The sequence below is a fragment of the Dromiciops gliroides genome, chromosome 5 (genome assembly GCF_019393635.1).
Source record: "Dromiciops gliroides isolate mDroGli1 chromosome 5, mDroGli1.pri, whole genome shotgun sequence".
NCBI lineage: Eukaryota > Metazoa > Chordata > Mammalia > Microbiotheria > Microbiotheriidae > Dromiciops > Dromiciops gliroides.
In genome coordinates, this window is record NC_057865.1 from 222,318,720 (window position 1) to 222,445,256 (window position 126,537).

A 126,537-nucleotide genomic window follows, 5' to 3' on the forward strand; every position below is an offset into this window, starting at 1 on the left:
AGTGATGACATATCTGCAAATGATGGAAATATATAATCTTTAAAGGATTTCTTACTTGCCCAAAGGGCAATGGAGAGGCATATGCTAGGCATGGGCAGATTACAACACACTGTAAATGAAACAGAAGCGGAGTAGATGGCCCAAATTTTCAACTGGCATCCATACAGTGTCAGGTAAATTGTCTCCAGCAAATTAGGTGGATTCACTGTGGCAAATTAATGGGAAGACATGGATGAACATGCAACACTGGGATGGATACCCACTTCAGTAAGATCAGAGATCTATGGGCAAGGCTTTGCTACTTCTAGATTGTGTAAAGAATCCACTTAATAAAAAAGTTGTATTGGGAAAAAATACTCTCCATATTCCAATATAAAAGTGTTCGATGTATTTATTAGTGTCTATCTGTAAAGTCCTTGGCTAAGATTCAGCTTCAATCTCATCTTGTTTACCCAGGAGCTCAGAGAGACAACCCCAGAGCTGACCTTGTAGTGAGGCAGCTTTTAAAGGAGGCTGTTAAATGGTTTTCTTGCCAACCAGAAACATCTCTGTGTGAAAACTCAGCAAGAGATATACGATTTGACACATGGGCCCTGGTGATTCTACAGCCTACGCTAGAAAGAGGAGGACAGGGATTTTCCTTTGCCTCTTGAAGTTCACAATATTGGCAGTAGGGTGGGAAGAGGAGACAGGGAGATGAGGGAAGAGGCAAAAGATACATTTGTAAACAGGGTTTAAGCAAAATGAAAATGAGTGTTGGCAGGGAAGAAATATGGACTCTGCAACTCCACTAAATTATTTGGTGGCAATACCAGTGACTGGGTGCCTGTAACTCAGAGGAGGGAAGTTAAAAACAAAACCAATACATTAAAAACAAGGGGCAGCTAGGTGGCACAGTGGATAAAGCACCGGCCCTGGATTCAGGACCCTCTGAGTTCAAATCTGGCCTCAGACACTTGACACTTAACTAGCTGTATGACCCTGGGCAAGTCACTTAACCCTCACTGACCTGCAAAAAAAACCCAAAACAAACAACAAAAACAACAACAAAAACCATCAACACCCTAATTGGAAAACAATCTCTAGATAATTAGAAATGGAATACTGAAAGGCAGATGATGTCACAGAAACAAGTGAATGGATGAGCAACTGAAGAAAAAAAAATTAGGCCAAAAATATAGTGGGTCCTCAAAATAACCCAAAGGCGACTGTGTAGGAACCTAAGGGCTCCATTTAATCCCTGGTTTAGCTAACACAACTAGAAAGCCACTTTAAATATATCTTCTGTAAATACCAGGCCTTTTAGATGAACACTTCCACCCCTCAGAATTAGTGAAGGGTCTTTGAAGATTTTCTTTCTCCAGGTCTAGTGACAGATTAAGCAGAAACTACATCTCTGGGAAATGAGGAAATCACAGGGGCTGCTCTAAAGCATTTCAAAAACGGCATTTGATCCTCCCTAGGAAAAAAAATCCTCAACTTGCTAAGATATTCTCTCCTACTGTCTGCTCCTCTCACCTCACCTGGAAAGTCTCAAAGAATATTTTAAAGCCAGGCATAATAATAGTGAAAGTACAGCATGATCAAGAGAAAAACAGTAGGCATGAAATATGGGTTCACATACTCCTTTATCTTCAATAGCATAATCACTTCCCATTTTTAAAAAAGGCAATTGACCTCAATCTGCTTATAAAAGCAAACATGTGAAAACACCAACATCTACTGGATCCAATGTTTTGGACACAAATTATTTGATGTTTAGATTATCCAGGTCCAAGGTTTCTCCTTGTTATTCACTTTTGAGGCTAATATCTGGTAAGATGTTTGAAATGACTACAGATCATCTGAGGAATGTTTGTATTAAGTCTTCCTGTTTCCCATCACCATACTTAAATTGTTTCCTAATGTGGAAGATGATGCCTTGGGATCTTGTGCTGAACCAGGTAGCAACTCAAATGAGCCCTAGTTTTCAGTACCTCTTAAATTTTAAAAGGATGAATGGGGGCAGCTAGGTGGTGCAGTGGATAAAGCACCAGAGCTGGATTCAGAAGGATCTGAGTTCAAATCTGACCTCAGACACTTGACACTTACTAGCTGTGTGACCCTGGGCAAGCCACTTAACCCTCATTGCCTCCCCCGCCAAAAGGAGTGACAAATGGGTCCAGAGTTCATTATCTTTCCCCCTAAAACTCTTGACTTCCTATAATTCCTACTTAGGGAACATGCCCAGTCACCACTTTCACTCTTTGCTTACAACTAAGGAGTTGCCAAGTTTTGTCACTTGCACCTATAAATCTCATGCCCCATCCTCATTTCTCTACTCTTGCAACTATCAACCTTGCTCAAGTCTTCATCACTTCTTACATGGACTGTTCCAATAGCCTTAAATTGGCCCACCAGCCTCTTCAGGGGCCCCCTTTAACATTTTTATTTAAAGTTTTGAGTTCCAAATTTTCTTACTCCTCCCTCCCCTCCCCTCCCCACCCCACCCCTTAAGGATGTAAGCAATTGGATATAGATTATACATGTGCAATCATGTAAAACATTTCCATATTAGTAATTTTGTACAATAAGATTGAAATAAAAGAAACGAAAGTGGAAAATAGTATGCTTCAGTCTGTGTTCAATCAGTATAAATTTTTTCTCTGGAAGCTTTACAATACGCTCCATCATTAGTCCTTTGGGATTGTCTTGGATCACTGTATTCTGACAATAGTTAAGTTATTCACAGTTCTTCATCAAAGAATATTGCTGTTACTGTGTACAACATTCTCCTGGTCTCCTGGTTTTGCTTACTTCACTATGCATGTCTCTCCAGGTTTTTCTGAAATCATCCCTCTTATTTCTTATAGCACAATAATATTCCATTACCATCATGTATCACAGCTTGTTTAGCCATCCCCCAACTGATGGACATTCCTTTGATGTCCAATTCTAAGACACCATAAAAAGAGCTGTTACTTTTATACAAACAGTCCTTCCCCCCTTTTTGGGGATGCCTTTGGGATATAAACCTAGCACTGGTATTACCAGTTTCCATTTCTAACTCCCTATAATCCCTCCTCCAGTTTTGTTAAATTGACACTGCTAGATTTTCTCTCTTACTTCCCGATCAAGAAATTCTAGTGGCTTTCTACTGGACCTAGAATTAAATACAAATTCCTCTGATATTTAAAGCCCATCATCTGGTTCCAGCTTACCTTTTCTAGGCTTACTGCACTTCCCTTCCCCCTCATATACTCGGTATTTTGGCCAACTGGCCTACCTACTGCTCCAAGGATGCAATTCTATCCCTTGCTAGGCTTTTGCACCAATTGCCCCCTTGCCTAGAATGTCTCCACTAACGCAGATCACAGAAGTCTCTATGTCTGTCAGAAGCTCCACTCCAGTGCCACTTTCTACAGGAGGCCTTGCTGTTGCTCCCTCCCATTATTGTGTATGTTCTTTCCTCCCCAGAAGTCTAAATACCATGAATGGAAGAGCTGCTTTTTTCTCTGAAGACAACAAATCCCCCCAGATGCTTACAATGCAACAAGAGATTTCTCCATGGAGCCTTCAACATCAACTCTAGAATGTGGTTTCCCAAAGCTTCCAATTTTTACCTTTACCCTAAAGTTCTAGTGAGAAAATGGCAGAAAAAGGCTAACAGATCATAGCTCCCCTTTCTCTTTGTTGTTGTTTAGTTATGTCAAACAATTTGTGACTCTCTTTGGGGTTTTCTTGCCAAAGACACTGAAATGGTTTGCCTCAGGTCTTCCTGATTCCGGACCCAGTGCTCTATCCACCAACCAACTGGCTGCCTCCCCCTTTCTTCTTGCCCCCTCTCCAAATGGTAAACCTTATCGAAGTGTGAGCAAACAACTGAAACAAACTGACTTGAGGTACTTTATTTCAATTCAAGCACACAAAAATTAAGGTTCATGGTCTGAGTTCAATTGAGTGTTTTTCATACAGATTGGGCTTTAGTTCCTCCATGTAACATGTGGAAACTCAACAACTTAAATCTTTCCTTCCAGTTCTCCCCCAAACCCTTCAACTTATTTTAGTTTCATATAAAGCAGTCAGTCTTCCAACAAGGTAAATACAAATGCAGATCTGTTGACCACATGGCTGCTCTCCTGGGTCTAAGGTGCTTCTTTCTAGATGCAAACAAGTCTCAGATTTCACAATTGAGTCTCACTGGATATGGAGTTGTAAGAGTCAGTAAGCAGGACCAGGCTGTAGGCCTGGACTGAGGGGTAAAATTCTTCATTCTGTCTTCATTCACCTGGTCCAAGTGGACAAGTCAGGCCACGTCTGTTAGTATGAAGCTAATGATTAAAGTCCCTTGAACTATCAGTTTGCTTCTGAAGAGATCAAAGATTGACATAAGACTATGGATGTGTTCTGAAACACTGAAGCACCATGAAGATAGGGCCCAAAGAATTAAACAATATTATTTTTCTCACAGCGTTTAAATTTAAAGTGTGTTTTTATCTTCCTTTATTATCTAAATATAAGCACACAAATTTCCTTTCCCCAAAATTGTCAATATATTGAAGACATTTTAAAATGTCAAAAATGCCTTGAATTTTGCAAGCTGCCCCTTTACTTACTGATAGCCATCATAAGTACAAGTTTATCTAATTGTTTTTTGCTCAACTTGGAACTTAAATTGAATTTTAAAAAGTACAACTCAAAGTATTCCAATAATGCCAACAGACACATACATGCACATATAATGCTTTTTTTTACCCCCAAACATCGAGACTAATTAAACACAAGCAGCTACTGTACTCCTGCATCACTGAAATGGTGCTGTGGTACATTATTTTAAATTAAATCCAAACAAATGCTCTTGTTTTGCTCAGGCAGAGCTACCAGGAGAACTAAGCAGCACTTATCACCTACTTTTGTTTATTCCTAGTGAGAACATTTGCAAATCACCATGGTACTTCCAGCACCCCTGCAGGGAAAGGCAATCTCACCAAAAAGCAAACCCTCCTCAGAGCCTAAACCCAGAATAAAGCCAGAATCCAGGACTCAATCTTCTCTGGGCCATGAATACGTGAACCATGGTTATAACCCAAAGTAAAATGGAGTCCTTAACTAGCAGCATGAACTAGAATCGGGAACACAAGTATCTTTCATTCATATCCCAAGGACAACATTCTTAATCAAGGAACTCCAAAAGCTGTGTTCACAATATCTGTTCCTTCAAATTCCTGATTGATAAAGTCTAGTCAGTCAAGTAAAGCAACTTCTTTTACCCTTTCTTGGGAATCTCCAGACTCGTTTGCGGCAAATTTGATCTTGGTCACTAAATCTCTGAAACACCTACAATCTTCGGTAAGTTCCTGAACCAGCCAAACAGGCTATTTTAATCATTAGTTTATTGAAGAAACCAGACTTTAGATAGCCCACTCCTGAGTGCTAACAATTAACACTGGCAGGTAATCTGTGGTGAGAGCTATTCACACTCCTAAGGGTCAGGCTACTGGTAATTAGTCTCAAGAGGGGAAGTGTGAAACAAAAGGTATTCTGGGAGTGGGGTGGGTAGACACATCCTTTCAAACACAGAAAAGGGTTTTCATTTGTCCTTTCTGAATACCAGATGCTGGAGTGACTAGCCCTGGGGATGCCTGAAAATCCAAAGTAGTTGTTTCCCCACCCAATTCCCCCAAGTATGTCATGTATACTGTGAAAAGGAAAAGGAGTTACCTGCAGTAAAACTCTACCTACTTTCCACAACTTAGACAGCAGTTATGTGTTTAACAGTATGCTATCAACACCAAAATAAAAGGTCAGAAGTCCATTCCCCACTCCCACCCCCCAATATACAGCAATGAAGTTCTTATTCAGCCCCTCTCTTATTCCCACCCTACCAGGACCAAGTTAAGCTGTTATGTAGTGCTGATTGACCCTTAACTAGAAGGGGGGAGGGAGGAGGGAATAATGGGAGTGATTTCCTTCCCAATGAAATGTTGTCCTCCCCAGAAATACCTATTTCCCTACTCAGACAAACAGAGCTGAAAATGGAAAAGCTCTATCTTCAAACCTGACTGGAGTTTGTTCCCAGACCAGTAGCCCTGCCTCATTGTTATAGCTTGGTTCCACAATACTTGCCCTCCCACTAGCCCAATTTCTTTTTTATCTGTTATTGACAAAGATGGTTAGAGAAGATAATTTTCAGAATTAGTTGTTATATGGAGTGCTTAGGGCTCCTATCGATGCCAGATCCCCAAAGTCTCTATACAAGACAATGCATGAATAAGGTTATCAAAGAAAAACCAGGCCTTGGAGATTAGGAAGTCGCCACATAAGTCTGATTTGCCAACAAAATGCTGGGTTTGTTCCCTTAATCCCAGCCTGGGACTAAGTATTGTGATATATCCTAGTCAAGTCTGCGAGGTCTTCATACACATTTAAGCTTTGGAGATTTTTGAAATTAAATACATTTCACAAAGAGGTGGTAAGCATTTCTCCCCAGTACATACAGAATGGATAGATAGCTCCCTCCACCCACATCAACATTCCCTTCCTAATACATACCTTGTCTGACAGCTAGTACAATTTCCTTTAGCAACTGGGGAGAAGTAGGAGGAGAAAAAGCCACGTGCTTTGGGAACAGTAAGATACCATAAAGGAAAGCTACCAAAAGAAAGTAGAAGCGTTTTTCTATATGAGCTCTATCCATATTTCAAGGATCTTATGGATTGGTGGACCATAGTTGGTCAACTATATGAAAGCTGAAACATATCAGGCCTCTTGGTACTATACAGAGAAATACTTAGATTAAGCTTTAAGTGGCACTAGTGTTTCTAGCCCAAGTTTTCTGCCTACTGGGTGTAGTTTAGGTAAATAGCTTCAAATATGTGTCCTTCACCAGGTAGAAAAGAGGGGGTTTACTTTTAGGGCTGATGCTGTTTTCTGGGTAGCTACTGGGCTAGTCTTAGTACCTCTGAGGTTTATTTGGAAAAGCTCTTCTGAGGAGGCACTGCAGAAAGTGCTCGAGTGGGGAAAGGGGAGGGGAGGAGGAAAAAAAGCGAACTGGTCAATCAGAGCCACAGACAGTTTATCTTTCCAAAATAAGATTAGGAAGAGAAATGAAGAACCCACTGGTAGTAAGTAGCAGGAGGCAAAAGTGTCTTCTTGGGTCTGTCATCTGCAATTAAACAGGAAAAAAAGAGCTCTTAGTACTTTATCAATGATAACATTACCAATATTATCTGACAAAGGGCTAGAAGTCTGCTAAAGTGGCTGCCCCTGACTCTCTGCCACCTAGCCACGCTAACCCTTATACCTCTGGGGCAGGGGCATCCTTCAACACAGTACTGGGCACATGAGAGCCTGAGAACACCCTCTGAAAACATCAGCATTCACTCCACTTCATCTCCCAGATGTGCTGGGAGAGAGAAAGGAAACCACTCTGAAATTCTTTGAGGCAAACTGTTCCCCCCCACCCCCCCATTAACAGCAATCCACTCATTAGGACCCTTCATCCTGTTAGATGAAGGGGATTTGTGGCTGCTTCTGATAAGGACTCTTTCCCCCTGACAAATCCCTCTTTCCTTTTTATATCTTAAGAGTAATAACAAGGAACACTGACTTTTCAGTTGGAGATATATAGGGAAGTGAATTTCCAAAGCGGAGAAGTATCAGTCACGAGGTACTCTCCTCAGAAGAGCCACCTTGACCAGCAAATTGCCATGTGCATGACTACCACATATCCTTTGGAATATGTCAGTGTGGAACTCAAGGTCCGCAATTCATCCGGCCATCTCAATTTGTGCTTTCCTGACACTCCCCAAGCTATTGTATACCCTTCTCCTTCTGGAGCCAAGCACATTTCAAGAATTCCATTTTCTCTGTTTCAGACATACTGGATAACGTGGCATCAGAAGTCATCAAGAAATCAAATTACAGGATGACAACAAACTGAGAAGCATTAGTTCTCAAAGTTAAGGGTTTTTAGCTTTAAATTATGTATTTTCTGGAATATAAGAACTAAAAAGCTAATGAGCATTGGCACAAAATAATGATTATCCCTTGGGATTCATTATTATCCAGAGAGAGATTAGGCTGGAAATCTAGATTTAGGCCAATCCTTAATTTCCCTGGAATAATGTGGCTAGGTGGGTATGTCTCAAGGTAAGGTTTGAAGCATTCCAATTGGTTCTGCTGTGGGGTGACATTGAGAAAAGTCTTCATTTATGAAAAAGCGAAGATTTTGAACTCCTTCTACAAGTTGTGAGGTCCTGCCACATCAAATGCTCAGACAAAAGCAACAATATATGAAGCCTTTAGAGACCAATGCTATCTGTTTATTTTTTTTTCAGTATGATTTTTTGATGATTTTTAAAAACTGTACTACACTGGTAAAGAATTGTAGGTCATGAAGCACAGCTGTCTGATTAATCTCAGTCCATTATAGAGGCGTGATATGTCTAAAATGCAACTTTGATAAAACAAAAAAACCAGACAATGTGTACTGACGTTAAGGAAAACAACTTGGCATGTTAACAGAATTCCAATTTAACCAGCAAATGCCTATTCATTAGCGTGTAAAGCCATAACTGAGGCTATATACTTAGAAACATACACACACAGCTTTAATTTGGCACTATCATCTGAGAGAAAATTGGACCTAAATTGCTTTACGTCCAGTTAAATCCTGCTACCATCTGATGAGATAGTGAAATAAAACTGAAACACTTACTTACTTGATGAGATAGATTTTCAGTTACTGTGCATTTCCATCTATGGAGTAGAAATATTTCAAAATAAATACATGTCAACAGAAATATAATGCATCCCCTATCCCCAACTAAACATAAATCTATATTGTGATATATGAATTCTAACTACATTAAAAGAGACTTTGAAAGTCAGTGACAAAATGACCCCAAAAAGACCCTCAATTCCAGTCTCTAGGCAATTAATCTGGTAATCTCATGTTCAATGACCAGAGGCCTCCAACCAAAAGAAAATTTAAGAGACAGCTCAACACTCCAAAATTAGCTCAGATACTAGCAAAGATAATTGATACCAAGGGCATTTGAATTTAAAAGTTATGCTAGGTTCAAGTGTGGGTATTAAATTGGAAATCAGAGGTTTATGGCATTATCCTGGGTATTTGATATATTAGCCACAGCTCTGGGATTAAGAACTAAAAGGGCTGGGGGCAGGGATATTTTTTAACATGAATAGGGCAAACTAGGGGGCAAAAAAGCCAATGGGGTTAAGAATCAGAAGATATAGTTTTGAACCCCAGCTCTCTTTTTTACAACCTTTTTTAAGGCTTTAGTCAAATTATTCAGAGTTTCGGGCTCTCAGTTTTTTCACCTGTAAAATGTGGGCACTGGACAGCTGGTCATCTCAGCCCAGATTAACCTTCAGTGGTTCCCTGTTTATGGCAAATTAAGTCTAAACTCCTTAGTCTGGAATTCAAGATCTTCATATAAAATTTGATCCCATCTTATCTTTCTGGTCCTAGCCCTATTCTCCGCTACATTATTCCCTCTCTTACCTTAACATTCTTGACACTAGCCAAGGTGATTTTGAGAACTGTTTTCTTAACAGGTTCCACCCTCTTCTAAAGCCTTTGCACAAACCATTCCCTATGCCTGGACCTTTCTCCCACATTCCATACTTCTAATCTTAATCTGTTGAAATCCTACTTCTATCCTTCAAGACTCAGTTATTCTATGAAACCTTCTGATTTCCTCTGTCACAAAACCATTTCTCCCTCCCTCTGAACTCTTATACTATCGCTTACCACACTCTACCTAGTAGCAGTTATTTCTTGGTGAAATCCTAATTTCCAAAACTGCCTCATTTGCCCACTTAAAATATTTTCTATTTCTATTACATCTGGCTACAAGCCTCACAATGTAGCTTAAGCCTGTTTCCCTGTGTTTTATTCTCATTTGAGATACAGACTACCTGGTGGTCTGTGTTCTCCAAATGAAGAACTTTACTACATTAGCTTTTAGGCTGAATGATTCTAGTTAGTATGACTCTTAGCCATAGCTTTCCTCTAATCCTTTTGCCATTCTCTGTCTCTACTGTGCTCCCTCTGGGAGGGTCTCAACAGTCTTCTTTCATTGTAGATACCAGAAGTGGGTTCTTTACTTCAAAATGTGTCTGGTTAGAAATGGGCATGGATCATCTGAGGGTCCCTCCAATGGCACAGAGTTCACAGAAGAAGGGAATGGGCAACAAACAGCAGAATCAGTCCCTGAATGATCAAGGCTGACTCTACCCACACAATGGAGAAAGTGGCACTTTCTGTTCAGCTCCATCCCCACTTACTGCTTTTCCATGGTAGTACATATGGCAGAGACTTGGGAACCCGCATGCCTGAAGCCAGGTTACTCTTATGTTCCACAACTACATTGTTCGCAGGGCTGCAAAAAGAAAGAGGACCTTGACTATCTTGGTACACTAAGGTCACATGAGGACTAACTTTCAATTTCACAGACATGAGAACACAGGCCAATCATAATGGGTTTCTAGAACTTAAGGGAAAAACAATGACCCACACTGATCTGAAACGTAAAAATATTTCCATCAAAATAGGCCTTCTTGAAAACAGAATGATTCTCCCTTCTCTGAATGGATCAGTGTTTTCTGTACCAGCATTCAGGAAGGTCTAGCCATTTTCACTGTCCAATATGTAAACTGAAACTGAGATAAACAGGAATGCCATCTACTGTTCAAATTCATGGCAGGCCCATCAAATCACTCACTAACCATAAAAGACAAAGAAAAAGGCCAAGATCACTAAGTCCAAGGCAGTGAGCCTCAAAACTAAAAGAGGATAAAAGCTGATTCCTCAAGAAATTTATTATTTAAGCCTATATGATTTTTCCCTCATGAACTTACAAAATATTATACATAAGACACAGTTACTACTCACTTTGGAGGCTAGGAATCAGAAGTCCCAAAATAGTCCATTTGGAAAAAGAGAAAAGTACAAACAGAAAATTTAGCATCCAGGGGACACTATCCACTCATTTTCCAATTCCAGGTTCTCTCTTGAGTTTGCTACTTAAGTTTCCAGCCATGATAAGTATTTCAAGACTAGAGTTAAAATGCATCTTATTGCTTTTAAGTTAGAAATAAAACTAGTAGTGGGGGCAGCTAGGTGGTACAGTGGATAAAGCACCATCCCTGGATTCAGGAGGACCTGAGTTCAAATCTGGCCTCAGACACTTAACACTTGCTAGCTGTGTGACCCTGGGCAAGTCACTTAACTCCAATTGCCTCATTAAAAAAAAAAATTCAGCCTCAGATACTTGACACTTACTAGCTGTGTGACCCTGGGCAAGTCACTTAATCCTCATTGGTGCTGCCCCCCAAAAAGAAAAAAAAAAGAAAAAGAAAAACTAGTGAAGAGATGGATTTTCTTCTCTTCCCTTTAAGAATTTTTAAATCTCCCTACTTTGAGAGCCTACTATTTTAAAAAAGACAGTTAATCTTTGTTTGTCACCAAAGGGAAAAAAGTGGAGATTTAAAAAATACCATTTATAACATATCACCAAGAAAAACTAAGCAATAAAACTGTGTGGTATTCCCAGTGTTACATAACAGCCTAGACACCAAGAACAGGTCAGGCTGCAATTTAAAGTATGGAGCTACCAAGGCACATTCCAGAAACAGTCCAGTACCAAAGAGATGACTTTTAAACAACAGAATATTCAGCATGAAGGAGGAGCACCAAGAGTTACAATGTTTTCATTACCTGTTATTGCCACTGCAGTTAGCAGTGCCCCAGACAAAGGTAGTGCTGGACTGCTCCCACAAATCTGCCAAAGGAAGAAAAACAGAGCTTGTGACACTTATTTAGGGAAGGTACCAGTGTGAGCCAGCATGCAGAAGCTGTGAAATGGGGAATCAAGTGCCTGAGTTTAAAGAAGGGAGTAAAAATTGATCAAGTGTCCTGACTAAGTGACAGTGTAGCAGGAATTTAATTGAAAGATATAAACACACACAGCATAAATAATAATAAATGTGTCTATTAACAACTAAACACAGATGGCACAACACAATTTATGGAAAAAACAGATGTGAGGAAGTGTTTTTTCCACTCAGAGATGGGCTGCTCCACGTGTCTACCACATAATACAACAGAACTCATTCTGGGGCCCAATAAAAATTATCAGGCGTCTTAAACAATATGGCATGTTCTTAAAAAAGGGAAATCTTCATTCTGTGCTCATCAGCCTGACTACGGAATGAGAGGGTATGGACAGAGAAAAAAATACAAGTGCCTCACCTTTATCCCAGTCTTCATCACAAGGAGGGCATTGCCATGTGTTCACAGTCAGAGCCTCGCATCTGTAGTTCCTGGACTGGCTGACTGTGAAACAATACAGATTCCTACATGAGCATGGGGCACTGCCAAGTTATATTGCTTCAAGGGGTTAGCAGGCAGGGCAGCCAAATGCTTCTTTGTTTCTGAAAGAAGGACAAGTCTAAAATCTAAACAAAGGGACCTTATCTCTTCCCTGACAGTATACAATGGGGCTGGGGTGGGGGTGGGTGGCCAAGGAGAGAGCAAAAACAAAGAAGTCTAGCATATTTATTGCAATAATAGGAGATTTTTATTTTTAAGATGAACTGTTAGTAAAAAAAGAGTCAGGTTGTTCAGAAGAGAAAGGAGCCTGACAAATACAGCATGACAGACTATTCTTGCTAGAAGATAAACTCTTATAAACAGAAAAGTAATGACCTTTTGGAATGGAGTGGAACCAAAAAAATCAAACCAATCATACTGTATATAAGTTTTCTAGGTGCCAGGTCCCAATATCAAAGTACCTTAGCTGCTGATCCTTACCAACATCCTGTTCAATGCAGCTTTTGTCATCGCAGCTTGAGATGTGGTGACTGATTTCAGCCCGGGGAACTTGGTGGCGAGCATTGAAAGGACAGGTAGCCAATTTGTTTGCAACATCAGGGTGGTTCTACAGTAGTAAAGTCAAGGAATTATTAGTTCCTTAGCCCTCCAAGGTAGGGGTTTGATTTAGCTTTATTTTACTAATGCTTTATAAAACTTTTCTTAGTGGCTTAAACAAGGTAAAAATCCTTAGTAGAAAATCAAAACAGTGATTATTCCACTCATAGATATTATGGGTTTTACCTAATTAATCCTCACAAACCCCTCCACAATTTAGGTTTTATTATACTTATCATAGACAGAGCTTTAGGTCTCTAAAAAGAGGAAGACTGAAGTGGCTTACCAACGGAAAGACAAGTCAACAAAGAACTGAATATCTGAATGGGATTCCCAAATCCCAGGTTTAATTTTCAAGGTCATTCACTTTTCAGGGGAGTAAGAGGGATTTAATCAAATTGAATACAAATCTCTGAATATTTGATTTCTGATCTTTAAGATCAACAATAATAGTAGAGGCAGATACAGGAAGGCTAGAAAAGGAGCTGGGAAGCAGCTCTTGTAGGGGCAGCAAAAAGTTCAGGTTTAATTCAATAAAGCCCATTTAAAGTCAAGAGTCCTGGGATAAAAGTCTGAACAATCTGACCTGTACTGTAGCCATTTCCCTTAGGTAGAGTTATCAAAAGATAACTGGTGACCTGTTCCTGAAATAAAGTATAAGAATGGGGTCATTCTATCCAAATCCTATCATCAAAACAAAGACAACTGGGAAGCAGAGAAATTCTGTTTGACTGCCAACACAGGCTTGAGAGGGCAAGAAATGGAAAGAGAAAAGCATAAAGGAGGGGCTATGGGAGAAGAGAGAGGGAACAGAAGACATGAAGAAATTATAGATATGGAGATTCCAATCTGTTTGGGTAGAGTGAGGGCTACTTCCAATAGGTCAAGACTTCAAGTGGAGAGAAAGGTATGGCTGTGACTTCTAGGTACCACCTGTTACCTTCCCACCAACAAAAATGTCGGAGGGTCAAGGGAAGAAGGATCAGGACAGCTGCCACCTGGAGGCCTAAGCAGCTTAGAGAGCTGGTGGTCATGGAACAGGCTAGGGGCCTTGCTCTGGACACTAAGAGGGAAGAGGACATTAATCAATCACATGGTTATTTAGTACCTATTATGAACTTATGAAACTGAGCACTTGCCCAGTCAGGTTATTATTAAACTTACTGCTGAGAAACCTGAATTAACATGAACATTATTTCCATAGCATAACTGGGTAGAAGCTATACCTTGTCTCAGGTGCTTGCATTTCAACAATGATAATCTTTAGTAATTTACCAACAGTAAGGTTAACCCTAGTCATGTTTATACAAGAAAGAAAGCTTGGTAAGTTCTGAAGATGCTTAATATTTAAGTTTAGTGAAGCAGTTATTTTTAGGAGAATAATATTTTTCTGAGGCTGACTTGTAAGGAAGTTAAATTTCAGTCAGATATGCAGATTGAAATCTTCCAAGTTAAAAAAAAATCTGAAAAACCTCTAATAGCATTTGACCCTTACATTACAAAACTATGAATAAATCAAATTCATAAGGCAGGAAGGGTTTCTTCTATTGTTTGCAAAGATTGTTTTCTGTCTTCTATCTACAAAGAGTAAGAAGCACTGCTTCTCTAGAGCTGCTCCTGACATCTCCAAATAAACAAAACCCGTATAATATACCTAGAGGAAAAGAAAGTCCCTCCTACAAATGCTGTGATATAATATAGAGGAAATATTCAAACAATTCAGGCAGTCCACTAAAAATTATGCAACAAGATGCTTTGATTTTTACTTTGAAAAATTTGATAGGTTATAAAGACATTAAAGAGCAAATGATGAAGACAATATCCTACCTTTCTGCATTTGATCAGATGATAAGGGAACCTGCAGGCCCTGATCTGATGGTTTTTATCATATGGGCATTGTATCAGCTTCTCTGGATCCAAAGAATCAACTAAAAAAGAGAAACAACGAATATAAAGCAAAACAGCACATGTAAAACCATAGCCCATGAAGCATGTTGGATTTTCAAGAGATCAGCAAGGTTTAATAATTGCAAAGAAAATTCTATATTTTTAGTTTGTGAAATAAAACAACCTAAAAAACTAAGGTATCTAAAAAAGTGACTATTATTTTAAAATGGAATCACAGCTCAAAGCAGACAAAAAGGAGCTGTCACAGAATCTTAATGAGCCTAACAGAACCACATACCCTCTGGATTGTTAATTCCTCTTTGATTTTATGCATAACTGCAGATGCTATTAGTTTATTTGTAGGCTGTAAAAGCAAACAATTAAATGAAACCTTTTTTTCTTTTTAAGAAATATGAATGCAAGGTTCATTCCTATAGCACCTAGCCTAGCCACACCCCTTATATGTGTTCAATAAAAATTAGCATGAGGACGTCCCTTTGGTTCTGCCTTTTCTATAGGTTATTCTCATAAAGAGTTCCTATTCTTAGCTACTTAAAGTTTGTCTGTTAATTCAAAAAAACATTAAGTGCATAATTTATTACATGGAAGGCAGTGTACACAGAGATGAATACAACTCATTCCCTCTCTCATGGTATTTAAAAGAACGTAGTAAATGTATAATTTAGTTATTACTTAAATGAAAACCAAACCTAAAGAAGAAAGGCATCTTCATTTTTTTCATGTTTAGAATATACCCAAGACTTAATTTGCCCTAACACAGAAGAACTGTATTCATTTCTCTGGATTCAAAATATCAAACTGAAATCAGCCTTATAAAACACCAGTGACAGACAGAGGTAAAAAACCTTAACTTCCTCAAGTTCTAAGTGATGTGGCCAGTTACTACAATAAGTATATATGTAGTCAGAGACCTTGACTCTGGCTTAGAACATTAAAATCACCCCCAAGATTCACAAGATGCCCAGAAGCGAACACAAAGGAGATTCTTTTATTTTAGTGAGGCAATTGGGGTTAAGTGACTTGCCCAGGGTCACACAGCTAGCAAGTATTAAGTGTCTGAGGCCGGATTTGAACTTAGGTCCTCCTGACTCCAGGGCCGGTGCTCTATCCATTTCGCCATCTAGCTGCCTCCACAAAGGAGATTCTTAACCTGAAGCAGAGAAGTCTTAAGAAGACATACTTGACAGTGATGTGGGAGGTGGGTTTAATTGATCAGATTGATCTTGAGGCATCCCAATTACAACTCAGTGACTCAGTTTCCCAAGTTTTATTGTTAGACTGTGAGTGGCCACAGGGAGAGCACCCAAAGGAGAAAGGTGTCTCTCCAATAGGGAAAGAAAAGACAGTTGTATTTATAGTATGGATAAATTGATTATCAGTCTCATTATAATAATCTCCACTTTAGGGAGGTAGAGGGGAGGGTTTATCCTAATTTGGAGTTCCTGAGGGCTTAAGCCAATCCCTGAGGCAGGTACCTTTTTCCATGGAGGTGTGTTTTTGGGGGTTTATGTCATCAGGTGAACTGGGGACAAATTCAGCCTTTTCTGCACGTTACCTCAACCTGCCAAGGTCAGAGTGTCCCTGTGTTTTTCCTTCTTAGGCCTAGTTTCTGGGTATTAATATTTATCAGTTAGGATTTCTATAACCTGCCTCTTTATGTTGTTGTTGTGGGTGGCAATTAATGGGGGTAATTAATAGGAGCCAGACCAGTTAACAAGAACGTAGGCCCTGACTTTGCTAAGACTTGGGCCCTCAAGTTATCCATTAATCCCTTTCAGAACTGGGGTTTAATAAGTTATAGCCCCTTTTGGAGCTCAGATCTAAATTAGAGGTCGGGTCTTAGGTTTGTCTGTTAACCCCTTCTAGTTACTATCGATAGGTTATCTGTTAACCCTTTTAGCCTCCTCCATCAATAGTGGTCTTCAAGTACCTTAAGCAACATCACAAGAGGGAGGGATCAGACTTATTCTGTTTGGCTCCCAGAGGACAGAACCAGGAACAATCAGAAGTTGCCAAGAGGCAAATTTAGGATTGTTGTCCAGAGAAACTTCCTAACAATTCTAGAGTAAAATGGGTTGCTTTAAAATCTAATGACCGGGGCAGCTAGGTGGTGCAGTGGATAGAGCACCAGCCCTGGAGTCAGGAGTACCTGAGTTCAAATCTGGTCTCAGACACTTAACACTTACTAGCTGTGTGACCCTGGGCAAGTCACTTAACCCCAATTGCCTCACTAAAAAAAAAAAAAAAAAGCTAATGACTGGGGCAGCTAGGTGGCACAGTGGATAGAGCACCAGCCCTGGAGTCAGGAGGACCTGAGTTCAAATCTGGCCTCAGACACTTGGCACTTACTAGCTGTGTGACTCCGGGCAAGTCACTTAACCCCATGCCTCACCAAAAAAAAAAAAAAAGCTAATGACATCCTTTCTTGGAGGGTCTTTAAGAAGAGGCTGAACCAATTAACAGGTGTATTAAGAGTTCTGGATCTGAAAGGTATGGATTTGATGGACTCTGAGGTCCCTTCCAACCCTCAAATTCTGTGGTTCTGTGAGGTTGTGTCCCAAATATGGAAAGGAGAAGTTAAAAGGTTAAATTTATTCTTAGTGGATTATAACAACCTAACAATATGCCCTTACCACCACTGAAGGTTTGATAACAGTGAAATAAGATAAACCATTCACAATGAAAAGAAGTTTATAAGCCAAGGGACAGCTATGGAAATCAGGAGTCAGCAGAGAATTGAAGCCGACAGTTTCACTGGAAGAGTGGTAAACATGGAATAAATTGCTAACCATGATCATGATGCAAATGAGCCAGAGAGGAGACTTGAAGGACAGAGAGCACAGAAAGAAACGAAAGTCTTAGAGGACGGGTTTATTATGCCTACCAACCTTTTCTTGATCAGCAATCTCCTTATAGTCTAATGTTCCAGGACATCAAGGGACAGTTTACAGATGTAAATTCTGATTAGTTTCCCTTCATTTGCTCTGTTCCATAACTAGCAAATGTTAAAGCATGTCACTAGCTGACAGAATGGATGTCACCTTATGATTCATGCCCATACAGCTGCATACGTCAGAGGCAACAGCATGACGAGTTTCTACTATTACGTTTTGCTTTTCATAACTTAAGTGATCTCCAGTTTTCTCTGCCTGGCCTTTTGGGCAAAAGATTAAATTTGGACATCCTAGCAGAGTAACCTCTGTTGTAAAACTTTGCTCAGAGACACTTGGATGCTTCTCACACTTGGGCAATATGCCAAACAAATGGTGAAGAAATGGAACATGAAGGAGACTTCAAAGACAAATGCATTATTAGCCATGTAACTCCAAAGATGCCCCTATATGGGATTAAAGGATTTAATTCTTTGGCAAAATGTCCATCACCCAACACTATCTCCCATTTCTGGGCCTTTGTACAGACTGTGTTCCCTATGCCTGCAACAAAACTGTCCTCTCTCTCTTATGCCTCTAGTGCCCTATTTCCTTCAAAGCTTAGCTAAAACATCACCTTCTACGTGAAGCTTTCCCCATCCCTCCCTCTGCTAGTACTTATTTTGTACCTATCTGTATACGTACATGTCGTCTCCTTCAAAGCAGTAAAAACTCAAAGGCAAGGACCTTCAACAGTGTCCATCACTTAGCAGATATTTAATAAATCCTTACTGATCAAAAATTTGAAAAATAGGCATCCTATGAAGCATCATTACACTAGAGAATAACAAGTAATTGGCTGCTAAAATAAAGTAATAAAGACAATGTCTAGAAGAACAACATGGGAAAGGCTGCTTTAAAAAAAACAAACAAAACAGGTGGCAGTGAGTCTAAGAATGAACAGAAATCTCCCTTTTTGAAATGTAAATACATTTTAAAAACGGTGTTTGTGGATCCACTCAAGTAGATACAAGGGCAACTATTCTAGACAGACAATAAGAACAATTTCTATCTCATTTTAAACTTATCTATTAATTAACTTAACATCTCTGTTCCTTATTTTAGTGATGAAACTTTCTGTGTTCTACCAGGAGACAGAAAAGAGCTGGAATTGCCTTCATTAAGAACAATTCATCAATTAGATGGAGATTCTGAGTAAGTATCCACAATGCATTTCTCTAACTTTGGTGACATTAAAATAGGTTATTATGTTTAAACAGTGAAAGAAGATTCTAGTTAACTAGCTGTGCTAACTTTGCCTGTGTAACCTCAGCTAGGTTAGGAGCAGCAGGTCGACTTAGAATCCACAAATTAACATTATTTATGCTGCATTGTATTTTTGTTTTCCTAAAAATTTCCCAATAACATTTTAATATGTAATATGACACTTCTGAAACAAGCCAATCTCTACAGTTTTTGTAGAGTTCTAAAATGCTTTCAATTCCAGATACCAGATTCCCTTTGGTTTCCCGGAGGCCCTAGGACCACTGAATTATAAGAATTCTGTCTAGGAATTCTATAATCTCAAGGGCTCATTGTTCTTCAGCCTCAATTACCTTATATATACCCTTTTACCATGTAAACAGAAGGGGCCAGAGATTATTTTACCCATGCTCTAGTTGGGAAAACTGAATTCTAGAAAGGTTAAGTTGGAACACCATGAATCAGTGAAGAACTAAACAATGTCTCCTATCTCATCAGTGAAGAACTAAACAATGTCTCCTATCTCTTGGAAGTTCTTTTGACTTCAAATATCCCTTGTGGGTCAAATCCAAAATGCTTTATTTCAAATGTGAGTACTTTTAAAGATCACTATCATAGTAGAAAATTTTACCCAGCCTTCTCCCATGCAATGTCTATTCAACCCAAGCACCTCAGAGCAACATCTGTGCTATCTTTCCCAGCACTTGTAGTAAGGTTGTAGTAAGTCTTGGTTTGGTCAGAAAGAATAAATTACAAGGTCTTTGCTTCTATGAACAAGAAGAGATCTATTTATCAGTAAGAACATACCATAATTGTCTTCCATGTCTGCAGTGAAAAGGAAGCAGACCCAAGTGCTCTCAAAGCTGTGATTCAGGGAACCAGAAATGGCATCCACCAAAAGGCTCCAACTCAAAGAAACGGAGTCAAACTGGAATTAAAATCAGATTTAACTTGAGTACAAGCAAAAGAACAAAACCCCCCATAAATTTGTAATTTTTTTAAACAAATAACTTATATAACCCTGATTCACATTCACTGCAATAAGCAGATTCTCAGGCCTTCCAGCACTTAAGGAAAATGGAAGATGACAACCAAATCAAATTGTATTCAGGTGATAAACTGGCAGGCTTATTTTAACTGTTACCTGTCACTCTTTACCATCTCTTTGGTTTTGAAATGCTGTTAAATGTTACACAATAAAAAAACCAAAAACAAAACAACAACAGAAGAGTACCATGTTGTTTAAGCATCCCATTATAAAACACAGGAATAGAGAAACATGTTTTTAAACTCCCTGCTCAACTTCTCAAGAGGGAGGTGGGGGGAAGGAAAGAAAGGTTCCTTACTAACAGCTGAAACTAAAGACACTAGTGCCAGGCAGCAGATTGTCAGTCAACTCATTGAGTTCACGCAGAATGTCTTCCTTAAGCATTGCTAGGGCCAGTATCACAGGCTGAATAATTCCAGCCTCACTCACCCTAAAGAAGCTATCCCACTATCCTCCACACCCCAACCATGCAGAGCTTAACGGTGGCGATATTTAAGATCCTCCAGGTAACAATCATTCTCTTTTTGCTCAACAGCAATACTTCTGGGTAAGACGGTTCGAGAGGGCTGTCGTTTCCTAGATGATATCACCAGATGTGAGACGGTTTGTAACAGATACCTCAGAGGGGCGGAAAATGAAGTATGACTGGTGCCCAAGTCCTCTTCCATCTGAAGAGATGTCTCGTTAGTGGGTATTGTGATGAACTATACTTATTGTTATGAGGGGAGGGGGAAGGGAACGACCCCTAAATCATAAACCGGCACTCCTGCCCGGGTGCTGGCTTAGATTAACGCCAGCTCCGGTTCTCTAGGGAACTGTCTCCCCAGGGTTACCCTCCCCCCATTCTATGACATAACAGTCTTGGAACGCCATATTGAAAAAACACAAATGACCCGCTGGAACCCCAGGAGCGTAACCGTTCTAGAGCCGACGGGCTAATTACACTCAAAGTGAGCGGCCTCCCCCGCTGGGAAAATCGGACCTTTCCTTCGAAGGAGGTCTTTAGTCTTATGGGGTTACTTTTATACCATTCTATCTTTTAAAACTAAATTAAGAGGATGATTTGAGGGCTCCTCGGAGGTTTTTTTTTCTTGGGGGGGGGAGAATGCATACAATAGAAAAAAACAAGAAAAGCGTTTGAGGGCTCTTTAGGAATCCCGTAATTTGACCGAGAAAAAAAATTGAGGGATGGGGTAAAACCCAACGACTAACGTAGCGCGACCCCCCTTCCGCCCCCGGGGGCTGGAGACCCCCATGGCCAACCTGACTTTAGGGTTAGATTTAAAGAAGCGAACGTAATAAAGGTCTTTTTTTTTTTTTTAAAGAGCCTCTTAATTCCAAACCATTACCTCTGGCAACGGGGTGAATAACTTTTCCCTCCCCTCCCCCCAGTTTTTAAACCGCGGGTCCCCCGCCACCTTTTCTTTGTCCTTCACCCCTCCCCCCACCCCCATAAAGGGTCAAAATAGAGGGAGCGGGATTAAGGCCGAAGGAAGCCTGGGGGAGGGGCAAGCGCCACACAAGCCTGGGGGTCTCGGCGGTCGCGGCCCCTCTGGGGTTTCTTCCCTTTAAAGATTAAAAAAAAAAAAAAAGTTGTCGAGGAAGAATTGAGCCCCTTGGAGAGCGGACGGGCGGAGGCGGCGGGCAGCCGAGGGCGCGGGGCAGAGAAGAACGAGGGAGCGGCAGGAGGACGCCAGAGACGAAGGCGGGAAGCCCGGGCTGAGCGCGCCGCCGCCGCCGCCTCCGCCTGCACTGGTAGCAGCGGCGTCGAGAAAAAGGCGGGAGAGAGAAGCGAAGCGCGCCAGAACGAGCCACATGGAGGTTTGGAAAAGGGAACCGTGGCTGAGCAGAGGCAGGGCCACTCGAGAGGAGCACCCCCCTGAGCGGAAAACGGGAGTTCCTGTGGAGAGAAAGGGCGCTGAACCGGAGCTGCTCCCGGCGCATGACCTAACCCTACCTCAGAGCCCAGCCGCACTGCCAGCTCCCAGTTGTGGTAGCCGCACCTCAGCTCCCAGGCAACGCCCACTTCCGGCCCTTGGCGTTAGGGCGGAGCCCACTTCCGGTAGCGAGCTGGCTTTCTCTCCCCGCCCCCTCTTCCCAGCCGCTCAGTGAGGATGAGAGCGAGGCTCTCTGCCCCTCCCCCACTCTCTGCTGGAGAACCCAGAACGAGGCACCATTGTCAGCGTTCTCGTCTGTTCTGGAACTCTTTAGTGAGGGGGGGAGGGGCCCTTACTAGTTTGGGAGTTTTTCAGAGGGCTAAATGGTGTCTCACCTAGAGGGTGTGTGGAGGTGAAGAAGAGTAGGGAGGTGACGGGTAAGGGGGTAAGATAGCAGGTTGTTGGGGCCATTAGGAAAGGAGAGGAGAGGGGAAAAGGGGGGGGGAGAAAAGGATGTGAGAGGGAGGAAAGGAAAAAAAGGGGAGGAGAGGAAAAAAGAGGGGAAGAGAAAAAAGGTGAGAAAAAGAAGAGAAAAAAGGGAATGTAGAGAAAAGAGGTGAGAAGAAAGAAGGGAAAAGGAAAGAAAAGTGAGAAAGGAAAGGAACAGGAAAAGGAGAGGAGTGAAAGGGGGGAAGAGAAGAGAGAGGAGAGGAGGGAAAAAAGATGAAGGGAGAAGAGAAGGAAGAAAGGCTATTAGAGGAGGAGAGGAGGGCAGGGAGGAGACTCCCCCAGACTTGGAGGTCTGTGTTTGGACCAAAGGAGTTTGTTACTCTAGAGCCCTAAGAATTAGAAGGGACCCTGATGTTTGTTGCCTTGAGAACAAGAGTCAAGTGAGGCTATTACCTGCCTTGTTTTGTGTTCTGAACACTAGTTACATATATACACACATACACATATATTTACATATATACATACATAAAGCCTAAGATTGCTATGTTTGGTGGTTATTGTGGTTTTTTAAAAACTATAACATGGGGGCAGCTAGGTGGTGCAGTAGATAAAGCACCGGCCCTGGATTCAGGAGGACCTGAGTTCAAATCCAGCCTCAGACACTTGACCCCTCACTAACAGTGTGACCCTGGGCAAGTCACTTAACCCTCATTGCCCTGGGGGTCGAGGGGGACAAAAAACCAACTATAACATCTCAGAATCCCGAAGTGGGCAGAGACCTCAGAGGCCATCTAGTTTAAGCTAAAGGACAAAAAAAAAAAAAAAAGCAACCCCAGCATTTACCTGAAGACCAGCAGTGAATGAATGCATTCCTGAGGTATTTCCTTCCATTTCTGGATAATTCTGATTTTTAGGAGAGTTAGGTTTGTTTGTTTTTTTACTTCACTGCTTTTTTCCTTCTAGGCTACTTTGCACAGGTATAAAGTTTGGGCAAGGATTAGAGAAGTCTCTGCTATTACTTTGATATAAACAGTAGCTTCAATTTATTTATTTCAATTGAATAAGCCTTTATTAAGTGTCTGTGTTGGGGCAGCTAGGTGGTACAGTGGGTAGAGCACCAGCCCTGGAGTCAGGAGTACCTGAGTTCAAATCTGACCTCAGACACTTAACACTTATTAGCTGTGTGACCCTGGGCAAGTCACTTAACCCCAATTGCCTCACTAAAAAAAAAGTGTCTGTGTTGTTTAGAGCATTGCGCTGAGTTCTTGAGGACTTAAAATTTAGAAAAGGCATAGTCCCTTCATAAATTGTATAGCTTGGTAGGGGAATCATATACAAATAACAGCTGCATACTACATAAAAACAACAACAAAACAACAACAACCCACCAAAACCCCAACACTTACGATCTTCAGCCTCTTCTTACTTCTGTCTTGTTCTGTTGGTTAGATGTTGTGTCCTGGATCCTGTGTCCATCAATCAATAAACATTAAGGACCAATTATGTGCTAGGCATCACCACACAAAGACAAGAGACTAATGTTCCCACCCCTTAAGTGGGGGTGGGGGAGCATACAATGTGTGTTCATAGATAAATGAGTACAGGCCAGAAAACAACAACAGCAAACCAACAGATTTAAAGAGATGTGGTGAAGGAGTACTAATACTCTGGGGAATTGAGAAAGGTTTCTTAGAGCTGGGGTTTGAGCTGATTCTTGAAGGGAGATAGGGGTTTTTCTATGCTTAGAAGTCTTTGGTGTGTCCTAAAATCCCAGGTCTTTTGAATCGTTATCTAGCCAACTGAGTTCCTTTGTCCCGAACCTGTGCAGCTGATTTTGACAACTTGTTTTCCATACTTGTCCTTTCAAATTTCATCTTACTAGTTTTATCTCCTGGCCCTAGTGGCTCAAGATATTTTTGAATCCTTATTGTATTAGTTAATCTTATTAACTTTTTCTTCTGTCTTCCCATCTGCAGATTTGATGTGTTCAAACTTTGTATTCATCCAAGTCGTTGATAAAATGTTAGCACTGAATAATGAGTGAGTAGAAGCCACTTTGCCATGAGGAGGGCCTAGGCCATGTTCACTTCACTCTTGGCTCTATTCTTCACTCTCTGGACTTCACCTCCTCAACAGCATCCTTGACTCCTTCCTCCCTTAAGGGTTTCCCCTGTATGTGATATCTTAAACTATTATATTGAAATACAGTTATTAAAAATATATAGGGGGGCAGCTAGGTGGCGCAGTGGATAATGCACTAGCCCTGGATTCAAGAGGACCCGAGTTCAAATCCGACCCCAGACACTTGACACTTACTAGCTGTGTGACCCTGGGCAAGTCACTTAACTCTCATTGCCCTGCAAAATTAAAAAAAAAAAATTAATTAAAAATATATAGGGGCAGCTAGGTGGAGCAGTGGATAGAGCACCAGCCCTGGATTCAGGAGGACCTGAGTTCAAATCCAGCCTCAGACACTTAACACTTACTAGCTGTGTGACCCTGGGCAAGTCACTTAACCTTAATTGCCTCATATATATATATACATACATATATATATATATATGTATTTTTTAAAGTTCATGGACACTAGGTTAAGAAGGATTTGTCATTACAGGCCTTCTTTGAATATTTCATGAGTACCAGGGCAGTATTTAGGCTCTCTATTTCTTATCTCTGGCTCTTGGTACAAGATAGGCCTACTGCTTTTATTTATCATATGCCTCCTTGACGGTATTTTTATGCTATTTCTAGTGCATAAGTGACTATTGGTAATATGCTACTGCGGGGGCAGCTAGATGGTGCAGTGGATAGAGCACCGGCCCTGGAGTCAGGAGTACCTGAGTTCAAATCCGGCCTCAGATACTTAACACTTACTAGCTGTGTGACCCTGGGCAAGTCACTTAACCCCAATTGCCTCACTAAAAAAAAATAAATAAATAAAAAAGATAATATGCTACTGCTCAGTAGTATCAAACTCAAATAAAAAGGTCGGGAGGTGGCTCCTAACCTGTAGGTAAGTACTTCTGCACCTGCCTATTGACTTAGTTTAAGAATATATGATCTAGGGGGCAGCTAGGTGGCGCAGTGGATAAAGTAGTAGCCCTGGATTCAAGAGGACCTGAGTTCAAATCTAGCCTCAGACACTTGACACTTACTAGCTGTGTGACCCTGGGCAAGTCACTTGACCCTCATTGCCCTGCCCCCCCCAAATATATGATCTATTTTATATTTTTATTTATTTTATTAAATTTCTAGTTACACTTTATTTGGGAAATTGACATATAAAAGTTTGGCAGGGCCACACATCTGTTGCTGGCTGTCACATAGCTTATTTGTACCTTCTATCCATCTCCTTCCATTATCCTTTGGGTCATTTGCAATTTTAAGTCATTGGAGAATATTAGAGTAACAAAGATGGAGATTTGTGTCAGGGAACTGCCTGATATTGAAAGTACAGCCCAGTTTTCTCCTATTTATTTCTGGGTTAAGTTCACTGGCCATTTGTATTATCTGTTCATGATATGTTTGATGGTAATGGACTAATTAATGGATTGCTTATCCATATGCATGTCTGAGTGACAGGCATTCTTGATCTATAACTATTTTACATATATTTATTTATTATGTGCTTATATTCATACATATTGTCTCCCCAATAGAATGTAAGCTCCTCAACATCGGGATTGTTTCAATTTTTTGTCTTTCAATTCCTGTGCCTAGCACATAGTAAGGACTTTATAAATACACATTGACTGCTTCGTTGATGCAATTGATTTTTCATGTGTAGACTGTTAAGACAATTTCTTTTGAGTAGCTTATAGATCTCTCTGGATAGGCCTTTGTAGTATTCTGAGGCTTGGTGAAATCCGTGCAATGTCATCTAAAATGGGAACATCTGGAGAACCTCACCAACAATAAGGAATGTTTCTTCCATTTAGCCTTCAAGTGGGAAATTTTCAACACCCTCCAAGACCCCATTTGATATAGCTAATTAGAGATTAACAGTGTTTTCAATGTAGTTGAATAATGGGCATGTAGCCCCTCCCAGAACAACAGAATATAGTATAGTGATTCAGAATGCCTTGGGGTATCATATGAAAGGCCCTGACTCAATGTGGGCAGATCTTTTTATGTACTTTGGTATTGTATTAGAAAGCCATATTACTAGGGCCCGAGAATACCAGGTTGCTACTTCAACAGAAACTAGGTTTGAGCCTTAGCCCCCTGGACCAATCAAGTCTTGAAGAAAGCTCCTTTCCTATTTGGTGAAGGGGGAAGGTGGAAGGTGGATAAGCATTTATGTAACACTATGGGAACTCCAGCAACTGTTGAACCTATCACATTCTTCTCATGTGTATGGAAAAAAATATGTATATTTATACATGTATGTATTTATATATGAGTGTGCATTTTATTTCCCTCCACAATGCTACAGTATTTGAGTTAATATTCATATGAAGAATGGGGGAGCAGGGAATGGAGAATTATAAGCACTTTTGATCTTTTGAAAGAGCAACACCAAGCTATTCTGCCATTCCTTGATAATTTGAGGCATAATTGCCTGGGGAAAACCTGTGTTTAAATCCAATTGGCAATCATTCTATATACCTATGTATCTTAAATTGCTTATAGCTTTCATCTTTGAAAGCAGCAGAAGAGGTTTCCCTAATTATAACTTCGCTGATCTCATACTCTGATCCTTCTTGACTAATGACTATTCTCAGATATCTCAAACTATAGATTGAAAAGCACAGGTAGTACATAATACACCTTCATCCCTGCCAATTGCCATCCTAAAACCCCACCCCCATGTCTCTAATATGTCAGAAATGGTACTTTCTCATCCACTTGGGAAGCTATTTGGAGGAACTCCTACACCACCATCCCAATCCCGACAAAGATTTGTAGGACTGCAGCACCCACCTCAGATTTCCAGTTGTTTATAAAGAATATCTTTTAATCTCTTGGACATATCTCAGGTTGGGGTTTTTCTTTTTTCCTCCTCTGGGGTGGACATTTGTTGACCACATTTAGGGAGGCATTTGTCACCAAATGTAGGAATTTTAATGAGTAGGAGAAACTGATCATCTCCTCATCTTAAAGCTCCTCAAACTATTCCAATAGTGGTCTTAATTTTAGTAACTGCTGAGGAAATGAGATTAGCCTGGCCAGACTTATTCTCAATGAACTTGTATTAGTTCATAGTTAATATCTCCTCTTTTTCACAACCATCCCTTTGGTAATTTTCTAGTATTTTTTTAGAAATGGATTTTAGGCTTACTTGCTCTTGCTTATAATATAAATAATTCACTTCCTTTTTAAAAACAGGGACATTTCTCTGTTTCTAGTTCTTTGCTACTATTTTCCGTGTTTCCTTAATGATTGATGACAGTGGTTCATTAATCACACTATGAATTAATTTTAGTATCTTGAAATTGTATTCCTCTGGGCCTGGAAATTTGAACTCATTGAGGTCAGCTAGACCTCTCATCATATTTTTTATTTATCATGAGTTTCAATTGCCTTGTGAACTCCAGGGGTGCCAAGTAGAAAGTACTTGCTTCTTTCTACTTTCTTCTTCATTCTGGAAAGAAGTTGAGCTGAAATCTCCCAAGCCTTGTTTGCTTCCTCTTCTGGGGTTGGTTCTAGGTATGTCCTTCCCTTTGTTTACTGCCCTTCTACTTGCCCCTCTCCTCTTTCACATCACTGGAGATTTAATCAGACATCCTGTTAAAACAATCAATTCGGGGGCAGCTAGGTGGCGCAGTGGATAAAGCACTGGCCTTGGATTCAGGAGAACCTGAGTTCAAATCCAGCCTCAGACACTTGACACTAGCTGTGTGACCCTGGGCAAGTCACTTAACCCTCATTGCCCCGCAAAAAACAAACAATTCACTCTTAGTATAGGCTATATATGGTTATCAGGTCTGAGGTCCCTTTCTCTTTCACTTTATGGAGTTTATATTAGTTGAAAAGTTATAAATAAAATCATAATTCCTCAGAGCCCAAAGTTAGGAAGCTTCCTAACACTGGATCAGAGATTTAGTTCACTGCCCTCATTTTAAATTTTATATATTTTCAGCTAGCCCCTAGCTTTCTCCATTCTTCTTTGGACACAAACTAATTTTGTATGTAGAGATTCAGTAAAAGCCTTCGTGACCAACCATTTTTTTTAAAATGAAGCAAAAATCAAGATAAAGAGAACAGCTTAAAAAGAAACAGGAAAGGAGTATATAACAGTACCTATTATGAGACAAGCATAAAAAGGAAAAATTTAGGAAAAAACAGTCTGTTTGGAACTTCTTTTAGTCCTTAAAAGAGATGATTACAACTTGCTTTGGTCAGTCCCAGTTCATTGCTTCAAGATGCCTATGAGGTTCTGATGTCTCACTGTCATTTTTCCCCTCTTAGCTGCAGCTTAGCTTTTCTCCCAATCTCTTTTTCTGAGATTGCCCATGACCCTTCATCACTGTTTCTCTCTGGGGACACCTCCTTTCCATTTGTCCCTGCTGCTCAGTTCATGCAATTCCCAGGCATGACTCAAGCCTGAGTCCCAGGCTCAAAGATTGTGTGAAGTCTAAATCTCACTCAGGGCTGGCAGGGAATTCTTATCCCTTTGAACTACAAATTCCAGAATGCCAGTCAGTTCCCCAGTTTCTATTGTACTTTGCTAATGACTTTTAAAAGAATTATCCTTCCTCCTCAGAATTTAATTTTCCTTGATAGAAAAAACAGAAGTAAAATAGTTGAGTAATTCTATATTCTCTCTACCTTCTGTTGTCTTCTCACTCTTAATAATTTTCTTACCCGTTCCTTGCTTCTTGTCATTTAAAAAACAATTTAAAAACTTGGTATACTTTATTTTAATATTCATCTCCCTACCTTCAGCCCCTCTCCAACCCACTGAGAAGGCAAGTAATATGCTATCAATAATGTGAAGTCATGCAAAACATATTTCCATATTATCTTATAACATGGTATATAATATTCTTCTTGTCTTGTTTCTAACATAGTACAACCACCACCACATCAGCAGCAGCAATAAAATCTTTGCTTACCTTGGCATTTTTTGTTGTAAATTTTTCCTTATTCTAAATTTTTAGCTTTCCTGACATTGTCTTATAATAGGCTCATGCCACTCTTTGCAATTATTCTCAATTATCCCTTCCAGTATCTATATTTTTAAATCTTTCCACCCCCCAAAAATCTGAGTTGGCTAATGTTCTCCTTGTGCAGTCTCCCACATTTCTTCTTCATTGAAATAATTTATGTTTGCATCATCAGAATCTTTTCTTGATATATTTCCATCATTCCTCATGAATTGCCTTCCTTTTAAAATCCTTGGGATACCAGTCAGCATACCAGGAGTTAATCAACACCCTTGAAATCTCCATTAAGGACGAGAAAGACAGGTGCTAGATCAGCCTTTCTCTTATTGTTATTCTAGAAATTATTCAGGTATGTCCCTTCAGTCTTCAAGAGGTGTAATTACTGTTTTAGTTCTCTTTCCTTTTAGACATTCCTCCCAGTTTTTTTTTTTTTGTTTTTTTTTTTTTGCTGGGCAGTGGGGGTTAAGTGACCTGCCCAGGGTCACACAGCTAGCAAGTGTCAAGTGTCTGAGGCCAGACTTGAACTCAGGTACTCCTGAATCCAGGGCCAGCGCTTTAACCACTGTGCCATCTAGCTGCCCCCTCCCAGTTTTATTTTACCCAATAGAATTGTACTAGGGTCTTTCTTGCTCACTCTGGCTCATTTCTTCAGTCTTTCTGCTAGTTTTTTTTTGCAAGGTTTCCTTTCCTCTCTCCTTTCCTTTCCATACCAATTCATTATGTCATCTTTCCAGAAGCTCCTCTCGTTCCTCCCTTCACCTGCTGAATTCTTACCCATTCTTTAAATTAAAAATGGACTCAAATTCCATCTCCTTCATAAAGCCATTCCTGATTCTCCTGGCTGGTAATGACCTTCTTCCCTGGACCTTCCCTAGCAGTTTTGTTCTAAAGCTTGTTGATGTACGTATAATGCTATCTATTTTTTTTTTTACCAGAGCACCCTCATGATGACCTTTTGCACTTACCAGTTTGTGAGGTTCTAATCACTTCACCTAGAACAGAAAAAGAACAAAGGAAAAGGCCAAGGACTCAGGCCAATTCCTTGGGGTCAAGGGGACAAGAAGGTTCTCGTGGTCTCTTCCTCGGCACTGTTGGGGGTGGGGAAGGGAGGGGGAGATGAAGAAGTAGCCAAAACTGATGGGTTGTCTTGAAGTCCCTGATAGTTATGGTTCTACAACCAATCAAAAAAGGGTCCTCCCAATCGTGTGGTTAGTCAAAAAGAACCCATTATAGAATGTCCATATATCCTCCACAGTCTCTCCAAAGAACTTTCCTCATGTGTCATCATGATTCTCAGAGCAACAAGCTTCCCAGCTTCTCCATGTAGGGAAGATGCATCAGTTGAGCAGGCTGATGGGGGTCTGCCCATGTGTCTCATTACATATTATTTCTTTGTGAACTCCATGAAGCCAGGGACTATATCTATATCAAAAGCTGCTTTCCTAGGCACCAACCCAATGCTTTGCACCAATGCAGTAATCAATTTTCAATATAATTTTAAATTATATTGTAGTGAAATACCAGAGGGTAGATAAATAAACACCCCCAATTCTTTTTTTTTGGTATTGTTTTGTTTTGTTTTGGTGAGGCAATTGGGGTTGTGACTTGCCCAGGGTCACACAGCTAATAAGTGTCAAATGTCTGAGGTCGGATTTGAACTCAGGTCCTCCTGAATCCAGGGCTGGTGCTCTATCCACTGCGCCACCTAGCTGCCCCAACACCCCCAATTCTTTCAGCTAAATGCCATGATTTCCAGCCCTCTCACCATCTTGGTTGTCCTCCTTTAAATGCTCCAGCTTATTATTCTCCTTCCTAAAACATGATGTCCAGACCTGACAATGATATTCCAGCTGGTCTGGTCGGAGCCGAGTATAGTAGGACCCAGAAGGACATTTCTCATTTTGGGCACTGGGCTTCTATTAATGTATACTTAGGTCACATTATCTTTTTTTGGGCTCTTATGTCATACTGTTGACTCATAGGGAACTTGATGTCCACTGGAAAATCCCCCTAGGTATTTTTCACATGAACTTTTGTCTAGCCATACCTCCCCCATCCTTTACTTGCATAATGTTGGGAGAGAATTTGGACTGGATAACCTTTTTGCTCTCTTCTAATTCTAAGATTCTACAATAATGGTAAGGTTGGACCAGATGATCACTAAGTTTATTTCTGACTCTAAAATTCTATGAATCTCTCTCTGTAAGCCTTTGTAAACTATTCTGAGCATAAGCTGTACAAGAATAGAAAAAAAAGAATAGATGAGATATTCCAAAGGAAAAAAAAATCACATGACCTAGTGACTGATCAGATGTGGTTAGAAAAAATAGAGACCAACAAAACCCCAAAAAACCCAAACCATTCCAAGCCTACCTTTCTTATCTTAGCTTTTGTTACTCTTCAGCACTGTTTTAGCCAAATTAGTCCACTCACGTTAGGTATTTCCTCTATCTAGGATGTTCTCCTTTATCTTCTCTACCTATCAGTCAAAATTATGCCTATCCTTCAAGGCTTAGCATCTAGCATAGTGCTACAGAATCATGGAGTTAGAAGGGCATTTAGAGGTCATCTAGCCTAAACCATATTTGAGAAAGAATCCTGCTTGAAAGATGTTCAATATACATAGAATAGCGGCTCAATATTTAGTCAAGTAGATTAATGACAAAATAAATTAATAGAAATATGTATGGTAGAAAGGGAAGAAAAGAAGATGGTTAGGGCAGTAGGTTAATACAGTCTGGGCCAAAAGTCATGAATATTTATTAACTCCTTTATTTTTTGTTTTTAATTTACAATATGATAACATCATATACAATATATAGGAAGTGAATATATATTACATATAAAAATAAAATCTCATAAGTGGTGAAAAACAAAAAAAATAATTTCCAAAAAAGTGATTAAAACATAGACCCCTTTGTGACTTTTGGCCCACCCTGTATAAACACGTCTTGGCAGTTTCCAAGCAGGAACTTTCCTAGGCTTGGCCAAGCCAACTTAACAGGGTAGGACCTGTATAAGCCTTAAATGAAAATACAGGATGTGTATTCCTGTAGCTAAGGTATCTCACAAACCAAGCAATGTAAATTTGACTACTGTTTCAGCAATCTCCAGTATTTTAATGGAGTGATACTTTGGGTTTGTGTCCATATTTCATTTAACAGATCATATTTGCGTATGTTAAATTGCCTTAATAGCTTTAAATAAAAACGTAAATGTTTGACTCTTGGGGGAGAAAAAAAAGGAGCCTGAGAGCTGTGGGTGTCAAATGTATAATGACCATCTAACTCTATCTGCATAATAGCAAACTTTATTTTTGATACCATTGCTGGTCACTGTAGTAGCCAGCCATACCTCCAGGGTGCTGAAGTGGAGGTCTGAATGCTGTGTCCATGGTAGAAACCTAAGTAATGCCATATGAAAATGCTGTATCCTGAGCTTGTAAAACTCCTTCTCTCTCCTAACTAGGGGAAATGGATAGGCAGGTGTCAGGTGCCAGAGAAGAAAAGCTAACTGCTAAAATTCTGCTAACATTAAACATTTTAAAACTGCTAAAATTTTTTTTGTTTTGTTGATTAGTTGTGTCCAACTCTCTGTGTCCCCATTTGGGGTTTTCTTGGTAAAGATGCTGGAGTGGTTTGCCATTTCATTCTGCAGCTCGTTTTACAGATGAGGAAACTGAGGCAAACAAGGTGAATGACACGCCCAGGTCACACAGTAAGTGCCTGAGGCCATATTTGAACTCACAAAAATGAGTCTTCTTGACTCTAGGCCTGGCGCTCTATCCACTGTGCCACCTAGGTGCCCCCATGGTAACTTTAACCCAAACCATTTAAAGATGCATAACTGTATCTTTGGCAACTTTTAAAAAAAGGTTTTAGCAGATATTTTTAAACAATTGTTTCCCCTAGACCCCCTCCCCGCAAACTAAAACCAATCCTTATGAAAACCCTAAGCTGCTTAGTTTATCACTGCTTCAACTGTGCAGAATTGTTAGGGCCAGTATGATTTGTCCCCAGACGCTGAAGATTTTTCAGGCTTTAAATTGCAGTAATCTTTGTGAAATTGTTGACACTGTTACTCTGTGACCCCTAAGTACTATTCATTCAGATTCCTGCAGTTTGAAATTTCTGAAGAAAGAATAGCTAAGAAAAAAAGGGAAAACAATGCAGTCAGGCTTGACTGAATTCAGTAATGTCTCATCAGGGTGACAGAATCCTCAGCTGATAAGGCAGTTCCATTTAGCCCCAGTGAACAAGCCCTGCCACACCAGCTTTTAGAGGGAAAAAAATGGGGCCTGTCTTTCAGCAGAGATTTTTAAATAACAGTTCCCAAAGTATCTATTCTTATGTTCTTTTTTTTCATTCCTTTTCCAACCCAGAAAGTTCAATACTTGGTTCATTTGAGCTTCCTGCTGTGCTGACTTTCAGTGGTATTGTAGCTAGGCTGAATATATTTTAAAAGGGAGGAGGGGAAAAGGAGTACATTACACAAGGTCCTTCTTGGAAGCAGCTAAATAAGTGGGACTATCACCCTAAACCTAAACCTGAATCTGATTCGTGCTGGTTACTTTCTTTGACAATATGAGCATTCATGGCGGTCCCCAAAAGTGGATTCAGTACTTGCGAGTATATTTCACCAATTATCTCAGGCAAGTTCTGTGTGTGAGCAGGATCTAATGCTTGCAGTGAGCCACGAAATCCTGTTTTGGGTTTTCTAAAGAGCCCCAGATTTGGCAGACTGTCTGGGATTTAATTTATGACTTGATCTGGTATCTAGAGCTGTTTGGAATCCATAGATGCCAGCTTGTGTTTGGTTCTGTGTTGGCACTTGCACATTCAAATTTTTTCTTTGTCTTTTTCTTTTTTAGTCTTACCATATGCTTTCACTCCAGAGAGGTTCAAACAGACCTTCCAGATGAAAGACAGCTGAAGGGAGTCAAGGCCTTGCCAAGATCAGAAGTCCCTGCCCCAGAGATGCTGGGGGGCTGGAGATAAAGAGATGGGCAGATAGGGCAAAGAAAGGTTTGCCGTTTAAACAAACACACAAACCAAAGAACCCCAGTGTGATAAGCAGGCTACATCTATGACATCTGTATTCAATTCACAGTTCATATTTCACCTCCAAGCAAGAGGAGACAGACAGGCTATAACTTCAAGCATGTCTGCACTGACATGCAGATGAAGCTAGCTTTGGTACCCTGTTTTTGATATTAGAGAAGTATTGATGACATTGTCCTTTTAGGCCATGTGGTCGGTCTTACTGTACTGAAGATTTTTTGTGTGTTCTGTATCTTAGTTATGAATAGGGTAGTGACTCACAGGAGGGTAAATGTTCTCACCGCATCTACCTTAGCCTCTTCATTCCCTGGAGGAGAATGAGAAGGATGGGGGAAAGTAGAGTTAGGTATTCAGGTCAGGAGGAAAAGTGAAAGGAGCCAAGGGGAGAGTTTAATGTAGAGGAGTGTTTTATTGTTTAAATAAGAGGATGATTTGGGAAAGGAGTCTCCCGAGTGGAAGCAGTAAAAACTTATTCCTCAGGTTAGACTCGAAATCTATTGTGTAGACTTCTGTGGCCTTATTTGAACCTTGTCAACGTCTGCATATCTCCTTACTGCCCATCGTGGTTACAGAGAGACTAAAAATTGGACAGTGTTCATTTCTGCATCCATGGGTCATGTCACTAGGAAGCAATTGGATCTGTGATCCCAAGACCATAGTGGACAAAGAGATTCTCCTCTCCCTCTCTGGCATTGGAATCATTGGCACAAATTAGCAGCCACGAGTGGCTTGCCTGGGCTTTTTCCACCAACCTGTCACAACACCTGAAATCACGATAAGCCAGGCTCTTGATCTGATGGATCTACCTTTGTATACTAATAGCTGTACTTCACAAGCCGACACTGATGTGTTTCTTTTATCAGCCAAACAGAGAACATAATATTAGTTCAAAGCAAAAGACCGTTAAACAGGATGAGTGACCAAAAAGATTTCTTCTGTACATGGAGGAGCACGGTCTCTTACATATATTCATACCACCAGTGTGTGGAGAGGGAGGAGAAGCAATATACATGCAGGGAACAAGCATGCATGGTAAGGCATACACGAGGGGTGTTCTCATGACCTTGTGATTGTCTGTTGATAGGAGACCTATGTGCCTAGGGCAAATGGGTGTCTGGGGCAACTCGTGCTTTTGGTGATATCATTAGGCAAGCCATTTCTTCCCTTGAATTGGGGTCTCCCTCTGTTCAATGCTATGTAAATTCTTTTCCCATAGGAAGAGGGGTCTGCCACTCCCCAGCTTCCTTTAAGCCTAATCTATAATCCCATCTTTTACTTGGATGCCTGTTCCTCTCCTGAGGAACATCTTTTCCCTTTTCCATATTCTATACAAAGGTGGAAATTTCAGTCCCCCTTAAAGATGAAGGGAGTGCAGATCTCAGATTAGATATCTCCCTATGCATGCTGTCTATATTAGATAGAAGCATACCACACCTATATATATATATATATATATATATATATATATATATATATATATATATATATATATATATATATATATATATATATATATATACTTTAGAAAGGATTAATGAACAATAGCAGGCAGCTAGGTGTCACAGTGAATAGAATGCTGGGCTTGGAGTCAGGAAGACTCATCTGGTCTCAGACACTTACTAGGTATGTGACCCTGGGCAAGTCACTTAACCCTGTTTGCCTCTGTTGCTTCATCTGCAAAATAAGCTGGAGAAGGAAATGACCAACCACTCCAGTATTTTTTGTTTGTTTGTTTTTGTTTTGTTTTGTTTTTGTGGAGCAATGAGGGCTAAGTGACTTGCCCAGGGTCACACAGCTAGTAAGTGTCAAGTGTCTGAGGCCGGATTTGAACTCAGATCCTCCTGAATCCAGGGCCAATGCTTTATCCACTGTGCCACCTAGCTGCCCCCACTCCAATATTTTTGTCAAGAAAACTCCAAATGGGGTCATGAAGAGTTGGACACTGAAATCAACTGAACAACACCAACAACACCTGGACAATAATAATTCCAATTTTGATGGTGCTTTAAGATTGATAAAGATCTTTCCTCACAATAACCTTGTAAGGTAGGTAGTATACATGGCATTATCCACATTTTATAGATTAGAGCATAGGAGCTCAGAGAGGTGACTATGTCCCTGGTCACAAATTTTAAGTGACAGGTTAGGCATTAGGGTCTCCTGACTCCAAGTCCAGGACTCTGACAACTGAGAATACTAGACACCTGTTTGGGAAGTGGGAAGAAGTATAGGAAAAGAAGGGCAGAAAACATCACAGGAAGGGAGGAAAAAAGAAGCATGTTAAAGAAAATTTTACCGATGTCATAACATGGAAGGCAGCATGGCCTAGTAGAAAGGTCTTTTGGTGTGATCCCAGGAGGTGTGCATCAACCATTTGGAGGATGTGAAGAGAAGATGAATCCCACCCTTCCCACAAAAACCTGTTGTTGGGCTTGTCTCTAACCACACCTATCTTTCTCCAATTCTTTCCCAATCCATTCCTACTCCCTGTTCTTACCAGCTTCTCCTTTTTGATCCTGCCATTGGTACCACCATTCTCTGTACTCTGGTATATAAATGAGTAACTATATACATATTGGGGTATGAATGCTCAACATTTTTCCCCAATAGGAATGTGCAATCAAACAAGTTTGGAGTCTACTCATATAGTGAAATGAACACTTGACCAGGAGTCAGGAGAGACTTGGGTTTGAATGCTATCTCTAACACTTAATAGCTGTTTGACTATGGGTAAGTCAGGTAATGTGACTGACAGTTTCCTCATCAGTAAAAATATAGATCTTAATATCTGTAGTCCCTATCTCAGTAAGTGGTTATAGGATCAAATGAAATAGTGTGTGTAAAGGGCTTTGCCAACTTTAAAATGCTATATACATTTTTTCTTTTGGTCTCAGGCTGGCCTGACAGCAGTTTTAAAATTCCATTTCTGTGTTTCCATTGTTTTGTCATTTTAAAATAATCTTTATACAGTGGTCACTTCCTCCAGAGGACACGGATATATTTTCTCATGAGCTTCAGCAAATGCAGAGCCCATCATTAAGTGTCCTGTAAAGGGATACATGAGAAGAAGAAACCAAATCACTTCAACTCTTTCCTTTCCCTGTTTAATACAGTACAGCTGCCCGCAGAACCCATACAAAAGGCCTACAGAGACAGAGCCAACTGCTACATGGGTAATGACATGGAACCAATGGATTAAGCTCTGGTATGTGTCTAGGACATAAATAATGGCTGTCTCCATCCCCTAACCCCTTCCCCCATGCCCCCCCACCAACAATTTTCTACAGAGTTCACACTATGGATAGAGGGACGGAAACCCAAAGTTCCTTTGTTTTAGGGAAGCATCATGTTTGGAAATAGTCTCATGGCTACTAGATAATTGAGACTTTCCAGTTAATTACTTTTTGCTTTTTTCCACGTTTTCTGTTTGGGAAGCAAGATATTGATGACCAAGAATTTTGAAAGATGAGTAGATGTATCTTGGTAGGCTAATGAGAGGAACCGGCCTAATTTGCTATCTGTTACACCCCAATATTATGCACATAAAATATGGTGTTTTTTAAAGGAAGAATCTTTTGACCAAATACAACCAGATTTCTGTTATGTGATTATCTTTCATGCCATTTTTTCTTGGTCTGCTTCATACTAGACTTTGGCAGCTCTGTGGGTGGTGGGTTAGAACACTGGACCTCGTGAGTCTGGAATGCATGAGTTCAGATTTGACCTTAGATAGTAAGTTTCTTGACCTCCTTCAGGCTCACTTTCTCATCTGTAAAATGGGGATGAGAAAAGTACCCAACTCACAGGTTGTGTGAGCATCTTATTGTGATAATTCCTTGGGTAGCTCTCAGTGTTTTAGACTTTACAATTTGCAAAGGACTCTATGTTCATTATCTATTCTAGTCTTCACAACAACCCTTTAGTCTAGGTGCCATTATTATCCAAATTTTCCAGATAAGAAATCTCTACTCAGAGATGTTTCCACTTACCTAGGGTTACATAGCTAGTAAATAGGGGAGGCAGATTTTACCAGCTCCAAGTACAGAACGCTACTGGGAGTTAAAAGGGACTTCCAAGACCAACTAGACCAACCCTTCCTGGAAAAGGAGTCCTCTCTCTGACATAATCAACAAGTGGTCAATGCATTTATCAATAGACATTCATTAAGCTCTTACTGTGTGCCTTATGCTAAATTCTGTGCTCAAAAGCCCTGGAAATAAAATTTATTCTGGAAGCTAAAGAGATAATTCAGTGTATTTCTACTGATCTCAGGTTTCTACTGCCGCTCTTTTGGACAATAAAAAAATAAACATTTTTATTTATAGCTTTGAGTTTCAAATTTTATCCCTCCTTCCCTCCCTCCCCTTTCCCTTCCCTGAGGCAGTTAAGCAAGCATTCAGATGTGGGTTATACATGTGTGATTATGTAAAACATTACCATATTAGTAATTTTGTACAAGAAAACTTGAATAAAAGAAAAAAATGAAAGAAAGTGGAAAATAGTATGTTTCAGTCTATGTTCCATCAATATCAGTTCTTTCTTTGGAGGTGGATAGTATGCTTTATCATTAGTCCTTTGGGATTGTCTTGGGTCATTGTATTACTGGGAATAGTTGTCTTTCACAGTTCTTCATCAAACAATATTGTTGTCACTATGTACAATGTTTTCCTGGTTCTGCTCACTTAACTATACATTAGTTCATACAAGTCTTTTCAGGCCTTTCTGAAATCATCCTGCTTGTCATTTCTTACAGCGAAATAATATTCCATTACCATCATATACCACAGCTTGTTTAGCCATTCCCTAATTGATGGGCCTTGCTTTGATTTCCAATTCTTACCCACCATAAAAAAGAGCTGCTATAAATATTTTTGTACAAATTGGTCTTTTTCTCTTTTTTGGGATGTCTTTGGGATATAACCCTAGCAATGGTATTGCTGGATCAAAGGGTATGCACATTTCTTTTCTTTTTCTTTTTTCGGTTGGGCAATGAGGGTTAAGTGACTTGCCCAAGGTCACACAGCTAGTAAGTGTCAAGTGTCTGAGGCCGGATTTGAACTCAGGTCCTCCTAACTCCAGGGCCTGTGCTCTATCCACTGCACCACCTAGCTGCTCCTGGTATGCACATTTCTATAGCCCTTTGGGCATAGTTCCAAATTACCCTCCAGAATGGTTGGATCTTTTCAGAACTTCACCAACAGTGGACAATTTTTTAAAGGGTTGATATCTTTTGTCTTTATGTCACCTTCATTTGGTAATGTCTCTCTTGTTTCCACTCCAAAAATTTAAAAATTTAAAAAGAAATATGTAAAAGACTATTTAGCAACATTTATCAGCTTATCAACTGAGTCTGACAGTAGCCTTTCTCTCTCCTCCAAACACAGACCCCTGCAAAGAAGGGAAGAGTCCTAAGCTTGGCAATCTTGAACTGTAAGGAACTTCAGGAGCCATTTGTCCAACCCTTCATTTCAAAGACGCTCAAGGTTGCACAAGGAGAAACATCTGAGCCGGGATTGAAACCCACTTTCTTTGAATCCAGAGCTCCTATTCTTTCTCCTATGTTGCAGAAGAAAAAAACATTTATGCTCTGCATTTTAGTCTAAATCTGTCAAGTTCCACAACAAAGTCAAACAGATACATAATTTAAATTTAGAGTTTTTAATTTAGCAAACACATGGACAGTCATGTTAATGCTAGAACACCCTTGGGAAAGATAACTTCCAGAAACCAGTTCTATCCTGTCTAAGTATTCCCCTTACAATTTGGTCAAAGGTAAACAAAGAGACTTGACTTCTTGTTTCACTGGCATAGGGAACTCTCAGAAGACAAAACTCAGTCTACCTGTGTAAGCTAGCATGTTCAATTTATAGTCTTAAATACCCTTCCTTCATCTGATAATTGTCAGTCCACAAACTTTTTTTTTTTTTTTGGCAGGGCAATGAGGGTTAAGTGACTTACTCAGGATCACACAGCTAGTAAGTATCAAGTGTCTGAGGCTGGATTTGAACTCAGGTCTTCCTGAATCCAGGGCCAGTGCTTTATCCACTGCATCACCCAGCTGCCCCCAATTTAAAGTCATAAAGACTTACCTGGGGGCACTGAGAGGAAAGTGATTTTCCCCAGGGTCACACAGTAAGTTTCACAGACAGGCTTGAAACTCATGTCTTCCTGGATCATCTCTATCTCCACCATGCCATTCACTGCCTCTCAAATGTAGAGCATTTCCTCTTAATTGGATTAAACATCTCTACTCTTAGTTGGGTCACCATCAACAAGACAAACTCCCCCTAAAGGTGTGAGTCCCCTGAAATTGTCTTCTATTCAAGAAAGATCAGGACACTGTCACTGCAGTATTTCTTTTCTTTCTTTTTTTTTTTTGTTGGTGAGGCAGTTGAGGTTAAGTGACTTGCCCAGGGTCACACAGCTAGTGTTAAGTGTCTGAGGCTGGATTTGAACTCAGGTACTCCTAACTCCAGGGCCAGTGCTCTATCCACTGCGCCACCTAGCTGCCCCACTGCAGTATTTCTTAATGTTGTCTTTTTCTTAATAGCATTTCTTAATATTGTCCTACTCACAACTGAGACCTCACTCACCAATTGACCAGTGCGTCCGTAGGCTGAGCTGCCTCCAAGGTTAGGACATTCCTTTTAAAAGCAAGTAACAGAACTGGTAAGAAGACAAACTTCTAAGCTAATATTGTTCTCACCTTTTTGCCACCCAGATACTTCAAGACATAGTGATGACACCTCCTGACATAGAGGTGATAAACTTAAAATACATATGGAGACAGATTTTTTCGACATGGCCAATGTAGGAATTTGTTTTGCTGGATTTTGGAGCTAGAAAGACCTTTTCTTCCCTTTTGCTCAGTGGGGGAAGGATAATGGGAGGGATAGATTAATTTTTTAAAAGGATACTTATGATACATCACATTTATTTCAATATAACTTATTGCTATCTAGTAGTGTTGCTCTGAATTAAAATTCAGGCACTGAGCCACACTGCCAGAGAGGAATGGTAAAAATATACTGCATCATCTTGTTATTAAAAAAAAGTATTTCAGTGTTATTCCTTAATGGGGAACCTACTATTGATATTTCTGTTATTGCAAATGAATGGGGAGTATTTATTGAAAAAAATATGGATTTAAAGTAGATATCATTTGTATTTTTAAAGCATTGTGTTACTAAGACACATGGTGTATAATGAAATAAAAAATGCAGATGACAAAACATTTTGGTCTTTGATGATGAACATCAGAATGACTATAGAAAGATGTATACATCGTGATGTGTGGGTAGAGCAAAACTGAGATTCAGGAACTCTAGATCCTCAAATGAAACCTATACTCAGAGAGCTGGAAAGTCAAAACATTCCATCTTAACCTGCCATTCACGTTGCCTTTATCCTAGTGGATTTTAGTTTCTCTATACTCTGTTACTTGTTAGTCACCTGGTGCACAGTAAGAGCCCAATAAAAACTTGTTAGCTGACTGGTCTCATCAGCTCCCATGAGTTCAATTATCTATGCTGATCATTCCCAAATTTATATATCCAACCCTAATTATTCTCTTGAGCCTAAGTCCTGCATCACCCACTACTTATTGGACATTGCAAATGGATATCCCATGCACATCTAAGACTCAATATGGGCAAAACAAAATTCATTATCTTTTTCTCCAAACTGACCCCTCTTCCAACCTTCTCTGTCATTGTAAACAGAATCACCATCATCCCAGGTTTACAATCTTGGTGTCATCTTCAATCCTTGACTCCTATTCACCCCATATATCCAATCAGTTGCTGAATCTTGTCCTTTCTACCCTCACACCTTTCCCTTTATGTGTACCTGCCCCTGTTTGAGGGTGTACAGCTACTTCCATAGTTTAGGCTTTTATCACCTTTCTCCTAGACTCCTGGCTGGTCTCCCTTACCTAAGTTTCCTCCCACTAAAACATCTTCCACACAGCTGCCAGTGATTTTCCTAAAGCACAGGTCTGACCCTACTCAATAAATTCCAGTGGTTCCCTATTTCCTCTAGAATTAAACATGAACTAATTTGTTTGACAATTAAAGTTCTTCATAAACTGGCCCCTTCCAGCCTTTCCATTGCTTTTACACTTTATTCCCCACCATGCATTCTGTGGTACAGCCTTACTGACCTATTTGCTATCTTTCACACAGGACACTCCATCTGCCTGTGGGTGACTTTGCACTGCTTGGAATGCTTTCACTTACCCTCCACACTTTAGACTCCTTGGCTTCCTTCAAAACTCATCTCAAATACCCCCTTCTACATGAGACTTTTCCTAGTCTAGCAGCATCTCTACCCCACCCCTTTATTAGTGCTTTCCTTCCTAAGCTTATTTTCATCCACTTTAAATGTATCTTGTATGTATTTGTATTGTATTTCTTTGTATCAACAGTTAGAATGATGCTTGGCAAATGATGTCTTTTTTGTTGTTTTTTTTTTCTCGGGGCAATGAGGGTTAAGTGACTTGCCCAGGGTCACACAGCTAGTAAGTGACAAGTGTCTGGGGTCAGATTTGAACTCAGGTCCTCCTGAATCCAGGGCTGGTGCTTTATCCACTGTGCCACCTAGCTGCTCCAGATTCCAACTTTTTGATTATCATTGGTATTATTTGTGAATGGCTGTGGGCAAACAAAATTTAACATTTAGTAGTCAATCTTTGATCATTTATCCATTGGGGAAATGGTTCTTGATATATTTGTTTATTCCCTATGTATAGTATATAGCAGACCTTTATCAGAAATATTTGCAGCAATTATTTTCATAATTAGCTGCTTTTCTAATTCCAATTACATTGATTTTGCTTATGCAAAAAAACTTCCTGATGATTTACACAATAGAATAGAATTTTTCAGAACCATTTGGCTACCACATAATTTTTAGGCTTGAAATACATTGATGAAATCTTTACGTTATGGCTCTGGTTGCCTGGGGCTATGGATCTCCTTGTGATAGGGAAAAATTCTGGTACAAAATAGAAGAAACAGCTTATTTTCATTCTAAAAATTATAATTACTTTAGAAGTAGAGCCTGAACCTGTGATTTCATCCATATAGGGAACTCCCAGGTGAGGAAACACCTTCTACCAATGCTGTTAGGCACCGTAGCTGCAACTTATCAGCTTAGCTGCCCAGAGAAGTGAAATATGTTACTCAAGGTAATAATACAGCCAGTGTCTGAGGGAGAATATGAGCACAAGTTTTCTTGCCTTCAAGGCTGGATCTTAATTCACCATTCTATGCTGCCTCTGTTTAATTACTTACAGTTATGATTTGTCAAATTAATGGATTTTTAACTAGTTAAATGATTAGGCCTGAGGCATTAAATAAGATATCATCATCAAAGTAGGGTGATGTCTAATGCTGTTGTTTAGTCCTCAGCCCTATTATGTTTAGAATCACAGAAATCTAGAGCAATAAGGAAACTTCTATGCCATCAAATCAGTAGTCTTTTCTAAATTTCAGTTAATTGAAAGCTAGAAGAACTTGGGTGCAGAGAGATGGGCTAAATCTAACAAAAGAAACGTAATAGGAATAAAAAAAGAAACTCTATAAGATGGGGCTATGTATGGAACAACAGCCTTGGCTAATAGAAACCCATGTGAAAAAGATGCATGAGTTATTTGCATCATATGGCCATCAAAAACACAAATCTGATCTCACAGGTTCCATTTATAGGTAGGTAACCAAGGTAGCAGGTATGGTGCAAAGAGCACTGGAATGGACACCTGGGTACCTGGATTTGGATACCAACTTTGCAATTTTTTTGTGTGTGTGTGGGGGCAATGGGGGTTAAGTGACTTGCCCAGGGTCACACAGCTAGTAAGTGTTAAGTGTCTGAGGCCGGATTTGAACTCAGGTACTCCTGAATCCAGGGCTGCTGCTTTATCTACTGCACCACCTAGCTGCCCCTGCACCACCTAGCTGCCCCCCAACTTTGCAATTTTTGGCAAATCACTTAATGGAGAAAGCAGTTGATCTCCATAGAGGTGGAATAGGGATAATATTCATATTAAATGCCTATTGGATGACATAAGTGATAAAAAGCATCCTATAAAATTGGAAGTTTATCATTCTAGTGGTATGGCAGGTAAAAGATGAAATGACTAAGGAAAACAAAGGTTCAAGTCCTATCAATTTATTAAGCATTACATGTCAATTGCCCCCAAAACTGGGACCAGACCTCCTGAAGCTTAGGTCTGGACCCAGAACACAGAGACAAACTTTCATATATTAAAAATAATCAAATAGGGGCAGCTAGATGGCACAGTGGATAGAGCACCAGCCCTGGAGTCAGGAGGACCTGAGTTCAAATCCTACCTCAGACACTTAACACTTACTGGCTGTGTGACCCTGGGCAAGCGACTTAAACCCAATTGCCTCACAGAAAAAAAAGAGAAAGAAAAAACAATCAAATAAGGCCAATTAATTAAAAGGAAACAATACATTATTAGGTTATCTGATTACTAACTGGATGAAAGATAATAGATTTTCCAAGTTGGAAGGGGGAGAGTGAACAGGTGCAATTCCTTGAAAGAAGAAAAGAAGGCATCCCATTACAAACACCTATAAACAAAGGAACATGGAAATAACTGATTGGTGTGGGTCCAGTTTTCAGATAAGAAATAGAGTTGCTTGAGACGTACAATTGTGAGAAAACTCCTTGCATAGATCTTTGGATCTGAGTTTCTGGTGAGCGTAACCCAGGCCCTTAGATAAGCATTCTTTTTTTTTTTTTTTAAAGTGAGGCAATTGGGGTTAAGTGACTTGCCCAGGGTCACACAGCTAGTAAGTGTTAAGTGTCTGAGGCCGGATTTGAACTCAGGTCCTCCTGACTCCAGGGCTGGTGCTCTATCCACTGGGCCACCTAGCTGCCCCCCTTAGATAAGCATTCTAAACAGCAGGCAGAAGTGGTCCAGTTTCCCAGCCACACAGGGCTAGTTTAAAAACAATGCAATTTTCCCCAATTCTCACAACTGAATAAACTTCTCACAAGACAGAGTTTGGACTAGACCCATAATTGAATAGAAAGGGAACTGAGCTAGCTCAATTCACATAATTAACCACTTGCTTCCCAATTCTCGTTTCCCCCCTTTTGATTTATGAGGGGTGGGCAGCTTCCCCTTAGATCACTCATCTATAAGCCAAATTTATAAGGTTTTTTAAATATTCATAATCAGAATGACATAAGTTACAGATCAAGCTACTTAGAGGGCTCACAGTGTTTGAGAAGGGAGATTTACACATCACCAAGGTAACCAAGAAAACAAATTTAAATATAAACACCATGAAACAAAAGGCCAAAGCAATACAATTAATGTACATCAAAGTCTCCTTGTATCCTAGTAACCCACTCCCAATGTCCATTTATTTAATAAGCACATTTTGTGTCCCAGATATCTCATGTAGTCATCTGGTCCTGGATATTGTTGTTTGTCCTTTGTTCTTGAAGGAGACCAATGAATGACATTAGGAAGGTGAAATCTTGACTTGCAAATGAATTGGATTTAAGTGAGGTAGAGCTGTGCAGAGCCATCAGCCTCACTCTCTCCTCCAAGAGTCATTGGAGTCCAGTAGTAACACATAGGTCAAGACCAATGGTGACGACCTGGGCTGTTCCTGGATATCTTCTCTTGTACATTTTGGAATAGTCTTCGTTCTCAGGGCAACTCTGGAGAGGGCTCTGCTTCTCTGGCTCCAAATCCTGTAGAGGTTCTCCAATCCTGAAACTTCAGCATTTATTTATTTTTTAAATTTTTATTTATTTGTTTATTTTTTGCGGGGCAATGGGGGTTAAGTGACTTGCCCAGGGTCACACAGCCAGTGTCAAGTGTCTGAGGCCGAATTTGAACTCAGGAACTCCTGAATCCAGGGCCGGTGCTTTATCCACTGTGCCACCTAGCCGCCCCCGAAACTTCAGCATTTATAAATTAAAACTAACCACATTTTGGTGTTTCTGATATATAGCAAATACTTCATGGTCAACTCATTCAACTAAGCCACCGTGGTCAGACCACATCAAGAGGTACATTGCTAAAGGAGTGCGTGATCTGCAAGAGGACAGGACTTGGAACCACATGCCATGGTTTTCTGGAGAAGGAGCAAGGGAAACTAAGCTTAGGAAGGGTGGAGAGGGGAGGGCCTATAGTCCTCTAGAGAGTTGGAGTGACCATACAGGAAAGAGATCATATTTGCTTTATCACCTAAATTGAAAACAAGTACCAATATTTAGGAATTAGAGAACAGTAGATGTCAGCTTAACATAAGGAGAGAAGTTTAGTTATTAGAATTGGAATAGGCAACTATATGTAAGTTTGGGGGTGTTTCCCCTCATAGGGAGAAATAAATTATAGAGTGGGAAGGGGGAGGCTTTGAAGAGAAGGCAGGATTTGGACTAGACGGTCTCAGATTCCGAGTTTTCAAGATTTAGAAGGGAAAGGTGGAAAAAATTGATAAGCCACATTAATAAAAATATTTTAAAGAGACAGGCTATGCCAAGAAACAGTAAAGTTTTTTCATTCTGTCTTGGTAACCCAAGCATGTCCCAGACAGCTCCAATCAATTTTTGAGGGGGGCCTACTTTTTCCTCACATCACTTAACCCTGCAATAGGTTGATTGAAGGCAATTAATAAATGTTGCTTTGTAGGTCTTAGAATAGATTAGTTTTCAGTCCCTTTACCTTCTCTGCTTCAGCCAGGCCTTAGAATAAGCCACCCAATCAGATATTGCACTTAAATATAAAATGGTATCTTGAAGATTGGGGGTAGTAAGAATGCTTGTCAAGAGAGGTTGATTTGATGGCAGCATACAGGATGCAGAACTTATTGTTTTTTGTTTGTTTTTTTGGTGGGGCAATGAGAGTTAAGTGACTTGCCCAGGGTCACACAGTTAGTAAGTGTTAATTGTCTGAGGCTGGATTTGAACTCTGGTCCTCCTGAATCCAGGGCTGGTGCTTTATCCACTGTGCCACCTAGGTGCCCTCCAGAACTTATTGTTGATAATAAGGCATATAGGAACATTTATTAAGTGTTAAAAAGCAGTTTAAGATGCCAACAGTGACAATTTTTAAAAGTTAACCATTTAAAACTTGACAATTCAAAGTTAAAAAGGCCATGTTAAAAAACAAACATTTAAAGCCTTCTTTATGCTGGTTCTTCACCTGGCAGCTTTCCCCTGTAGGAATAGAGAAATGCAAATGTCAAGCGGATGTTTCTCAATTGACCAATAAACATTTATTACAACCTACTATGAGCCAGGCACTGTGCTGAGCACTGAACTTCTCACCAAGAACACAGCCTCATGTATACCAAAAAGGAAATTCTTCTTGAAGATTTTGATTAGGCATTCTGTCATTTTGACTAAGCCCGGCCTGACCCATTCATTAACATCTAAAACTGCTCAGACCAAGACTTGATCTTTAAAACAAGAGTGGTAGAGTTTAAGGACATTTTTAAAAAGCTTGTTATCTTTTGTTTTTATAATCACATTCACTTCTTAGTCCAACTATTGTTTTTCCTCTCCCTTTACAGAAAAAAAAAAGTCAAATGGGGAACTTTTCCCAAAGCCAACCTATTGGGACTTTGGTCTAACCAATCTTATAACTTAACAAAGAGAATAGGAATAAAATTTCTGTGTGTTTCTATCTGAAATATCTACTACAACCTTCTTTCAGGTGCGATGGAATTGAGCCTCATTAGCCACCTTTGTTTGACCCTGGAATAGAAAGATGACTTTCAGAATACCAATTCTATACAAACTTCCATTTAGAAATTTGGCTCAAATAGGCATCTCTTGAGATCAGTATGAATCTTTGAGAATTAAGTGACGTTTCCACGCTGTTATTGCTGTTTTGGGGTTGAAGACAAACCTTTTAGAGATTAGTGGTCCTGATTTTTCAGCTCTCTCATCTTTATCACTGTAAATTTTTTTTTTCAGGGCAATGAGGGTTAAGTGACTTGCCCAGGGTCACACAGCTAGTGTCAAATGTCTGAGGCCGGATTTGAACTCAGATCCTCTTGAATCCAGGGCCGGTGCTTTATCCACTGCGCCACCTAGCTGCCCCAAATAAATTATTTTTAAAAACTAGAAACCGAAAAGTTAAATTTCAATAAGATTTATTATTTAGGTTAAGATTTATTGGGGCAGAGGGAAGGGAGAACAAATGGAAGTGACAGCCTTTGGATCTTGTGTTTAAATACTTGTAGACGAAGCCTATATGCTAAGTGCTATATACTATATCCCTTTTAGACAAAACCTATATGCTATATCCCACCCTAGAGAGGGAGCCAAATTGATCTCACTGTTCTTAGGCCACTATTTTCTGTAGCTCTTTAAAGGGAAAGGAGCCCAACACTGGATCCAACTCAAAATGCTTTCTTGAGATATTATATACCCTTACCTCATGGGAACGGACCATTGTGGGGTAAGTTTCTGAAGAAGAAATTTCACATCGGACAGAACTGAATCTAGAAAAGAATACATCTAGGATTTGGGAGTCTTTTCTCCCAAGTATAACTTGGGAGAGTTTCAGAGAAGTGTCTTGTGTCTAGTGATAAAGTCCCCTTCCTGCCTTTTACTATTTTCATCGTAAGATCCTAGATTTAGGGTTAGGAAGGGCTTTAGAGGTCCTCTGGTCCAGTATCCATTTTCCAGATGAGGAAACTAAAAGCTTGTAGGCAGGCATTATTTGAAAAGTTCTATAGACAAATGTTAGATTCATATGGCAGTTACAATGCAGTTAACCTATAGAGGCAGGATTTTCACTTGCAAATTTACTTCCTAGCTCTGGTTGAAAGATTTGGTAGGGGCAGCTGGATGGCGCAGTGGTTAGAGCACTGGCTCTGGAGTTAGGAAGACCTGAGTTCAAGTCCGGCCTTGGACACTTGACACTTACTAGCTGTGTGACCCTGGGCAAGTCACTTAACCCCCATTGCCTGCAAAAAAAAAAAAAAGAAAAAGAAAGATTTGGTAGGTGAAGCATCTGAAATTGACCAAGGAATGACTCAGCCAGTTCTCTGTCAAAGCCAGTTGAACTTGCCACAGGCATACACCATATAAGTCTGATTCTACTTTGATTTTATTTTAATTCCCATGGGACTTAAACAAGAATAGGCGACCAGAGCCACACCTTGAGACTAATCTCAGCCGGCTTCTCTATGCTTACCTGAGGCCCACTTTGACCTTTGTAATAAATCCGAGTTGGAGCTGCCTCCGTCCTATTCTGATTAAAATCTCAGGGAAGAAATTTCAAAGCATTAGAAGGATCTGAAAGTTAAGACAGACCAGAAACCATTTTATAAGGTTAAATTTCCTGCCTTGGATGACAATATTTAAGTTAGACTTTTTTTTTTTAATCTTAGCATTCAAATCCCTCCTTGAGGGGGAGGTTGTGGTTCCCAGTGCTCAATTTAACTTTGAGCTTTGTGTTAAGGAAAAGAATGCATCTTTCTCTGACCAAGAGGAGGTCATCCATGCTTATGATTGTATGAACTACCATGAAGATATGAACTTACCAGTCTCTTGCCCACCAGTTTTGTCCTGACAGTTGGCCTCATGTTTCTGGAGGTTTTCACATGGGACCACGTGACGAGCATTATATTTGCAGCTAGCCATTTTTTTTGCCTTCTTTGGGTTTTTCTGAAGAAAAGAAAGCCCTGCTGTTAGAGGGGACATTACTGTCCCTTTTCCCATGCCAGCTGCCACTCACCCCTTTACATCACCCAGTCTTCATACTTTATGACTTAAGGAGCTATATTAGAAATACTCACTTTTTTGCACTGTGCCAGGTGGTACTGCATTCGATTTTCTGATATGAAATGGTTTGGGTCATAAGGGCACTGTACTCTGCCATCTGGATCCATGATACCTGGGCAGCAGGAACCATAGAGTAGAAAAACACGGAAGAAAAAAAGCCAACGAATAAGGGCAACAGTCTTGACAATGTCTTTTTCTCAAAATAGAAATGGCTAAGACAGGTTTCCTTCTATTCTGTTTCTAGGAAAGGCTTCAATAGCCTGGAACTGCTGCTTTAAGAGTCCCTAGGGGAAGAAATTCTGCCTCTGAGGCTTAAAGACACATGTTTCTACTCAATAAGTAGGTCTTCCCACAAGTTACACTTGTGTTTAGAGTTTCCTGGGAACCACATTGTGCTCTTAGAGTGAAGTACTGAACAATAGGGCGCCTCCCTTGCCTCTCCTCCAATAAAGAACTCTGGAACTAAACATGACAATTCTTTTTTTGTGTGCGTGAGGCAATTGGGGTTAAGTGACTTGCCCAGGGTCACACAGCTAGTAAATGTCAAGTGTCTGATGTCAGATTTGAACTCAGGTCCTCCTGAATTCAGGGCCGTGCTTTATACACTGCGCGATCTAGCTGCCCCTCAACAAATATTTCTTAAGTGCCTTCTATGTACCAGGAACTGTGCTAAGTTCTGGGGATACAAAAAAAAAAAAAAGAAAAAAAAAGAGTCAAAAGACAGTCCTCTAAGGGGCTTACAATCTAACGGGGAATACAGCCTTGGAACTCCTCCCAGAGATACTTAGTAAAAACCAACAGAACTGCCCCCAAGACATTCAGAAGAGCCGCTTATTCAAACTCACTGCTTGGGTAGACTAGTCTCAAAGTCTGGCCCGTTGGTGGAATGCTAGGCATTTATCAAGAAAAGGGTCCAGAAAGGAGGTAGATTCTTAGAAGAACCAAACCCTCCAAGGTCAACTGCCCCTCTGACCTCTTTTCTCCTACAGCTCTCTGCCTTCAGAAAGGTCTAACTTCACATTACTGATCTGTGTCCTTATGGAACACAGTTGGACAGGAGAGGAAATTGTTACTCAGAGCAGCCACTTGGAGGCTGGAATGCACGTGCTGTCTGGGGAGCCCAAATGTTAGCTGCCACTCTTGCTTCAAGGACTCCCAAGTTACCCAGGCAACAGCTGCAAGCCAGGATTGTTGAAAATACAGATCAAGAAAACCAGGCATGAACAGTGGGAAGGGAGGAGGTCGAGTTTATTCCAGATCGGCTCTCTATCATGCCTGGGGCGCTGGCAGAGGGCATAGAGAGAGGTTGTCAAATGCCCGAAGGCACATCTGCTACCTAAGTGATTAAGTCCAGGGATTTAGGCACAGGTGCCTCTTAGGAGGCACTGTCACAAACCAGTGCCTCTTTTCAAAGCTTCCTTTGCATTTTAATGATCAGATTAGAGCCAGCAACTGTATGCTTCGAATAAAGGTAGTTGGAGCTCTGAAAAACAGAGACAGCCTTAATAAGTATTCTAGAACCCTCTTAAATCTTGCTATCAGTGAGAGGAGCCAGTTACTAACTTAGGAGTTAGTTGTCAGAGCTCAAGATCCTAATTATTTTATAGGAGAAGAAAAGGAGGCCCAGCAAGGGGAGATAACTAGCCCGCAGTCATACATACACACACACACACACACACACACACACACACACACAGATATCTATATATCTATCTATCTATATCTATCTATCTATCTATATATATATAGGTAAGAGCTCGGATTTCAACCTAGGACTCCCTACTACAAATCAAGTTTTTAACTAAAGTACTAGACTCCTTCCAAGATTTTAGATGATTTGAGAATCATAGCAAGGGTGGCTTTTCTTTTTTTAAAATGAAGTTGATAAATGTTAGAAAAAACAACTGTCCGTCCTTTGAACCAGATTTTAGTGATTAAGGAATTGGGAGTGAGTTCTAGACCCTGGATGATTCCCCAATTACACTAAATGGAGGATCTTGGGCATACTTCTTGAAGGCTCCTTAAAGGCAAGTATTCCAGATTTCATAATCCTGTGAACAAAAGCTTTAATATATGGAAAGTGTTTTCCAAGTCTTGAAGTACTATATAAATGCTAGCTCTTATTATTATTATTCTGCCAGCCACATCCACTTCCACTAACTAGTTGAGAGACTCACCTAATTCTTGAAGCAATCCACCTTTTCTTTTTTTTTTTTTTTGGTGAGGCAATTGGGGTTAAGTGACTTGCCCAGGGTCACACAGCTAGTAAGTGTCAAGTGTCTGAGGCCGGATTTGAACTCAGGTCCTCCTGAATCCAAGGCCAGTCCTCTATCCATAGTGCCACCTAGCTGCCCTGTAGTCCACCTTTTCTGTCAAGAATTCAAGGGGAAGGGTCACTCAATGATTAAAAATCCTTCTGCAAGACAGTGGGAGACAGACAGATGAAGGGACAACGAGGAAGTCTAGCTGCCCTTCAGAAGAGTGAAAAATGACTCTGACCTCAATTCTACTTTTACTGCTCCTTCCTGATCACAGAAAATTTCTCCCTTGAGTGATTAGAGGTTTGACTTTACAGCTCTCATAAGAGAGACTTTTCTAGCTGTCTCACTTTTTTAGCTTAGTTTTGTGACACTGCCTCCTTTATCGATCTAATGAAAGACCTCCTTTCTCAGAATCATGTTTTTAAGTGTATGATATACATAGGATTGCAAAGGAAACTAATTACGCTGAAATACAAATAAATAAAAATAAATAAAAGCAAAACAATTAATAGACCCCAGGTTAAGAACCCCTGAAAATTTAAGCTTGCTTCTTTAAGACATTCAGAAGACAAACATCATTAAACTCCCTAATATGCATTTAGCACATTGCACAGGAAACAGGAGTATAAAGACACAGTCCCTGCTCTCAAGACAGTTAACTTCTTTTTTCTTTTTTTTTTTTTTGCAGGCAATGGGGGTTAAGTGACTTGCCCAGGATCACACAGCTAGTAAGTGTCAAGTGTCTGAGGCCGGATTTGAACTCAGGTACTCCTGAATCCAGGGCCGGTGCTTAACCACTGCGCCATCTAGCTGCCCCAAGACAGTTAACTTCTAATTAAGGAGATGAAACACTTGGAGGAAACATGATGAATTACAGGTGAAGTTAGACATAGTACATCTTGTGGAGACAGAGATTGATGAAGAGAGGTATCAAGGAAAGTAGGCTTTTGGAGAAAGCAGGACTACCCTGGGCCTTGGAGATAGGGTGGTTGTGACTTGGATTAGTGAAAAGACTGGTGGTGGAGAAGAGGAGATAAGGCAGGAGGGAGCCAGGACAAACGAAGAGACCATCCAGAATAGAAACAAGGGAGGGGAAGGCAGGGTCAGTCAAGGCCTTGAAAAAGGCTATAGTGAAAGGTATTCCAAAGGCTTCAAGGAAATCCCCACTAACCTTAAACAAAAGATGGTAATCTCATTGCTTTCAATCTACTTCCTAATTTAAGAGCTCTTCTGCCCTCCTTTTATCCTGCCCCCATTAAAGGAGAAAACCAATGATGTAGCTGCAGACCTATACAGGATATTCTCGCTCTAGTCCCTCCCCCCAAGCCTGCTTGAGATAGCAGGTGATTCCAATCTTTCTAAAGGCATGCACTCCACCTGATCCTATGGTTTCCTCACTTCTATAGCCTTCCAAGTAAAGTCACTAAGACCCTTCTCTTCCTCTCCTCCCCATGCCCCTCTCTTCTCCCAACTAAAGAAAGGCTATATCTCTCATGGTGGCCTGATTTTTTCCCATTAGTAATCGATTCCTTTATGTGAGGTATTGCTCTTTCTAGAGTGCTTGCTCTTTTAAAGACCAAATGCTCTTGGGGAGAGAAAACACGTTAAGTCGCTAACAGCCTAGTGTGAATGAGTTTTCCCCAAGAGTGAATTAATCTCCTGAGCCTAGGGAGGGTAAAACTGAAAACAAATTTAGCCTACTTCCTAATTTTACCAAAGCTCCATCCCTTCCCTTTCCTTCCAACACAATAACGACAAACAAACAAAACCCCCAAGGAAACCCAGAGGATGAGATAGAAATTACCTTGTGTAATTAATATCTTTAAAAAATAGTTTAGGAGGGGCGGCTAGGTGGCGCAGTGGATAAAGCACTGGCCTTGGATTCAGGAGTTCCTGAGTTCAAATCCGGCCTCAGACACTTGACACTTACTAGCTGTGTGACCTTGGGCAAGTCACTTAAGCCCCATTGCCCTGCAAAAAAAAAAAATAGTTTAGGAGGCATATTTTTGAAAACAATTGTTTTAGTTCATCACAATTGCTTCTGGGAGAAATTATTATTAATAATCAATTACTGGGGCAGCTAGGTGGCACAGTGGATAGAGCACCGGCCCTGGAGTCAGGAGTACCTGAGTTCAAATCCAGCCTCAGACACTTAACACTTACTAGCTGTGTGAGCCTAGGCAAGTCACTTAACCCCAATTGCCTCACTAAAAAAAACAAACAAATAAATAAATAATCAATTATTAAGATGGGGAAGGGATATCCAGGTTTTTTTCTCTTCCTATTTCCTTATTTAGAGACCAGGTCAAGGCAGTCTCTTAAACACAGGCTTGAGGATGCCGTTCTCCTCAATTGTGGGTGGGACCCCACCCAACTGGGAAAGCTTATTTCTATATTAAATCTAATACAGGTAAATTCCGGCCCATTATTCAACTACATAAGTGGTCTGGGTGGAGAGGAGTCTCTTTGTCCAAGAGAGACTTGATCAGAGTCATATCCCAGCCTCTCATTAGAAAAAGCCCACCTGTCATTATGATATTCATTCTCTCAGTTGTTAACCAGAGTTGATTTCTGGAACAGCCACTCTTCCAAGGGTATTTAAATATTAGATTTTTTTGGGGGGGTGTCTTTGGTTTCTGAGGGTGCCACTGACCTCAATTTATTATTTGCTAGCCATAATTAATAAATTGATTATTAATTATCCAGAGACTAAGTCTCAGATTTTTCATTCATCATACTTGTCAAGTAATATCCTCCCTCTCCATTCCTGCTGTACACATAGTTGCTGTTGTTCAGTCATGTCCAACTCTTCATGATCCCATTTGGGGTTTTCTTGGCAAAGATACTGGAGCTGTTTGCCATTTACTTCTTCAACTCATTTTACAGATGAGGCAACTGAGGCAAAATATCCACTGTGATACCTAGCTGCCCACACACATAGTGCCTTCCCTTAAAAACAACAACACAAAAATCCTCCAAACCCCCAAACAGGCTAATACAGTGGCTGTGATAGACAGCACATGTAACTTCTTTTTGCTTATAATTAACATGTAACTTCTTTTTGCTTATAATTAGTCATTTCTTTCTTTCTTTCTTTCTTTCTTTCTTTCTTTCTTTCTTTCTTTCTTCCTTCCTTTCTTCCTTTCTTCCTTCCTTTCTTCCTTTCTTCCTTCCTTCTTTCTTTCTTTCTTTCTTTCTTTCTTTCTTTCTTTCTTTCTTTCTTTCTTTCTTTCTTTCTTTCTTTCTTTCTTTCTTTCTTTCTTTCTTTCTTTCTCAGGGCAATGAGTGTTAAGTGACTTGCCCAGGGTCACACAGCTAGTAAGTGTCAAGTGTCTGAGGCCGGATTTGAACTCAGGTCCTCCTGAATCCAGGCCTGGTGCTTTATCCACTGCACCACCTAGCTGCCCCCTGAGCTTCTTTCTTGAAGGATGTTTGGGAGTCCAAGAGATGGAGGTGAGCAGGAAAATCGTTCTAAGCCTGGGGACAGTCAGTGTAAAGGTACCTATGTGCCAGTAGGAATATCATGTATGAAAGACAGCGAGTCAGTGAGTATAGCTGGATTTTAGAGGGCATGGAGTGATTTAATGTGTAAGGAAGAAATCTAGGTTGTGAAGAGCTTAGAAAACCAAACTGAAGATTTTATATCTGATCTTGGAGGTAATAGGGAGCCACTGGAGTTTATTGAGTGACATAGTCAGATCCATGATTCAGGAAATCATTTTGACAGTTGTGTGGAGGTTTGGATTGGCATGGAGAGAGACCAGAAGTCAGGAGACCATTTAGAAAGCTATGGTGGGGCAGCTAGGTGGTGCAGTGGATAGAACACCAGTCCTGGAATCAGGAAGACTTGAGTTCAAATTTGACCTCAGACATTTAACACTTAACTAGCTGTGTGACCCTGGGCAATTCACTTAACCTCAATTGCCTCACCAAAAAAAAAAATAAATAATGTGGTTGAGAGGTGATAAACTAGGGTGGTAGCTGTATGAGTCCCAAGAGTAGGGGACAGATGTTGTGGGAGGGAGAAAGGACAGTGTCAGATAGGTGGTGCAGTGGATAGAGCACCAGCCCGGAAGCCAGGATGACCTGAGTTCAAATCTGGCCTCAGACACTGTGTTACCCTGGGCAAGTCACTTAAAGGAAGAAAGAAAGAAAATGGATAAGATTTAGCAACTGATTAAATATATTGCCTTAAATGAGAGTGTGAATGATGTTGAGATTGAAGAACCGGGGAAGTGGGAAGATGCTGGTACTCTTGTCAGTAATAGGGACATTTGGAAGAGGGGAGAGTTTGGGAGAGACATATGAGTTTGAGAAGATCATCCGGTTGGAGATGTTCAGCAGGCAGCTGGGAATGCAGGGCTGGAGATCAGGAGAGAGTTAGATTAGATGTGGGGATCTGGGAATCATCCATATTGTAAGAATATTTTAAACTAACTAGGGCCTAATTTGGGGGGACTAATCTGACTGGGGTACCTAAGGCCTAATCTGGGACTGCTGACTGTGGATGTTTGACTGGCTGGCTATCTGACTGCTATTAATTTAGTATGGGCCGTTTAAAAATTTTCTCCACACTGCTCCACTCCCAAATTAATAAGCAAAAGATTAAGAAGCTTCTTAATTAAATAATCAAGGCATAATTTATTTATAAAAATCAAGATAAGGGTAAAGAAATGCAAATTATACAACCTGTCTGCTTTTAATATAATAAGGGCCATTGCCGCCTCTTGCCTTAGGGTATGCTCCAGCTTTCTCCAACTTTCACTCTTTTTCTCCTTCACTCCAGCTCCCCTGCTTCACTTTCACTTCTAACTGCAAGCCCCTTTCACTGTGTCAACTCCCCTGAAAAGCCCCTTAGCATCTTCACCTCTGTTGCCAACCCCCTGGCGTCTCTAGTGTCTCTATCATAGCCCTTTCTCGCTTTCTCCAGCCTCTTTGTACCGTCAGTTTCCTGCTCTCTTATTCTTCCCCCCTTCCCTGTCTTGCTAGCTCCCCTGTGGCTCTCTGCATCCCCACATGCGCCAAGCTAATCCACCGTTGCACTAGGGCTGTCTGGGCTCGAGGGGCTGTGCCCCCAGCAGTGGGCCTGGGACCTCCCCATGGGCTATGCAGGACAAGCCTGGGATCTCCGGGGCAGCTCCCCTCAGGGCATAGGGAACTGGGGCTTCTTTTTTCTTTTTCCCCCAGCCTGACCTGGTCCTGAAAAGCTCATGGGGCTTTTTTGGCTCAGCTGAAGTGGAGGGGGAGGGGCACCAGCCCCTCACACAGAAAAAACCCCTGAGGGCCTAAGGCTTTTTAATCTCAGCCCAAAGGCAGGGTCCCCAAATCAAAATACATTTCCACAGTATTGAGATAATAATCGAATCCATGGAAACTGATGAGAGTATTAAGTGTAGTGTTATAGAAGGAAGAAGGCTCAGAACAGAGCCTTAGAACGACATCCTCATTTAGTGGGCATAAGCTGGGATGAAGTTCCAGCAAAGGAATATGAGTAGGTCTGGTCTGTTAAGTAGGAGGAAAACCAGGAGAGGGTAATGAGAAGTGCTAAACAAAAAATGTAGGAGGAGTTCAGAGGAAGCAGGATCAGTTAGATTTGAGTCAGGCCTTAGAGAATGGGTAGGTTTGAGATGGGTTGAGAGATCAGAGCATATGTGTGTGGGGAGGGAGGGCCTTTTAGTTGAGGGGGTCGTGCTAAGCAGGAGTGTGTTAGTAACAATAACTAGGGGGGTAGCTAGGTGGTGCAGTGGATAGAGCACAGGCCCTGGATTCAGGAGGATCTGAGTTCAAATCCGACCTCAGACACTTGACATTAGCTGTGTGACCCTGGGCAAGTCACTTAACCCTCATTGTCCTGCCAAAAAAACCCACACAGTAAATAGGTCAGGAATAGAGGATACCGCTAGGGCAGTAGTGGGATCTAAGGCTGGAGAGGCAGTCTGAGACTAAGACCGTGGGCTTTGAATGCCAAGCAAGAGTTTTGTATTTTGTTTTATGGGAAATTGGTAGTTTCCCCTCCCTCTTCCCCTCAAAACAAATGCTGTAAGACCAGAAAGGGGAAGTCTCTTGAGGTTGAATTTACAAAAAGGAAGCAAGAGAAAGCTCTCAGGCCTTGTGAGCTATGACAGCCTTTTACCCCTGTAGCCAATCGCAGAGGCAACAGGAAGACAGATTCACCAAACAAGCCAGTTCTCCCCGCCCTGCACCTTTGGGTGACTCGAGCGATCCCAGCTTACGACGAGAAATCCCCCCTACATCGGTGGTCATCATGTCGATGGCCTCCTGTTACCAGCATAAGTTGTCAGAGAAGCTTACCATTCTAAATGATCGAGGGCGTGGGGTTCTCATTCGAATTTATAACATCAAGAAGGTAAGTGGGACCTGCTGGATTTGGCCTCCAGGATTCTAGGGCCAGCCAAGGGTGGTCATAGGAGCCAGTTCTCCTGAGACCCTTAAGTTCAGTGGTTAGTGCTTACTCTCCTCTAACCCTTATCTGATAGCAGCTAAAGGACTGAAGTAGATTGAGTCCTCTTGAATGATGGGGAAGCCAGATGGGTGGGTTCCTTCTCTAGTTCCCTCTTTCTGAGTCTCATCCCTGATTATTGGGAGAAAGATCATGATCTATTCCCCTATTAACTCTGGAGTCAGATGCTCCATGTTAATACTCAGCCCCAATTATTATCCAAGTGACCTTGGGAAAAATCACTTAATTTTCCTGAAAGGTGGTGGTGGTGGTGGTGGGGGTTTCCTTATCAGAAGAACGAAAGGGTTGGACTAGCTAGCCCCAAGACCCTTCCAGCCTTTTACATCTATGATTTTATGATTGATACCATGGTGAAAAATCTGCCTTTTTTTTTTTTTTTTGACTGGGGCAGAAGCAACAATTATGTTCTGAGCCTCTTGGAGAAAAGATTTGAACCAGAGTCCCAGGGTTCAACCTTATACTGATATTTGACATAGGTTCTTCAGCTGAGACCTTATCTTAGAAAACCTGGGGGAGTGGGGGGGGGAGGGGGAAGGGAGAACCTATTGCTTGGATAGAGAAGGGTAATGTCTTTGGAGATAGATATATTTATTTTTCCCCCTCCAGGCTGGGATAACCCACAGTTATATGTGGGGTACATAGGAGCAATGAGTTAGATGGCTACTAAATGGAATAAAATGAGGGTGAGGATGGCCAATGAAGAGAGAGGGGCAGGGGTGGGGGAGCACTAGAAGAGAAAAGAGAATGGGGTGGGGGGACACAGAGGAGAAGAGCAGGGGAGAGTTTTATGCATTTTGCTATTAAATATATTGTTCATAAGTGAGTTTCTGACCCATGTATCTCACAGTGCCCTTTGTGGAGGAGCTCATGTTACAGAAATCAAATTGTTACTGAACCTCCCCGCCCAAATTCACTTTAGCTGTAGGCCTACCAAGCAGACTGCCTGCCTTCTTCCGGCCATGGTTAGGGGCGTTAGTTAGCTTAGCTTCCTCTTTGTGCTGGGCCAAGTAGAGAGGAGCCCTTAACTTTGGGTACCTCCCATTCTCTGATGTTTCTGTGGCCAACCACCTTAGCTAGCCCTCTGATGCCAGTCCCAAGGGAATAATTCTCAGATCCCTCCTTCTTAAGGTGGGGCTGGGAGGATAAATGAGGCAGGCAGAGCGATGCTTCTAGCTGGTCAGAAGGCAGGTAGAGACTCTCTCTGTTTTCTTCTACCCAGACTTGTTCAGATCCTAAATCCAAACCACCTTTTCTCCTGGAAAAGTCCATGGAATCCTCTGTCAAGTACATCAGCAAGAAATTCCCCAACCTAGATGTCCGAAGCAGTACGGTGAGAAGCCTGCCTCTTCTCCTCTCCTCTTTTCTCTTTTTTTTTTTTGTGGGGCAGTGGGGGTTAAGTGACTTGCCCAAGGTCACACAGCTAGCAAGTGTCAAGTGTCTGAGGCCGGATTTGAACTCAGGAACTCCTGAATCCAGGGCCGGTGCTTTATCCACTGTGCCACCTAGCCGCCCCCTCTTTTCTCTTTTCTAATTAAAATTTTTTTCAGCTAACAAACATTTATCTTTGCTCCCTTATTCCACACTCCACCCTGGAAAAAAGAAAGAAAAGGAAAACAAAACCCTTATAAGGAACATGCATAGTACAAGCAAAGCAAATTTCCACATTGGTCATGTTCTCTCTTTTAACCCCAGCCCCACCCCAGGATGAACTAGGCCCTAATTCTCCAGCTGCCCTTCCTTAAACTTGGCAGGGGATGGGAGACTAAAAATTATAACAACAGCTAGCATTTATATAAGCACTTTTTACACATTATCTCATTTCTTCTTCACTACAACCTTGTGAACTAGGAAACTATTAGCCACCACTCCCCCCCCCCCCCCACTGAATTGCCTTTGTTTTCTTTGATTTTCTTTGTCTTATGGTTATAAATTTGAATATTAATTCTGAGGATGGAAGACTGGGAACTTTAACTGACCAAGCAGTGCCCCTCACCCTTCCCCCGATGCAGGGCTGGTGAAAATACTCTCTTAGAATAGGAATTCCTGACCATTTTTGTGATCCTGGATCTCTTGGGCAGCTTGGTGAAACCTATGGACCCTGCCTCAGAATTATGTTTGTTTGTTTGTTTGTTTGTTTTGGCGGGGCAATGGGGGTTAAGTGACTTGCCCAGGGTCACACAGCTAGTATGTATCAAGTGTCTGAGGCAGGATTTGAACTCAGGTCCTCCTGAATCCAGGGCTGGTGCTTTATCCACTGCGCCACCTAGTGCCCCCAAGAATTGTGTTTTTAAATGCATAACATAAAATATATAGGGGAGTATAAAGGAAACCAAATATATTGAAATACAGTTATTAAAATTTTTTTTAATGTTCATGAATTCAGGTTAAGAACACTTGTTTTAGCTTTTATTTATTTATCTATTCATTCATTCATTTATTCATCTATCAATCTATCCATCTATTCATTTATTTATTTTGCAGGGCAATGAGGGTTAAGTGACTTGCCCAAGGTCACACAGCTAGTAAGTGTCAAGTGTCTGAGACCTGATTTGAACTCGGGTCCTCCTGAATCCAGGACTGGTGATTTATCCTCTGTGCCACCCAGCTGCCCCCCAAGAACACTTGTTTTAGAGGAAGAAAACTAGATCCGCCTAACAGATTATTATTTGACTGTTGCTCTTAGCTGGTAGTTCCTAGGTTCACCTTAGGCTTTCTTCTAACTTTGTTGGGCCCCTTTCTCATTAATCCTTCTTTTTTCCAGTACAGCTTGGTATAATGGAAAGAATATATCTTGGGTAGAATCCCCACTCTGACAATAACTAGCTATTTGACCATGGGCAAGAGGCTTTCTTTTTTTGAAATTGAATATTTTATTTTTTCCCCAGTTACACGTAAAAACAATTTTTAACATTTATTTTAAAATGTTTTTGAGTTCCAAATTCTCTTTTTTCCTCCTTTCCCTGTCCCCCTTATTGAAAAGGCAAGCAATTTGATAAAGATTATACATGTGAAGTCATGCAAAACATATTTCCATATTATTTTATAAAAGAAAACAAAGACAAAAACCCCCAAGGAAAATAAAGAAAAAGTATGCTTCAATCTATATTCAGACTCCATCAGGTTTTTTTTTTTTTTCTCTAGAGGTAGATAACATTTTAAATCATAAGTCCTTCAGAATTGCCTTGGATCGTTGTATTGCTAAGTCATTCACAGGTGATCATCATATAATGTTGCTGTTACTATAGACAATGTTTTCCTGGTTCTGCTTATTTCACTTTGCATCAGTTTATGTAAGTCTTTTCAGGTTTTTTTCTGGGGGCAGCCTGCTCATCATTTCTTCATCACAATCACATATAACAACTAGTTCAACCATTCCTCAGATGATGGACATCCCCATAATTTCCAATTCTTTGCCACCACTAAAAGATCTGCTATAAATATTTTGGTACATATAGGTCCTTTTCCTTTATGTTTTTTATCTCTTTAGGATACAGACCTAGTAGTGCTATTAATTCTTCAAAGGGTATGCATGATTTTGTATCACATTAGGAATAGTTTCACATTTCTCTCTAGTATGGTTGAATCAGTATACCATTTCACCAATAGTGCATTAATGCCTCAATTTTTCCACATCCCTTTCAACATTTGCCATTTTCTTTTCTATTATATTAGCCAATCTGATAGGTGTGGGGCAGTAGCTCAGAGTTTTAATTTGCATTTCTCTAATCAATAGTGATTTAGAGCATTTTTATATGACTATGTATAACTTTGATTACTTCATCTGAAAACTGCCTGTTTATATCCTTTGACCATTTATCAATTGAGGAATGGTTCTTATTTCTATAAATTTGACTCAGTTCTCTGTATATTTGAGAAATAAGGTCTTTATCAGAGAAACTTGCTGTAAATTTTTTTTCACAGTTATGATTTCCCTCTGTCCTATTTTCCCCCTTTATCCTACACACTTTCTCTCCTTTTACCCTGTCCATTCTCAAAAGTGTTTTGCTTCTGATTCTTACCTCCCCCAGTCCACCCTTTCTTCTATCAGTCTACTCTCTCCTCCTCCACCCCCACCCCCACTTCCCCTTCTCTTATCCCTTTCCCCTCCTACTTTTCTGTAGGGTAAGATAGATTTCTATATCCAACTAAGTGTGTATGTTATTCTCTCTTTGAGCCAATTCTGTTTTGTTTTGTTTTGTTTTTGTTTTTGGTGGGGCAATGAGGCTTAAGTGGCTTGCCCAGGGTCACACAGCTAGTAAGTGTCAAGTGTCTGAGATGGGATTTGAACTCAGGTTCTCCTGAATCCAGGGCCGGTACTTTATCCACTGTGCCACCTAGCTGCCCCAAAGAGAGCCAATTCTGATGAGAGTAAGGTACATGTGCTTCTCCCTTCATCTTACCTCCACAGTAAAAGCTCTTTCACATCGCTTTTATGTCAAATAATTTACCCCATTCTACCTCTCCCTTTCCCATTCTCCCAGTACATTCCTCTTTTCACCCCTTAATTTTAATTTTTTTTTTAGGTAATTATTCCATAATATTCAACTTACACTCATGCCCTCTGTCTATGGATTCCCCTTCTAACTGCCCTAATAATGAGAAAATTTTTGGGAGTTATAAGTATCTTCTCATGATGTAGGAATGTAAACAGTTTAACCTTATTGAATCCCTTAGGATTTCTTTCCTGTTTACTTTCTTGAGTCTTGTATTTGAAAGTCAAATTTTCTATTGCAGCTCTGGTCTTTTCATCTGGAATGCTTGAAAGTCCTCTTTTTCATTGAATATCCATTTCTCCCTCTGAACAATTATACTCAGTTTTGCTGGATACATGATCCTTGGTTGTAATCCTAGATCTTTTGCCCTCTAGAATATCATATTCCAAATCCTCCAACCCTTTAATGTAGAAATTGCTAAATCTTGTGTTATTCTGACTGTTATCCATGATATTTGAATTTTTTCTTTTTGGCTGCTTGCAATATTTTCTCCTTGACCTGGGAGCTCTGGAATTTGGCTATAATATTCCTGGGAATTTTAATTTTGGGATCTCTTTCAGGAGGTGATTGATTGGTGGATTACTTCAATTTCACCCTCTGGTTCTAGGATATCAGGAAAGTTTTCCTAGATAATTTTTTGAAAGATGATATCTAGGTTCTTTTTTTTGTTTGTGTTTTGCTAGGGCAATGGGGGTTAAGCCCAGTGTCACACACCTATTAAGTGTCAAGTGTCTGAGGCTGGATTTGAACTCAGGTTCTCTTGAATCCAGGGCTGGTGCTTTATCCAATGTGCTGCCTTAGCTGCCCCTCTTTTTTTTTGATCATGACTTTCAGATAGTCTGATAATTCTTTTTTTTTTTTTTGAGGTGCAATGAAGGTTAAGTGACTTGCCCAGGGTCACACAGCTAGTAAGTGTCAAATGTCTGGGGCCAGACTTGAACTTAGGTCCTCCTGAATCCAGGGCTGGTGCTTTATCCACTACACCACCTAGCTGTCCCCCTTCAGAATTTGTTTTGAGGGATTATTTAAAAGTTGTTTGGAGGGGTTTTGGGGGAAGCTCAAGTGAGTTCCTGCCTTTTCTCTAACTTGGCTCTGCCCTTTACAAATGGTTTTAATTTCTCTGAGTCTCAGTTTCCTCATCTGTAAAATGGATATATGAATACTTGCACAGGGTTGTTGATGATGATAGCTAACATTTCTATAGTGTCTATCATGTGCTAGGCACTGTGCTAAGTGTTTAATAAACATCTCATTTGATTGTCAAAACAACCTTGGAAGGTAGATCCCCGCTTTTTTTTTTTTTTTTTTGGTGAGGCAATTGGGGTTAAGTGACTTGCCCAGGGTCACACAGCTAGTGTCAAGCGTCTACGGCCGGATTTGAACTCAGGTCCTCCTGAATCCAGGGCTAGTGCTCTATCCACTGCGCCACCTAGCTGCCCCAGGTCCCCACTTTTTAATAGTTGAGGAAACTGAGGAAAACAGAGGTTAAATTATTTGCCCAGGGTTATGCAACAAGTAAATGTCTGAGGCTAGATTTGAACTCAGATCTTCCTGACTCCAGGCCCAGAGCTCTATACACTGTGTTATCTGTTGTACAGAAAGCACTTTAAGAAAAATTCTATATATTTGTAAGTTGTTCTTATCCCTTCTCCCCCCCAAACCAAGGCTTTTCCAAGTTTTCATCTTTCCTTTTTTCCCACTCAATGAGTCCTTGCTCATTTTCTCTCTCAGAAGTGTCTATCTATTATAATACCACCCAAAAGTGGTTTCCCACTTTTTACTCTATTTTACCTCTCTTAACATCTATCTTTATTTAACATCTAAATTTCCTAGTGTGGCTACAGGATAACATATACTTCTGTAGTGGGAAGGGGCTTTGAAAGAACAGTCATGTAGCCCTCTGAGTCTTGGCAGGAGCACATGGACACTATGTCAGGCTATCTCCCCTGTGCGGGGGTCTCCAAAGAGGAACATATTTCCCTTAGTCATTGTAACACCTTTAGGAAGTTCTTCATGTCTAACACAAGTTCTTGGTATTAGTTGAACTCACTTCTGTTTTTTTGTTCTTATTGTTGTTCTGTTCTGTATTCTTCCCAGCAACACTTGGGACCTGTTCACCGGGATAAAATTGAGATTGTCCGATTCCTCACCAGCTATTACCAATCATTTGTGGATGTCATGGAATTTCGGGTGAGCAGCCTCTAATTCTGTCCAAGCATTGAGATACCGGGGTAGGCCACCCTGTGGAATCCTTTCCCTCTCCCAGAAGGTTGTTAAGTTAACATGTTTGAGATTAAATCCATCCTCATTTTAACAATCAAAACCTTTGGGAGTGGAGTTAGGAGGTTAATCTCAAAGGTAACATGGTCAGGGACCATGACCTTGGCTTTTTCCCATGGAACCTAAGCCAAGAACTCCCATAGGACAAGATGACAAGAGAATTGGGGAGATTGGAAGCTTAGTGATGGAGATAGCCCTGGAAAAGGGACGGGTGGTACTGTATTGGAGACTTGAATTTGAGAGCATTTACAAGATCCATGAGCCTTAGCAATTGGCCACAGTGAAGATAACTCTAAGGCATAGTGTTACATGATGCCCTATGTTGAAGCATTCTATCAATCATTTCAAACATATGATTTTGCAAGTTCACCTTAATTTCATCTGTATGGCTTCATTTTGGCCAAGAACCTTGACCACTATGGGCTTCAGTTTCCCATGTATTCCCATAGTTCATATTTTTAAGATCAATCAACCAATCAATAAACATTTATTAAGCATTTACCACATACCAGACTGCTAAGCATGGAGTTACACAAAATGAAGCAAAAGACTATCCCTGCTCTCAAGGGCACAGTCTAATGGGGGAGACAATATGCAAACAAATACATACAAAGTAAGCTATCTATATGGAATAACTGAGAAATAATTACCAGAGGGAAGGCACTGGAATAAAGAGGAAGAGGGGTTCAGGAAGGATGAGAGAATTGCTATTGTCCCTTCTGGATCTAAACTCCTTTGATTCTGGGACTGAGGCCTTTAGGTAGTATCTAAAAAGGGATTTACTTTAGGGAAGTTATTATTGACTTGGCTCAAGGATTAGACTTTCTCCAAAGACAATCTGGCATTTATTTAATGGCATGTGGGCTGTTAGGCATAACTTTTGGGGTGAGGGGTGGAGGGTGATGGGTGAGCATGTCCGATTCTTTAGCAGTAACCCATTATATAGAAAATTTCTAATGGCTTGGCAACATAGAAACTGACTTGAGTGCCTTGGGTCATCTTTCCCAATATTATACAATGCAACTGTCATTTTTCAAACAGATATTTATTACATGTAGAGCACTGCAGGGCACTGGCTAGATAAAAAGATTAGATAAGACCTGGTCCCTACCCTCATGGCATTTCCAGTCTACTAGTATAGATTGCTATAAAACATAATACTACAGGATAAACTCACTAGAGTTATATCAACCATATCCAAAAATGTAATTTTAAGAATTCACTTTAAATTTATTTGCAATAAGGGGGCAATGTCTAGCACCAAGGTATGTTTAAAAGTTCTGGTCACATTTTGGAAAAGTCAACATTAGAATATGAAACATCAGTGCTTTTATAGGCCATATTTCTCCCCTTCCCCCTGCCAAGTTGAGGATGGGGTATTTGTAATAATGCCTATGGTGGCATTATTTTTCAGTACTTGTTTTCTTTCAAGGAGAGATCATTTTAGGGCAGGAGTCCTTAATTTTTTTTTTTTTTTGCTTGTTTTATGAGCCCCTCTGCCAGTCTAGTGAAACCTAAGGGGTCCATAGGATATTCTTTCTTTTTTTTTTGGTGGGGCAATGAGGATTAAGTGACTTATCCAAGGTCACACAGCTAGTAGTCCATAGGATTTTCAGAAGAATGTTTTTAAGTGCAAAAAATAAAATACATAGGATCACAAGGGAAACTAATGGTACTAAAATACAGTTATTAAAATACTGAAACAAAAACACAATTTCATGGATTTTAGGTTCAGAGTCCCTGTCAGAGAGGCTCCCTGTGTTCAGAAGTATTTCTTTCAATAAGAAATGTTAGCTAAAATCAGTCATAACTGCCTTTAGGGTAGTGTCCTTTGCTTTATTTGCCCCACATCTTCTGGAGTTTGAGGCATGGTAGGAAACTTAAGTCATATTTAGCGTCTACCTTCTCTCTTCCATTTTATCATCTCCTTGGCTCTTTCCCTCAGATTCAAGTTAGAGTATTTCCTCTTCCACACATCCCCATCTTACATCTGTTCCTGTTTTGACTTCTCTCCTCAGGATCATGTATATGAACTTCTCAACACCATTGATGCCTGCCAGTGCCACTTTGACATTGTAAGGCCCCTGTGTCCTCCTCCCCCTGCCCCTAAATCCATGTGATAGCCGTGAGAAAGGACATCCTGCATGAGGGGGAGGGGGAAGCAAGAAGGTTTGGCCAAAGAGTACTGGGAGTTAAATGAAACCACTCAATGGGCCACATTTAAGGGAGGTAGCATGGGGAAAAGGCATTCACTTTGGAGACAGAGGACTTGGGTTCAAATTGGGTTTGATACTACCTGTGTGACTTTGGGTAAGTCATTGAATCTTGCTGGGCTTCAGTTACCTCATTTGTAAAATAAGAGAGTTGGACTAAATGTCTTTGGAAGTTCCTTCCATCTCTAAGTCTATGGTCCTATGAATATTTAGTGCTTACTTTGAGTTGGGAGTTGGGGGACTCTAATGGGATTAGAGGAATGCCTATCTTAGTTTGTATTTTCCTGAGACTACAATTCTATTACCGAAAGGACCCTAGATAATGACTATTTAACATATATTTACAAGTTAAGCATGCCTTTGATGGAATTTATTTAATGTAAACAAGTAATGAAATCCCTGGTCAGTTGGCTCTTTGAGTGTTTTCTTATTCCTTGCTTTTTTTCTATCCCATGCCTTCTTTTAGTCCTTGCTCTTTGAACTATGGTCCCTCTCCCCACCTCCACCTCTCTCCTTTCTTATTCCCCACAGTCTGTTTTCCTTCTACCTTCTCCTGGTTCATATGGGTTGATCCCATCTGGGAAAGCTCACCAATTAAGTCCATCAATTAAGTAGTACCTGGTAGGAGGTGGGGGGGTTGGGAAGGTTCAAATTAAGGGGCTATCAAATCTGCAGTCCCCCTTTACTTCCCTTGTAGAGCCTCAACTTTGACTTCACCCGGAGCTACCTGGACCTGATTGTGACATACACCTCAGTTATCTTGCTGCTGTCACGGATTGAAGACCGGCGGGTACTCATTGGCATGTATAACTGTGCCTTTGAGATGACACAGGGACACAGGTGGGGGTCAAAGGAAACCGCTGTTCCAAGAACCCTATCCTAGGGGCTTTGAGATAGGGGTTGGTTACAGAGAGGATAGAAGAGGTTCTTCCTTGACCCCTGGGAGTTTATGGTGCAGATGGAGAGACATAATTCCTAGAAATGAAAAAAACAAAAACAAAAACACTTCCTAGGATCCAGGTGCAAGTGAACATAGAGCCAACTCATGAATATCAACTTCCCTTTGCAATGCACTTAGTCCATTTTTAATATGGTCTGGCTTCTGCCCCCACCTTGCTTCCCTGTGCTCATCTGGGCCCCACTGTAGGGAATTGCAAAGGGAATGCAATCTTACTTTGCTTAATATGAGTGGAAAGAAAATCAAGAAAGTAATGCTGTGAGAAATGACATTTACTATAATGCATTCCAAGCAAAACCTAAATGATTTGTGTATTAGGTGCAGCCTTTCCAGCTCCATTAGTACACATATTTAGATCTGACAATCTGAGTACAACTTGAGTACTTGAGGGCTGAGGGATCATGGGATTTTAGGACCATAGATTTAAAGGTCATCTAGTCCAGTGATGTCAAATTCAAATAGAAATGGGGGCCACTGAACTGTACATAAGGATACACAGGGGCTGCATATTGATTAAGGAAACTATATAGTAATATGTTTTATTCCATTTTTATTTATTTTATTAAATATCCCCCAATTATTATTATTTTTTTGCTTTTGTTGTTGTTGTTGTTGTTGTTTTTTGCGGGGCAATGTGACTTGCCCAGGGTCACACAGCTAGTAAGTGTCAAGTGTCTGAGGCAAGATTTGAACTCAGGTCTTCCTGACTCCAGGGCAGGTGCTCTATCCACTGTGCCACCTAGCTGCCCCCTTGGTGGCCCTATCTTTTACTTGACTTTTGATTCTATCAACTGAGTCCCTAATCTCTGAAGGTATTGCAGCAGAGACTAGGGGACCACTTGTCATGAATGGTCTAGAGGGAATCCATGGCTTGCCTTAAGGTCCCTTCCAGATTGGGGATTCTGTGAGCCTAAGCACTGGGCTTGTTGTTCTAGCTCACAAGTTTGGGAGGACAGTTTGTGGGCTTTTTGTTCTCTTTATACAGAATATAGCATATATGATCAGGGCTGTCCCTGTGTATGTACTCTGTGGGCTTAATACATCTCTTGGGGAGACTCTTGCCTATGAGCAGTGGAAAAATTTCAGGATTTGATGTCAGTTAATCTGGGTTCAAATCCCAGCTTTGATGAATATCACTCCCTGTGTGACCTTGGACGAGTCATTTAACCTCTATTGGCCTCAGTTTCCTGATCTGTATAATGGGGGACTTTGACTAGAAGTCCTATGAGGTCTCTTCCAGCTCTTATTCTAAATAAAGTGGTTAAGGAAGTGAGTGGAGAGAATTTCGGATTGGGCATCAGAGACTTATACTGTCTCTGCTGCTTACTTCCTGTGTTCCTTACTTCCTTAGACAAATGACTTCACCTCTCTGGGCCCCGATTTCTTCCTCTGTAACAGGATGGGATTGAGTTCAATTATGTTAGAGAGCCCTTCTGGTCCTAAATCTGGGATCCTCTCTATGTCTAAATTCTTGTCCATTTCTTTCCCTGTACCCTGTTATATTTGGGATACAGTATAACTCATCTGATCAATCTTTGTTTACAGATGGATGAAATAAATCTATTCTAGCCAAATTTTAAAAAAAGTCTCAGACACTAAGACCGCATGCCCTCCAGGTCCCCTCTCTCCCCAGGGACCTCTCCTGGATGGGCAGGTGGGTAAAGAAAGGCCTATAATATTTTCCCACTCTTTTCCCAGTGACCCTAGCTTTGCTCGTCTGGGCCAGATGGTTTTGGAATATGATCATCCCCTGAAGAAGCTGACAGAGGAGTTTGGCCCCCACACAAAGGCAAGCCTCTGGGGAAGGGGAAAAATGATCAGGCTGCAGTTTACTCACCTCCTTACTGTTACCTTCACTCTGGGTTTCTGTTTGTCTCTCTCCACAGGCTGTGAGTGGGGCCCTTCTCTCCCTGCATTTCCTCTTTACTCGAAGGAACCAGGGGGCCGAACAATGGCGGAGTGCCCAGCTCCTGAGCCTCATTAGTGCCCCCCCAACCATGATCAACCCTGCCAGCTCAGACACGGTCAGTTCCTTTTCTTGGCAAGCTGTAGCTAGGGCTAGTTCTGGGGAAGGGTGGTTCTTTCAGGCCCAGGATGTCTAGGACCACTAGAAGAATTGCACATTGTCTCTGAATTACCTGAAAGGGAAAAGTCAGAATTTCTTTCCTGATGGATATTTGAGGATTGGTTTGAAAGTTGGTCTAGAAGCAGGAATTTGTGTTTGTTTTATATATTGTAGGCGTTCCTTAATATTTATTGAATGAATAAGTAGAGGGAAAACTAAGGCACCAGAAGGGTTTCCAATTAAGGCCTCTAATTAATCAACAAATATTGTTTGTTCTTCTACTTGGCAGCACAAGGCACTGTGTCTTTGAAGGTTCCTCTTCTCTTATATATTCTCCAAATCCTTTCTCTGGATAATTTCTCCCTTCTCCATTCTTCCACTCCCACAATGCCAGTTATTTCCTTTATGGATAACTTTCTTTTCTTCTTTTTTTTTTTTTTAGTGAGGCAATTGGGGTTAAGTGACTTGACCAGGGTCACACAGCTAGTAAGTGTTAAGTGTCTGAGGCCGGATTTGAACTCAGGTACTCCTGACTCCAGGGCCGGTGCTCTATCCACTGCGCCACATAGCTGCCCCTATGGATAACTTTCAAACCTATGGCTATAGCCCTCACTAAAACATGATTCCAGGAGCTTCTTTATCCAGTGTCTCCCTGTTCTGATTCATTCAATATGCTTCTGTGAGAGTAGAGCTTCCTAAAGCACAATTCTGAGTTGTCCTCTTCATACATCTTTGATAGCTCCCCATCACCTACAAGGATAAAGTCCAGACCTGTAAGCATGTAATTCATTCTAGGAGTAGTGAGTATTTATTTATTTTGGGTCAGGAGGCTGAGTGGGGAGAGAGAAGAGAATCAAAGATGAGAAAGATAATCTCTATTCTCAGAAAATGACAATCTAATTAGGGAAATATGATGTATAAAAATAACTCACATTACAAGGCGGCATAAAATGAGACCCAGACAAGGGATGTGGACATGGAACAGGAAAGGAGGGGAGGGGACTGAGAGATTAGTATAATTTGGGTTGGTCAGGGTCCCACCTCTTGTTTCTAATAGTGCTTGAGATAGTGATGTTACATGTAGAAAGTAAGTCTTTTATCCATTGTGCTTCTCTTTCTCTCTGCTTTTCTATTTGTGCCCCTTCCACCAATTTCCCCAACTTCTGTTATTTTTTGTGTTTATTTCTTTAAATAGCATTTTATTTTATTTTTTCCCAATTACATATAAAGATAGTTTTCAACATTCATTTTTGTAAGATTTTGAGTTCCAAATTTTTCTTCCTCCCTCTGTTCCCTCACCATTCCTGAAGCCAGCAAGCAATCTGATATGTTATACATTACAATCCTGTTAAACATATTTCCACATTAGTCATTCAACCCCTATTATGATTGTTTTCACTCAGGTCCATTGACTGTAGGCTGGTTCATTCAGTTAAGTGGTAAATCGAGTTCTGTCTTTTTTTTTTTTTTTTTTTTGGCGGGGCTATGGGGGTTAAGTGACTAGCCCAGGGTCACACAGCTAGTAAGTGTCAAGTGTCTGAGGCTGGATTTGAACTCAGGTACTCCTGAATCCAGGGCCGGTGCTTTATCCACTGTGCCACCTAGCTGCTCCACCGAGTTCTGTCTTCGTTCATCAGGCCTCATCTGTGACTCTTACCAGTAGTAAGAGTCCCTCTTTGTCCTTTGTGTACCTCCTCTTTCTCCTGGGCTGCCCTTCTCCAGGGAGCAGACAAATTGACTGACTGACTAACCTCTGTCCCTCTCTTTCTCTCAGATGGCCTGTGAGTACCTGTCCTTGGAGGTGATGGAACGTTGGATCCTTAGTAAGTGTTCTGGGCATGGGGCTGAAGGAGGTTTGATGAAGCTGTGAAGCAGTGAAGTCAAAGGGCTCTAAGCCCTAAACTCCCTTCTCTCTGCTATCTTCCCCACTTGCAGTCGGATTCCTTTTGTGCCATGGGTGCCTCAATACCAACCCCCAATGCCAGAAACTGTGGAAGCTGGGCCTGCAGGGCTCCTTGTACATCACTCTCATCCGAGAGGAAGTACTTCAGGTGCATAAAGTCACCGAGGACCTGTTTGGCAGTTTGAAAGGGTGAGGTTTCTAAGGGCTGGTCTAGGATCCTTTGGGGTCTCTCCTTTCTTTTCTCATTCTCAATCACTCAGCAAATTTGTTTCCATTCCAAGGAACACAGAGCAATATTCCAGGGGCTTGGGATGGATCTTAAAGAACAAACATATGAAGAGCAAACCAAATTCTTGCTTTCAGGGAATTTCTGGTCTTAAAGGAAAGGGGCATGATGTGATTAAAAGAGCAAAGGATTGGTCCTGGCTCTGCTAGAGGTTAACTGTGTGATCTCGGCCAAGTCAACAGATTTAGTTTTTCTCTCCATCTGTAGAATGATAGGAATTGAACTAGATAACTTTTTTTAAAGTCTCTGTTTTATTTTTACATTACAGATATTTACAGTTTACCCCAATTCATTTTCTATTCTAAGATTATTTAATGCCAAGACATGTGTATGTGTATGTGCGTGTAAACAAAGAGGTTTTTTAAGGGAGATCAGAAAACCTTGATAATTAATGAAGGAATATTGAGGGTCAAGGGTGGGTTGGGGATGGTGTTACTGAGTTGGAGGATAGATGGCATTAATATCGGAGGTCTTCTTGGAGGAGGAAGCCAAGCAGAAGTCCACTAAAAGAAATGTTTAAGGGGCAGCTAGGTGGTGCAGTGGATAAAGCACCGGCCCTGGATTCAGGAGGCCTTCAGACACTTGACACTTACTAGCTGTGTGGCCTTGGGCAAATCACTTAACCCTTATTGCCCTGGGGGAAAAAAAGAAAAAAAAGAAATTTTTAATAGGAGGCTGTTAGAATGAGCGGAAGAGCAGGATGACTTTGAAGGATCCAGTTTTCAGCAGCATTCTGGAATGGTTCCATGGCAAAAGAGTCTGCTGTATCTTAGTAACGGGCCCTGCTTCTGGACCCAGAAAACAGAGAATTCAGTTAATTTTCACTATAGTTATCTAGTTTCTAATTTTAACATTTGTTACATGACTAACCTAGACTCCCTCTTTCTTGGGTTCCCTGTATAAGGGAAAAACTAATCTAGATTAGGTGGGAAACAGGCAGTAGGAACAGAAGTATTTGGAAGGGAGCCCAGGCTGAGAACCCTATGAGAGAGGCAGACATAGGAAAGAAAGTATGTTCTCAAGAGAAGGGTTGAGCTGGGAGGGCTTCACATGCCCTCTCCCAAGTTGAAATGGTCTGCTGCAGTGTGTTAGGCAGAGTGTGAGATCCCCTAGTGGATTATTCACAGTGGATTTATACACAGAGAGATGGGCCCCAGTGATTCCCCAACTCTGTTGTGCTTATGTCAATACCCAGGTATGGCAAACGAGTGACAGATGTAAAGGAAAGCAAAGAGTACGTGGTGAATAACAGGTAGGAAGTGTTCCCAGGTGGGTATGAAGTGTCCCTATGTTCTCCTGTGCTTCCCTTCCTTGTTGCTCTGAGCTCTTTAACCTGACTATTGTGCTCTCACTACCCACAAGTTCTCCCCTTTCTCTGAGAGCCATTGTAGTGCCCTGGAAAATCTACTGGATTTAAAGTCAAGATCTAAGCTCAAGTTTTGATTGTCCTTTACTAGTGTAGGCAAATTTTGTAAATTTATCTTCCTCATTTAGAAAACAGGGAAAATGATATCTCCTCCGTCTGCCTCAGAAGGCTATTGTTGTTATTATTATTATTAGTAGTAGTACCTAACATTATACAGTACTTTAGGATTTTGCAAGGTGTTTTCTCTGCATATTATGTCATTTAATTGTTCATTTCAAATGACATCATGCAAATAAAAGAATTTAGCAACCTATAACACAAGGGATTATTATAATCCTCACCTGTAGTTTATTCCTTTCCCTTCTCCCACCCTTTTGCCTGCTATCCTTCTCAAATTTTGCCTGTGTAGTTCCTCCCCTCACTTCTTTTCTTCTTCACAGTGGCCAATTTCATTGCCAGCGCCGACAGTTTTTGAGGATTGCGGTGAAGGAACTAGAGACTGTGTTAATGGATGAACCAGGACTCCTGGGTCCCAAGGCAAGCTGTAGGGTCAGGGATAAAGGTAGAGGGATTGGACTGCTGACAAGGCTGTTTAGGAACTGGCACTTGCAATAAACAATATTTAAGTCATTTAATTGCACTAAAACTTTTTGAACACCCTTGCCCTCATCAGGTGTGGTTGAGTGAAGTTGTCTGTGCATGCTGTGGTGAGGGTTGCATGTATACTTCAGGAATCGCTTTGCAATTCAAAAACTTGTACTGCCTCTGCCCTCTTACCAGGCACTTTTGGCTTTCTTGGCTCTGTCTTTTATCCGGGATGAGGTCAACTGGTTGGTTCGCCATGCAGAAAATGTTACCAAGACAAAGACCCCAGAGGACTATGTTGACCCGTGAGTTTTTGAGCAAGGGCTTTCTGATAGGGGAAGAAGAGAGCCTGGCTCAACTCTTTCCCTTCCAATTGCTTGGTGTAACAGCTCAAACTCCCGGCTGTCAGGCTGGGCAGGGAGGTTGGATCGGGGGACCATAGAGCTGGGAGGCTCCTAGGATTGTGGATTTAGACCTAGAAGGGATCTTAGAGATCTTCCAAGCCCTGCACCTTGTGGAACAAAAGCCCAAACAGAGGTTAAGTGACTTGCTCCAGATGTTCCAGTGATGGGAGATTCCTTGAACCAGGACCCCTGACTCCAGATCCAATGTCCTTTCCATAATCCAAGGCCTTTGTTTTATAGCAGAGGCTCAGATGACCTTGGAAAGTCTGAATCCTCTCCCTGTCTCTGCCTCTCTCTCCTCCTCTTGCTTCCTCATCGGATATCCATCTCTAGGCATATTGCAGAGCTGCTTTTCTTGCTTGAGGAGGTGCGAGGTCTGATCCAGAGAAACATCAAAGTCATTCAACGCTATCACCTTCAATACCTTGCCAGGTTTGATGCTGTTGTGCTCAGTGACACCATCCAGGTATGTCCTGTTGACTATGGGGGATTCCCTGTTCTGAATCATCCCGTGTGAGGCAAATTAAAGGGACAAAGAACCTCATTTATTTTCCTCATGTGTTAAAAGGAGATGGGCACCTAGGTGGCATAATCGATAGAGTGTTGGGCTTGGAATCAGGAAGACTCATTTTTTTCTGAGTTCAAATCTGGCCTCAGACACTTACTAGCTGTATGACCCTAGGCAAGTCATTTAACACTTTTTGCCTCAGTTTCCTCATCTGTAAAATAAGATGCAGAAGGAAATGGCAATATCTCTTTCAAGAAAATCCCAAATGGGTTCACAGAGAGTCAGACACAACTGAAAAATGACTCAACAACAACAAAAAGGAGATGAGAGTCAACAACTTTTTTTTTTCCTCCTTGTGTACTACAAATAAGACTGAGATTGCACCAAAACAGGAAGTAGAAGTCTAGAAGGAAGCTGTTAGGGCATTAGGAAGGGAGGGGGATCCAGGAAGGTTCTGTCTTTAAGAGTTCTTTAAAGTCGTTCCTCCTTTATCCCTGTTCTTCAGAACCTCTCCAACCCTGCCTCTTCCCACACTATAAATTCTTCCTGTTAGAACAATATTAACTGAGCCTTGGGAAACTTCACTTCTTTAGTGGGCTCTCTGTGCCCATCTGACCCTCCTCTCCTCTCTACTTATTCTTTGTCCAGAACCTGTCAGTATGTCCAGAAGAGGAATCCATCATCATGTCTTCCTTTGTCAGCACTCTCTCCTCTCTTAACCTCAAACAAGGTGACTGGAGGGAGGTGAGGGCAGTGGATTGAGCTGTGGGGGAGGAGGGAGAGGAATCTTCTTGCTTGGAGATCTTCATCTTATTTTTGAGATAGGGGAGATAGGGATAGGGTACACTGAGGGGAAACCTTTCCATTCTAGGGAGTCTTGGTTACTGGGATGCTATTTAAACTTCTTTTTCTTCCTTCACAGTTGATGCTGGAGAAAAGTTTGATTTTTCTGGATTGAGGTTGGATTGGTTCCGACTACAGGTAATGGGGATGTGCTTCCCCTAGTGGTCTCTTCCCCTTCTCTCCCACTCAACCTCCCACCACAATTTCTTCCCATTCTCCTAACCCTGCTATCAGGAGCACCCTAACCTTGATGAATGAATAAGTAAGTATTCATTAGTAACCTACGATATGCCAGGCACTAAAGATAAAAGTGGGAAGAATGAAACAATTAAAGAAACTTGCATTCTAATGGGGGAGACAAATATGTATATAAATATATATGGCATAAATACAAAATGAATAAGTATATATATGTTATATATGTGTGTATAGATAACATGTATTTCAGTCCAAGCTATTTGGGGAGTTGGGGGGTTTAGGGAAGGCTTCAAGTAGAAGCGGGTATCTGAGTTGGGTCTTAGAGGAAGAGAGGGACTGTTTGGATGAGTCAGAGGTGCAGAGGTAGTAGCACAGTCCAGGCAAGTGGCATGGTCAATGCAAAGGGAAGGAGACGGGTGTTGGATTGGTGCATGTGAGGAATGCAGAGAAGGGCAGGTGGGCCTTTTGCTGAATGTGGGAGGGGGAGTGCTATCCGAGGAGGTTAGAAAGGTAGATAGGGGCCAGGTTCTGCAGGGCTCTAAAATCTAAGCAGAGGAGTTGACATTCTTATCTTAGAGGCAAGGGGAAGCCACTGGAGTTGATTGAGTGGGGGCGTCACATGGTCAGATCTGTGCTTAAAGAAAATTGTTTTGGCAGCTGTGTGTAGGATGGATTAGAGCCATGAGAGACTCGAGGCAGGGAGATCACTTAGGGTGCTGTCGCAATCATCTAGGCAAGAAACGATGACAGCCTGAACTAAGCGGGTAGCCATGTGAGTGGAGAGAAGTGGTTGGAGATGAGAGATATGGTGAAGGTAGAAACAACGAGGTCTCGCACATGATTGGATATGTGAGGGGAAGGAGAGTAAGCAGGCCAGGGTAAGGCTGGAAGGACAGGGGTGCTTTCACTAGAGAAAGAGACATTTGGAAAAATGGAGAATCTGGTGGGGCGGGGGGAAGATCATGAGTTCAATTTTGGATATATTGAATTTGAGGTGTCTCTCATACGTTTAGTTTGACAGGTCCATCAGGCAATGGTGAGACTGATACTTGGTAGGGACTAGGGCTGAATACATTTTATATATGTGTAAATGTGTCTGTGTTTGTATATATGTGTGCATATGTGTTTACCTATGCACGTGCACATATATTATACATGGGCTATCCATATAGGTATACATGTGTGTTTGTATAGGCAGACACAGTATACACACACATGGCACGTACACACATGTGTATAGGCACACATGTACAGGTATAGGCACACATGTACAGGTATAGGCATGCATGCATGTGTGTGCAATATACATACATATAGTACCCATATGAGTTCATATGTGCATATGTAGATATATATGGATACATATAAACATACTATATATGCATTATATACTATAGGTATATACATGTATGTATTTATATTTAGATACAGAGTGTCCCCAAAATCTTAGTACAGTTTTAAGCTTTTCTAGCTTAAGTCCTATATATATATATAATATGTGAGTCATTAGCGCGCATGTGTTAGTCCAACCTATGGGAGCTGGTGAGGTTACCAAGAAAGTGTAGAAGAAGCAAAGAGGGGTTAGGCTAGAACTATAGCCTAGACTGGGTAGACCTAGCCTTGATTGTCCTGAGGCCACATCTACCATTTCTTTTTTTCCCTCTCTCCATGACAGGCATATACCAGTGTGAACAAGGCCCCCTTGCACCTGTATGAGAACCCTGACTTGGCCAAGGTGATGAACATCATCGTCTTCCATTCCCGAATGCTGGACTCGGTGGAGGAGATACTAGGGGAGACCTCTGATCTCTCCATCTTTTGGTATGCCCAGGGCCAGAATGTTAAATCCAGCCTTGGGGTCCTTCCCTCTGTTCTGCTGGGAAGACTGTTCTGGTCCCAGCAAGAAGGGAATATTTTTTCATTTCTTTTTTGGGTGCTCAGTGTGGTATAGGGAAAGGAACCTTAAACTTAAAGTGGAGAGAGATCTGGTTTTAAATTCCACCCCAAATATTTGCTTGCTATGTGACCATAGGTAAGTCACATTAACTTTCCTGAGTCTTTCCTCATCTGTAAATGGAGGTCATAAGAAGTAGTTTATAGGGTTTTGGTAAGGTTTAATGAGAAAATATATACAAAGCATTTTGGAAACATCAAATCCTATGTTAAGGTGAGTTGTTAATTATTATAATTATATGACTGCCCATTGAGGTCACACAACCAGTGAGTATTTGAGGTGGGATATAAATTCAGGTATGATAATAGCTATTATTATCATTAGGCCTCCCAGAATCATTATTCTAGCTTCCTTTGTTGGATCAGGAAGCCTTCTTATTGCACGGTGGGCTTTTGGTTGTTCTACCCACGTCCTTATATAACCATTGATTATCTAATTTCCTCTCCAAACAAGGGAAAAACAAGGCAATTCAGTGTTCTCATCACCTAAAAATGAGTTATTCAATCTAACACATACTCTCCTTTCTAGGTTCACAAAAGACAACTTTTTGCTTTACAGGATCTCTTAGGACCCAGATGCATTAACCTTTCTTACTCACCCGTTTCAGAATCCATCAGTATCTCTGTTAGTCTTGATACCTTTCATTTAAATTTCTGCTACTTGTTCTTTTCTCAGTGGAAATGTGGGACTGTTGGTCACCATTCACTCTAGAACAGTTCTTTGGGTACTCGAATCTATTCATTCATTTGCTCATTAAACATTTTTAAAGCACCCACTGTATGCAGATCACCGTGTTAGGTGCTGGCATTTAGATAAGTCACAGTCACTTTCCAAAGGAAGCTTACAGATTAGATAACTATTTTACACAGTAGTTCAAGATAAGTACATTAGAGAGCACAAAACAAAGAATGCTATGGGATTGCGGGGGGGGGGGGGGGGGGGGGCCATGAGGAGTTTGTTCCTGAGGATGGTACATTGGAAGGACAGTACAGAGAGATTAGGGAAAGTTTCCTTGGGATAATTCCTCCTCCTCTTCTCTCCTTTTAAAGTCATTTTCCTCATCATCTTCTGAACCCCTTGCAGCTTCTTTCCACTCTGGGTGGTCTCACTTAAAAAAAAAATGATCCGGATGCCTTTTAGGCATTTCAAAAGAAATAGATGGGAATGACTGAGAAGATTGAAGAATACGATGTCTGGCAGATGGGGAGATGGGCTAACCTCTGAGACTCAGGCAGCAATTAGTTAACATTTTTAAAGTGCCTACTATGTGCCAGGCACCTAAGTCCTCCCTATTATGTAGAGTCCTGCACAACAATGAAGCCTGTGGAGGACTGAAGACATCTGCCCGAGAGAAATTTACATTATGGTGGGAGTAGAAAAGAAATTTACATTACGGTGGGGAGCATTCCCCAGTGACCTGCAAGTAAGTGCAGGTGTTGGAAGGATCAAGGACATGATAAATATCAATGTCAGTATGGAGGGGATAGCAAGTGAAGAAGCAGAGCCCCGAGTCTAGGTGAAATCAAAGCTTCCTGGAATTCATTGGCAAAGGTTCCCCTAAAGGTTAGGAAACAAACGAACACTCTTAAAAACAACAAATCGCTAGTGGCAGGGACAGTGGTTTCCAGAACACCTGTTCTAAGAGGTGGGAGAAATAAAAAAATTAAATAGGACATGACCACTGCTCTTTGGGAACTTACAGGGTAGTAAGAGGCTAAGACAGTTAACGATTGTGCACGATAATACAAACAGGAGTACATCTGAGAATGCATTATGTTGTGCTACTGTGTGTATGCAGTGCTATAGAGTATGGAAAGTGATTTTATGTTCTTTAGCTCATTTGATCTATGTATAGGTTCTATGAGGAAGGTAAGCTAGGCATTATCCCCATAATGTAGAGGAGGAAATTTTAGCATAAGACAAGTGAAGGGACTTAACCAGGTTCATACAGCTAGTAAGTGGGGCAGCTACATGGTGCAGTAGATAAAGCACTGGCCCTGAATTTGGGAGGGCCTGAGTTCAAATCTCACTTCAGACACTTACTAGTTCTGTGACCCTGGGTAAGTCACTTACCCCTTAAGCATCTGGGGCTATCTCCAGTCATCCCGATATATATCTTGCCTCTGGAGCCAGATGGCTCTGGAGGAGATTGTGAGGTTGGTGACCTTGCGCAGCCCTCCCTCACTTAAATCCAATTCAGTGCAAGTCAGGACATCACCCCAATGTCATGGTCCTTTTCAAGAACAAAGGACAAGTGGGGGCAGCTAGGTGGCACAGTGGATAGAGCACTGGCCCTGGATTCAGGAGGACCTGAGTTCAAATCCAGCCTTAGACACTTAACACTTACTAGCTGTGTGACCTTGGTCAAGTCACTTAACCCCAATTGCCTCACACACACACAAAAAGAACAAAGGACAAGCAACAACAGCTAGTAAGTAGAGCAGAATTTCAACTCCAGGATTCTTGACTCTAAATCCAGTGTTCTTTATAGTTTGCCACAAATATGGCAGGTCCGTATTCCCAGCTTCTCTCTCCTAGATTGAGGGCACCGGGTAATGCCAAGTATAAGCTCCCTATCTTTCCTTTACAGCTTTCATCTGCGTATCTTTGAGAAGATGTTTGCTTTGACCCTGGAGGAGCCCACCATGCTGCGCTATGCCATTGCCTTCCCCCTGATCTGTGCCCATTTTGCCAATTGTACCCATGAGATGTGTCCAGAGGAGGTGGGTTCTTGGGCCCCTTACTATGCTAGTTCTTGGTACAATGGGAAGAGTCCTGGATTTGGAGTCAGAGGACATGGGTTCGAATTCAGTTACTACCACTTACAATCTTTGTGACTTTGGGCAAGTCACTTAACTCCTTTGGGCCTTGCTTACCTTAATAGTCATCTTGTGATTCTATAACTCCTTGCCTTAAATCCCTGATGCAGAAAGCTGGATTCTTGGAACCAATTTCAGTTCCAAGAAGGGTCCAAGTAAGTACATATCCAGATACTTATGTCCTGAACTGACTTATTCTTATGATATATGTGTCTATGTATTTATTTGAAGGCATCTTTCCTCCCTGGGCCTCTGTTTCCCTTTCTGTCTAAAGAAGAGAGTGGCTCAAATTAAGCTCAAAGGTGGGATGTTGTGGTACTCTGGGAGTCTGAGTCCCGCAGCATTGAGGGATGAGAAAGGCTTTCTTGGTTAATAACCTCCTCTCTCTATCCCTTTCTTCAGTATCCCCACCTGAAGAACCATGCGCTTCACTACTGCAATTCCTTCCTGGAAGATCTGGCTAAGCAAACAAGCAACTGCGTTCTGGATATCTGTGCTGAGCAGCGAAATCTGAGTGAACAGGTAGGTGGGTGTGTAAGCCAGGACCTTTCCCTTGTGTCTGTCCACCTTCCACCATTAACTGAGCATCTACCTCTCCCTTCATCTCTTTCCAACTTTCCCCCCCTTGGATAGAGCTAGGACTTGGGTATTCCATTGTTTGTGGCAGGATTTGATAGTAAGTTTATCATAAGTCTTGGTCCCTAAATCGGACCTTGTAGCCCAGGTTTTTAGAATCATAGATTTAGACCACCATAAAATTCATCTAGGTGGGGCAGCTAGGTGGCGCAGTGGATAGAGCACCAGCCCTGGAATCAGGAGTACCTGAGTTCAAATCCGACCTCAGACACTTAACACTTACTAGCTGTATGACCTTGGGCAAGTCACTTAACCCCAATTGCCTCACCAAAAAAAAAAATCATCTAGGTGAGACCCCTTATTTACCAATGAGGAAACTAAGGCTCAAAGTTTTTTGGCTTTCTCAACATCAAAAGCAAGTTACTAATGGATCCCAGGATTCCAGAGCCCCAAGCTAGGGCTTCTTCCCCATTGTTCTTTATCATCTGTCATTCATTTTTCCTTGTTTCTCTGGCCATTGGCACAAGGATGCTGCCCTATCTCTTCATTCTTGGGGTCCTCCCTTTTGCAATATTTTTGTCTTATTTCTGTGCCCAGGGCTGCCCTTTCCTCTTTGTTGATCTCTTCTTCCTTATTCTCTTCCTCCTTCCCTTCCACTCTTGACTGACTCATGCTGCACTGGTCATGGGTGGCTGCACAGGAATTGCAGAGGTTTTTTAGAAATAAGGAACCTGCTTTGCTGCTGACCTGTGGTCTTCCACATGCTCCTTGGGTGACTCTGTGACTGCTTTGATAACATGGGTGCAATCTCTGAGGAGTCTTATCTGTGTCTGTGTGTGTGTGTCCATGTATGCACGTGCACAGACAGATTCGTGGTGTTTGGATGCTTACTAGGAGCTTTGCTGGGCATTAGAAAGAGATACAGAGGAAGGAATAATAATAATAATAACAAACTTATGTAATAGAGTTGAACCCAGGCTCTAGGTATGGGACATACATTAATGATGTGCACCTGTGGGATGCATGTGGCCAGGCAACAAAGGAGGGCCACATTTTAATGGAAGACCAGGTAACAGAATCCTGGTGGGCACAACTGTGACAGATGGTACCAGGCTATGGGGACCCAGGACAGCCCACGTTGAAGGAGTATATTTAGATGGATCTGGAATGACCCGCTCCACGTTTCCAAGGGAGACTGAAGTTTTCACCCTTGGGTGGCGTAGGAGGAAGGCTGTGGTTGGGCATTCACTCCTCCACCCTCTTATCTCCAAGAGGGGTATTGGGCAAGAATATATCTCTTTACACCAGATATTTGCAGTATTGGAGTACAGTGATCTTTTAGAGGTTCATTATAAAAGCCCCTTTCTCTCAGGTGGCAATTATTTCCACTCCCCCCACTGGGAGCGTAATAGCTAGCTTACTCTTTGGCAGCTTAGCTCCCTCCCACCAAACACTTGTTAAACAAAAGATAACAGATATCAAACAAACAAACTTATATAAGAAAAAAAAACCCCAAACTGCAAATTCCATAAATCAGAAACTGGAGGAGAACTATAGATGGGAGTTAAATGATAAACTATGAAAGGGTAAATAGATTTTCCTACTCAAGAGTGAAACAAAATTTCAGATCACTCGAGGAAAGAATGCAGTAACCAGAGAAGTTCACTCTTACTTAACAGTCTCTAGGAGAATTAAGGGATGTGTTAGAGGAGCTAGCTTTCCTCATACTCCTATGGCTCTAGGCACTCCCAATAGCCCTTCAAATGTTCTCTCCTGCTCTGTGGCTTTAAAACTCTCTCCCTTTCTCTGTCTTTGTCTCAATGTCTCTCTTTCTGTCTGTTTTTCTCTCTCAAGCCTCTCTACCCAGCGTCATTGGCTCAGAGATCTTCTCTAAAGCAATCAAGAGTCACGGCTCCCTCCACAGAGGGAGTGTCACAGAGCTGTCCTTTCTTTAGGTAACTATCCCAAGCCCCCCTGGGTGGTTGGGTAGGGTATCAAACCTGTAGTTATATAATGCATTAAGGTTTCTTTTTTCACAAAAACCCTTGGAGGGAAGGCAGTAAGAATAGTACAACCTCTATAGAAATGAAAGAGACCAAGCTCATAGAGATATAGGGATTTGATTAGGGTCACACAGCTAGCAAACATTAGGAGCTGGGACTCAAAGCCATTCCAGTGCCTTTGCCATCATACAAGGAAGAGAATGGTCCCTACTGTGGGGGAACTGCTAATGGGGGTGATAGTATGCACTATGGAAAATCAAAGTAATTAATTCAAGTAATATGTATGTTTTATTAGGAGCTGTGCAAGCTCATTCATCATTCGACAAATATTTCTTGACTACCTATGTGCTTGATGGTGTGGGAACTAAGGAACTAATGCAATGTGACTGATTTTACAAACACACCATAACTTATCCAGATGTGTTTTTTTTTAATTAATAAAGTATTTTATTTTTTTCCCGTTACATGTAAAGATAGTTCTCAACTTTTGTTTATACAGACTTTCCAATTTCAGATTTTTCTCCCTCCCTCCCCTCCCTCCCCCCTCCCCTAGACAGCACGTAATCTGATATAGGTTATATATATGTGTGTGTGTATATATATATATATATATATATGTGTGTGTGTGTGTATATATGTATATATATATACACATACATACATACATACACACACATAATAACATTAATCCTATTTCTGCATTAGTCATGTTATAAGAGAAGAATCAGAGCAATGATGAAAATCCTCAAAATAGAAAAAACATCAGCACCAAAAACAAAAGAAATAGTATGGTTCAATCAGCAACTATACTCCACAGTTCTTTTTTTTTTTTCCTTGGATTTGGAGATCCTCTTCTATCATGAGTTCCCTGGAACTCTTCTGTACCATTGCATTGGTGAGAAGAATATAGTCCAGATGTGGGTTTTTATCTTCAAAGTTGTTCCTTTGGTATCCTGCACACTTTACTCCGACCTTATTCGTTGAATGTCCTTATTAGTGGCAAATTCCTGTACTTGGAGGATAAATTTGATTTTCTGAAGCAGACAAAAGTTGCTTTGAATGAACAATTCCTGAGGCAATTCCTTTGAAGGATAAAACGGATTTTGAACTATTAAATTATATTGTCACATTTGAGGAAGGACATTAGTTTCATTCCCTTCTCTATATGCCTAATAGTCTCTGCCTATGAAGTCTTCTAGTGAAGAATAGAGATGTAGGGTTGGTGTTTAAGAAACAAAAAAGTGGATTTAGAAGAAGAGAAGACAGGTGTTGGATGGTGATTTCTCCATGAGGGATTCCAAGTCTTTATATAATAATCATAGATCACTTTCATGGTACAAAATGAAGAGATAAAACAAGTGATATATGTATATATTATACACACACACACACACATAATGAGTGACTAAAATAAAGTGAGTTGGTGGCTAGACACTGGCAAGGACCTCTTGCCTGTCAGGGTTAGGAGACCTCGGAATGGGCCAATTGCAAAGCTTCTGTATGTTTGAGAACTTGCTTTCTTGATGAATATGTCATCAGTCTTTCTGGTGATCTGGCTTAGTAGATACCACTTACTTATTGTCTCCCCTGTACCTGGTTCCACAGATTCTACAGTTGCATAACTGTTCTAATCCTATTGAGCCTACTCTTGAAAAAGAGCCTGTGAAATCCCAATTTTTCTAATCATGATAAAGCCTTGTAGAACCTCCCCCAGAAGGCCTTGTACTATGTGGAAATGGGGATATTGACAAATTGATTCTTGAACGGCAATGTGAACCTGAGAGTTCAGATTCTGTGAACAGAGGGATAAAAAGGATAAAAAACATGATGCTTTTCTTCTTGGTCACCTTTTTTTTTTTTTTTTTTTTTTGGTGAGGCAATTGGGGTTAAGTGACTTGCCCAGGGTCACACAGCTAATAAGTGTTAAATGTCTGAGGCCGGATTTGAACTCAGGTACTCCTGAATCCAGGGCCGGTGCTCTATCCACTGCACCATCTAGCTGCCCCCTTGGTCACCTTTTGACAATATTTCTGGGCAAGTTGAATTTTGGATTTTCTCTTACTGATGTCCTGTGAATTTTGTCAATTTGTAATCTATCCCTCTTTTTCAAGATTTGTGGGAAGCCATTCTCAAGTTTTTTCTCTTTATTCTTCATACTAGTTACTCTTGACTACAATTATAATAATAAATAATATTTATATATCACTTTAAGGTTTGCAGAGTACCTTACAAGTAATAATTCATATGATTCTCATAACGATCCATGGAGGGAGATGCTATTATCCTTATTTTAAAGATGAGGAAACTGAGACTTATAGAGGTTAAGTGATTTGCCCAAAGTTTCAAAGCTAATAAGTATCTGAGATTGGATTTGAACTCAGGTTTTCCTGACTCCAAGTTCAGTGCTTTATCCAATGGACCACAAATCTTTTTCTAGTTGCATAGTTGTCTTTTTCCTGCTTTCTCTGTTTTTTTTTTCATTCTGGCACATAAATAAAATAATTATGTTCCCCTCTCCCCGGCTCCATTGTCTTGTTGATACTATATGTATTTCCAAACTGCTGAGTTTCCTTATCATCATCATGTCTCAAGATTTCTTAGTCATGGTAAAATCCTTCTTTATTCATCTCATGATTGTTTTTGCTAATATAATTCCCTCCTTCAATTCTTTCATTATGTCCTCTATGCATCTTTTTTTTGTTTGTTTGGGTTTTTGTTTTGTTTTGTTTTTTTAAGTGAGGCAATTGGGGTTAAGTGACTTGCCCAAGGTCACACAGCTAGTATGTATCAAGTGTCTGAGGCCGGATTTGAACTCAGGTCCTCCTGACTCCAGGGCCGGTGCTCCATCCACTGTGCCACCTAGCTGCCCCTCCTCTTTGCATCTTACTGTGGCCCATCTTACTAGTCCTTCCGTAGGTAGTGTAGGTACTTTTTATTCCCTCTGCCTCTCTTCATCTATGGTATTTCCCTTGTGTTAGAACTCTGTTTTTATGTTTTCATTTCTTTGAATTTGTTTTTTTCCTAAAACAGATTTATTGTTAGGGTATTTTCTGGTAGTTTTGTTTCTTTTTGGCATTTCTGTTTCTGCTATTTTTAAGGGGGGTATTAAGGAACTAGCTCTCTTGGGATTTTATTTCTCTCTTTTCCTGGAAGCCCCTCCAGAATGAAAAATAGAATACAACCCATCCAAATAGGCCCCCATTTGGGAGAAAGGGAGAGAAAAGAGAGAGCTGGAAAGAGGGCCGATAGAAGGTGGCTAGAGGAAGAATGATGGGGTTAAGCAGGTGGACAGAAAAGCAATCTGAGAAACTTAGCCCACTCCAATTTATCTGTTTGTGTTAAAGCTGCTGCCCAAGCACTGTGCCACCACCATCAGCAAAGCCAAGAACAAGAAGACGATGAAACATAAGCAGACCCCCAAAAAGGGGGAGCCTGAGAGGGACAAGCCAGGGGCTGAGAGTCATCGAAAGAACCGCAGTGTTGTTACAAAGTGAGAACTGTCTGGGCTTGGGGGCCAGCCGGAAACTGGGCAAGGGATAGGAAGAGGAAGAGGGAGGTTGACATAATCAAGAAGGAATATCATGGGGGTGGGGGTGGGGGTGGGGGTAGGGAGGCAGGTGTTGGGAAAGCATCAAGCAATTGGCATTTATTGAGTAGCTACTTTGTGCCAGGCTTGGTGCTAAGTGCAAAGGATACCAACCAACCAACCAAAGTACAAAACCAGCTTGTGTGTGTGTGTGTGTGTGTGTGTGTGTGTGCCCGTATGTGCCCCATGAATAGGCACAAAGATACATTCAGAGAGAAGATAAGGTGGAAGTTAAGATGCCTTTGAGGTTTGGCAACTCCAGGAACTAGGAAAGGCTTTCTGCAGAAGGTAGTCCTTGAACTGAGTCTTGAAGGAACCCAATGATTCTAAAAATTGGAGGTGAAGAGGAGAACCTTCCATATATGAGGGGCAGACATGGAGATGGGGAGTATTGTGTGTGAGGGCTAGAAATGAGGTCAATAAGATCGCACTGTAGAATGTATGGAGGGGAGTAATATATAAAACTAGAAAGATGAAAAGGGCCAGGCTGCGAAAAACTATTGAAAAAGTTTAAGATTTATATGTTTTTATTTATTTCATTAGATATTTCCTAGTTACATTAACATTTTTTATCATTCATTTAAAAACATTTTGAGTTCCAAATTTTCTCCCTCCCATCCCCCCCCCCACCTCTTAAGGAAGCAAGCAATATGATATTGATTATACATGTGCAAAAATGCACAATGTATAAAAATATAAAAAAATTTTAAATGCAGAACATTTCCATATTAGCCACATTGCAAAAGAACCTCCCCTTCCCCCCAAGATGAAGAAAGTGAAAAAAGTATGCTTCAATCTACACTCACAGTTCATCAGTTTTCTCTCTGGAGGTGGAAAGCATTTTGCATAATGGGTCCCTCAGCATTGTTTTGGATTGTTGTCTTGATCAGAATAGCTAACTCATCCATGGTTGATCATTGTTACAATACTGCTGTTACTTTGTATAATGGTCTCCAGGTTCTGCCCATTTCACTTTGCCTCAGTTCATATGAGACTTATGAAGAGCTTTAAATGCCCCAAAGGTTACTTTATCCTGAAGCTACTGAAGGGAGCTACTGGAGCTACTGAGTAGGGGGATGACATGGTCAGACCTGTTTCACTTTGGCAGCTGTGTAGAGAGTGGATGCGAGTGGGAAGAAACATGTGGCAGAGACCAATTAGAAAGCTACTGCTATAATCCCCATGAGAGATGATGGGTTAGGGTGGTGGTTATATAACTGGAGAGTAGGGAACATATCAGAGAAATATTGTGGAGAAAGAAATTGCAAGATTTAGTAATCAGTTGGCTGTGTGGGAGGGAGTAAGATTGAGAAGCCAAGTATGACACCAAGGTCGATTGATTGAAAGCACCTGAACCTGTTTTTTTTGCCTTTTACCCATTTGCACTGTCATTACATGGATCTATGTATCGGATCAGGAGGCCAGAGGCTGCAGGGGTGTTTTAGAAGCCTTCTAGTCCAACCCCTTCATGCCATGTATCAGCAGACGCAGAGCCATGGAATTTCATAGTAGAGCCTGGGAAGAGGGTGGGTTGAAAATCCCTAGAGGATGTTTTGGGGTTTGAGAGTCCCTTAAATCCTCTCCCTCAGCTGAGAGGGAGCTGAGCCAGTGGTAGGGAGTGAGATGTGAAACTCCAGGTTCCCAACCTGGTCCACCACGATCCTTACTCTTACTCAATCTCTCTCAGCATGGACAAGTTACACTTGACCTTGACGGAGCTGGCTCTGACCATGAACCATGTCCACAGTTTCTCTGTGTTTGAACACACTGTCTTTCCATCTGAGTATCTCAGCAGCCATCTGGAAGAACGGCTCAACAGGTATGGTGCTCTCCTCATCCCCAGAAAGCAGAGAGGATCCCCTCCTTTTAGAATGCAGCACACAATCTTTAGGTCTCCATGCTGAGGGAGAGAAGCAATCTAGTATAATTAGCCTGAGTAATCCAAAATAATCATCCCCAAATCATCTCTATTTGGTTTGGGGATCTGTTACATGCATATTTATTTTTGTGGTAGTGGATGTATGTCACAGTTTTATCTTCTTAATTGGGTTGTAAAGAAGCTATGATTAATCTCGGATTTTCCCTTGGCTAGCCTGGGAAAGGAGGTTGCTCGTGGTCAGAAGGGAGACAGTTTGGTAATAAAGATTTGTTTTGGGTGATTCCTGTATGTAATCAAGCACTAATGGCTTTCCCTAGTTCCAATATCTATGTGAATGACTTAACACTTTCCCTGAAGGATCTCTGATCTCCTCTCTACACTACTAATCCCTATGGACTCTGGTGGATACAACTCTGTCTACAGATTTGGCCTTTGGGAAAACTAAAGTAAATGAAATTTGTCTTTAAGGTCCCCCCAGCCTTCTTTTTCTCTCCCCCTTTAAAAAAATTGCTAAATGATAATCACCTCCCACCGAGACCCTCAAGGGTTTATTCCCTGATGTTCTCTCCTCTATGTTCCTATCAAAATCTGTATCCAGGAAGGAGTGTGACAAACTCATTCCTGCTGAGGTATAAAGACTAATAAGACACTGGCCCTGGATTCAGGAAGACCTGAGTTCAAATCTGGCCTCAGACACTTGACACTTACTAGTGACCCTGGGCAAGTCACTTAACCCTCATTACCCCGCTCCCCCCCAAAAGACGAATAAGAGTTTAATGGAGGGCATCTTTATAGGAAGGGGGATTTTTTCATTTTCATAAAACTTGGGGCAGAACAATGATCAAGTCCAATTTTTTAAACTTAGAAATGAGGAAATTGATGCCTAAGAGCTTAAGTGTAAGGTCACATAGGGAATAAGTAGATAAGTAATAGATGTAGGACTTGAACCCAGACCCCTTGACTACAGATCTATCAATCTATGCTTGAAAAAAACCTAAGTCAAAGAAATGAATCTCTAGTTGTAAAATTATAGGCATGAATAAGCTACAGTTGGAAAAGGGGTTGGTGTATGTTTTGGGAACCTTCCCTTTGTATCAGAAAACATAGAACCCAGGGTGACAGTTCTCTCCTATGTTTTTGGCTAGTCCTGTCTGTCTAAGGGTTGTATGTAGCCAGGGGTTATGATAACTTTTCAGCCCCATATAAAGATGCCTCATGGCTTCTGTCCCTATGTGGGAGGTCCCATTATTCCTTTCTCCCCCTCTCCTCCCCACCTAGGATCTCAAAGCACCTCCACCATTTCTCATTATAGGTGCAACTAATTCTTCCTTTGAGACTGGGGAAAACACTAGTATAGCAAGAAAGGAAAATGGTGGTTGTGGGGCCTTCAGGGATTGGGACAGAAACCAGAAGCACAGAACCTTTGCTGCTTGCCCTGTTTTCTGGGTTTTTTGTTTGTTTGTTTGTTTTTTGTTTTTTTTTTGGTGAGGCAGTTGGGGGTTAAGTGACTTGCCCAGGGTCACACAGCTAGTAAGTGTCAAGCATCTGAGGCTGATTTTGAACTCAGGTACTCCTGATTCCAGGGCTGGTGCTCTATCCACTGCGCCATCTAGCTGCCCCTTTCTGTTTTGTTTTGTTTTTTATTTTGGCCCGTTTTCTTACAGAGCCGTGGTGTGGCTGGCTGGCTACAATGCCACGACCCAGGAGATTGCAAGACCCTCAGAAGTACTGGCAGGGGTCAAGGCATACATTGGCTTCATCCAGTCACTGACTCAGTTCCTGGGTGCGGATGCTTCTCGGGTCATCCGAAATGCTCTTCTTCAGCAGACACAGCCGTTGGACTCCTCTGGGGAGCAGACCATTACTACCCTCTATACCAACTGGTAAGATCTCCTTCTATCCTCCTCTGACCCTCCAGTCTTCCTCTTTCTCTTTAACTCAATGTTCTTCTCACTCTTTCTCCATTCTGGAAACCCTTCTCTCACTTAGGGACCTAAGTTTAGAGCTTGAAAGGACCTTAGAGGTCACCTAGTTCAACCCCCTCCTTTTGCATATGAGGAAATAGGAGTTAAGAAACCCAGAGAGGTTGAGTGATTTGCTTAAGGTTGCACAGCTAGTCACAGAGCAAGAATATGAACCCATATTTTCTGACTTCAAATCCCGATCTCTTTCCATGATGCCCATTTTAATTTCATTGCCTTTCTTTGTGGTTACCATTGTCTTTCTTCCAACCAAGTCAGGCCTGACAATGAGCTCCTTGAAGGTTATTCCCACTCCATGGATAGGGTTCTCTTAAGAGAGAAGAAGGGGTCTTAACTTCTGATCCCATAACCCAGAGCTTTGGAAGGAATTGCATAAATGAGGCCACTGGGTGGCGCTCTTGATTCAGCATCAGCTGGAGACAAGCAACTTTCAAGAGCCCCCCCATAGTGGGCTGAATGGGTGTGTATGTGTGTGTTAGGGAATGTGGGGACAGAGACTGGGGTGAATGGGGGATTCATGTCCCAGACATGGGGTAGTGAGGTTGGGCCAACAGGGTGAAGAGTTGAACAGGGCTTCTTCTGTTTGATCTGGCCCTAACTAGATCCCTCTCCATTTAATGAGAAGAAAAGGGGAGAAATGTCCTATGGTCTAGAGATGTAAGGACCATGAGAGAGCCTGCAGCCAAATCCTTCATTTTATAGAGGATGGAACCGAGGCCACGAGAGGTTAAGACTTTCCTGAGGTCAGAGAAACATGAAGTAGCAGAGCCAGGATTTGAACTCAGGTTTTGTGATTCTACATCCAGAGCTCTTTCCATTATACCAGGTTGTCTCCTGTAGGAAAGGGGAGATTTGGAGACAGGATGTTAGGATTCCTAGGGCTTTTAGATTGACATCCTGTACTCCTTGGTAGTGAGTTCTGGAGTTAGGAAGATACAAGTTCAAATCCAGCCTCAGACACTTAATCCTGGGGAAATCACTTGGCCTTCATCAGCCTCAGTTTCTTTAATTGTAAAACAAGGAGGTAGCACTCGCCTCCCAGGATTGTCGAGAGGATCAAATGAGAGAATAGAGTAGCTGTGATATAGTTATGTTACAGATGATAGAACAGTAGGGACCTAATAAGTGCTTGTTCACTTATTTCCTTGGCCCTGATGTTAACATTCTAATTGATGTAGTTCAGCCTGAGAAAGGAGCCCCCTCTTCCTCTGTTCTCTCATCTCAGATGACTCCACAAAGCCTGACAGAGCAAGTCCTGGGATTTGGGAGGGAAAGGGGGATTACAGCATTGGAAAGAGAAGGAAAGCTAGGAAGGTCCCTCGAATTTTGACAGGAGATGATTGTCACACAACTAAGAGGCAAAGTGGCTTGGAAATCAGAGACAATTGTTTTTTGAGTTGGCAGCTTGAGTTGTTAATTAGAATGTTGTACTGCCTACTCTGGTTTAGTGGAATCGTGACCTCCTTCCCCCTTTCCTCCCAGACTCCAGCTGAGTTCCCCCCCACTACCCTCCAGTAGCAGTGTGTGCAGGCAGGGGGGGATTGAGTTGGACAGCGACCACCCTGCCCCACCTCCCCGTGCTCTCCTCACTTTCACCACTGTCCCTACAGGTACCTGGAGAGCCTCCTGAGACAAGCCAGCAGTGGGACCATCATTCTTTCCCCAGCCATGCAGGCTTTCATCAGTATCCCTAGGGAGGGGGAGCAGACCTTCAATGCTGAAGAATTCTCTGACATTTCTGGTGAGCTTATATACCTGGTGGAGGGCAGGGCCTGCTCCAGGACTTGGGCCCAGCCTGAAAGATTCTCTTCCCAGACTGCAGATCATACACACACTTAGGGCTGAAAGGGAACTTAGAGGTCATTTAGTCCAATCTCATTTTAAAGATGAGGCACCTGTGGTCCAGAGAAAGGAAGAGACTTGTTCATGGTTAGTAAGCAACAGTTGGGCCTCTAACCTAGGCCCTCTGACTCCAACACTGGCCCTCCTGTCCCTGTGTCATGATGTTCTTTCCTCCTTGGGTCTCATTCCAGACACCTCTTCCCTCCTATCCTAGACGCTCTCTACTCTCTTTCCTGGGATCTGTTTTGGAACAATCTTCTCTCCCTTCAGCCCCTTCCTCCAATCTTAGAAGGAAGAGAGAAACTGTGGAGAAGACCAAAAGAGGGCAGCCCAGAGGCAGCCAGCCTAGGGGATAAGTGTGAAGATGTAGGGAGAAATCAAAGGCAGCAGCCATGTTCAAGTCTCTGGATAGCTTTATTCTACAAGACAAATGACTTTATTTAAAAGGAGACCAGAACATGAAGGAATGGGCTGAAAGTCAAGCAGAAGGTATTGAATTTGGAGCTCAAGGAGGACTTTCTCCCATTATTAGTGATTGAGAATCAATTAATAGCTATGAGAGCTTGCCTCAGAGGCAGGAAAAGCCGAGGTTTGAGTTCTGTTTCTGGCTTCTTTTTTTGTTTGTTTGTTTGTTTGTTTTGGTGAGGCAATTGGGGTTAAGTGACTTGCCCAAGGTCACACAGCTAGTTAAGTGTCAAATGTCTGAGGCTGGATTTGAACTCAGGTCTTCCTGAATCCAGGGCCAGTGCTCTATCCACTGCGCCACCTACCTGCCCTTGTTTCTGGCTTCTTTAAGAGGATAAGTTGTAGAGAATGTCCTGACCTTCCTGGGTAGAAGGAGTTCCTCACCCCTGGTTGATGGAGCCCCAGTGATGAAGTCACTGGTCAGTTCTAAGAAAATTAGTAATAGGTTACATATATATTATGCTTTCAGATATGCCAGGTGCTTTCTGCACAATAAGCCTGGGATGTAAGTCTTTTTTTTTTTTTTTTTTTTTTTTTTTTTTTTTTAGGGCAATGAGGGTTAAGTGACTTGCCAAAGGTCACACAGCTAGTAAGTGTCAAGTGTCTGAGGCTGGACTTGAACTCAGGTCCTCCTGTATACAAGGCCAGTGCTTTAGCCACTGCGCCACCTAGCTGCCCCGATGTAAGTCTTTTTAAGTGTTATGATCCCTGTCTTGCAGATGGGGCAAATGAGGCTGGGAGTTTGTGACTGGCCTCATGGTCACACAGCTAATGGAAGAGTTGGGATGTGGACTTGGGTAATCTTTTGATTCCAAATTCAGCACTTATTATAGCAAGCCTCATTAAAGAATGGGACTGGGAAGTGACTGGGCTGTGGGGGCTTGTGGCATCTTCTTCCCTAGGGAGATTTTAGGACCTTAACCAGGGGCCCAGTGTGTGTTTGGGGAGAGAGATGGAGAAGGTAAAAGAGGAAAAGGGAGGGGGAGAAGGAAACAGAGAGGAGGAGGGAGAAGGGAGAAGAAGAAGGGGAGAAAGGAAGAGAGAGAGAAGAAGGGAGGGAGGAAGAAAGACACAGAGGGAGAAAGAAGGAAGGGGGAGGGAGGGAAGAATGAGTTCAGATGCCATTCTCCCTTTTGAAAGTTCTGAAGCCAACACAATAGCTATAAAAACAGGTGCCAATTGATAAGCCATTCACCTTCCTTGTTTCTCTGCCTGAAATGACATGCAAAGCCTCTTGCAACCTTGCTTGGAGGTAGAGGCAGCTGTGGGACAATAGTGTGACCTTTCCCCTTCTCTAGCTCCATGTGTGATCTCTTTCCCCCCCTTCTTGGCAGGGGGTGTCTTGAAAAAGTCTGGATGTGCATGTCTGCTCCCAGGGATTCCTTACTGCCCCTGCCTTATCAGTGTGATTTCTCCATCACTGTGCTACCTAGTAGGGGCCTGCTTCTCTCCAGCCACACCCAAGCTGTAGGTAGTAGCTAGCATCAACTTCAGGCTTCACTGACAAATGGTGAGGAGGCAATACAATCACCCCTCCTCACCACCCTTCCCTACTCCCATCCTAGGCTCCCCAAGGTTGCCATGGTGAGGGAGTGATGCTTCCTGCAGAGAGATGAAGCTGTGCCAGGGTTATTCTGCCTCAAGAATAACCCAGCCTGGACATTCAACACTCACTTAGTAGACATGTATTAGGTGCCTACTACATGCAAGGCATTGTACAGGGTACCAAAGGTAGACAAGGCAGAAACCCTGATGTCAAGGAGATCACTACCTAATGGGGGACACAAGACCCATGCAAATCAATAAAATGTGAAATAGAAAGTGTGGTGGGACTTCAGAAAAGGGACTGCCCACTGGGAGGATCAAGGAAGGATTCCCGGAGGATTGAACTGTTGGGTGAAGGTGGAGTAGGATTTCAAAATATAGACAATGATCAGGATGGGAATAAAGAAGGAGAAAGGGGCACCGAGGCAAGAAGTGTAGCTGTGCTGGGGAAACAATGAGCAGTCAGTCCCCTTAGTGGGAGTATAGAATACATTAAGGGGAATCATGTGAAATAAGTTTGGAAAGATAGGTTGGAGTGAGACTGAAGAAGGCTTTGGCTTCTAGACTGAGGAATCTGAACTTTATGCAGTGGGCAATGAGGAGGCATTGAAAAGTTGTGAACAGCAGGGTGATATAATTAGAGCTATGCTTTAGGAAGGTCACTCTGGCAGGCTGCATTAGACTGGGGGAAGATCAGAGGTTTTTACAGCAGTCCAGGCAAGATGTAATAAGGCTCTGAACTCTAAAGGTGGTAATAGTTATGGCCAGGAAGGGTTTGATGTGAATGAGGTTACTGGGGTGGAATATGGTAGGACTTGGGAATCATTTGCAGAAGGCTGGTCATTGAAACCATGGAAATGGATGAAGGGATGATGGAGAGAGGCTCAGAATGGAACCTAGGAAATACCAAGAGGAAGGGAGGAAAAGGAAAAGAAACAGAATTGGAAAAAGGAGGAATGTGGTAAGAGGTTCTCCTTCTGGAGAACAAGAGAGTGTCACAGAGACCATGGGAAGAAAGGAGTATTCATCAGCATCAGACACAGCAGAGATGACAACAACAAGGAACAAAAATGACTACAAGGAGTTGAATGAATGAGTTGGGAGTAAGGGAAATGGAAACCCAAGAATTATCAGGGAAAAGGAGGGAAAAATGGGTTTCCTTCCTCCCTTTTCCCTTCCTCCCTTTCACTCTTCCTCCCTTCCCTCTTTCTGCTGCTTTTGGAGGATAAAGAGTGTAACGATTGGAATGACGGCACCTGCTGGATACTTACTGTAGAAGAGTTCTGCCCATGAAGCGAAGGTCTTTGAGGGCAAGACCAGGAGTCTTTTCTTTGGGAGGAAGTGACGCGGACTAGTGGGAGGAGGAAGGAAGAGACTGGCGCTGACTCTGGGGCTTTTTCCTGAGGACTCTGGCGGAGAAGGGAGCGAGAAATGTGCTCTCCCTTTAATAGATAGAAATCTAGGCCTTTTTCTCTCTCTTTACCAAATTCTTATTCTCCTTAATAAATGCTTAAAAGTCTAACTCTTGCTAAAGTTTATAATTTATTGGCGACCACTCATTAGATATTTTAGACAGTTTAGCTAGAATTTTAACCCTTAACAGATGGCTGACCACGAAGAGGAAAGCTAAACTTCAGTCTTCTGATCTTCTGGTTGGGTAAGAAATTTCCCCTCCCTCTCCCTTTAACTGCTAAGTACTGGTGTACTGGCTGTGTTTTCCTTTAAATTTTTTCAAATGGACCTTTTAAACTCCCTAATTACCCTATTTTTGATTTTAGTCTGTTTAACCAGACAAATGGGAGATAAGATCATGTTAATGCTTTGTTTTTGTGGATTTTCTATTTTTCTTTTTCTTTTTGTTAAAAGAGCCAGCAACTTACTCACACAAGGAAATATCACTCCCTCTCCCAACCATGCTTTTTCAGAGAAACCTGAAGAGATTCCTGCAGCTTTTCCCAGTTCTAACACTAATTGTTGCTCTAATTTTGCATGCCTGGAGGCAATGACCCACCCTCTAGAAGTTTTTAATCCCCTAGCACCTGGAGGCAAAGTGGGGGAAGAGGAATCCAGGCCTGAGTTCAAAATCAAGTCTGATTCAAATTGTGCTGGTCCCTCCCCTCCTCTCCAGACCCCACCCTCTACTCCTCCCATGGCCAAGCCCATTGCTTCCCCGGCCTGGGAAGTCCAGAGAACTGATGCGCATGCTCAACTTTCTCTAACTACATTTGCAGCTTCAGGCTCAGCCCTTTCCCAGCCTGGCTGTGCTTCTGAGACAACCTTAGAAAGCCCTTTAAATTCCAGATATGCTTGTTTTGTTCATAATTTTGCTAACCTGCTTTTGTCTTTAATTAGTAATCTTATAAAGCATTTGTATGGTGAAAAGACTGACAGACAATATAGAGGGGTTAAAGAAGAAAAACTTAAGCTGAATAAGAATGACAATCATCACCATAGTTCAAGACTCTGCTTCTTTTGCCATGGAAGGGTACATATTTTACAGAAATGTAGAAGTAAGCAGCAAGGTATTGATATGAGTATTGGGGATTTTAGATATCGGAATCAAAAGTGTTCTGAATTCACTCAGAGTAATAATGTCAGTTCAGAGGTTACATAGGATTTCTATGCTATTATATATACATTTTGAAATTAATGGTATGGGTTTATTTTCATAGAGATTTTCATGCTTTTGAGATTGTGTCTTATACTTAGTTTTTAAAACAAGGAGAATATTTGTAAAAGCTTTTTAGTCATGTGATCAAGTTTATATTTTATAATACTCTTTAAGTTCAAGTTCATTTAGATTTCCTTAGTTTGAATTTCACTGTCTTTTATTGTTCCATGTGTATTTTCTTCTATTCATTTATCTAATTTTGAAAAAATTGCAAGATGGTTTTGATTTCATAATACAGTGTTAATTCTAGGAGTATTGTGCTCCCATATTCTGAGTTGTTTGTTTTTGTTATTTTTTCTCAACTGATTATTTGATCAAACTCTTTAAAGCATTTCCCTGGCAAATTGTTTGCCATGGCAAGTGTAAATTGATTCTAGAAGTATTATTTTTGATAAGCATATTCCAAAAAAAAAAAAAAGAGGGGAACATTTGTAAAAGTTTTCTTTTTTCAAAAAAAAAGTTCTTTGAGATTCTGTTGTGCTTTAACTTGTATTTAAGTATGTTCTGATTTTTCACAAAAGTAATTGTATACTAAGTAAAAAAAAAGATTATTTGAAATTGTTGCATAACTATATATTGTGTTCTGAGTCAAGATGTATTCACATTTTTTGCAATCATTTATTATCCTCAATTTTTAAATCCATATGAGACTTGGATTATGGGAACTTATCATTTAAGACATTAATTGCCTTTATTCTGAGTTATCAGATGCCAGTCCAATCACAAGAGGAATACGTGCAAGAGCAGACACTGAACTGTCACATGAGGGGAGACATGCATGAAGTCAAGGTATGGCCGAGGGAACGGCTTTTGACAAATGTTGAGGTTGGATTCTCTTGGTTTAATATTTTATTTTATTTTTCCCCACAATATTGTACAGATGGCTGGAAGTATTGATCCCACCCATCTCACTTCTACACCTGGCTTCTATGCTCCCTCCTATATGCCTGATGCCATGGACATCTCAATCCCATGCATCTGATTAAGTCTGACTCAGTTTCTTCCAATATGTTCGGTGGCTTGGACATATATTCCATCCACCTATTTTAAGCCTGGCATACTGTATGAGCAGTACATATTGCTCAAGTGTGGGAATGCTCATATCCCATCATTTCTCTGTTCTTTTATGGTAACCCCCATAATTATCTCAGGTGTCATGATAAATACAGTGTTGAATTTGGCCTTGACACCTGTTACCAATTATATTAGATTTTTTAAATTTCTCATAATGGCATGAGGATAATTAGGCAGATGATGCAAAAAGTGATGAAACAAAGATAAAAAAATTATTTTTAATAATTAATATCGCAGCAATTGTCTTCTCAATTACCCTCCATAAGGGGGGGACTATAGTAATATTATAATTTTAAAGAATGGTTCAATTTTTGTTTTATTATATGTTTCATGTGTAACAACTAAGATTCTGAATTCCCTTAGACATGTTTTTGAAAACTTTCATTGTTTGATTTGATTATTGACAAAGCTATTTTAAAGTTGTGTTAAGCTCAATTTTGTAGGAAATTTCCTGGCTAATTACCAGCATCCACACATCAACCCCTGAAAAGACTTCCATTCCACGACTACACCTAGAGGACATCTGAGAAAAGACTTTCAGAGACTTTAAATGAACAGTTTTGATTTGTTGTTTTTGTTGTTTTTTTTTCTCTTTCTGTTATAATATACACCATCTGTAACATGTATTCTCTGCAGAGGCCCTCCCTTTGCAAGACTAATGTCAAAGCGTCGGTTCATGAGGACAAAAAAAAAAAATCGCCCCTCTGGACAAAACTTTCCTCTCTTCCTTTTCTATATTGTTGTTCACATATTATTAGTTAGCAATAGTTATTATATTGTTTTTACTGTTCCATCAAGGAAACATTTTGTTTCTTGAGGAACAACAGGGGGGACTGTAACGATTGGAATGACGGCACCTGCTGGATACTTACTGTAGAAGAGTTCTGCCCATGAAGCGAAGGTCTTTGAGGGCAAGACCAGGAGTCTTTTCTTTGGGAGGAAGTGACGCGGACTAGTGGGAGGAGGAAGGAAGAGACTGGCGCTGACTCTGGGGCTTTTTCCTGAGGACTCTGGCGGAGAAGGGAGCGAGAAATGTGCTCTCCCTTTAATAGATAGAAATCTAGGCCTTTTTCTCTCTCTTTACCAAATTCTTATTCTCCTTAATAAATGCTTAAAAGTCTAACTCTTGCTAAAGTTTATAATTTATTGGCGACCACTCATTAGATATTTTAGACAGTTTAGCTAGAATTTTAACCCTTAACAAGAGCCAGGTTATGTGATTATAGATTTATAGCTGGAAGGGACCTTAGGTGTCATTTTACAGAGGAGGAAACTGAGGCCAAAAGAGGTTAATTGCTTTGTCCTGGGTTCCCCAAGTAGTAAGTTGTGAGTCAGAGCTAAGATTTAGACTCAGGCCTTCTGATCCCTGAGTCAGAATTCTTTCCCAGAGGTTAACTAGAGTTATAAATGTCTGGGAAGTAAGACAGGGAATCAAAACTCTGCCCAAATGTTTAGGAATTTTCTTGACTGGGGGCTTGGGGGCAATTGTGCATATACTTATAACTTTTCATCTAAAATAAACTCCCTAAAACAGAAGAGAAGGATCCATGTAGGCCTTAGGGACTGTTATATTACCTCCAGTCTTAAAACAAAATAATTATTGTAACAGGCTCTTAAAAAGAGACTTCAGAAAGTTGCCTGGGAACATGGAGAGTTTAAGTAACTTTCCTAGGGTCACATTGTCAGTATGTATCAGAGGGAACTGGTGTCCAGGTCTTCCTCTAGCTTCCTATCCACTGTCTAGTATCCATTAATATCTGTATATATTAACATATGTAAAATGCTTCACAAACCTTAGAGTGATATATAGAAGCATATACAAAATGTTATTGGCTGTAAAGTCAGCACTTGAGAGCAGGAACTAGGGTGGTCTTTGCATCCCCAGTGCTTAGCACAGTGACAGATATGCAGTAGGTACTTAATAAATGCTTTTAGATGGATTTAAGTACTTTAAAGCAAAGTTACCAACAACTCCCAAGTGCTGCCTGAACCAGATTATAATGTAATTGGGAAATATTCAGCAAAATAAACAGAACATACAGCACATAGATAATGCTAATATATGGTTTTCTAAGTTAATATGTTGCCAGCAGGGGCCCTTATGTACAGTTCAATGGCCTGTTTCTGCTTGAGTTTGATACCACTGTTTTGAAACCATCCAAAGAACCTTGAGTGTTTCCTTTATCCCGTCTTAAAAACCCAGATATTTCTTGGTTGAGGCATAGCCCAAACCCCAGAGTCATCCCCATACCTTGATATCTAGGCCTGGGGTGACAAAGTCCTCTGGGCATAGGGTGAATTTCCCTTGTAGGCTTTGGGACCAGAACCTCACTGCCCTGCCCCACCTGGAGGTGTCCTAACTCTGACTTCCTCCCCTCTGCTCAGAGATGAGGGCTTTGGCTGAACTCCTGGGTCCCTATGGCATGAAGTTTCTAAGTGAGAACCTGATGTGGCATGTGACTTCCCAGATTGTGGAGCTGAAGGTACTGTTGGTAGGTGGATGGGTGGGGGTGTCCCCAGGAAGGAGGCAATCCAGATGCCTGGGAGGAGAAATAGTTGGAGGGCTCTTGGCTGGGTAGGAGAACATGGAAGGTTGGCTTTTCCTTAAACCTTCCCCAAGGTCTTGATCCATGGGTGTCTCGATCCTGGGGTTGTAGAAGCTGGTGGTAGAAAACATGGACGTGCTGGTACAGATCAGATCCAACTTCAGTAAGCCAGAGCTCATGGCCTCTCTGGTGCCCCAACTGACTGGTAAGTTTCCTTCCCTTTCCTTAAGTAAGGGGCCCATCATCCCTGCTTTTTTCCTTGCTCACCCCCAGGCCCAGGAAGTCATTTAAGAAACCTTTAGGTGGGGCAGTGGGGCAGCTCCCCGCTTCTTTAGCAACGTGAAGGGTGGGTTCATTGAGGGAGTTGGGGTAGGAGCTGGAAAGCATAGAATGATTCCTAAACCCCTGGCAGAGTTCCTTCTAATTTTCCTTGTCTTCCTTCCCAGGGGCTGAGAATGTGCTGAAAAGAATGACCATAATTGGAGTCATCCTCAGCTTTAGGGCCATGGCCCAGGAGGGCCTCCGAGAGGTGAGCCTGGGGAGGAGGGGCCAGAGGTGAGAGGTTAAAGGTGGGGAGGGACATCAACCAGCAAATCACAGAAAATCCAGAGGAAAGGAACCAAGGGCCTTGAGGGGAAGCCCTTAGGGAGAGGGGAGATGGGTAGAGTTGGAGACAATTTTCCTAAAGTTTGACATTACTCCTATGCTTTCAGAATCTCTGATTTCATACCAGAGGATATACTCTCTAATCCATGTAGATGTAATCCTCTTCGAGGCTTCCGAAGCTGTTTCATGAGTTGATGGAGCCAAAAATTTGCCCTCTGGTGGCCAGCCTTTGGGTGGATGAACCTCAGGACTTAGCTGGTCTGATACTTAGAAGACAGTTGCTGAATCGTGGTATCAGAGAAAGGCAGAATTGGAGGGCTCTGCACTAAATGAATAATATTGTCATTGTTATTATAATTTATTCTTATGTAGCAACAACGAAGAAGACTGGTATCCATTTAAAAAAAATTTTTTTTTTTAGCCTGTGTGTATAAGACGTCTACCCCTGGGGCTAATAGATACTCCCTTGGAGCAAGCTGTTCTAGCAGCCCTAGAAGGTGACATCTTTTGACCTGGTTCAAGGCCTCCCTTTCCCTTCTGTACTCGCTGGCCAGCCACTTAGGACCTCTGTGATCTTTGTTTTCTCTTACTCCAGGTTTTCTCTTCCCACTGCCCATTCCTAATGGGCCCCATTGAGTGCCTGAAGGATTTTGTCACCCCAGATACAGATATAAAGGTAATGGGGTGACTTTGGGGTTGTCTGTAAATTTTCTTAGCCTGTTAATTAGAAAGTTTCTGGGTTCAGAGAAGGAGTGCTTTGAAAAATACTTTAAGGAGACAGTAGGGGCTATGGAGATGTTATGGGTAGCAGGGGGATAGAGCTATCCTTTGCCTTTCTTTATGAAATGAGCAGAATGCAAATGAGATGTTGAACACGGTACATACAAATGAGTCCCTACTACTTTTGAATCAAGGGCCCAGGCACTTCTTCAATGAGATAGAATTGCTTTTTCTATTTCTGTGCATCCCTCCAGCCATGAGAGGTTCCCTGGCTCCTCCCCAATCTTTTTCTAAGACTTTAAAAAACTTCCATTATCAGCTTCTGACACTCTCCCAAGTTGTATCAGTGTGGAGAAGTTGTCATGCAGCCACTGGGTCTGAAGAAGAGTTTATAATGAAATGGTGAACTTTCGAATCATGGTGGGACCCTCTTCCTGAACCCCTTATCCCACCTTCCCTCCAATTAGCTTCCTCCAATGAATTCTGAGGCTAGGAATCTTTCTCTTTCACTGTTATAGACAGGAAATAGATTAGGCAATCACTTATGTTCTAAACCCTCCCCTGCCAAACCCTATGCTTACTTGGTTCCTTCCATAACTTAGATGCTACGTTGGTCATCAGGCCTCAACAGGGGTCCTCTACTAAGTCCCTTGAGGTACTTGGGGTGGGTTAGTGTGTTTGGGGGCAGGGAGCATTGGGGGTGGGTCTTCTGGGAGCAAGGACCATACATACTGGGGCAGCAGGACATTCCACCCTCCATGAGGGGCAGTTGATCCAACGGGAAGTAGTTTGAGATTTCTTGACTCTTGGGTCATGAGAATCCTAAAGTATTTTGAGAACTATAGTATGATGGTAAAGGGAAGGGAGACAAGAAGCAATAGGATTAAATGGAAGCAGAAATCATTGAACTAGATGTTGGGAGAATTTTCTGATTGGGACTGTTGAAGCAAGAATGGGCATCTCATTTCTTTGGGTTTCAGCTTTTTTTCCTTTCTAACAAATGAGGGTGTTGGACTAGACCACAAGGTGGCGCACAGCTGAGGCTCTATACCTGTAATTAGTTTGTCTCAGGCCTAGAGATCTTATTTTTCCTGGGGTACTTTACTTGAACCTCCCCTCCTTCATCACTGGCCCTGTTAAGCATCTCTGCTGCCATGTTTCTTTCCTCTTTCAATTCACTCTCCCCATGTTCTAAACTTCATCCCCTCAAGAACATGTGTTCACTATCTTATAAGGTAGCAATTAGCTGATCTGATGAACTCATTTTACTAATGTACTAATGGGAGAAGGCATGTCTAAGGAACAGCAAAAAGACCAATCTGGGGGCAGCTAGGTGGCACAGTGGATAAAACACCAGCCCTGGATTCAGGAGGACCCGAGTTCAAATCTGGCCTCAGACTCTTGAGACTTATTAGCTGTGTGACCCTGGGCAAGTCACTTAACCCTCATAGCTCCACAAGGGGAAGAAAAAAGAGTATGAGAAGGCCATAGGAACTCTTCAAGGTTCCCACCAGTTCCTGGCCCACAGATGTGCCCTGGAGCAAGGGTCTTCTAGAGACAATCAGTAATTATCATTTGTTCTTTTAGTGTGTTGAATTACCTTGTAGTTTTAAAATAAAGTATTCACACATATGTATGTATATACACATGTATATACAGATGGCTCAGTGGATAGAGCACTGAGCCTGTAGTCAGGAAAACCTGAGTTCAAGTCAGGCCTCAGACACTAGCTGTGTGACCCTGGGCAAGTCATTTAACCTCTGTTTGCCTTAATTCACTGGAGAAGGAAATGGCTAACTGCTCCAGTATATTTGCCCATGCACAGTATGGTCCACAGGATCCCAAAGAGTTGGACACAAGTGAATGACTAAACAGCAAAATATACACACACGTGTACATATGTGGTTATGTAAACATGTAGGTACATAATCTATATAATTATATATGTATATATGCACATGTGTATATACACATATATGTGTGTGTATGTATATCTGTATATCTAGTAGAGATGAAATTGGCACAAAATCTCTCTGATAGAGATTGAAAAACAATTTTCACAGAGCAGGAAAAAACCCTAAGAATATGTACTCAGGTGGTCTTCCCTGCCCCCTTCCCTCCAAGATTGCTGGCCCCTTGACTAGATGAGCTTCCCTCTCTAGAAATCTAATTGGGGCATGGAATGTCCTCTTGAAGGAATTTGAGAAAAAGAAACTTGTTTTCTGCTAGGAGGATATAGGCTATTTGGAAAGGGGGAGGGTGGGGTGAGAAGACTTCCCCAAGGCCCTCTCATCCCAGTTGCTGTCTGCTTTTGTAGTGAAGGGCAGCTTCCCATCAGGGGAGCCTTTGTTTTTTGGCAGCTGCTGATGGCCAGGTTGGGCCGCACGGGCCTGTCAGGAATTTGACAAGCTGATAACTCCCAGGCAGCTCTGAGCTCTGGGCAAAGCTTCCCATGGAAATGAGGGGATGGGGCTTTGAGAAGAGATGGATGCTGTGTTAGAGGTTCTGGCTGTGGAGGGCTGGGAGGACTTAGGGGGCTGTTGCTTTTGGAGATGCAGGAACATGATTTCTCCAGAAAAACAGGTCCCTTCTCCCTTTCATATTGAAAATATTTTAAACACTTTTTTTTTTTTTAGTGAGGCAATTGGGGTTAAGTGACTTGCCCAGGGTCACACAGCTAGTGTTAAGTGTCTGAGGCCGGATTTGAACTCAGGTACTCTTGACTCCAGGGCCGGTGCTCTATCCACTGTGCCACCTAGCTGCCCCGGAAATATTTTAAATGTCTCTCTGGCCCTAGATAGATATACTGGGGATACAGGGACTGTGGAGTCAACTCAATCAATGTTCCTCCCAGTGGTTATACTTCTGCCCTCTGGAGAAAGAAGAAGATTTGGGTTAAATATATGGAAGAACTTTCTAACCATTAAACCTGTCTAATAGAAGACTGGGCTGCATTGAAAAGTAGTGAGTTCCTCATCTCTTGAAGTATTCATATAAAGACTGCATGATTATCTGTCAGAGAAATAGAGAGGATTAATGCACTGAATGGGAGATTAGATGAAATAGGATTGTTGAGTTGAAATTCTTTGAATGAGAAAATTGAGACAAAGAGATGTTAAGTGATTTGCTGAAGATTACAGAGGTAGAAATGGCAGAGCTTGGATTTGAACTCAGGGCTTTTGACTCTAAACCTAGCACTCCACTATATCATACTCTTCTACAACCTTTAAGGTTGCTTCCCTTTCTAAGATCCAATGATTCTATAAGTATTAAGTTCATACTGTAAACCTGTAGCATCTCTATCCCTTACTCAAAATCTGAAATTCTGCTGAGTTTTGGGGCAACTGAAGCTCATCACTGTTCTAAGAATTGTAGGTAAAACAAAGAAGTATATGATCTAGCTGGGGAGGAGAGGACAGAGAAAGGATCAAATACTTGTTAAATGCTGGCTCTGAGCTAGCACTCTGCTCTTTACAGATCTCATTGGATCCTCGAACAATCTTGGGAGAAAGAGGCTAATATTATCCTCATTTTCCAGTTGAGGAAACTGAGGTTAAGTGATTTGCCCAGGGTTACTCAGCTAGTAAGGACGTGAGGCTGGATTGAACTCGGCTCTTCCCAGGCCCAGTGCTTTCTGCTTTCTGTTCACTTAGCTGCCTCAAGGGCAAGGAGGCAAGGTGAATGCCTGACAAAGAAAGATAAAGTATGTAATAAGTTCCTTATGAATAATAGAGTAAACATTATAAGAATTCAGAGTGGGGGTGCAGCTAGGTGGCGCAGTGAATAGAGCACGGGCCCTGAAGTCAGGAGTACCTGAGTTCAAAACCGACCTCAGAGACTTAACACTTACTAGCTGTGTGACCCTGGGCAAGTCACTTAACCCCAATTGCCTCACTAAAAAGAAAAAAAAGAAAAAAGAATTCAGAGGGGAGAGAGAAGGGGTGGTTGAGGATGGTTTTACCCAAGAGGGAGGATCTGTGCTGGACCTTCAAGGACAGGAAGAATTGAGATAGACACCAGTGCAAGCCATTCTGGGTAGGGATTATGAACAAAGGGGCAGGGGCAGCAACATCCAGGGTGTGGTGGGGGCCAGACAATAACAAACAATAACCATTTTGCCCAGAGAGAAGAGCTCATAGTAATAGATGTGGAAGGGTTTGAATGCCAACTTAAGGATTTGCCTTGATTCCCTTGGTGCTGGGGAGTCATGATGAGAAGATGATCTAGACAAAGCTCAGGTGATAGGGCATGAGAAGTTAGAGGTTTTAGAAAACGAATCCCAGGAGCTTTTTCTAAGCACATCGCATCCTCTCCTTGGGCCCCCCTCCCAGGACATTCACCTCATTTCCTTTCTACTAGGTGACTATGAGTGTCTTTGAGCTGGCTTCTGCTGCAGGTGTGTGCTGTGACATCGACCCAACCTTGGTGGCCGCCATTGCCAACCTGAAAGCAGGTAAAAATGTGCTCTGTACCTTGGTGGGGGTAGATGGAAAGGATTCGATGATGCTGAATCTTCTTTGCCTGGATAAGGGCAGACCCCACCGTCAGCCAAGGGGGATACAAATAACCTCTTTCAGTCCTAGGCAGGTCATTCCATTATGTTCAGGGTATGGCATACAACTTAGAACCTGCTCTCAAGGAGGTTACGGTCTAGTCAAGGAGGCAAGGTTAGTATGTAAAGCACCATGAGAGAATAGCACAAGTTGGTTTCTCATGAAGTGCTCAATTGTTTTGCACAGACTCCTAGCATTCTTGTGATCCTGGGCCTCCCAATGCCTGCTTACTCAGACACATTCACTTAAGTAACCACTTTCCCACCCACCCACCCACCCACAGACTGAGCCGTATTGCTATTACTCTACTTTATTCCCTACAGTTCTTCATGCATTTTCTATATTTAGCACAATCTGTGAAAACACATACACAGAAGGGACCTGAACCTGATAACCTCAGTTGTGTTACCAGACCCACCCACATTCCCCAGTGTTAGCTGGCCCTTCCCTCTCTCTCCCACTTCCCACACCCAGTTCTCCTTCCTTTTCACCCTGTAACTCTATCCCTCAACACTATAACCCTATGAAGTAGGTAGAACGAGTATTATTTCCATTGGACAGATAAGGAAACGAAGTCTAAACTAGTCTGTGTCATTGGACAGATGAGGAAACCTCTCAAGGTTAAGTGACTTAGTCAAGATCACAGAGGCAGTGAGTAGCAGAGTTGAGATGCTAACCTTTTGATTCCAGAACCAGTGGTCTGTCTGCTAGGTCACACTGACTTCTTCTCCTCCCTCCCCTGATGTTTCTTTTAGATACCTCATCTCCTGAGGAGGAGTACAAAGTAGCCTGCTTGCTCCTGATCTTCCTTGCGGTTTCTATCCCTCTCCTTGCCACAGACCCTTCTTCTTTCTACAGCATAGAGAAGGATGGTAAGAGAGGAGTGGGTCAGCATGGGGGTGAATTGGAAAGGCCAGTCAAGGAGATAACTTGGGGGAAGCTCTGTTCTGACCAAACTAAAGAAGGGAAGCTTGTGAAATTCAGGGTGTGTTGAAAACTCAGAGAACGTAACCCTTCTGCCATCCTCACCAGCTCTGGGCTGGGATGAGCACTGGGGGCAGGAGGGGGTGGGAATGGGAAGAGGGGATGGTCTGGCCAAGGAAAGAGAGGAAAATCATTGGGTGGGCCCTGTTTGTGGGTGTCTGACTGTCCACTGACCCTTTCATTTCTCCTTCCCCAACAACTCAGGCTACAACAACAACATCCACTGCCTGACCAAAGCCATCATCCAAGTGTCTGCTGCCCTCTTTACTATTCACAACAAGAACATCGAGACTCACCTCAAGGAGTTTCTGGTGGTGAGTAGGTCTGAAGAGTGGGGGGGGGGGGTGTGAAGCTTCCCTCCCTCTTTCCCCCAGGCTCTCAGCCCTAGCACACTCTTTTTGTTCCACTCCTTTGTGGGGACAGAAGGGGACAGAATAATGTCTGGGTGTGCAATAATAGATAATAGCTCATGTTTTGTAGTGTTTGTTTTTTCACAACAAAAGGAAGCAGTATTAAGTGTTATTATCATCCCCATTTATCGGATGACAAAACTGAGGCTCAAAGAGAGAAATCCATTTGCCCCAGGATCATATAGCTAGTAAATGTCAGACCATAAACCTAATGTTTTCTCTACTACTTCATGGTGCCCCTGGAACTGGTTTGAATTAAAATCATGAACTGTTAAGATTTGGAAGGGACCTTCCAGTCTTCCATGTAGGAAATCCCCCCTGCAACATTTCTGACAGATCTCATCCACCTTCTGCTCAGATACCTCCAGTGATGGGCAGCTCACTACCTCACAAAGCAGCCCTTTGATTTTCTTTTTTTTTTTTTGGGCAATGAGGGTTAAGTGACTTGGCCAGGGTCACACAGCTAGTAAATGTCAAGTGTCTGAGGCTGGATTTGAACACAGGTCCTCCCGAATCCAGGGCCAGTACTCTATCTACTGCACCACCTAGTTGGCCCCGTTGTGTTTTTTTTTTTTAACAGCTTTAATTACCAGAATGTTTTTCCTTAAATGAAGTGAAATTATGCTCCCTTGTAACTCCCCCCTTTCAAGCCTAGTTTTGCCTTTGATGTAACACAGAACAGGTCTGTTTACAATCTACTTGGATTCACAGACTCTGAGAGTTGGAAGTAACCTCACAGGTTATCTGGTTCTACATTCTTTCCAAGACAGGAATCCCTTTTACAGCATGCCTTAGGGATGGTTGTTCATCTTCTGTTTGGATACTCCCAGAGATGTGACGCTTACTACCCTGAGAGGCAGCCTGTCTGAGCTGTAGAGCCTGGAGGGTCTGAGGATCTTTTGCATCCTAGGGGAAAGTCCTCAGGGATCATACCTAGGGGGTGTTTCCTGTGAAAACATGTCATGGGTTAGGGGTATCAGGGACTAGACCACTCCATTCAATGATCATTCAGCAAACACTTATTAATCGCCTGCTGTGTGCAAGGCTCTTTACTAGGGGATAGATCTAAAAAGATATAAAGTGACAAAGATCTTTAAGGAGCAAACATTCTGCCTTGGAAGTGTGAAGCAGAAACAATTCACATGGCAATGTACATTAGTGGGTAGAGAGTTTAGGACTTAGAGTCAGGAAGACCTGAGCCCTAGGCCTGCCTCATATATTTTGTGGCTATATGACTCTGAGTAAGTCACTTAATCTCTGTTGGCCTCAGTTTCCTCATCTATAAAATTGGGATAATAATAGCACCTATCTCACAGGGTTGTTGGGAGGTCCACATGAGGTCATCTATGCCCAAAGCTTGGCAAACCTTAAAGTGTTTATGTGTTGTTGTTACTGTCATTAATTATTATTATTATAAAATGCTTGAAAGTTTACAAAGTACTTTCCTTGCAACAATTCTGGAATAGAGGCGCTGAAAAATTGTTTTTCCCATTTGGCAGATAAGGAAACTAAGGGCAACAGAGACTAAGTGATATCCATGTAACCTGAGGGTAGAGGTATGTGTAGGGGTGGTAATTGACCTGGACTTCTAGGGATTTAGGATAGGTCCCTAGGGTAGGGCAGGAGGGTCTTCACCTCAAATCCGACGCTAGCCATGATGATTCAGTTTAATTCAATAATCATTGATGAAGTCACGGGCCAGTCCCTTCAGCTCCTGGTTCCCTCAGCTGTAAAGTGGAGATGATAATATTTGTTGCTGCCTACCTTGTAGGGCTATTGTGAGAAAAGGAATTGTTATAGAAATGTGAGTTATTCTTGGTGTTTACATTCATCTCTTCTCCTCTACTTGTCTCACATCACCCCCTTAGTTAGGCAGAGCCAGTTCACCACTGTCCTTGGTTTGAGACTTAGTCCATTGTGTGTCTCTTCATCTTTTGGGGTCTGAATGTTAGCAGGGATAGCAACTATTTTTTTTTCAGGGCAGTGAGGGTTAAGTGACTTGCCCAGGGTCACACAGCAGATAAGTGTCAAGTGTCTGAGGCAGGATTTGAACTCAGATCCTCCTGACTCTAGGGCTGGTGCTTTATCCACTGCACCACCTAGCTGCCCCAGGAATAGCAACTATTTAGGAGATGACAGGAGGGGAATAACTGGAGTACACGGGCTAGATATATGTCTCTACCTCCTCAGGGCTGGCTTGGCAGCAACTATGTCTAGAGGACTGAGCATCTGAAGTGGGGTATTATTGGACTGTTAGCCACTAGACCATATTCTCCTTCTCATTGGTTCCATTCCCAGCCTGTAGCTCCCCTTAGGGGGCACTTACACTGGTAGCTGAAGCTAAATTGGCCAGGAAGACCCAGGAACTTTCAATGGAGTGTTTTTCTGGGGCAGGGGGGAAGTAACTAACCTGCTCCTCCATTATGAGCTTTTGGGAGGTTCCTGGTCCCCCTGGTTTTCCTCCTGGCTCTTCCCTTAATTCTTTGCGGGATTCCCAGGGCCTGTCTTCTCTTACCCTCAACAATACCTTTAATTTACACATCTTATAAAGGGCTTTACATTTGTGATCTCATTAAATCCTTACAACAGATCCGTGAGGTAGGTAATAACAAGACCTAGTTTCACTCTCCATAACACAGAGAGGTTATGTTGCTTGCCCAAGGTCACAGCAGGATTTGAACTCACATCTTTGGGCTCCGAGTTCCTGTGTTCTTTCCGTTGCCTCTAAATATTCTTCCTTCTCTCTCCCCCAACTCTGCCCATTGCAGGTGGCCTCTGTCAGTCTTCTCCAGCTGGGACAGGAGGCAGATAAACTGAAGTCCAAGAACCGTGAATCTATTTCTTTGCTTATGCGCTTGGTGAGTAGTGGGTTAACTTTGGTTGGTGGGTCGGCAGGGATGGGTGTAGCATCCATAATTTTCGAGTTGTAATGATTTTAGATACTGTCTTGTCCAACTCTTGCTCCCTACCCCCCACCCCCCACCTTTAGTTTTACAAAATAGGAAACTGAGACTTGGTAAGAAAGTTCAGATGACTAGTTCAAATTTCACCGATAGTCCCCATGGTCCCCAGCTGAAGGACTTTGGGTACCTGGTATAATCACTCTCCCCAAAATTTACTACCATCCTAAGTATACAAAATTTGTTTGTTTTGGTTTTTTGGCTAGGCTATTCATGGTTTAAAGGGAACTCCATAGACTCATCTACAAATTTAAAGTCCACCATTTAGGCAATGATCAACTAGAGATGCCTGTGGAAATTTTCCTGCAGGGAGAGATGGGAGGGCCTCCTGGTCTCCTTGTTGGCCAGATCCATTTGTTTCACTGGTCTCCTACCCTGACCTAATCAAAGATACTCCTGCCTATTTTTTTTTTTTTACTCCTAGCTCTAGGGGTAGAACGGGACAGCAAGGTGGTGAAGAGGATAGAGTCAGGACGACCTAAGGTCAAAATCCTATTTCAGACACTAGCTGTGTGACCCCGGGCAAGTCACTTACTCCTGTTTGCCTCAGTTTCCTCATCTGTAAAGTGAGCTGGAAAAGGAAATAACAAACCACTCTAGTATCTCTGCCAAGAAAACCCTAAATGGGGTCATGAAGAGTAAGATATGACTGAAAATGACTAAAACCAACAAAACTACTGGTAGAGGAAACATTTTCATATTCTCTGTCTTGGTCCCTTCATGATCACCATGTGTAAGGGGCTAAAATTCTAGCTATACTATCTAAAAATCTAATGAGTGGTCGCCAATAAATTATAAGCTTTAGCAAGAGTATTTAAGTGTTTAAGTATTTATTAAAGAGCATTAGGATCAGAGAGAAAGGTAAAAATATAACTATTTCTAAGAGACCCTATCATCTGACCTGCCATGGCGAGGTCAGGAACAAAAAGTACCCAACGCTTCCTCCTTCCTCCCAGAAGCCTCCTGTGAAACTGGGAACATCCCCCCCACCCCCCACAGCTCCAAGCTAATTGGCTGGTAGCTTTGATAGACAGTACCCATGAGCAAATGTTACTTCCTGACACCAAAGAAAAACCGCATGGCTTGCCCTCAGACACCTTCTCTTCATGGCGGAGCTTTCCTATAGTAACTCTCCATCAGGTGGAGTCACTCCAATCGTTACACTTGTCAAAAGTTTTTAAGGATTAGAACTGTCTCCTTCTAACCATTGTATCCTTCCTCCCAATTACAGTGAGGAGGATGCAGATGAAGCATGGTTACAAGGTTGTTAGGTGGCTCTGGCCAGGGGCCAGGTAGTTACCAACATCCTTTTCCCATCTCTCCCTATCTCATGAACTTTTCCAGACCCATAACAAGGAGTTCTAAGGCAGCAGGTGCATAGGGGAAACTTTGGTTTCTTGGCAGGCTCATATTTAGGTTTTGTTCTTCCTACTGCTCCTCTACAAGGGTCTGATTCCTGGGAGCTCTCTCTACACCCCGAGTTCCCCAGGAGCTCAGAGTCTGGGCAGGCCAGTGCCAGAATCTTAATACCAGTGCTCACTGAGCTCATGGCTCCAGCCACTACTTCCCCTGGGCAGGGTTTGACCAAGGGCCCCAAAGAAATAAATATTTGTTGATTGATTGATAGTGGGCTGGAGGTTGAGTGTTGGAGATGAAAGGAGGAATTTGGTTGTATTTGGAATTGGAATGGGGTCAAGAAACCCCACAGGATTGCTCATCCTTTTAGTTATTTGGTTTCCACTTCTGGAAGATAGCAGAAGATCCTTCCTCTGTCATCCCCTTCCCAAGTACCACTGTGTTCTTCCCACTTAGAGGAGTGAGGGAAGTCAGACTTATCTGGGCAGAAGTAGGGAGACCAGTCCTGTAATGGGAGGAGAGCTTGGAATTCCAATTGGCTGTTAAAAGGTGCCGGTGCTGATGCTGGTGCTGGTGTTGGGGAGGTAGGCTTAAGCAAATCGATTTAAATGCAGATATTTCCATTTTAAAGTTGTTAATGACCAGAGAAGCAGGAGGCCAGATTCTTGGATTTGGGAAACAACTCAGGCTGCCTTAAACATTGGACAATTTTCCTTTTCCCCTTGGGCTCTGGGTCTCAGATGTGGAATCTGGGCAGTTCTCCTGACCCCTGCTGCCCTCCTGGCTCCAGGAATAGATCTCAGATGGAGAGCAATGGTCTGGAAAGATGAGGCAGAGGTCTGGCTCTCTCTCTCCTTGCCCTCACCCTCTGTGTCTGGAGCCCCTGAGGGTGTCTGCATTTTGTTGGGAATAACAACATTTTTACTGCTTGCATCAAAGTGCTTCATAGCTTTTGATCCCAGAAGTCATTCAATCTAGCTCCCTCATTTCAAGATGAGAAACTGAGGCCAAGAGAAATCATGGGGCTTGCCCAAGGTCATATGGATAGCAAGTGGAAGAGCCAGGACTGGGAATCAGGTCATGAGTTAGGTAGGAACTTTGTCACCAGTAAACCCCAGTGTGGGGCAGCTAGGTGGCACAGTAGATAGAGCACTGGCCCTGGAAGGACCTGAGTTCAAATCCTACCCCAGACACTTACTAGCTGTGTGACCCTGGGCAAATTACTTAACCCTGATTGACTAAAAAAAAATTAAAATAAAGTAAACCCCTGTGTAAATGAGTTGTTGTTATAATTAGCAGAAATAATAAGGGAGGTCCAAGTATAAGTGTGAGGCTGGCAGAACCCTTTGGAGATTCTCGGTGCCTCCAGGAAGGTCAGTTCCCTCCTCCCATCCCAGGAAGAATGGAGGTTTCCTAGGATGATGCTGGCCCAGAGTCCGTTCTTGTCTTTATTAATGCTGCCTATTGAGAAATTCTTCCTGCAACTAAAACCCAAACCCCTGTTTGTTCAGTTTTGTAGCCCATTTTTTTTCCTACCTGCCCCTGCCGATGGGGGTATCAAGGTGTTCCTGTAGGAATCAGGAAATTTTTCGTGTTGGAAAGAACTTTAGAGAAACACCACACACATGTGAATAGGCATCACGGAATTTCTCTTCCTATTGATGTTTCTTAAATAGGAGAGATGCTCCTCTTCTCTCACCATCATCCCCTTGCCCTCCCACCCCCAACACACAGTAGAATTATGAGACCATGTGGTGGTGCTGGTACTAGACAGCAAAATGGTCCCTGACCAATGGAAAGACAGAGATCTCTTCTCTCAGGAAGATGTGAGTTCAAATCTAGCATTAGCTCTGTGACCCTAGAAAAGTTACTTAACCTCTGTTTGCCTCATTTTCCCCAACTGTAAAAAGGGGATAATAATAGCACCTAGCACAGTGCTTGGTCATAGCAGGTGCTATATAAATGCTCATTCCCTTCTCATTGATGGGGAGCCTAACAGGGATGGGATCCCCTCCTACAACCCAGGGAGTCCCTCTAGAGCAGAACTTCTAAACCACAGGTTCACAGAGGCCCTAAGGGATCCATGGATATGGAACTCAGGGTGTCTGTGAATTGCTTGGGGAAAAACTACATTTTTCATTTCACCAACCTCTCATTGAAATTTAGGGTTTCCTTGATTTTTATGAATGAAAAAAAAGTATTATTTGGAGAAGGGATTGTTAGGCTTCACAAGACTGCCAAAGGGGTCTATTATATACACCAATGTTAATAAGCCCTGATTTTTTGAGGGAGGAGACATCTCTACATCAGCTCCATGAATTGCCTGCCTTCACCCACACCCACCCAAGGCTCCTTGGGCTTCTTGATCTATGGTGCTACTCAACTTAGCTATGGGGCCTATCTCAGCATGCCAGATTTTAATTAGACTAATTAATCATGCCCCTTTCTTCCATGCAATATCCTCATGGTTCCCCAAACTCCTCATTGAAAGAGGGAGGGAGGAGATAGGACCCATTTTCTCTCTCTGTCTGTCTCTCTGTCTCTGTGTCTCTGTCTCTGTCTCAGTCTGTCTTTCTGTGTGTGTTTTCTCTTTCTCTGTCTTTGTCTCATTCTCCCCTTTCTCCTCTTTTTGTTTCTCTCTCTCATTCCCCCCTCTTCTCTCTCTCTCTGTTTTCTTTCTGTCTTTGTCTCATTCTCCCCTTTCTCCTCTTTTTGTTTCTCTCTCTCATTCCCCCCTCTCTGTTTTCTTTCTCTGTCTTTGTCTCATTCTCCCCTTTCTCCTCATTTTGTTTCTCTCATTTCTCCCTCTTCTCTCTACCTCTCTTCCTTCTCTTCTTTCTCCCCCTCCCCTCACCCCTCTCAGTTTTTGTCTATTTCCTGCCCCTGTCCCCCAGGTACTGCTTTCTCACTGTTGCAAAGCATTGTATTTCCTGTAAGACCCTCGCCTACCACTCTCTCTGGTCCAGCTCCCACTTGGGTGTCAGAGGCTTTTGGGGCTCTTGGGCTGAGAAGCTATAATACCTTTTAGGTTGCTCAGTCCCTTGTCCCTCTTCTGGCTTCCTCATTTAGCCCAGATGGAAGCTGGTAGGGAATTTCTTAGAATGGAGAGAGCCCTCAATACTTAGTCAGCTCTGAACCTAGAACTGGGGACATAGTTCATGTCTCTGCAATTCAATTATATCAGACAAATATTTAAGCTTCTGCTAATGTGCCCGGCACTCTGTTGGGAATGGGGAAAACAGAGCTGAATCGTCCTTGCTTTGATGAAGCTTATACTTGATTAGGGTGGGAGATGGGGAAAGAAGGGCTCGCTGAGATGCGTAATGAGTAGTAGGAGGAGAGGGATTGGGCCTGTGATTTCACTGGTAGAAAATGCCCAGGTGAGAAAACTTCCTTTGCAATGTAGGAAGGCATTTTCTTGCATCTTAGTTAAGTGACCTACCCAGGTCTGTCAGAGGCAGGACTTGAATGCAGATCCTCCTGGCTTTGAGGTCAGCTCTCTATGTACTCTATTTATGGGGTTGGGAGAGCTTGTGCCAAGTCACAGAGTTAGGGGGTGGATTATGGTAAACAAAGAACAGGAAAATAGTCCTGTTTAGCTAGAAAACAGAGTGAATCATGGGTTGACGCATTACCAACCTGGAAAGATAGGTTGAAGACAGATTGTGAAGGGCTTAAAATGAGACAAAAGATTTTGAATTTTATCCTAGAGGCAGTAGAGAGCTACTGAAGCTTCTGGGGTAAGGGAGTCATGTGGTGAGACCTGTCTGGAAGGAAGGAGGTGATAGTACCACTGGTGGTAGCCTGCCCTGTTGAGACCTCGGGCAGGCCATCGTGATAAGTTCTGTAAGCCACACTTTATGAGCCTTAATAGAATGGAGCCTGTCCAGAGGAGCTTGACCCGGATAGTGGAGGGGACCAATTTCTTGCCACATGAGAATCAGTTGAAATAGCTACGTTATGCGTGTGAAAAACATGTGTGCAGGGCAGAGGGTCCCAGTGCTGTGCCTCCTGATCTTCAGGTTCCCTTTTCTTCTCTGGTACCTTTCAGGTGGTGGAAGAGTCCTCTTTCCTTACCCTGGACATGCTGGAGTCCTGCTTCCCCTACGTCCTGCTCCGAAATGCCTATCGAGAAGTTTCCCGTGCCTTCTATCTGAGCCGAGTGCCTGCCAGTGCCCACTGATGGGACTGTTAAACCTGTCTCCCACCCATGGCATAATGGAGCCTGGCGCTGTGGAGGCCAAACAACCATTATTTCCATGCTGGGCCAGCCTGTGGATTCACAGAAGGGACTGGTGGGAAAGAAAGGAATGGAGGAGAGGAAGGGTCAGTGGGGGGTGATGGGTAAGAATTGCTGTATACATGGAGGGATGGTCTTAGAATAGAAGGAGAGAAGAGAGGGAAGGGTCAGGGACTGGGGGAGGGTAATAGGAAAATTCAGGGTGTGGGGTTTCCCCTGTTGTGAAATTTACATGTGTGATATGCAGATGAGATGCAAAACCACCGGCAAATGAGCATCTCTGTCTTCTAGAGAGAGCTTGGGCCTTGACTGGTGTCTGGTCTGTCCACCCTTCTTTCCCACTGTTTATCACCATACCAGTGTGATGCTAGCCTGACAGAGGTGATCAATCATCATATAAACCATAATGATTTTATAATCCTCCCTCTGGAGCCTCCATTGTCTCCCCGAACATTCATTAGGGCAATTATCTCCTCCCTTCCTCTCACAAAGCTGTTCAGCAACCAGCCTGCTCCCCCAGCCTAGGAACCGGAGACCAGTAGCCTCCCACTGGGGACCCTACAGAGGTGCTTGTCGCTCCCCCAGCTCCAATCCTCCTCTGTCTGGTGATTCACTGGATCTTTGGGCTGTGGGACCCCTTGCGGGGGTCATCAAGTTCCTCCGAAAACTTCCCCAGGCAGCCGTAGGGGGCCTGGTCCTTTAATTTTCTACTGAACCGCAGGATCTTAGATTTAGAACTAGTGGAAGGGACCTTAGGACCTCTCTAGTCCAACCTCATTTTACAGATGAGGAAACCGAGAGCCTTAGAGAAAGAATGACCTTGGGAAGGTCACAGTGGCAGGGCTAAAGGTAAAGAAGCATCTCCTCTGCCAACTCAGTTGTCTGTGATAGACAGGAAAGCTCTGCTATCGATATGCCCTCAATCTCCTCTTTATTTCCTTAAAAGCAGAGCGGCTCAGCGAGGGTCCGCAATGCCCCGAACTGCCTTGTACCTCAAAGGTCCTGCAGGACTGAGACCCCCGGGGTTTCCATACTGCCCCAGGGCAAAGTTCTTTCCCTTCTGCTGGCCTGACAATTCACCCTTCTCCCTGGGGTGGGGAAGGCCTTGGGCTGGGATTTCCCTTTCTATGTTTCCATTCTCATTAGTCTGAGCCCAGGCATCCTTCTGGGAGCCAAATTGTTTCAACTTTAGCCTTTTCTGCACTAATTGGAGTTTCAATTGTCAGGGAGCCTGGGGCATTCCAGATAGCACTGGACTTTGTTAGCAAATGACTGCCTCCATCTGTCATTTCCTTGCAGCTCCTGCTAGGGAGGAGTTGGGGGCCCGATCCTAGATGTTCTGATCTAGAGTGGCAGGAAATTAACAAGTGGATTAATTGAGGTTCTAAATATATTTCTATGGGGAATAGGGGAATCACTGATTTTTAGCAAAACCATTCTGTACCTTTATTGATTCACTTCTTTATTCGTTCAACTTTTAAGTAAAAGGGCAGCTAGGTGGCGCAGTAGATAGAACACTGGGGCTGGAGTGAGGAAGACAGGAGTTCAAATGCGGCTTTAGACACTAGCTGCACTAGATACTAGCTGCACTAGATACTAGCTGTGTGACCCTGGGCAAGTCACTTAACCCTGAGCTGGAAAAGGAAATGGCAAAACACTCCAGTATCTTTGCTAAGAAAACCCCAAATGGGGTCATGAAGAGTCTGATATGACTGAGAACCGACTAAACACCACCAACATAAGTAAATCAAACATTTATTAAGCACTTGTGTGCCAGGCACTGGGCAAATGCTGGAGATACATAAATAAACAAGGCAGTCCCTGCCCTCAAGAGACTTCCATTCTAATATGGGAGAACAGCACAAAAAGGGGATCTGGGAAGGTGAGTGGGACATGGTGTTGAATGCTTGCATATAGTGACAAAGCAGAGTCTAGTTGGGGATGAGGTGAGGTGAGAACCCACCTACCAGAGCTCGTTGACCCAAAGGCAAGTCAAGGATTTCAGTGGGAAGATGAGGATGACAGACAGTAGTGGGGGGAGACAAAACACAAACATGAGAATACAGAACGTTACATAGGTGCATTCATTAACTGTAAAACAAAGCCATGGGAAGATGAGGAATTTTGTTATAAAGGAGAATCCCTGAAGACAATGGAAGAGGTGGTATTTGGGTTTGGCCTTGGTGATGGGCAAGAGTTCTGTAGACAAAGGTGAGGAGGTGAGGCTTTGTGGGCAAAGGTAAGGAGGTAGTACAACACAGATCAGAGAAGTCCAGTTTGGTTGGAGCCAGTGTCCAGAAAGCATTTATATTATTACTTGTTGACTGTTTAGTTCATGGAGGAAAGCTGTGTGAGATAAGGCTAGAAAAGGTAGATCGTGAGAATTTTGAATCCAAGGCAGAAGAGCTTGAATTCAGTAGGCAAAAGAAAGTCAAATGAGAAAATGTTTGGGGTGGGGCTGGTTACATGAATATTTTAATTGGAGGCCTTCCAGGAATGGTCTTGCATTTCACACAAGGGACCCAGGCTCAGTTAACCCTTCCTTTGCCTGGCACCTGTGTTCATTATACAGGGACTTTATTGTTCAGAATAGAGGCTATAGAGGTTGCTGCTTTATGAATGGGCTAATGACGTCTTCCAGTTCTAGGCTGTTAGCCCAAATATGTCTTCCAAATCAGGTTTCAGGGCAGATGGATTATAGAGGGAGGCCTGTTGGAACTGAAGCTGAGGACTGACTATGAGGAAAGAGTGAGGTTTTGTCCAGAGAAAAGAAGGTCGAAGGGATCTGAAAAGCTGCCTTCGAGACTCTGCCAGATTCTTTGGAGGATGGGAAATTGTTCTCTGTCTGCAACCTGAAGAATAAAGGAAGCCTCCTTTGTGGGTCAGAGGAAACTACAAGCCAAGCTGCAGAGAAAGGAATGGGAATAATATCTGGTATTTATATAATGTTTTAAGGTATGCAATTATCCCATTTTGGTCTCACAACAAGTCTGGGAGGCAGGTGCTTTTATTATTCCCATTTAACAGTTAAGGAAACTGAGATAAACAGGTTAAGTGACTCATGTAGGATCAGTGAGCATCTGAGGCTAGATTAGAAGTCAATGCTACATTGGAATGTCTAGCATATGTACATAAACATTCTGTAACTTTTAGTTCTTCAAAACATTGTCACAACCACTAATACATTTGAGACTTACAGTAATTCTATAAAGTAGGTTGGTTAGATATTCCCACACAGGAGGATGAGGAAATGGAGGTCCCAGTAATTTAAGTTAGCTGTCCAAGTTCACCAAGCAAGTTAGTATCAAGACTTTTCTTTTTTTGGGGGGTGGGGGGGCGAAGAAATGAGGGTTAAGTGACTTGCCCAGGGTCACACAGCTAGTACGTGTAAAGTGTCTGAGGCCAGATTTGAACTCAGGTCCTACTGAATCCAGGGCTGGTGTTTTATCCACTGTGCTACCTAGCTGCCCCTCAGGCCTTTTCTTAGAACCAAGAGGTAGCCTGGCATTGTGGATTGGAAAATGGACTTGGAGTTACCAAGACCAATGTTCAAATCTTGCCTTAGACACTGAGTGCAAACCGGGGCAAATCACTTGTCCTCCCTGTGCCTCAGTTTCCCTATGTATAAAATGAGGGAGTTGGACTCATGGTCCTTTCAAGTCCCCGTTCTATGATCCTATGGTTTACTGGCTGCCAAACCCCAGGATTTTCTTGTCAGATCAAGCTGCTTTTATCCTTGGAAAGGCTCAGCTGGCAGGATTCAAGGACCCCACACTGGGTCATCGGAGTGGCATTGTTGGGGTGGGGAGTGTGTCTCAGAGATGAAATGATCACGTACCTGAATTCATCTGAATGAATGACTATATCAGTCAGAGGCTGGAGGGATGCAGTGACCTGAAGAGGATTGTCCAGTGGTCAAAGCAACTGACTTTCCTGACCTAGAGGGTCTCAGGCTCCTTGTAAGCAGAGGGAGACTTCATGGACCACCCACCTATCTGTAAACCTTTCACTGTTCCTCACCTCCCTAAAGGACTGGAAAGGGAGACAAAGGAGGAGGATCTCGGCCTTCGGTGGCACAGACAGTGCTGGCAGAATGTCTGCAGCCGGTTTAAGCCTCAGCATTTTCATTATCTTGGCGTTTTCATTAAAATCTCCATTAACTTGTTTGCAGCAATGAGATGGAATCACCTTCCTCCCCCCCACTCCCTCCCTCTCCCCCAGTCTATGGAGAGGGGCCAGCTAGGGAGCTGGTGCTAGATTAGCTCATATAAACACTGCTGCTTCCCTCTCTCATCTTTTGTCCATCTCAGGGCCCAGTCTGGAGTGACTCAAGAGGACAGAGCAACCAGTGCCCATGGCCCCATGGGGAGGGGAGTCTGCTTTTCAGGGTTTCTTCCTGGAAGTGGTGGAAATGCATCAGACTTGAACCTTTAAGGGCCAGGGATTCTTAACTTGGGGGTTGGGAACTCAACAAAAATGTGATAACTATTTCAATGTAACCTATTTCCTTTGTAATTCTATGTATTTTTATTTTCTGCATTTAAAAATGTGATTCTGAGAAGAGATCCATAGGCTTCACCAGACCGACTGCCCAGGGGGTCCTGGACACAGAAAAAAGTTAAGACATCCATTACTAAATGATCTGATCTTTGGGGCCTAGCTTTCTTGGGTGTACATGAGTGTGGGGGGGGGAGAAGAAAGAGGGGAAAGAGAAGAAAGAGAGAGGAGAGAGAAAAGAGAGAAGGGAAGAAAGGAGAGAAGAGAGGAGGAAGAGAGAGAAGAGAGGAGGAAGAGAGAGAAGAGAGGAAGGAGAAGAGAGGAGGGAGAAGGAGAGGAGAGAAGAGAGAAGAGGAGGGAGAAGGAGAGAAAAGAGGAGAGAGAAGAGAGAAGGAAAGAGAAGAGTAAGGAGAAAGAAGACAGGAGGGAAAAAGAGGAGAAAGAGAAGAGGAGAGATAAGAGGAGAAAGAAGAGAGGAAAGGAGAGAGGAGAGGAGAGGGAGAAAGAGAGAGAGAATATATATATATATATATATATATATATATATATATATATATATATATATATATATATATATATAATATTTTATCTTCCCTAGTTGCTAGAATTAGACCAGAGTTTGGCATTCTGGTAGAAATCCAGGTTGTGGAGAAAGAGAGGTCTCCCTAGGGCCCAGGCTTAGTCTTCTTCCCCACGCTGGGTCAGCTGTGCTGCAGAGACCATTCCCCTCTGGTACAGTGGAAAGAGGGCAGGGTGTGGAGTCAAAGGCCTTGAGTCTGAAGGCTGGCTCTGCCACTGACTACTTTTTTGTTTCGTTTTGTTTTGTTTGTTTTGTTTGTTTTTTGTTTTGGTTTTTTAGTGAGGCAATTGGGGTTAAGTGACTTGCCCAGGGTCACACAGCTAGTAAGTGTTAAGTGTCTGAGGCCGGATTTAAACTCAGGTACTCCTGACTCCAGGGCTGGTGCTCTATCCACTACGCCACCTAGCCGCCCCTTGTTTTTGTTTTTGTCTTTGTTTTTTCACTGACTACTTTGTAGCAAGTCCCTTCATGGGGAATGTGAGAAGTTTGGACAAGGAGGCCTCTCAGGTCCCTTTCAGCTCGAAGTCTGAGTCTTTCTTCCCACCCACATCATTGCTCCATTTCTGTGTTTGTCTGACCCACAGGGTTGTTCCACCAATTCCCAGTTTGCCCCTCCCTCCTGCTGGAGCTCTCTTTACCGGACCCATGAATCCTAACCAACTCCTCTCCCTTTTCTTCCCCCCAAAGTTTGACTTTGAGCTAGTTGTTTGAGCACACGCAGATAGGGAAAGGTTGTCCCCCTACCTCCTTCCATCTCAACCTCCTTCTTTTCTTAAGTACTTGTCATCAAAGGAAATGATCATCCCTCCCTCTCCCCCAGCTCCTAGCCCCCACACCTTTGGGACTTGCCACGTACTCTTTCTCTCTCTCTCCCTCCCACCTGCTTAGGCAACTGGCAGCAGCAGCCCTGGCTTGTAAGTTTGGAGAGCCAGAAGTGAACCTGTGCTCAATTTGCAGCCGAGGAGTGAGTGAAGAGCAGGCTCCTCTCTTCTGTCACTCTGGAAGGAGAGGATGCCGAGGCCGCCCCTTTAAATAGCTTTCCTGTGGGAGGCAGATCACATCCATCCGTCACCTGCTGCCAAAACATCATTTTCAGTCTCTATAGAACTGAAGCTTCGTGGAGGGAACGTTTGGGGTAGGGCTGGGGGTAGGAGCAAGGCAGAGGGTCTCTAGGGAGCAGAGGCTAGATCCAGGATGGAGCAGGAGAAAGGCACTAAGGGTGTGGGGAATGGGGGTGGGCTGGGGCAACAAGCAAGGGCTTGGGCAGAATAAGTGTGGAGAAGAGAGAAAGTGTGTAGGCTTGGTAGGGCAGGTGGGAGGGAGGGTGTGTGAGACAGGGAAGGACTGACTAGCAGTCTTTGAGCCTCTGAATGGGACAGGGACACTGTGTTCCGTAACTCTCTTCAGAGGGTCATTGAAGCAGAAATGGACTCCAGTTGCAGCAGGAAAGAATAAAGTTTGATTGTAGAGCTAGTGATTAATGGGAGAGTCTGTGGTTATAGTAAAATAACACTCTGAACTGAATCAAGAGCGGACTGGAGAGTCCCAGCCTAGTCATTTAATAGCTGGGTGACCTTGGACAGCTAGGTGGCGCACTGGACCTGGAGTCAGGAAGACGAGGTTAAAATCCTGTCTCAGACACTTACTAGCTGTGTGACCCCGGACAAGTCACTTAACCCTCTTTGTCTCAGTTTCCTCATCTGTAAAGCGAACTGGAGAAGGGAATGGGAAACCATTCTAGTATCTTTGCCAAGAAAACTCTAGAGTCACAAAGAGTTGAATATGACTAAAAATTAATAAGCAGCAACAACAAATCCTTTAGCCTCTTAGCCTCCTCCTTTTGATTTGAATATATTCTCCAAGCTGGGGAGTCCCTATTTAGGTTTAGAGTGCTTCAGCCATAGGATCATATTGTTTATAGTTGTAAGGTATTTCAGGTCCTGTAGTCCATTATATGGATGAGAAAAATGAGGCTAGAAAAGTGGAATGTCGTGTTCAGGTCACAGAAGTAGTAAATAGCAGAGCTGGAACTTGAGACCCTGTAGCTAATTCTGTCCTACCCACCCCAATCACCCACAGTTCTACTTTTCAGGTTTGGATCAGAGACTTAAAATCATTTGTCCTTTTGGGATTTTACTAACTGTGTGTCCCTGGATAAATCACCTAACCTCTCTGAGATTCCGTTTTCTTCTGTGCAAAGTGAGGTTTTAACATTTGCCAGGCTTTCCCTCACAAGACTCTGGAGTTTAGGGATATGCATGTGCTCTAATGCTGCCTCTCTTTTTGTCTCTTCTGGGAGATCATTTTTCTGAGGTTTCTTTCATGGCCAAACCTTGACTTAGAGCCTCCCTGGAGGCCTGGCCTAGTCCATCATGCATTCTGGGACTCTTGGCTGGGTAGGAAGCTTTCTTACCTTCCCTCTTCCTCCCTCCCCTTCTTCTGTCCTTTATAACTTCTTGAATTGAGGCTTAAGTTCCTGGACAAGTATCCTGCTTTGGACTTGGTAATTTATTGGTGCCCATGCCTTCACCTTTTTGTTGACGCAGATTCTAGCCAATGTTGAAGGAGCAACAGACTCATAAGATGAATTCCTGGGGCTGGGATGTGAGTTATTGCAGTAGCCCAGGGGTGTGTGTGTGTATAGGTAGTGAGGCTAAAGTGGCTGCTGAGGGAGATCATCTTGGATTCAAATCTTGGTCCTCTGGCTCTATCTGAGGACAACAAGAGTGAATGATCAGAATATCATCATTAGGGGTTGGGGTGAAACATCAGTTAGGGATTTCTCACAGTAAAAGGCTAATTTTTGCATCACAGGATCATAGATTTAGAACTGGAAGGGAACTTTGAGAACATCTAGTTTAATCTCATTTTACAGATGAGGAAATTGAGGCCCAGAGAAGTTAAGTGACTTAGCCAAGGTCACACAAGGATAAGCAGCAGAGAGGATTAAAATCTGAGGTCTCTGACCCAAGTTCAATACTCTTTCCTTTAGGTCATAGAAACTTTTTGGCTAGTAGACTCCAGATAAGTGAGCAAGCTAGGTTGTGGAGTTGTCTACTCCAAAAGATTTAAAATGCTGGAGTGATTTCTCAACTGTAAGAGAACATACACAGAAGGACAGTTACAGAGAAAGAGAGAGAGAGAGAGAGAGAGACTCTGGGCACCTGAGAGTCTGGGGGAGTTTGAGAGATGAAGAGGAAAAAAGGCACACAAAGAAAAGACCTTGAGAATCAATGACAGGAACTGTGGGAGGGAGGCAGAGAAAGACAGGTACAGAGAAAAAGAGAAGAGACTGTGACAGAGAGATGGAGAGGAAGGCTGGCCTAGGAAGAGAAGGTTGGGGGAGCTGAAAGCCAGATCCTGTCTCACAGCTGGGATCAAGCACTGGCGTTTTCCTTTCCAAGAGGGAATGAAGGCCCTCAGGGATAGGGGGAGTTAGATCCCTGTGATGTCACGGTCAGAGCCTCAAGCTACCACCAGGGAGGCCAATGGACCGATGCAGACGCACACTCCAAGATGAAGACACATATATGCCCCCTC

General features: G+C 42.1%; 3 protein-coding genes across 4 annotated transcripts; 1 reads left to right on the forward strand and 2 right to left on the reverse strand.

Annotated features, from left to right (window-relative positions):
- Positions 1 to 5,828: 5,828 nt before the first annotated feature.
- On the reverse strand, positions 5,829 to 22,020 carry GTSF1 (gametocyte specific factor 1). The gene is made up of 9 exons (XM_043968052.1): positions 21,984 to 22,020; positions 19,786 to 19,906; positions 14,765 to 14,865; positions 12,821 to 12,947; positions 12,260 to 12,343; positions 11,726 to 11,789; positions 10,294 to 10,388; positions 8,703 to 8,739; positions 5,829 to 7,144 (listed from the first exon to the last, which is right to left on the reverse strand). The coding sequence occupies exons 2-8, from the start codon at positions 19,799 to 19,801 to the stop codon at positions 8,723 to 8,725; spliced, it is 504 nt and encodes a 167-aa protein (XP_043823987.1). The 5' UTR covers positions 19,802 to 19,906; positions 21,984 to 22,020; the 3' UTR covers positions 5,829 to 7,144; positions 8,703 to 8,722.
- A 47-nt stretch (positions 22,021 to 22,067) lies between these two features.
- GTSF1L (gametocyte specific factor 1 like) lies at positions 22,068 to 50,412 on the reverse strand. The gene is made up of 3 exons (XM_043967652.1): positions 50,320 to 50,412; positions 50,065 to 50,188; positions 22,068 to 22,177 (listed from the first exon to the last, which is right to left on the reverse strand). The coding sequence occupies exons 1-3, from the start codon at positions 50,410 to 50,412 to the stop codon at positions 22,068 to 22,070; spliced, it is 327 nt and encodes a 108-aa protein (XP_043823587.1).
- An 8,358-nt stretch (positions 50,413 to 58,770) lies between these two features.
- Positions 58,771 to 118,337, forward strand: NCKAP1L (NCK associated protein 1 like). Of its 2 annotated transcripts, none has more exons than XM_043969234.1 (31): positions 58,771 to 58,933; positions 60,267 to 60,377; positions 65,638 to 65,730; positions 67,839 to 67,895; positions 68,731 to 68,873; positions 70,690 to 70,780; positions 70,878 to 71,015; positions 72,831 to 72,879; positions 72,992 to 73,148; positions 74,441 to 74,497; positions 75,052 to 75,148; positions 75,392 to 75,501; positions 75,934 to 76,066; positions 76,757 to 76,838; positions 77,031 to 77,089; positions 78,825 to 78,970; positions 81,694 to 81,826; positions 82,325 to 82,444; positions 87,846 to 87,991; positions 89,775 to 89,906; positions 91,631 to 91,849; positions 93,559 to 93,689; positions 101,931 to 102,037; positions 102,203 to 102,296; positions 102,538 to 102,620; positions 103,293 to 103,373; positions 107,777 to 107,870; positions 108,726 to 108,842; positions 109,159 to 109,268; positions 112,133 to 112,222; positions 117,732 to 118,337. In XM_043969234.1, exons 1-31 carry the CDS (start codon positions 58,832 to 58,834, stop codon positions 117,861 to 117,863), a joined length of 3,414 nt encoding a protein of 1,137 aa, XP_043825169.1. In that variant the 5' UTR covers positions 58,771 to 58,831; the 3' UTR covers positions 117,864 to 118,337. The 2 variants fall into 2 exon arrangements, with proteins under 2 accessions (XP_043825169.1, XP_043825170.1); XM_043969235.1 differs by having other exon boundaries at positions 101,931 to 102,028.
- Positions 118,338 to 126,537: the final 8,200 nt, after the last annotated feature.

What these genes read in the sequence shown, in the direction of transcription:
- GTSF1 (XM_043968052.1), bottom strand. An exon ending in CTGCATTGAACAGGATGTTG is followed by an intron (nt 12,344 to 12,820) that starts GTAAGGATCAGC and finishes ATTGTTTCACAG; the next exon opens with TCAGCCAGTCCAGGAACTAC. An exon ending in AACTGCAGTGGCAATAACAG is followed by an intron (nt 10,389 to 11,725) that starts GTAATGAAAACA and finishes TTCTTTTTGCAG; the next exon opens with CCCTGCGAACAATGTAGTTG.
- GTSF1L (XM_043967652.1), bottom strand. Translation starts at nt 50,412, where the DNA reads ATGGATCCAGATGGCAGAGTACAGTGCCCTTATGACCCAAACCATTTC. An exon ending in ACCTGGCACAGTGCAAAAAA is followed by an intron (nt 50,189 to 50,319) that starts GTGAGTATTTCT and finishes TCTTTTCTTCAG; the next exon opens with AAAAACCCAAAGAAGGCAAA. An exon ending in AACTGGTGGGCAAGAGACTG is followed by an intron (nt 22,178 to 50,064) that starts GTAAGTTCATAT and finishes TGGGTTCTCCAG; the next exon opens with CAGAGAGTGGGGGAGGGGCA.
- NCKAP1L (XM_043969234.1), top strand. Translation starts at nt 58,832, where the DNA reads ATGTCGATGGCCTCCTGTTACCAGCATAAGTTGTCAGAGAAGCTTACC. An exon ending in CTGGAAGAACGGCTCAACAG is followed by an intron (nt 89,907 to 91,630) that starts GTATGGTGCTCT and finishes GTTTTCTTACAG; the next exon opens with AGCCGTGGTGTGGCTGGCTG. An exon ending in CCCCAGATACAGATATAAAG is followed by an intron (nt 103,374 to 107,776) that starts GTAATGGGGTGA and finishes CCTTTCTACTAG; the next exon opens with GTGACTATGAGTGTCTTTGA.